At 34.2% G+C, this 142,985-nt stretch overlaps 12 protein-coding genes across 12 annotated transcripts; all 12 read left to right on the top strand.

Moving 5' to 3' along the window:
* Positions 1–17,927: 17,927 nt before the first annotated feature.
* LOC135836896 (heat shock 70 kDa protein cognate 5-like) lies at positions 17,928–26,238 on the top strand. The gene is made up of 8 exons (XM_065351967.1): positions 17,928–18,244; positions 18,474–18,609; positions 18,685–18,808; positions 18,899–19,222; positions 19,312–19,480; positions 19,568–19,729; positions 19,842–19,988; positions 21,712–26,238. Exons 1-8 carry the CDS (start codon positions 18,152–18,154, stop codon positions 22,234–22,236), a joined length of 1,680 nt encoding a protein of 559 aa, XP_065208039.1. The 5' UTR covers positions 17,928–18,151; the 3' UTR covers positions 22,237–26,238.
* A 3,223-nt stretch (positions 26,239–29,461) lies between these two features.
* On the top strand, positions 29,462–34,575 carry LOC135836895 (heat shock 70 kDa protein cognate 5-like). The gene is made up of 8 exons (XM_065351966.1): positions 29,462–29,841; positions 30,241–30,376; positions 30,451–30,574; positions 30,662–30,985; positions 31,075–31,243; positions 31,330–31,491; positions 31,582–31,728; positions 33,779–34,575. The coding sequence occupies exons 1-8, from the start codon at positions 29,770–29,772 to the stop codon at positions 34,277–34,279; spliced, it is 1,635 nt and encodes a 544-aa protein (XP_065208038.1). The 5' UTR covers positions 29,462–29,769; the 3' UTR covers positions 34,280–34,575.
* An 895-nt stretch (positions 34,576–35,470) lies between these two features.
* Positions 35,471–39,908, top strand: LOC135836886 (heat shock protein hsp-6-like). Its single transcript, XM_065351957.1, has 8 exons — positions 35,471–35,772; positions 35,978–36,119; positions 36,237–36,360; positions 36,452–36,778; positions 36,860–37,031; positions 37,165–37,383; positions 37,484–37,636; positions 39,035–39,908. The coding sequence occupies exons 1-8, from the start codon at positions 35,698–35,700 to the stop codon at positions 39,356–39,358; spliced, it is 1,536 nt and encodes a 511-aa protein (XP_065208029.1). The 5' UTR covers positions 35,471–35,697; the 3' UTR covers positions 39,359–39,908.
* Positions 39,909–42,355: 2,447 nt separating this feature from the next.
* LOC135836885 (heat shock 70 kDa protein cognate 5-like) lies at positions 42,356–48,895 on the top strand. Its single transcript, XM_065351956.1, has 8 exons — positions 42,356–42,596; positions 45,908–46,037; positions 46,146–46,278; positions 46,361–46,684; positions 46,771–46,939; positions 47,064–47,234; positions 47,337–47,483; positions 47,947–48,895. Exons 1-8 carry the CDS (start codon positions 42,504–42,506, stop codon positions 48,280–48,282), a joined length of 1,503 nt encoding a protein of 500 aa, XP_065208028.1. The 5' UTR covers positions 42,356–42,503; the 3' UTR covers positions 48,283–48,895.
* A 683-nt stretch (positions 48,896–49,578) lies between these two features.
* LOC135836893 (heat shock 70 kDa protein cognate 5-like) lies at positions 49,579–54,604 on the top strand. The gene is made up of 9 exons (XM_065351964.1): positions 49,579–49,794; positions 49,876–49,966; positions 50,395–50,524; positions 50,624–50,747; positions 50,832–51,158; positions 51,252–51,420; positions 51,531–51,698; positions 51,799–51,945; positions 53,730–54,604. Exons 2-9 carry the CDS (start codon positions 49,892–49,894, stop codon positions 54,291–54,293), a joined length of 1,704 nt encoding a protein of 567 aa, XP_065208036.1. The 5' UTR covers positions 49,579–49,794; positions 49,876–49,891; the 3' UTR covers positions 54,294–54,604.
* Positions 54,605–57,130: 2,526 nt separating this feature from the next.
* Positions 57,131–61,880, top strand: LOC135836891 (heat shock 70 kDa protein cognate 5-like). Its single transcript, XM_065351961.1, has 8 exons — positions 57,131–57,493; positions 57,815–57,944; positions 58,053–58,176; positions 58,274–58,597; positions 58,691–58,859; positions 58,983–59,150; positions 59,251–59,397; positions 61,024–61,880. Exons 1-8 carry the CDS (start codon positions 57,380–57,382, stop codon positions 61,594–61,596), a joined length of 1,749 nt encoding a protein of 582 aa, XP_065208033.1. The 5' UTR covers positions 57,131–57,379; the 3' UTR covers positions 61,597–61,880.
* A 2,557-nt stretch (positions 61,881–64,437) lies between these two features.
* Positions 64,438–70,338, top strand: LOC135836894 (heat shock protein hsp-6-like). Its single transcript, XM_065351965.1, has 8 exons — positions 64,438–64,784; positions 65,190–65,319; positions 65,440–65,563; positions 65,642–65,965; positions 66,063–66,231; positions 66,339–66,506; positions 66,610–66,756; positions 69,469–70,338. The coding sequence occupies exons 1-8, from the start codon at positions 64,758–64,760 to the stop codon at positions 70,030–70,032; spliced, it is 1,653 nt and encodes a 550-aa protein (XP_065208037.1). The 5' UTR covers positions 64,438–64,757; the 3' UTR covers positions 70,033–70,338.
* Positions 70,339–72,611: 2,273 nt separating this feature from the next.
* LOC135836892 (heat shock protein hsp-6-like) lies at positions 72,612–79,884 on the top strand. Its single transcript, XM_065351963.1, has 8 exons — positions 72,612–72,880; positions 73,271–73,400; positions 73,505–73,628; positions 73,710–74,033; positions 74,127–74,295; positions 74,415–74,582; positions 74,682–74,828; positions 79,021–79,884. The coding sequence occupies exons 1-8, from the start codon at positions 72,788–72,790 to the stop codon at positions 79,600–79,602; spliced, it is 1,737 nt and encodes a 578-aa protein (XP_065208035.1). The 5' UTR covers positions 72,612–72,787; the 3' UTR covers positions 79,603–79,884.
* A 2,524-nt stretch (positions 79,885–82,408) lies between these two features.
* LOC135836890 (heat shock 70 kDa protein cognate 5-like) lies at positions 82,409–88,107 on the top strand. Its single transcript, XM_065351960.1, has 8 exons — positions 82,409–82,780; positions 83,194–83,326; positions 83,402–83,531; positions 83,618–83,941; positions 84,030–84,198; positions 84,282–84,443; positions 84,532–84,678; positions 86,930–88,107. The coding sequence occupies exons 1-8, from the start codon at positions 82,688–82,690 to the stop codon at positions 87,443–87,445; spliced, it is 1,674 nt and encodes a 557-aa protein (XP_065208032.1). The 5' UTR covers positions 82,409–82,687; the 3' UTR covers positions 87,446–88,107.
* Positions 88,108–88,902: 795 nt separating this feature from the next.
* On the top strand, positions 88,903–95,228 carry LOC135836889 (heat shock protein hsp-6-like). Its single transcript, XM_065351959.1, has 8 exons — positions 88,903–89,138; positions 89,500–89,638; positions 89,739–89,862; positions 89,953–90,279; positions 90,373–90,541; positions 90,654–90,821; positions 90,917–91,063; positions 94,364–95,228. The coding sequence occupies exons 1-8, from the start codon at positions 89,112–89,114 to the stop codon at positions 94,943–94,945; spliced, it is 1,683 nt and encodes a 560-aa protein (XP_065208031.1). The 5' UTR covers positions 88,903–89,111; the 3' UTR covers positions 94,946–95,228.
* Positions 95,229–97,153: 1,925 nt separating this feature from the next.
* Positions 97,154–102,396, top strand: LOC135836887 (heat shock 70 kDa protein cognate 5-like). The gene is made up of 8 exons (XM_065351958.1): positions 97,154–97,516; positions 97,901–98,033; positions 98,107–98,230; positions 98,311–98,634; positions 98,724–98,892; positions 98,972–99,133; positions 99,230–99,376; positions 101,263–102,396. Exons 1-8 carry the CDS (start codon positions 97,442–97,444, stop codon positions 101,779–101,781), a joined length of 1,653 nt encoding a protein of 550 aa, XP_065208030.1. The 5' UTR covers positions 97,154–97,441; the 3' UTR covers positions 101,782–102,396.
* Positions 102,397–107,923: 5,527 nt separating this feature from the next.
* LOC135836884 (uncharacterized) lies at positions 107,924–109,847 on the top strand. The gene is made up of 2 exons (XM_065351955.1): positions 107,924–109,182; positions 109,275–109,847. The coding sequence occupies exons 1-2, from the start codon at positions 108,200–108,202 to the stop codon at positions 109,612–109,614; spliced, it is 1,323 nt and encodes a 440-aa protein (XP_065208027.1). The 5' UTR covers positions 107,924–108,199; the 3' UTR covers positions 109,615–109,847.
* Positions 109,848–142,985: the final 33,138 nt, after the last annotated feature.

Raw genomic sequence — 142,985 nt, 5'->3', positions numbered from 1 at the left:
GCTTTATGGTAATTCTGTTCAAATCGCGATTTTACACAACACAAAAGTGTACTCTTCGCACCATCCTACTCTATGATTTTATCCACCTCTCTCATTTGCAAACCATCGAGGGCTGAGAAAAAAAATAACTTGTCGGCTTTCCTCACACATTTGCCATTTGCGGACGAAAAAGTACGCTACAGAATGGGAATTAATTGTAAGTCCGGTCGCGTATTACTCGCTTACTCGTCGGATACCTACCTATTTCGTTCAGCAATTCAATACCTTTTTTATTTCGCGAATCAGATAAGACTCTGCGGTATAAACACGTTTAATGAGGCTTTTTTTTCCACCACAAACATACCATAAGCGCCGGCTGAGTATTTAACATGTGCTTTGCCAACTTCGATGCTAATTTAAAAGTAGAAATTTGACGGTAATTGCGATGGCGATGAGAAGACTATTGCAGAAGAACATTTTGTTGGACTCGTGTACGAGTACTATGCAGATACAAAGTAGGTATTCTCTTGTAGTGGAGTTCAATTATCATAGGAAACAAAAACCAGCTACCTTTAAGAGAGACAAGTCACTGTACAAACATTAACCGCGTGTGTTGGAAAACGCATCAATGATGCCCTCTGCTCTGTATCTCTTCTTCTCTCATCCCTCTAATTCAATGATGGTATTCTGCATGTCATCTCGGCGAGTATACTTACAGATATGTTCCCTTTTCATTTACTATTCAAAAATTCGGTTGCTCCTACCATTTCCGGTATTTAAAAGATTATTTTTAACACCGCTTCATCGTCATATATCTTTTAATATATTGGTGCTGTATCGTCCTATGGCCATAGGTACTTTGGTATTATGATTAATCGTCGATATTCGATTGAATAGATTTGGTGGGCGTTGCACGTATAGATGAAGAGAGGTAACATTTTATCGTCCTCTGTTCTCCAAACTATTTATTATAGAGAGAGATTTTTACATACGAACGTCGCTCTTCTATCACACCACAGAGTACAATGTCGATCGTACCACCAACTACAACAATATCGACGACAAAATCCTCTAAAGCATGTATATTTTCGCAACACGTACTTAGGTATAGACACAGAAATTCATTCAGCACAAAAATAGGAGGCGATCTACTCTTTTTCTGTTTTCATCCTTTTGTATTGTTCTTAAAATATATAATTTTCTCTCTTCTCTGCTGCCTCCTGCCTTTGCTACTGTTTGGCAACACGAGAGCGAGAGAGAGAGAGGGTAGGGTAGGGTACGAGCCACTTTGATTTTTAATTTCGATGCAGCTGCGATTCATTAGTGACTCTCGGTTGAATGTAAACAAAAGAATTTTAAGTATCACTCGTTACAGTCGCGTATACACCTATTGATTCAGCAATAATATTAACTCGTCGTGTAAATGAATGACGCTGGCGGTTATACCACCGAATATCGCCGCGAGATACGAGCTTATACGATGACGATGTAGGGTGCTGAGAGTTGAGAATGTGGTACCATAGCATACTGCGATGATGTAAGGTTATTGAAACACATAAGGGTGCCCTCTACTACCGCCACCGCCACCACCACAATCAAATTCAAAAATCGTGATGTGGAAATTTCGGCGTGATGAAAACATAGGTACATGTACGTGAAATATGAATCAGACCATGGCCATGACCATCACCATCGTGTGTACCTACTCGTATAGTGCAAAATACAAAGTAAGTAACTAACTAACCATCGCGTACCCACACATGAGATGATATGTCATCAGTGTAATTAAACCTGTTCTCATGCTAGTGCGTAGGTGATTTACGCAATCCTTGGTGAGTTGGGTAGGCTACTTACCTTTATAACGAGGTAAGTGCAACAATTTTGACCGTTTTCACGACTCGAGAACAATTAAAACGCAGATTCGCGAATAACTGGGGCTATACTCGTATATGCTGAGAACTATCGCCGAGCGTAACGAAAACCATGGAGTAGTTTAAAAGCGTATAAATGGACCTGTTGTGCAATCGAATGCTTAATTCGGTCGAGATGAGGGGTATGAATTTGAAAGAGCTGATGGTGATGTTTGGGGAGGTGGTGGTCCACTGGTCCTTCTGTGAAAAGTTGCATCTTTTTGTGGGTTCCAAAAGATACCTTACCTATGTTTTGTAATAGTTCTTTACGTATTTCTTTTTTTTCTTTTTTTTTCAAGAACCCTCCCCCCCCCATTATAGGTAAATAATTTTTAGGAGAAAAGCTGCATAGTCTGGACACTTTTTTTTTTTGAAATTGTCCATTTTTGTTTGACACGGAAATTGAGAAAAAAACGAATCTAAACAACTAAAATTAAAACAATCAACACAAAGAGACCTTCAAAATTAATAGTTTGTTATAATTTTTTCACATTTTGATTTTTTTAGACCAAAAAAAAAAAAAAATGATAAAGACCAGGAATTCATAACTAAAACAGAGAAGACTAATATGGAAAAAAAATACGAAAGTGACTAAAACAAAAAGTTTTATCAAATAAATATTATTTAAAAAATTTAATAAAAATAAAATAAAAACAAATAAATAGGTACCTACATAATTAAAACAAAAAGGACCAAGATGAAAAAGTACATCTATCTTAACCTTTTTCTTCGAAACAATGTGAAATCGTGCTTGAAAAATCTAACAAGGGAACCTCTTGAGGTGTCACACTCCAATTTCTGGAAAGAACATAGTCTAAAACCCCCAAAACCAAATTTTCAGCTGCCCAAGTTCATTTTTCGATTTTTGGCGAACGTTTGTAAATTCAAAATTGACTGTTTTTGGCGATTTTTGCTTTTTTTTAAAAAGTACGTACTTGATCAGTAAAAATTGTCAAAATAAATCCCAAAACTAATATCAATTATCCAAATCCAAATTTCACTATTTCCAGCCATTCTGGAGCCTCCAGCGCGATTTTCAATTTCTCCAGAATTTTGAATTTGCTCCAGAAGACGTGAATATGCAGTTGGACAACTAAAAATCAAGTTGTGTATTACACTCGACTTGTTTAACGAGTTTATCCACATTTGAGCCGATTTTGAGAGTGACACCTCGAAAGTGGTTTTTTGACCAGCTCTTTTCAAAATTTAAAAATCAAAAAAATCAAAAGTTTCCCGTTTGTGTGGAAGTTTTTGAAATTCGCGCGAATCGCTATATTTTGTCCAAAACTATTCCCCCAAATCCAAATGTCACAATTTCCAGGCGTTCTGGAGCCTCCAGCGCGATTTTTAAATTTCTCCAGAATTTTGAATTTGCTCCAGAAGGCGTGAATATGAAGTTGGGCAGCTAAAAATCGAGTTGTGTATTATACTCGACATGTTTAACGAGTTTATCCGCATTTGAGCCAATTTTGGAAGTAAACTTGATTTTTTGGATTTTTTAATTTTGAAAAAATCTGGTCAAAAAACCACTTTTGAGGTGTCACTCTCAAAATCGGCTCAAATGTGGATAAACTCGTTAAACAAGTCGAGTGTAATACACAACTCGATTTTTAGCTGCCCAACTGCATATTCGTGCCTTCTGGAGCAAATTCAAAATTCTGGAGAAATTGAAAATCGCGCTGGAGGCTCCAGAATGGCTGGAAATTGTGAAAATTGGATTTGGGTAATTGATAATTGGTTTTGGGACTTATTTTTACCATTTTTACTGATCAAGTACGTACTTTTTAAAAAAAAGCAAAAATCGCCAAAAACAGTCAATTTTGAATTTTCAAACGTTCGCCCAAAATCGAAAAATGAACTTGGGCAGCTGAAAATTCGGTTTTGGGGGTTTTAGGCCATGCTCTTTCCAGAAATTTCAAAATTAATCAAATGGTTGAAAAAAGTATCAAAATAAAGAGTAAATATGTAGAAAAGTATATTTCTCGTGGATTATTGATATTTCAACATGAAATTGCAAAAATAGCAAAAATTCAAAGTTATCAGCAGGTTTATATGTATTTTTTTTTTGGGGCAGAAATTCAGATTTTTTTCATTTAAAAATGGAACTTTTTCACCTTTTTACGAAGACTTTGGAGGAGAGAGAAGCTAAATTATTGATTACTTGCTGGATTTGAAGTAATTTTTTGTTCAAGTTATGGGTTTTCTGCCAGATAATTTTCTCAATTCTTCCAATTTTTTTGTTCTTGTAAATATATTGATATTATTTTATTTTTAATGTCGATAATTTTTATACTTTAAAAATATCAATAACATATTTAAATCGAAGTAAATTTTGACATACATGCTTAAATTTGAAACTGAAAAAAGCAAAAGTGATTTTTTTAGTGCCTAATTTCATTTTTTTTTTAAAATTTCCACAATACTTTGAATTTGATAGGGAAACAAAGTGGAACTAAAAGTGAAACTGGAAAAAATACTGAACAAGTTTTTAAAAGTTTTACAAAATGACAAAGTCATTTAACGTTGCAACTTACTTACCTATATACCTACTTGTTTTCAAGTTCTCAAAAATCAACTTTAAGATCTAAAACGTTTACTTTCGATATTACCAACCGAAAATGATCATAAATTGGTAATTTTTTCATGTTTTTCAAAGTTTCACAAACTCGAAGTCAAGAATTACCTAATTTTTTTCACGTTTTCAAAAATCTGATGAAACACATTTATTTGAGTAGGTAGATGTGAATCCTATTTTTATTTTTCGTAACCTTCAGGAAATCAAGGCTTATTGGAGTAAATTTCATTTTGTCGCTTTCAAGCCCAACAAAAATCATCCGGAAATCTAATCGGCTGGATCAGAAAATTTCTTAATAGCTCAATTGATACAAAACTTTCGATGGGGGAAAATGAAAATTTGAGGCATCTTACAAACAATATTGAGAAGAACCTAAAAGACGATGTCATTATTGTGAACAAATTATTTATGCATTACAGATTTGCAAGAAAAGAGGTTGTAATTTTTAAACGTTTACAAGATTGAAAATGACGACAATTCATGACCCGCTCCCACCCCTCCCCCATAGCCAAATGAATCAGATACGTAAAACAAAACAAAAAAAACGAACTTTACTTTGAATAAAGTTTACCCACACCTACATATTGCCATAGCCTACGTTACTTGGCAGCAATTCGGTGGCATCGATTATTTGGGAATTAACACGTCGGGGTCATCGCTAATTGATATACCGAACTGGAAATTATAGTCCATAAAATTAATTACACACGCCAAAGAAACTAGGGACGAACCCTTTATTTAAACGGAGTCTTAAAAACACAACAAAACAAGACGAGGAAACACCCTTTTTTCTTAATAAACCCGGCATACCGTACCTTGCCCGTGTTTTTTTTTCTTACTTTTAATCATGGTTTATCGTTTTTAGCTTCTTAATCACCTTTTTCTTACCCCGACGAGGTTTTTTCTTTAATTACTGGGTTACTGTGTGTTGTAGCTTCCGCGCGATGTCGGGTCGGGTGCCGCCCACTCTCTTGTATAATAATTTTTACGCTCGCCGCCCGATTCAAACTTTTTTCCTTTTCTTTTCTTTTTATTTTAAAGCCTCATCGTCTTAGTTTACATTATTAATAATCCGACTAATTGTCTTTGGTTTCACCCTTTTTGAAAAGGAAGAAAAAAGCTGTCTCGAGTTTCACCTTGTTGGCTGTTGGCGCACTTGCTCTTAATACCCTCTCGAGGTAATCGTCATAAACGCCGCCGCGTCGCTGCTCTTCGTCTAATTAAACCTCTTCCTTAATTTATTACTCTTTCGTTTAACTTTTTAAACGCGTGTCCGATACCGTGAAGCTTTTAGAAATTCATTTTTTCCCTTTTTCATTTCGGTTTGCAAACAAAACGTGCCTTAATTACACAATTGACGAGTCGTACCTGTTCCTTATTAACGCGGTAGAAGGCGAACCCCGTCGTTAAAAATTTTACGCCATTATTTAACGGTTAAGAGTATATATAAGTCGCAGTCGCCTTTTAAAGGTGCCTGAAAAAAATAGGTAGGTAAAGAAAAATGGCACGAGTTGTAAGCGTGTGCCTTGGTCACGCTATGAGCTCAGAAAATCGTTTATTGGTTATCATATTTTAGGTTTACTTGAGCAGCATTTGCTCGATCTTGAGCATTTTTCGATTAAATGTGACACGTAAGTGAAATTTTGCAATACTCGTGTATACTTGTGTCAAAAGTAGCTCTCAAAAACTGGCCAGAAGTGAGAATATATGATCTTTTGAGACGGATCGCAAAAAAATAAAAGATCGGAAGTGTCTGGATTTTGACCAAATTCAGTGGAAACCTTAATTTTAAGTTGAAAATCATCCCCAAAAAAAAATCAGTCCCGGAGGTGCTCCTGAAGAGGAGATAGGGGGGGGGTTATCAGTGAGGAGTCATGATTGCCAATTTCATAAAGTAGAAAAAATAGATAGCCAAAAATTTATCAAATTTTTTCGAGTTTTTGGAATTGACAACATTGACTGATTGGCTAGCCTCCAAAATTGGCATCACTGTATTCCAAATCATTACCCTACCACAGTTTCATGTAGCCCGGATTTTGATGGATAAATAGTTTGAAGAGTGATATTCCAAAACTCGCTTTGTCCATTTTTATCAAAGTTGGGTTTTCATGCAGTGGTACCTGGTAGATGAAGTATTAACTCACATTCCTACATCATCAACCTACCAAAATGAGGTGTTAAATTCACCTAAATAGCCAATTCACTAAAAATTAAAAAAAAAATAATGTTCCAAAACGTGCTTTGTCCATTTTTATTGAAATTTTTTTCAGCAGTATTTAGTGGATGAAATGTATACCTACACTCCTACATCATAAATCCACCCAAATAAAGTGCTAAACTCGCCTAAAATGCCAATTTACCCGTTTAAAGGGAAACTGTTTTTCCTCTCTCCTGAAAAGTTGTGAAAATGGACAAAGCGAGTTTTGGAATATCACTCTTCGTTTCCAGTTCTTATACCGATTCCTTGGAGATTTTGAACAAATTTTTGGATCATTTTAAAAATGACTTGCTCGCTCTACTTCGAACCAATCTAAGGACGATTTTGAGTCAGATTTTTCAAGAATTTTGGCCTTAGTTTCAATTTGAGTCATTTTCCAGCAATAAGAAAGGTATCCCCACCAGCAGGAGTATTTTTGAGTCCCTATAGCAAAAATTTCGAGTACCTACATATCGAAAAGGATGCAATTTATCGTTAGATAGGTAGTAGGTAGGTAGGTAGGTAGTATAAAAATAGGGTTCGTCCATCAATGATAAATTGATAAGTGAACTACGACAAATTATAGGTAGGTAATTAGGTATAGGTTATCGATAAACTACTTCCTGAAAATTTTGACCAAAGAACATTATAATTTTTCATTAACTCTCCAAAAATTGACACTGTCTGATAATTTTGATAAAAAACAGCAATTTTTTGACATTTTTAGCAAAAACAGGATTTTTTAAAGCAATTTTTGCAAAAAAAAAAAAGCACTGTTGTCAAATTAGACAAAAATTGGTACCTACATTTTTACAAAATGGACACTTTTTAACAATTTTTTCAAAAATGAACAATTCTTCCAAAAATAAACACTTTTTGACTTGGGTAACTTCGGCAAAAAACAAAACAAAACCTTATAAGCAAATTTGGCCAAAAAACAGTACTTTTATTTGGAAATTTTGAAACAAAAAGAGGACTTCTTAACCGCAAAAATCAATATGTATTTATGGATGTTAGGGGTGGGGAGGAGGTAAGCGGGAAAGTTGGAATTTGGTCGCCTATGCTTTCTAAGTATGTATTTTCAACCTTTGATACCTAATTGTGGATCGTTTTAGTTACCTTTCCCCTTCTCCTATTTCTAATTGTATTGAAAAATCAGCTGTAAATTCTGCAGTTTCAGAAATGAAAGAAAGTTCTTGATTTTTGATTGAAAAATTCAGCGAGTAAAAAAAATAAACATTTTTTTAAAAATTTAATTTATCCAAAAAAATTTACATTCCTGCGTCAAAATTCCATAACTCCTTTTTTTAAAAAATCCTTCTAGGGTCTTTCCAAATTGTTTAGACTAAGAACAAAGTTGCCAAAAATTGAATAAAAAATCTAAATCTTTAAACAAATTTTTAAAATTGTTCATTTCTGGTCTGTAATTTTTGGAACACCCCACTCCTTTCTTTCAACAAAAACATCTCTCTTGTCTCCCAACCCCAAGAAATGTTGGTCCTCTCATATTAGAAGCCCTTATAAAATAGAAATAAATAAGGTACATATAAAAAAATTGAATCAAACTATGAAAACTGGTTGTGTTGGAATTTTATCAAAATTTTGGGATATGGGGCTCAAAAACTCCAAAAATTTGTCTTTTGGAGCACATCTCTGCTCCTATAAGGCCACATGGGTTTAAATTTTCTATTTGAAGTTGAAATTCGATGTTTTAGTAAAAAAAAAGTTTACCAAAATTTTTACATGGTGATTTTACGACACTCTCATCCAGATTTGGGGCTCTTGAAATCTAAACTGAAAAAGATTCAGGTTTCAAGGATTAGATAATCAGCCCCTATATGAGTCCAATAGGGTTCAATTTTTTGATTTGAATTTAAAAATGCAATTCGGAAAAAAATGATGTCCTCAAAATTTTCCATGTCAATTTTAGGACCCTTCTCCTTCAAATTTGGGGCCCTTAAAATCAAAACTGAAAGAAATTCGAGTTTTGAAGAATAGATACTCAGCCCACTGCTGTGAGGCCAAATTGAGTTCAAATTTTAGATTTAAAGTTAAATTGAAATTTAGAAAGAAAAAAAATTCCAAAAAATTTTCACGTTGTTCCAAAAATCCAAACCTCTCCATGATTTCTTATGACTTATGAAATTTTTTTGTTATTTTTAAAATAAATTTTCCAACAGTAATTTTGAAATTCAGTTCAAATTTTTTTTGTGAACTCAGATGATATTTTTATCGAGGATTACATCGTTATTTTTTTGTTGCTAATTTTAGATTATTTTTTTTTTTGAAATTTGGAACAGTGTTTAGGAAGTTTGTTTCAGATTAAGAGCATAAGTTAACATTTTAAATCAGCATCATCCAAAACGTGACTAATATTTAATATACCACAATAGATTTTTTACGTCTCCTCCCTCCCCCCACCCCCAAAAAAGTCAGGCCAAAATTTTCGAAAGGATAGGTACAATGCAGTGTTCTTTCGAAACCAAATTTCAAACCCACAAAGGGAGAAGCGAGTCACAAACTTTGAAAAATGAAATGTGCAAGTGTCAAAATGCAAACCTCCTGCGAGGAACGGAGCCTCCTTTTCATCCCCCATAAATATCTGAATCTTATAGAAACAAATACGATGCCAATATTAGTATACCCAGACTTAAGTCATATCGTTCGAGGCGATTGATGAGGTGATCATCCTACAATCTCACAACCAAACCACCATCATCAACACCTACGTGCGACAATTACGTCTTCGTCAACGGCCGCTTACATATTCCAATTAAAATACCAGGCTACAGCAAATTTCTAAAAAGAAAGAGAAAAAAATCGTTTACAAATCTAAACGCATAATGCGTGAAATTACTGCGCGTTTTACCATTCACGAAGACGACATACCTTTATAATTCTATCGCATAAAATAAAAATGAACTGTATGAAAAAAAAATGAAAAAAAAACACTTGGTCGCTCGATTAATTCACCAAAAAAGAATGCACACACCTCGTACACCGCGCGTCGCTAGAATAGAAGAAAAAACCAGATCGAGGATTAAATAAAGCATGAAAGAGTTCACGTCAAACAGCCACCAACTAAATATCGCATAAATCATTTCATTTTTTTTTACAACTTTTTTTTTTATCCCCGTCTTTTTTTTCTTCAATTTTTTTTTTTACCAATCACAGACACGATGATACTTTATACTTTGGCGTAGCCTAACTTAAAGAAGAGTGCACGTATTTCAACATAAAATTAGAGATACTCATACCTACCTAGGCTCACATGCAGAATTCGCGAATATCTGTCCACAATTAGGTACATATTCGTGTATAGAAAAAGGCACCTATAGGCACCTATATGTGGGCGAATATCGTATGCTATTTGTCGGTATCGTCAATCGTGTATACATTTACACATAAAGCAAGACGTATAATAATACCACGCTTTAGCCTGTAGTGATTAGCGAAAGGGCTCTTTTCTATTGTACAAGTTAAAACTAAAAACTACACTGTACCTACCCGAGATTATAGCATACCCTTGTCAATCAAATTTCAGAAAACAGTGGCTGTTTTAACCGCCCTTACCTATAATGTGTACGTGGCTTTTGTTTTGTGCGTAAAATTTCCATCAACGCATCGGCAGATGTTTAGTTGGTCTTTCTGCACGTTGCGTTGTGCCTTTTTTTCACCCCCCTCTACCTCGATCTTTCTATTTTCTTTTTCATTAAACCATACACCGAGCTATATGATCATCCCTCAGCTTGGCTTTTATCTGCTTTAATTATCTGTACTTTGTGAATGTTACAATTTTATGAATTCGAGATTCTCTCTAAACAGACTCTATGCTTCGTTGGGGTTAGGTTGGGATCGAGATTTTTTCTCTTCTGTGTTTTCTACACACGAAACCATCAATAGCTAATTAAACGCGTGGTACGTTGCTAATTTTTGCAGCCGTCTCCAATTCTCCATCTAGCTCTCTAAATATACTTAGGTACCTACTAAATGCACGGTGCATTTCACATTTTATTATTATACGTATCTCTCTGTGCTCGTCGGCTCTCCTTCTCCTCCTCCCCTCCCCCAGCCCTCTTCATGTCATTATTGGTAATCTAAAACCCGTTAAACTGCTCTGTGTATTAAAAATATTTCATACACCGTACCTGTACCTATAGTTGAGGTAATACGTTCGTATACATCGATAATATTCCAATTATTCGGCCAAATTAATTTCGCGATAAGTATTTTCGACACAGCTACCTACCTACACATATATAACGGCAGCAATTTCACACCAAGTAGGTAGGTATAGGTATGAGAGTAAATTTTCCCAATAAACGCGTCCATCACCGTCATCGCGTCGTAGGATAATTAGCGAATAACCTACGGATTCCGTTATTATCCAAAGACATACCTGGTACTCAGCGATATTAAACGCATTCTTGCATACTTTTTATACAGCTCTCGACGAGAACCTCAACGTCGTTTAATCGCCGCATCGCGAGAATATCGATAAATAATATTCAGGCTGCAAAAAAATTAATATGACAGGTTGCACATCGACTGTGAGATGAGCCGGATTTTCTCAATTTGCAAGAGATAGGGGTCAGGAAAAAGGAGGATGAGATGTCACATGTTTGTCAGTGATGTATGTTTCATTGGGATTAGGTAATTTTAAAGACAAATTCGTGATAATTTTATGGATGCATATCACTATGCATATTATTATTTTAAGCATTAAAATGGATCGAAAAAACCTGCCTTGAATTTTAACCAAATTGACGTAGCAAGTGTCCCCTTATAGTTTACTTTATTTTGAGGTGGAACTGGTTCAGAAATACCATCATTACTTCTGGTTGCATTTATATGTATCTTGTTTCAGTGTAGATAAATTCTGAGTCTTCCATGATTTGACGATTTCATTTTTTTCTCAATCAGAAAATTGATACGGAGGAGAAAGTTTGATAGTCGAGGAACCCGCATAAGGATCTACTGCCCCCCCCCCAGTAGGATCCTCCCGAGGCAACTTTTTTCTAGAAGAGGGAGTCCTAAGAAACATTTCTAGCCCTCTTCCTAAGAAAAAATGGTTCTACTTACAAAATGGTGGCCATTTTGATTGACAGGTCAGCCGAAATCGCAGATTTTACGTTCCTCAACCGTACGAAAGTAGATCGAAAGAGCAGGCAAAAATTTATCACCTTTCATAATTTCAAGTGCTAAAGTGTCTTTTTCGATTTTTGTGAATTTTTGAAAATCAAATTTGGATCAAAAATGAGGGAAAATCAAAATTTTACCAAATTGACCTAGAAAGCTGAAATTTAGTATATATCCTATTTTCGAACCTGAAAAATCGATTAGAAACTGTTTCAACTCGTTTTGAGCAGTTCTGGAGCCTCCATGCAGCAGATTTTTGAGATTCGAAATTCCCACAAAATCTCATCAAATGGAGTTACGTAGAGAGCCGAAATTCGTCATTCTGAAAATTAATTTCAATACGCTACGAAGTCGACTGCAGGTGAATTTCAAGTCGTTTTGGAGCTTCCAGTGACTTTTTGAGAATTACTGGAGCCTCCAGTAGATTTTTGAAACTTGAAATTTTGACATAATTTCATCACATGGAGTTGGAAAGCCGAAATTCATTCTGCACAGTGGGCTACATGCTAAAATTAATTCGAACAAATTTTGAGGCAATTTTTAAAAAACCGAAGTTTCCAAAAAAGCGCAGGAGGCTCCAAAATGGATCGAAACTGCCTGCAATCCACTTCGGAATAATGCCCAAAAATAGGCTGCCAACTGAATATCATCTTTCCACCCCAAACTGAGGTGAAAGGGTGAATTTTTAAAATATTCAATTAAAGATGAATAAATCGATGCACAAAAATATGTTTCGAACTGGAATACACCGATTTTTTTAAAAAATAGCGATTAGTTACCTATTTGATCGGTCATGGCTCATGAAGGTCATTAACAATAAGCACCAATCTCGAGCACGCGTGATTAGGATTATTTGAACAGGTTTTATGGCGTTTTTTGGAAATTGAAATTTACAAAAAGTAGCGGGAAGCCTTAAAACCACTTGAAACCATCTGCAGTCGACTTCATATCTAATATGTAGAAACTAGTTTGCGGAGTAAATTTCTGCTTTTCAACTTTACCTATTTGATATAGATTGTTGTGAAAATTTCAAGTTTCAAAAATCTTCCGGAGACTCCAGGAATTTTCGAAAAGTCGCTGGAGGCTCCAAAATGACTTGAACCCACCTGCAGTCTTCTTCAGAGGGTGTTAATATTGGAGTGCAGAGTAAATTTCAGCTTTTATTATCTCCGTTTGATGAAATTTTGGAGAAATTACAAGTTTCAAAAATCTACTGGAGGCTCCAGTAATTTCAAAAAAATCGCCGGAGGCTCCAAAATGACTCGAACCCATCTGAAGTCGTCTTCAGAGGATGTTAAAATTGGAGTGCAGAGTAAATTTCGGCTTTCCATCTCCGTTTGATAACATTTCTGTTTCAAAAATCTACTGGAGGCTCCAGTAATTCTCAAAAAATCCCTGAAGGCTCCAAAAAAACTTTAAATCCACCTACACTTGATTTTGTGGCGTATTGAAATTAGTTTGCAGAATGAACTTTGGCTTTCCAAAATTCCAACTGCATTTGATGAAATTTTGCGGGAATTTCGAGTTTCAAAAATTTGTTGGAGGCTCCAGAACTACTCAAAACAGTTTGAAACAGTTTCTAATCGATTTGGCAGGTCGAAAATAGGGTATATCCCAAATTTCAGCTTCCTATGTCAATTTGGTAAAATTTTAATTTTTTCCCTTAATTTTGGCCTAAATTATTGTTTTTCAAAAATTTGCCAAAAATCAAAAAAAGCTTTTTAGCACTTGAAATTTTGACAGGAGATATGTTTTGGCCTACTCTTTCGATTTACTTTTGTACGGTTTAAAAAATGTCGTGCAAGTACTATGTTGGAACCCAAAATCTGCTATTTCAGCTGACCTGTCAATCAAAATGGCCGCCAATTTGTAAGTAGGACCACTTTTTTTTAGGACAAGGGCTAGAAATGTTTCTTAGGACTCCCCCTTTAAGAAAAAAGTTGTCCCGAAAGATCGGTGGAAGGGATTGCTGTGGATTCTTATAAATGAAAACCCGATATAAAAAATACCGATTAAATTTTTAAAATTGGTACAAATACCGAAAACCAATAAAAAAAATTAAGTATGCCTATTTTAAAATTAGTATTTCGGTATTTTAAATTTTTCTCTTTTTGGCTCTTGCGTTTCGGATTTTTCATTTTTGAAAAAATCCAGCTGGAATTTGGAGTTGCTTCCTACTGAATTGCCGAAAATCTTGTGTTTTTTTTTTACCAAAAAACAAATTTTAAAAATCGCCAAAACGTCTCACTTTTTTGATAAAAATTGCTAAAAAAAAATCCAAGAATTCTCATATTTTTTCAAAAATTACTTGCGTTAAAAGTCTTGCTTTTTCACCAAAATTGTCAAAATATTACTTTCTTATCAGAAATGAAAACAAATTTTCAATATTGTGTTAAGAATTTCCGAAAAGCCTTGCTTTATTACCACAATATTTTGCAAAATAGTTCACTGTTGGGGCAAAAAATTGGAAGAATTGTAATTTTTTTGCCAGTAATTGTCAAAAAGTCCTTGTTTTTAGCTTCTTAAACAAAATGTTCTGGATCAATTCCACCAAAATTTCAAAGCAAAAAAAAATCATCCGTCAAGTGTGTATCGCATCATTATTATTTTTATTGCTTAGGTAGCAATATGAGACAGCACTTTTCAATCAATTGTCTCATGTTTGAAGAGATCTTCAACATGTTTACCCATTAAGTATGAAAAATAGACTCGACTCGATTGCTTACATCACTGAACTCTTCATTAAATTATGGTTTATAAATACTGAGGCTTTGGTTCGTGGATATCAGTTCACTTTTGAAGTTCGAATCGTCTTTTGTTACCAGTTTCGATTAGCGATTTCTTATTTTTTCCAAAACTAAAACACACCTACCCAGTAGGTACCCAAAGTACTGTAAAACTATGTTTCGAATTCAAATTTTATTCTTCTTGTCGATAATTTTATGGTCATGCGGAGTTTTGGAATGCAGCTCGATAAATCAGTATTTTAATGAAATTTCCAATACTTATTCCCCAGAAAAAAGTATTGGAAGAATTTGATGCTGTAAACAATTCCGCGGAAAACCCGTCACAATTCAAGAATTTTTTCGATGGCAAAGCGCTCACTCACGAAAGTAGAAATGCTGTAGTTGGATCTTCTGGCAGCAAAGATGACCAATACACATACACATTTGCTAATAAAACTAAAACGAGAAAAAGCTGTCATTACCTTTACTTTACCGCAGCAGTAGACCTGTGGACTGCGAATACTTCAGTGAGTAAATAATATTTCAACCTGTAATAGTGATTTTTAAGATAGTCTATTGAGAGCCGGTTCGTTGAAAAATCTCAATTTAAATTATCTTTTTTAGACAAATTTTCGAAAAAGTTTACAAAAAACCTCAGACTGGAGAAAATGCGATAGAATTTGTGATTGAATATCGCGTAAATGAAAACACCACGATTGGCTAGTGGCTACATATTCATGGAAGATAACAAACGAAGTATGTAGGTATATATACGAGTACTTCATGATGACTATTTCATGGAGGAAGGAGGCGTTGGTACGAGTTATATGAAATTGAAAATTAGAAGTAGTTACGCTTCTCCTGATAGTTACAGAATTGTTGTTTATGATAAAAAATCTACTGAGTAATTTTAATACATATCGCACCTCGGGAGTAATAAGGTCACATCTCAAAAAAAATTGATTTTGATGTTTTTGCATTTTTGGGGTTTGTATGACCCCCCTCAACCAAAAATTACACTTTGAGTTGGGTACATCATCTAGATCTTGTAAAAAACGCAAATGGCCTAACTCAAAATCTCAACAACATTGCAAGTTGTTTGGAGTTATAAGGGCATATCTCAAAAAACTCCACCTTTTTTGAGCAAATTTTGTACATACAAAGTGTTAACAAAAATTTTTGATTGTTTTGAATGTTTGTCAGTTAGAAATAGTCACAAAGAGTGCATTTTTTATTGGTTTGTACCAAATAGAAAAAATTTTTTAAATTGATCACTTTTCAGAAAAATGAATTTGCACATATCATGAAATTTTAGTTTTTTGAGAAAAACTCAAAAACTAAGCACTTTAGAAAAAAACTAACGACATTATGTCGATTGGAAATTCAATTCTCTACAACTTTGTTATCATGAAATTTTTTTTGGACGCTTCCTTTCGCCTCCACATCAACTTTAATAAAAGGTTATAACTCAAAATGTATTCCAAACATTGAAATATTTCCTCTTTAAGATTTTATTTTTCAAAATGTTCTTATGCTAAATGACGGTAGGATACCAGATCTTTGAAATGAGGTGCTATTCATTCCTCACAATTAATTATAAGTTGATAAAAATAATGAATCAAGTTTTTAAAAAAAAGAAAATCACTCTCCTGAAAAATTTCACTTTTTTGAGATGTGACCTTATAACTCCCGAGGTGCGATATTAGGTACATTATTTACGAGTATAATAATCAAGTAAAAATCAAAATAGAAAATTATATGATATGATACTTATTTTAATGATTCATCTTCTGATTGTGTAAATAAATTTTTCTGCAAAATTTTGGTCTAAGTGTATTATTTGCAACTTCTCAAACATAATATGGTATTGTCAAGATTCAGCATTCAGAATAATTTATGCACATTTTAATACCACCTTAGATGTACGAAGAGGTAGGTACATTATTTACTATTTTCGTATCAAAATCGATTGATTTTCAACAGCTTTAAAAATGTGGAGAGCCTAACGAAAATCGATATAAGATGATCGTTTCAAAATTTCAGGTCAATATCGTGAAAGTCCTCGTAGGTATCTGTGATGAAAGATTGCAATTTAATTTTTCTTAGAACAATTATGAATTCATTAAAATTTTAAACCAAGTAGAAAAAAATGGAAAAATTATTATTCGAATTCGTTTCGCATCACCATTATTTTTGTGTTCTTTTAAATACTTATACCTACTCGTAAATTATGAAATCAAAATAATAAATAGAAGTGTATAGGTACAACTTAAGTGACTTACAATAAATCTGAATTGGAATATCTAGTTGACATTCCACTTGAAGTTGTCGTATTTGTTTACTTTCTTGATCGTTATATTACCCATGATTATACGTAATTTTCATATTCTCCTTTTACGTATCACTAAAAACAACAATTTTTTTTTTTTGGTAATTTCCATTTTTGAATCTGACGAAACTAAATTGAAAAAGTATGCAAAAATATATCACGAGTTGAAATTTCAGAAGCCAAAGTGCATTTTTTATTTTTTATGTTGAAAATTTGAAAATCACAAATTTGGGCCAAAAATGACAAAAAATAGAAATTTTACCACATTTAACTAAAGATTCAAAATTTGGTAGATACCTCAATTTCGACCCCTTGAATCGATTAAAAACGGATTGGAACAGTTTTTAGTAGCTTTGGAGCTTCCAACAGATTTTTAAAAGTTGACATTTCTACAAAATTTTACCAAAGGAAGTTAAAACCTAAATTTTTAACTGAAGGTAGGCACCTACCTTAATTTTAACTTGCTGAGTCAACTGAAGCATAGATTCAAGCCATTCTGAAGCCTTCAGCTAGAATTTTAAACATTTAATTTTTCCAAAAAAAAAGAAAAAACACATGAAATCTGTTTAAATTAACTCCAACGCGTATTTTTGGAGAGCAAGAATTTCTAAAATGTCGTTGGAGGCTCCAGAAGGCTTTAAAACCAGCTCCAGTCAACTTAGAATGTATGTACGTCAAAATAGCAAAAATCCTCATCGATTTTGACAAATTAGCATCAAGGGATTTTTCGAAGGTGTTCCATTCACCTTGAATTTTCATTTTAAACATGCCTCTATATCAGAATTAGGTAGCTCTAGCTACTTAGCAAAACGTTTTATATTTTGAATGACTATTGAACGAGATATTTTTTAGCTCGATTTTTCAATAAACGCTGGCATCGAGTCGATAGATGAGATGAGATATACAGTAGGCCATTAGGGATGCGTGTAGCTGTAGCAGCCTGCACTAGAAAGTGATTCTTCGTACTGTACGTTCGTACTCGATGCACTTTGTACCTCTTTGAATTCAGTCGCATCGGTTGTCTAAACTCTCTTCCATTTCTCCTTTCATCTTTTGCTTCAAATCTACGTGTTGATAAACACTTGGATGTTTATCTCTGTACTGTTGAATGTTCCCCACCCTCCTACACTCACATACCTTTTTCTTCGCCTTATTCGGTTTCGACTTTTCACCACCAGTCGAACAGTAACAGTAATTCGCATTAGATAAACACCGTGCTTCGCACAATATGTAAACAATAATTATTTTTCAACAACCTAATTGTTTTAAATTTAATATTACATTAATTCATTAGGTATGCTGCATGCTGACGAGTACCCATCATCATCATCTGATTCTTCTCCTTCACCTCAATTAGAAAATATGGATTTCGATGCCACGCCGGAAAAGGTAAATCTGTTTAAAATTGCCATTTTGTTGTAATTATTTGTACGAACGACAACGCAATGAAGTCTCGATGCCTATGATTGCATAGAGTCAGTGAAAGATGTAGAGAAATTTGGCATAAAATACTTCCTACCCATGAGCTAGGCAAATCCTTCTGATTGCGAGTAATGATGTAACTTTTAAACTTTTGCTAGGTCAAGTCTAATGATCTATTTTGTATTCTTACATATAGGCAGTATTTGGCATAGATTTAGGCGGAACTCGCACCCGTGTATCGATTATGCGACGATCAAAAGATGCTGAAGATGAAGACGATTTGGAACCAATGATCATCAAGGATATTCCATCGGTTGTTTCTTTTCTTAAAGGTAGGTACTGGCCACTCGGTATTTATTCAAAATGAGAAAGTATTATGTTTGATTCTCCCTCGTGGATTTTTTCAGATGGCAAATGTCTGGTTGGTTGGGCTGCTGCTAAGAGAACAGTCGCTAGTCCTTTAAATACTTTCCACGCGACGAAACGATTGATAGGCAGACGCTACGACGATCCTGTCGTTCAAGAAATAATGTGAGTGTAATTCTACTCTCAAATATCTTTATGAAAATGCATAAGGATGCTCAATCATGTATAAATTGTTGTATGTATTACAAATTGCAGGAATCGTTGTGGTTATAAAATTCACGAATACACCGACGGACAAACCTGCTTTCTAAGCAGCAACAGAAACCGAGTATTGACCGCACCGCAAATAGAAACTCTCATTTTATTAAAACTAAAAGAATTTTGCGAGAAGGAATTAAATACTATTCCTCTGGAAAATATCGTGCTCACTGTACCTCCATACTTCAACGATAATCAAACCCAAGTTATCAAAGAAGCAGCCTCAATTGCTGGATTAAATGTCTTGGGTGTGATTAATACTCCTGTTGCTGCCGTCCTGGCTCATTCTGAAACCCATGAAACTTTGCATGGTAGTAAAACGTAAGTGTATCTTTATTTGATAAATTCGTTCGATTATCTATTTTCATTTTTCACTTCACACTCTGAATCATTTTTGGGATATTTTTCAGTGTTGTTGTTTACGATTTTGGCGGCAGTACCTTTCATGTAACAGTTTTGAAACTTACCGAAGACGCTACCGATCCTGAAGTGTTATCTACTCAGGAAGATTTATCTTTAGGCGGAGATGATATTGATAAAAAGTTGGTCGATTACTTGGTCACCGAATTGGAACGTCAAGTAAGCTGATTACAGTCAGTGGTTCCATAATGGATTACATAGCTACCTCGTACATTTACCTACTTACGTATATTTTTGAATTTTCAGACTGGAATCAATGCCAGGCTATTGGGGACCTTGATGCAATGCATTAAATTGTCTGCCGAAAACGCTAAAATAGATCTATGTGCTTATCCCGAAGTCGACGTGAATTTTTGGGCTATCCGTCTCCCTGGTCTAGAACCGCGAGTTAAACGAATAACCATAAAGGTGAGGATTTTGTTTCCATCACGGTTAGAGCAGCTCTGCTTTAATCACGGTACCTATGTACCTACTTCAGTGTGATTTTAACGAGAATATTTTGTTTTATGTGCCTGTTTAGGTGACCAGAAACCATTTCGAAGAATTAATCGCAGAATTAATCAATAAAACAATTAGTTTATGCCAAAATGCGTTAGAAGAAGCCAAAATATCAACGTCAGATATCGACGAAGTTTTAGCAATCGGTGGTACCTGCAAAATACCAAAGGTGGGTATTAGTGCAAAGGTCAATACTCAATATACTTACAAAAAGTGCTTCGGAAATTGAATTTAGTTTGGAATTTTGGTGGCACGAAAAATTCATCGAGCTTTTTGTAGATATCGATGGATCTGTAAGGTCAGAAAAGATGTACCTATTTTGATTAACTAGGTACTCTCATCCTCGCATCCCTGTGCATGTTTACTTCGAATGGCCAGTTGCACCTGTTTGTTTGGACTTTCAAGGTCACTGACCTATCTGTCTGGGTTCCCAAGGTTGTCTATCTGCCTGTCTGACCTCTCAAGGTTGCCTGAGTGTATGTCTGGCTTCTTATGAGGCCGTTAACTCGCCTGTCTGACTTCTCAAGGTCGTCTGCCGGGTCGCTTAAGCTCATTGACCCGTCTTTCTGGTCTTTCAAGGTCACTGACCTACTTCTCCAGCTTCCTAAGTTTGTCTATCGGCTCGTATAAGCATTCAAGGTCATAGACCCTTCTAAATAGCCTCTCAAGGCCACCAGCCTACGTGTCTAGCTTTCCAAGGTCATCTATCTGTCTGACCTCTCAAGGTCATTAAGTCAGGTGTCTGATCTCTCAAGGTTAGATACACATCTGTTCAACATTAAAGGTTGTATGTCCATCTCTCCATCTCCTCAAGGTCATTGACCTGTCAGTATGACTTTCCAAGGTCGTCTGGCAGCTTGTATAGCATCTTAAGGTCATTGACTCTTCTAAATGTCTTTTTAAGGTCACTGGGCTGCCAGTCTAGTCTTTCATGGTCGTCTGACTCACAAAATTTTGCAAAAATGATCAGAAAATGTTTGTTAGGCAGAAATTTTAGATTTTGTTGTCGGAATTTTCACTCATTTTGATAGTCACATGGCACTTTTTTCAAAAATCCTACAAGTTGTGACTAAATTTTAAGCTCAAAATTCTTTGAAAATGCACGAAACAAATTTTGATAGAAATTGTTGATTTTCTACTGAAATTTTCACCCACTTTTTGACTCATATTAGTAGTTAAAATTCTTCCAAAATGGTGAAAAAACATTTTCGTCGAAATAATTACTTATTTTGGGGTTTTCTCAAAATTTCAAGCCATTTTGATAGGTCACATGGCACCTTTTTCAGAAACTCCTCATAACTGTGACTCTGCAGTTTGAGCTCAAAATTCTTCTGCTCCAAAAAAGCGTACAATTAGTTAAATTTTTTTGATTTCTTGCAGATATTTGAAATGTTTACCCATTTTTATAGGTTTCATGACTCAATTTATTCAGGGTTCAAAATTCTTCGAAAGTGCAGCTCTAAAAAACATTTTCGTTGAAACTTACATGACACTTTTTTCAAACGTATCAGAAATCATTACCCATTTGGGCTTATAATTTTTAGAATGTTGGCTAAAAAAAAAAGTTTGAAGGGAATTTTTGAGATATCTGCTGAAATGTTCACTGACACCTTTATCAAAAACTACGAGTATAGTATCCCAATTTTGCACTCAGAGTTCTTCAAAAATGCTAAAAAAATATTTCAGTTGAAAAAATTTGAATTTTTCGTGTAATTTTTTTACCTATTTTGGGATCGCTTATTCGTTTTTATTAAAAAATTGGGGAGGGGGAGGAGCTATACATCAAAATTTTACTGTGCTCATATACAAATTGAATTTTTTTAAACCCTTATTATCTTAAGTATGTAGGTACGTATGTACTGGGTACATAATTGTTGTTTTTTGCATTCTAGGTACGAGCCACCATCGAAGAAATTTTCGGTAAGGAGCCCATTGGAGGTACAAGGGGCTTCGATCGTGCCAACTCTGTGGCAGTCGGAGCAGCCATTCGCGCCCATGATTTAATATCTGAAATTTCCAACGTACAACAACCACCCGATCATCTGATCAGCATTCCAAAACCTGTAATGGAGGGTGAAACATTCCATTATGAAATAATGGACGATGAACCAGACATGGATGCGATTGCGATGAATTGCGTACAATCAAACATAATTACGATATACACGGCGGAAGAAGCGGATTCGTTGCTTTTGAAGGAGTACAACGCCGATCCAGGAAACTCTACTGCTGACAAAGATGTCAATTATATTATAGCATACGGACAATTAACGGAAAAGAGGAGAAGTGTGGATGAAGTGCATCTACCCCAAGAATTAGAAGATATACTCGATGTTTACCGACAAGGCAGAGATAAGTACGTGAAAAAAGAATTGACTCGTATGAGTTACCAAGGCGGGCCACGACGTTTTTGGTAATTTTGACTACTTAATATAATTCTCCGCTATTTCTGAAAAATTTTGAATTTAACTTCGATGATTTGAATTTGGATAATTGACTGTTTCGTGTAAAAAGTTTACTATGGGTACTGTTACGAATATATTTTACATAAATACCGTTAATGACTTCGATGCGAATTTCTTGCTGAGGTAATGTTGTGTCGAAAGTGTAATGCTGAGCTTGCAGAAACACATATGAAAAATCGCGTGATATAACGGTACATCAAAAATATGGAAGGGAATTCTTTGGCGAATTATTTAATTATTATTACCGAGCAAAATAGTCGAGAAAAAAAAAAGACCAATGTTAGAAATTCACACCTCTGTTTTTTTTCAAATCCTTCCATATCTCGTTTTCCAAGTATTATTAGAGTTATGGTATTTTCGAAGTGATTTTTTTAAAATAGTAGAAACAGATAAATTTTATTATGTTGCACCTGTGGTAAATTTTAATGAATCGATTTGAAAGTTTGTTGTGTTAAATGAGTTTTATTTAAAAGCTGTAAAGATATTTATCTTTAAATGGTGTCGGAAATATTACGTTGTATTGGCTGTGTTTTACGAAGAAAATCAATTTGAATTTTGTTGTGTCGTTTTGAATTGAGTTGGAAATTTTTAAAAAATCAAATTGAAGAAATCTGTGTCCTATTCGTCGAGGTTTGAATATTCGATTACGGTTCTAAGATTGAAGATTGGTTTTGATTGGTCCAGATCCCCCCTAACAACTTGGCGCCCAACTACGTCGAATCCTGTCCTGAATCAAAGGGTCCAATTTATACAGAAGTTGTTATCTAGTTGTTCAATCCAGTCCAGATCGAATCAAAGGGTCCAATTTATACAGAAGTCGTTATCTAGTTGTTCAATCCATTCCAGATCAGAGGGTCCATTTTTCCTGTGAAAACTCAAGATGTCTGGTCAACATTCAATCCAGGTAGAATGATTTTACGTACATCATCGAATTCGTGAAATTTGAGAGAAAGTAGATTGGAAAATTCTGTGTTCATGTGTAACTTTACTATTTACTGATTTTTGTCCCAAATTTTTACTTTATTTACAATTTTGAAATTCATTTTGGTCCCAAATTTCAAATTTTATTTACGTTTTTGAGACTTATTTTGTACCAAATTTTAATGGTATTTACTTTGCGATTTATTTTGTCCCAAAATTTCAAATTTATTCACATTTTCGTTATTTATTGTTTCCCAACTTTGAATCAGTGTACTTTAATTGAAATACGTAAATTGAGATATTTTATCAGAATAATCATAATGACCAACGACCATACAACACTGACGATAATCTGCAAAACAATAACTTCAAAAACAAAAATGATGAAAAATCAGCAGAAACGCAAAAAAACCAATTAAATAGGGGTACCATTTTCACAATAAAAAAGCGGAGATGGGGAAGAGGTAGGGCAGAAAATCTTTTCTGAAATTGGTAATGATGTAAATAAAATAATAAAAAATAACCCTTCCCTCAAAATCTCTGAATATCAGATTGTAAATTTGACTTAGCAAACAAAAAACTAAATGCAATAATCGAAACTGGATCATTTTATTACTTCCTGACATCTATCATGTACGATTACAAACATTACAACTGCCAACAAAAAATAAAATAAAATAAAAACTGGAAATAGAAAATTAAAAAACTGGAAATAACAGGGAAAATGTGAAAAACAATGACAGAAATGAAAATCTTGAACCAATTGTTGAAATGAAACGCCAAAATGATAAAAAACTGCGAAAATCAAACAATCACGTGAGGTAAAGAACATTGAGAATGGTGAAAATGAGAAATGGGATGAAAATGTAAACAATGAAAAAGTAAATGATGAAAACTATGAAAAAAAAAATATTGAAAAAAAAAGTGTGAGAAAGAGATTAAAAGGGAAAAATGAAATAAGGAAAAAGTGTGAGAAATGAAAAAGTGAATTTATTGAATGGGAAAAATACTACAAATTTGGAAAATTTGAATGAATGAAAAAATAAAAAAACAAAAAACAAATGAGGAATTATTAACAACGAAAATGAGGAAGAATATTAACAACCTGAAAAATTTATTCTGGGAATATTTACGAAAAATTGTTCAAATTAACAAGGACAAATTCTCTGAATCTGATTTGGCGATTAGGTAAGGGAATAAGATGAGGGCCGCGCGCCAACGCAACCCAAATCCTAAATAATTGTTTAACAGAACAATAATAACTACGTGTAATATTATCAGAATGATTAACACATGAAAGAAAAGGTCAAAGTCAGTATTTTCTTATGTTTGGGAAGCATGCCACCCTACCAATTCAAAATAAATACACCCTAGGGTGAAAAAATTGATAGAACGGACAAAGCTTCTCAGACTACATGAATTACGAGACAAAGTACTAAAGTGGATTGAAAAAAAAAAAAAAAATGAAAAATGAAAAGAAAAAAAAATATAAATTAGTTCTCATGTTGATTGTTCATATATGTACTCAAGAAAAAATTGGTTTTTGAGCGGAAAAAAATCTCATACAACAAATTTACCTATTTTAATGACCCTAAAGATGTTATTTATTATTGTACTGTCAAATCATTTTATGTATGTTCACAAAACTTATAGATATTGACCCTGAGTCTCATTTTATTGAAAACTTATGTACCTATGTATGTATGTACTTTTACTGATATGGTGAATTCTTGTTTCCTTCATTGTATATGCAATATATTTACATGTCTTAATCAAATTTATATATAAATCAGAAATCAAAAACCCCAAAGCAAACCAGCCTTTAAGATTAACATATTAAGCTGCAATTTTTGTATTGGAAAATGTGTCAATTTATTTTTATATATTTATTGAATTGGGAAAACTATATTTTAAATTATTGTAAAAAAACGAGAAATGGAAGATGATAAAGTTTGGTCACAAAATCAAAAATCAAAAAATTTATACATAAGCTCGAGGTCGAGCTTCTCTGAAAAGGGGGGGAATTTGTTACGAATATATTTTACATAAATACCGTTAATGACTTCGATGCGAATTTCTTGCTGAGGTAATGTTGTGTCGAAAGTGTAATGCTGAGCTTGCAGAAACACATATGAAAAATCTGTGATATAACGGTACATCAAAAATATGGAAGGGAATTCTTTGGCGAATTATTTAATTATTATTACCGAGCAAAATAGTCGAGAAAAAAAAAAGACCAATGTTAGAAATTCACACCTCTGTTTTTTTTCAAATCCTTCCATATCTCGTTTTCCAAGTATTATTAGAGTTATGGTATTTTCGAAGTGATTTTTTTAAAATAGTAGAAACAGATAAATTTTATTATGTTGCACCTGTGGTAAATTTTAATGAATCGATTTGAAAGTTTGTTGTGTTAAATGAGTTTTATTTAAAAGCTGTAAAGATATTTATCTTTAAATGGTGTCGGAAATATTACGTTGTATTGGCTGTGTTTTACGAAGAAAATCAATTTGAATTTTGTTGTGTCGTTTTGAATTGAGTTGGAAATTTTTAAAAAATCAAATTGAAGAAATCTGTGTCCTATTCGTCGAGGTTTGAATATTCGATTACGGTTCTAAGATTGAAGATTGGTTTTGATTGGTCCAGATCCCCCCTAACAGTACCTATACTGCGATGGTTAACATTTTTTTTTTTTTTTAATATTGAAAAACTGTTGTGAAATCTAAGTAATATTTTTAATGATTTTATTTCGAAGCTTCGCTGTATGCTAAGAAGATTCTATGTGTTGTGTGTTCAATTTTTTAATCAACCAGTTTTTGTAATTTGAATTTTAAAACGTGAATGTGAATATTATTCTTAATTGCAAAATGGTGGCCATGTTTTGATAATTTATATACTCGAGGCTCGAGCTTTACCAAAAATGTACAAAGTGAATTTTTTAAATGTATTTTTAGTAATCAACGGTATGTGTATGTGTAATCCTAACTCAAACAAGTTACATGCCAAATTAAATTATTTTTTTGATTTTCATAATGCTGTGTTTTATTTTTAAAGTGTTTTCATTGTTTTTGAGTACTTATTTCTTGCAAATTCTTAGCACAATTCGTTTTAGCTGTTTCGTTAAATAGGAAACTACGCTACTTCATAGCCTTAAATTGAAGTTAATGCTGCGACCTCTTGATTGAAATGACTTCATTGACAAATTTCATCTCCAAAACTTTTTACCGGTAACGATTCTGATTTTTTGCAATTTTTGCAAAACATGTTAATTTTGAGGGGGAAAAGTTGAATTTTTTGGTAGCTTTATGATTTTGATTTTTTTTTTTTTGTAATTTTGACAAAGGAAGAATTTTTGCGATAAAAATGCAAGTCGACGAAATTTTGACCAAGTAGCAGATAAACTAGTTTCTCTGAATTTCAGCCAAAATACTTACGAGAGAGTTCTTATCAAGGTTTTTTTTGCAAAAATATCCGTATCAAAAATCGACGAAGTTATAGCAATCGGTGGTACCTGCAAAATACCGAAGGTGAGTGCAATTGAATCAATGTTGGCATGACAGATTCACATAAAGGTTCTAGGCCAACGTCAACGTGTCAACAAATCTAATGCACTTTTTATTGGCCAGGGAATTTCTCAACGTGTCCATGAGACCATGATTTTTCGGAAAAGCCTGGTTCGGAACGTCCATATTCTAAGAAAAATGTGAGCTAACAGAATTGATATTTCAATTTTTGGAGAATTTTTAAGAATTCAGAATTGACCACTTTTTGTTTAAGTGTTTTGAAAAAAAATGAAATTCTACCTACTTATCCAGTAATAATGGATGTATATCAGTTCTGAAGCTGATATCAACTCTTTTGAACCAAAATTCATTATTTCTGACCCTATTTTGGAGCCTTCAGCGCAATGCTCGATATCTCCAGAATTTTAAAATTTCTCCATAAGGTCTGGAAATCAACTTTTGGGCGGCTAAGGATCAGATTTTGGCTTATTCTAGACGGGTTTAAAGAGTTCATTCAATATTATTTGAGCTGATTTACAGGAGGCCTCCTCACTGGGAAGTTTTTAAAATTTATTCGAATGGCTGTGTATATTTTCTGATAAACCAATTCTTCAAATCCCAGTCTCATGATTTTAAGCCATTCTGGAACCTTCAGAGCGATTTTCAATTTCTCCAGAAAGCGTGAAAATTAATTTGAAGTTGGGAAGCTGAAATTAATTCCATGCCCTAATTCAAACATTCTGATTCGACTGGAGATGGTTTCAAGCCGTTCTAGAGTCTCCAAAAAAAAATTGAAAATCCATTTTTCCAAAAAACTTGTTCAAATTTACTTCAGCACGTCTTGCTGGAGGCTCCAAAACTGATCAGAATAGTTCGAGTCCATTGTCAATCAATTTAACGAATCGAAAATAGAGTAACTATAAATAAGTAGGTATAAAATTTCAGCTTATTTCTAAGTTGATTTTGTAAAATTTAGATTTTTTTCTATTTCTGATCTTCTGATTTTCAAAAATTTACCAAAAATCAGAAATACAGTTTCACACCTAAAATTCTCTCTAGTGATATATTTTTAGATAGGTACGCGAGTATTTATTCGACCTAGGTTTGTGCGATTTACCTGTGCTGATACCTACCTACCTTGTCAGTGTGCCTGAGCTAGGTACTTGTTGATGCTATACTTACCCTCATGTAAATCTACCATGTCACAATTGATAGGTCGTATGCATCTAGACGGGTACCCAATTGTTTTTTGTGTTCTAGGTACAAACCACCGTTCAAGAATTTTTTGGTAAAGTGCCCATTGGAGGTGAAAGTACGGGCATCGATCGTGCCAACGCTGCGCTGTGGTAGTCGGGGCAGCCAAGGCAGCCCTTGGAGCCCACGTGTCAACATCAGAAATTTCCAACCAACAAAAACTACCTTTTTCTCCAATCCTGGTACCCGAATTTGTGAAGGAGTGTGAAGTATACGATTTTGTGATATCAGATGATCTTAATCAAGATCCAGATTCGATTCTAAATAGTTCATCAGAATCGTACTTCATAGACATAAATACGGTGTAACCTGCGGAGGATTCAATTATTGCTGTAAGACGTGTAACCCCACTCCAAGGAGATGTTGATGGATAAAAGGAGAAATAGTGAAGGAGAATTACTCAAAAAAAAAAAAATAGAAAATTAGATTGATTTTATAAAACAAAAAAATAATTACCTATATGAATTACGAATCCACGGAAAAATACCTCCAACACACTTGACTGAATGGATTTTCGAAAATATTAAACTGCAGGAACCGCAAGTATTCAATGATTGTATTTTTTTTTGTATTTTGGAAAGTATTTTTGAAATCCGCAACTGTAAGTATGTAATTGTTTAATGCTTACATGTGTGTGTTTGTGTTTTATTCGAATAAATTTTTCACTCAAGTATGAATACAACTTTCATTCATCTCTGACACACTTTTTATATGCATACATGCATACCTACCTATTGTGGTCTTATTTGTATGAAAAAATAGAAATGTCCCAAGAGTCAAGATCTCAAAAAATATCCAAACAAATTTCAGAAATGTCCACGTTAATATCCGAAATTTTTTCCGATGATTAGATATTTTTGAGAAAAAAAGTTGAAGAATCATGCTTCGCAAACACGTGAATGAGAATGGAAACTCCGCAGATTTTGATGACAAATTTAAAAAAAAAACTGAAGTAGGTAGGTAGGTAAGTGGGTACTTACCTACTTACTTTACCAAATTTTCAACGATTGAATTTCATAAGTTTATTCATTTCAAAGGTTTCAATTTTATAGACCCTTTTCCTGCTCCCTGCGCCTAAAAAAAAAATGAATTTTGATTTTTTTCATTTTCTTCCCAAATATAGATTTTTGGCTGGAGGCTCTAGGAAGGCTTAAAACCAGCTCCAGTCAACTTGCACTGTACGTCAAAAATAACAAAAATCCTTGATTTTGACAAATTAGCATCAAGGAATTTTCCGAGTAGGTAGGTATGTTTCATTCACCTTGAATTGTCATTTTAAACACACCTACCTACTTATATATCAGAATTAGGTAGCTAGCAGCTACCTACGAAAACGTAAAACGTTTCAATTGAATGACTACTGAACGAGATTTTTATCCCAATTATTCACTTGTCAATAAACGCTCAAAACGAGTCGATAGATGAGATAGGTACAGGGATACGATGTAGTAGCCTGCGCTAGAAAGTTAATTGCTACAGTACATACTCGTACATGAAGCACTTTGTACTACTGATCCCCGATCTATGAATTTTACTGTTCAATCTGTTGTCTAATCTCTCTTTCATTCCTCCTTTAACCTGCTTTTGCTTCACTTGGTGTTTCTCTCTATACTGTTGAATGTTCCCTGTTCCCCACCCTCCTCCACCTACACCTTTCAGTTTCGACTTTTAACCACCAGTCGAACAGTAATTCGCATTATCATAGATGAATTGTGTTTCGCAATAAGGTGTAAACAATAATTATTATTTTTCAACAACTTACTACAACTGATTGTTTTTAATTTATGTTGACGAGTACCCGTCATCAATGTCATCATCATCTGATTCCTCTCCTCCATCTGGATTAAAAAATATGGATTTCGACGCCACACCGGAAAAGGTACGTAAATCTGTTCAAATCATATTTTTGCTGTAATTATCTAGTATTCTGACCATCAAAGCAATGGTTATTTTCGTTTTTAGCATCGAAAAACTCCTCAGTGGCGTTATCTTAGCTCATGAGGAGTATAGGTATTTATTCATGTTCAATCTCACACCATTGCCATAATACGTATGTTGCTGATAGGCAACTGTGAGTGAAAATAATATTATTCAGAATCGATTTATGAGAATTTAAAGTCCGCGATTCGATATAGGAATCTTGTTGCCTATATGGTTGCACAGTCATTGAAAGATGTAGAGAAATTATGCATAAAACACTACCTACCCATGAGCTAGGCAAATCCTTATGTAATCTTCGCTAGGTCAAGTCTAATAATCTATTTGTATTCTTACATAGGCAGTATTTGGCATAGATTTAGGCGGAACTCGCACCCGTGTGTCGATTATGCAACGAAAGAAGAATGCTAAAGGAAAATATTATTTGCAACCGATAGTCATCAAGGATATTCCATCGGTTGTTTCTTTCCTTAAAGGTAGGTACTGGCTGCTAGGTATTTAATCAAATGAGAAAGTACTATCTTTGATTCTCCCTCGTGGATTTTTTCAGATGGTAAATGTCTGGTTGGTTGGGCTGCTGCTAAAAGAACAGTCGCAAGTCCTTTAAATACTTTCCACGCGACGAAACGATTGATAGGCAGACGCTACGACGATCCTGTCGTTCAAGAAATAATGTGAGTGTAATTCTACTCTCAAATATCTTTATGAAAATGCATAATGCTCAATCATGTATAAATTGTTGTATGTATTACAAATTGCAGGAATCGTTGTGGTTATAAAATTTACGAATATACCGACGGACATACCTGCTTTCCAAGCAGCAATCGAAATAGAGTTTTCATTCCACCTCAAATAGAAGCTTTAATTTTACTCAAAATGAAGGAAGTTTGCATAGGTGAATTGAACAGTATACCTGTGGAAAACGTTGTGCTGACTGTACCGCCGTATTTTAACGATAACCAAATACAAATTACCAAAGAAGCAGCCTCAATTGCCGGATTAAATGTCTTGGGTGTGATTAATACTCCAGTTGCTGCCGTCCTTGCTTACTCTGAAACCCATGAAACTTTGCATGGTAGTAAAACGTAAGTGTATCTTTATTTGATAAATTCGTTCGATTATCTATTTTCATTTTTCGGTTCACATTTTGAATCGTTTTTGGGGTATTTTTCAGTGTTGCTGTTTATGATTTCGGTGGCAGTACCTTTCATGTAACAGTTTTGAAAATGACTGAAGACGTTACCGATGCTGAAGTGTTATCTACTCTGGAAGATTTATCTTTAGGAGGAGATGATTTTGATAAGAAGTTGGTCGATTACTTGGTCACCGAATTGCAACGCCAAGTAAGCTGATTACAGCTCAGTAGTTCCATAATGGATTACCTCGTATCTACATTTACTTACTTATACGAGTATTTTTGAATTTTCAGACTGGAATCAATGCCACGCTATTTGCGACCTTGATGCAATACATTAAATTGTCTGCCGAAAACGCTAAAATAGATCTATGTTTTCATCCCGAAGTCGACGTGAAATTTTGGGCTATGCGTCTTCCTGGTCTAGAACCGCGAGTTGAACGAATAACCATAAAGGTGAGGACTTTGTTACCATCACGGTACGTATCTATGTACCTACTTCAGTGTGATTTAAACGAGAATATTTTGTTTTATGTGCCTGATTAGGTGACCAGAAATAAATTCGAAGAATTAGTCGCAGAATTAATCAATAAAACAATTGGTTTATGCCAAAAAGCGTTGAAAGAAGCCAAAATATCAACGTCAGATATCGACGAAGTTTTAGCGATCGGTGGTACCTGCAAAATACCGAAGGTGGGTATTAGTACGAAGGTCAATGTACAAAAAGTGCTTCGGAAATTAAATTTTGTTGGAATTTTGGTGGCACAAAAAATTCATCGGGCTTTTTGTAGTGATATCGATGAATCTGAAAGGTCAGAAAAGATGTGGTTTGATTAATTGGACACTCTCATCCTCGTTTACTTCGAATGCCCAGTTGCACTCGTTTGTTTGGACTTTCAAGGTCACTGACCTATCTTTCTAGGTTCCCAAGGTCGTCTGTCTGCCTATCTGACCTTCCAAGGTTGTCTGAGTGTAGATATGTCTTGCTTCTTATAAGGTCGTTGATCCGTCTATCTAATCTATTAAGTTGAGGTAGTATGTCTGCCTGTCTGGTTTATTAAGGTCATTGACCTGTCTTTCTGGACTTTCAAGGTCACTAATCTACCTGATCAGCTTTCCAAGTTTGCCTATTAACATGTAGAACCATTTAAGGTCGTTGACCTTCTGAGTAACCTCTCAAGGTCGTCTATCTGTCGGGCATTTTGAGGTAATTAACCGATGTGTCAGAATTTTCATGGTCACTGACCTACTGGTCTAGGTTCCCAAGGCCGTCTGTCTGCCTATCTGACCTCTCAAGGTTGACTGAGTGTATGTCTGGCTTCTTATAAGGTCATTGACCCGGCTGTCTAACCTATTAAGGTAGTATGTCTGCCTGTCTGGTTTATTAAGGTCATTGACCTGTCTTTCTGGACTTTCAAGGTCACTAATCTACCTGTCCAGCTTTCCAAGTTTGTCTATCAACACGTAGAACCGTTTAAGGTCATTGACCTTCTGAGTATCCTCTCAAGGTCGTCTATCTGTCTGGCATTTTTACGTCATTAACCCATGTGTCTGAACTTTTAAGGTCAGTGACCCACCAGTCTAACTTTTCAAGGTCGTATGCTGGCTTCTCTAGCTTTTAAAAGTCGTTGACCCTTCAGTATGGCTTAACATTGTCATCTGTTAGCTTTTATGGCATCTTTCGGGTCACTGCTTTTTCTGAATGCCTTTTTAAGGTCACTTGCCCAACTGTCTAGCCTCTCATGGTCGTCTGTTTCACAAAATTCTGCAAAATATAGTAATCAAAAATAGTTTATTGTTACGTACCTATGAATTTTTGATTTTGCTAATTGCTATCGAAATTTTCACTCATTTTAGTCATTTTGATGGTCAAATGAAACTTCTTTCAAAAATTTCGAAAATTGTAACTAAATATTGGTCTCAAAATTCTTTCAAAATGTACAAATCAAGTTTTGATAGAAATTGTTGATTTTATACCTACTGAAATTTTCTCCCTTTTTTTTTACTCAAATTAGTGATCGAAATTCTTCAAAAATGATGAAAAAGCATTTTCGTCGAAATAATTTGTTTTTTGCTCGAAATCATAAGCCAATTTGATAGGTCATATGACACCTTTCTCAAAAATCCTCATAACTGTGACTCAACTTGCGCTCAAAATTATTCTGGTCGAAAAAAGTTTCTACAGAAATTTTTGATTTTTTTGCAGAAATTTAAAATTTTTACACATTCTTGTGGGTTTGTGTGACTCAATTTATTTTGAATTCATAATTCTTCAGAAGTGCTCAAAAAGTTATTTTTGTTGAAATATTTGGATTTTTTCTCAAATTTTAGAAACTATTTTTATAGGTTTGATGACATTTTTTTTCAAAAATATCAAAAACCATGACCCATTTTGGGCTTAAAATTTTTAAAAGTTGGCTTTAAAAAAGTTCGATGGAAATTTTTGATTTTTTGCTAAAATTTTTACCAATTTTGATAGGTCACATGACACTTTCATCAAAAACTTCGGAAATTGTATACCAATTTTGGACTCTGAGTTCTTCATAAAAACGTTCAATAAATATTTTTAGTTGAAAAATTTGAATTTTTCGTGAAACTTTTTACCTTTTTTGTGATCACTTATTTGTTTTTAGACTTCAAAATATTTCACTACACGCCCATATACGAATTATATCTTTTTATACCATTATTATATTTTATAGGTACGTATCTACTGGGTACATAATTGTTTTTCGAATTCTAGGTACAAGCCACCATTCGAGAAATTTTCGGTAAAGAGCCCATTGGAGGTGGAAGGGAAATCGATCGTGCCAACTCTGTGGCAATCGGAGCAGCCATTCGAGCCCATGATTTAATACCTGAAATTTCCAACGAACGACAACCAGCCGATCATCTTATCAGCGTTCCAAAACCCGTAATGGAGGATGAAAAATTTAATTTTAAAATGATGGACGATGATCCAGATAGGGATGCGATTACCATCAACTACGTACGATCAAACATATTGTCGATATACACGGAAGAACAAGCTGATTCAGTTGTTTTAAAAGAGTGCACGCCCGCTCCAGGAAACCCTCCTGATGACGAAGATATTAATTATATTATAGCTTACACGAAGCAAATGGAAATGAGGAGAAGTCTGGAAGTGAACCTACCCAAAGAATTAGAAGATGGGATCGATTTTTTCCGACAGAACAGAGATAAATACGTGAAAAAAGAATTGATTCGTATAAGTAACCGTTGACTGTTATGATTTTCCGATAGCTCTGAAAAATTTTCAATTTTCGTTCGGCGATGATTTGAATTTGGATAATTAACTGTTTTGTGTAAAAAGTTTACTATATGGCTACTGCGATGGTCAAATTTTTTTTTTTTTTGAATCACCCATTTTATGTGTTCAATTTTTTAATCAACCAGTTTTTGTAATTTGAATTTTAAACACGAATATTATTCTTCATGGTAAAATGGTGGCGATGTTTTTATAATTTTTATGTACTCGAGGCTCGAGCTTTACCAAATTAAATTATTTTTTTGATTTTACACTGAGTTTTATTTTGTGCTTATACGCTAGGTACTTCTACCCTTGAATTGAAGTTAATGCTGCGACCTGACCTCTTTATTGATATGAATTCATTGACTTTGACCTCCAAAACTTTTTACCGGTAGCAATATTCTGATTTTAAAAACATTTTTTTTTGCAATTTTTGCAAAAAATGTTATTTTTGTACCCTAATTTTGAGAAAGAAAGTTAGGTTTTTTTGTTAGCTTTTTTGAAATTTTGACAAAAGAAAAATTTCTGCGATGAGAATGCAAATCGACGAAATTTTGACCAAGTAGCAGACAGAATACTTAGTTTCACTGAATTTTGAGCAAGAAACGAGAGAGTTCTCATAAATTTTGTCAAAAATATGGGTCTCTTTTACAGTTTTTACAAAAAAGTACCTAAGTTTTTTTTCAAATTTGGTTTCTAAAAAAGTAAGAATTTTTGGTATGTATTGATTTTTAAAACAATAATTTTTTTCATCCGCAATTTTCACCAAAAAAAAAAAACCAAAAAAACGGATAGGTATTTTGGAACAAAAATAAGCAAAACTTTCTGGAAATTTTGACCAAAAAAATATGTTTTCAGCAATTTTGACAAAAAACGAGACTTTCTGACAAATTTGATAAAAAAAAAGAACCAATCAATTTGATAATTCTAACCACAAACAAATTTTTCCTCGCAATTTTTATAATTATTCAATTTTTTCGTAGGTACTAACTTACCTATTTATTTGTTAAATGTGCATCGGTTTAGACACATTTTTGAAAAAGTATCGAGCCTGAACTTTCAATATACTCTAATTGAGTCGAGCTATCCTGCGTACATGATGTTGGTACCTACTGTGTATTAATGGTACTTTTTATCGTCTTATCTGCGACTTGCTTCTAACACTGTTGCCTAATCTCTCTTTCATTCGTGATTTAACCTGATTGCAATTTTTTGTGAACACCTTCCTATAGCAATCACGCGTTTGTCTTTGTTTATTTGGGTTTCTTCTTATCAAATTTTTCGAAAGTTTATGTGCTTCGCAAGACAGTGTAAACAATAATTTTTTAAAAACTTTTCAGTAAATTATTGTTTTTAAATACCTATATTATTCATTACATAATTAATCGATTATGGCTTCAACATCCGCGAATTCGCCAAGTCTTTCTAAATCGAAAAATATGGATTCCGATGCCACGCCGGAAAAGGTACGTAAATCTGTTCAAATCAGATTTTCGCTGTAGTTATCTTGTATTCTGAACGACAAAGCAGTGGTTATTTTTGTTTTCACTTTTCAGCATCGATGGTGTGAGATTAAATTATGAATTATTAATATGAGCTATTAATTCATAATTTTATCTCACACCATCAATTAGTCAACTAATCTAATTTGTATTTTTGTATGTACTGTAGATCTTGTTAGGCATAGATATCGGCGGAACGTATTCTCGAGTAGCGGTGATTAAATTTAAAGAAAATACGGAAAATAAAAAAGCTGATAGTTTCGAGGTTACTTATATAAAAGAAATCCCCTCAGTGGTTTCCTTTCTAGAAAGTAAGAGCGTTTGTAATCAAATAAAAAAGTATTAGCTTAGTTATCATCCGTAGGAATACAGTATACAGATACGGTACCTAAACCTATGTTTGATTTTTTTTCATGAATTTTTTTCAGATGGTAAATGTCTCGTGGGTGCAGAGGCTGAAAAGCGAATTTTTAGGAGGCCACTAAATACGTTTCACGCAACCAAACGATTAATTGGCAGGCGGTTCGATGAAGATGAAGTTAAAAATTCCAAGTGAGCGTAATTTTTATCTGAATAGGTATCTCATATACCTACCTAGAATAATGCAAAATAATCAGGTATCTAATTATCGTACGAATTTTAGGAAATGTGTTGGCTACGTGATCTCCAAAAACGCCGACGACGGTCGCGCCTACTTATTTACCGATCAAGGAAATTGGGCTCTAACGATAGCGCAATTCGAAGCTCTAATTTTATTAAAACTGAAAGAATTTTGCGAAAAGGAACTTAAGATTACAATTCGCGACATTGCGCTGACTATACCGCCGTATTTTGTCAGCTCTTATCAAACCCAAGTTGTATTTCAAGCCGCCTCGATAGCAGGATTACATGTCTCGAGAGTATTTTATTCTCCGAAAGCTGCGATCATTGGTTTTGGCGTAGATCACGACACTTTGAAGGGCGTTAAAAAGTAAGTGTAACCTTATTCGATAATTTCGTTCCACTATGTATTTTCAGTTACCTTGAAAATAATTTTTGCGAAATTTTTCAGCGTTATTATTTACGATTTTGGCGGCACGAGCTTTAACGCTACCGTTGTAGTATTCGAAGAAGGAGATTACCACGAAGGCACAATTATGTCAACGGTACAGAACCATTTCTTAGGAGGCCAGAATTTAGATGAAAAATTAATGGATCACTTCGTCACCGAATTGCAACATAAAGTAAGCTGATTGTAATCCCATGGTACATATTACCTCTACTTGGTAACTTTTTAGTTCCCGTGGTAGATACCTACAACTCAAGAGTGTTATAGGTACTTATTTTTATCATTCTTTGTCTTTGCAATTATTTCAGCTAGGAATAACCAACTGTACGCTGTCTAAATCGGCCATTCATCAATTAAGAATGCTAGCCAAGAATACAAAGGAACATCTTTCGACCTGCATGGAAGTCGACGTCATCGTTTCCGGGATATTTATTGAGAATTGGGTGTCGCAAGATGAGCATGTACATCATCCGAAACCGAAAAGTACTAGCCGTAATGCAACATTCATTGAAAGTTTAACCATACAGGTAAAGATTCGTTGGGTATATTTTTTCAGTAGGTACCTAACTTGATGCAATTTCAGCCATATCTAATGCTTTTGGTCATTTAATGTTTGAAATTTCTTAGGTGACCAGAAATAAATTCGAAGAATTGGTAACCGACTTGATCGAAAGCACAATCATTTTGTGTTTCGAAGCGTTGAATAAAGCAAAAATAAGAATATCCAAAGACGTAAAGGTTGAATTTTTAGCAGTCGGTGGTACAAGCAGGATACCAAAGGTGAGTGCAATTGAGGATAATGTTTGGCATGACAGAGTTCGAACCGACTCAAAATATCTAATGCACATATTGACAAGGGAATTTTGCTCGGTGTTTGTCTCCCATTTGAACGAGACCGTGGTTTTTGGTTAGAGCCTGGTCCGAAACCTCTGTTGGTACCCAACTAAATTGATTTTTTGAGAAATTATTTTTAAGAATTCAAAATTGACCACTTTTTGAGATCGAAGTACATTCCTACTTTTCCAGTAAAAATGGTTGAAATCAATCCGTAACCTGATATCAATTCTTTCGAACCAGAATTCACTCGTTCTGGACCCACTTTGAAGTCTCTTGGGCGATTTTCGATTCCTTCAAGAAATCAACTGGGGGAGGGGGGCTAAGAATCAAGTTTTGGTTTATTATCGACTGGTTTTAAGAGTTAATTCACATTTAAACCAATTTCCCAGGCTTTTTTTTTACCATTGGATAATTACCCACCTACCTAAGGAAAAAATTCAAAAAATTGAATTTTTTGTTCACTGGTAAATTTTTAAAATTTGTACAGATGGCTGTATCTTTTCTAAAACCAACCCTTTGATTCCGAGTAATTACCAGCCAAAATTTTAGCAGCTCAAGTACATTTTTTCGTTTTTTGAAAAATTCTTGAAAATCAAATGGGTAAAAATGGAAAAAATCAAAATTTTACCAAATCGACCTAATTAGGCTGAAACTACGTATATTGTTTGAAAATGGGTCTCGAACTATTCTGAGCAGTTTTGGAACCTCCAGTAGATTTTTGAACGCTGCAATTTCAACATACTTAATTTTACCAAATTAAGTTGCGAATAAGCTGAAATTTATTCCTTAACTACCTTATTTTAAACATTTCGATTCGACTGGATGTGGTTTCAAGTCGTTCTGGAGCCTCCGAAAAACATTTGGAAATTTCAGTTTTCCAAAAAACGCCATAAAATCTGTTCACATTTACTTTAGCACGTCTTGCTGGAGGCTCCAGAACTGCTCAGAATAGTTCTAGACCATTGCCAATTCCAATCAATTTGTAGGGTCGAAAATAGGGTACTTAACTAGATAGGCACATACAAAATTTCAGCTTTCTCAGTTGATTTTGGTAAGATTTTCATTTTTTCCCCATTTCATGACCTTCGGTTTTTCCAAAATTCACCGAAAATCGAAAAATGCACTTTCACTAATAAAATTTTGTCTGGTGATATATTTCTACGTATTCATTCAATCTAGGTGTGTGCGGTTTAGAAATGTTCATGCAAGTGAACGGGATACCTACCTAGTCAGTGTGTGTGATCTACTTGTTGGTGGTACCCTCGTGTATATCAGTCATGTCGCAATTTTGATAGGTTATATGCATCTGGATAGGTATCTAATTGTTTTTTTACATCTTAGGTACAAGCCACCATTGAGAAATACTTCGAAAAGAAGCCTTTCGAAATCACCAGCACGAAATACGATTACAGTAGTATAAATGTCATCGGGGCCGCTCTTTCTGCCAGTATGCCACGCTATAAGTCGCCAAAGCAACTATGCACTTCTGCCATCCGAGTTCCCGAATTTGTGAGGGAGGGTGAAGTATACCGGTCGAGAATAGTGGATGATGATAAAGCCAGAACTTCAGATGCTACGGTAACCAGCCCTTCGAGAACGCCTATTTTAGATATTAGCGTTACGGAGGACCTCACTGGGTCAATAATATGTAAAACGTGTAGATAATACTCGTACCACTCTAGAAACCTCTTCGTTACGCTAAATTATGCTATCCGAAATCGCATGTACTTAATTATCGCTTACACGTGAGTGTTTTATTAAAATTAATTTTTCTCTCAATTACTTATGATTATAGCTTTTCGTGAAATAATCATCTGCCAAATGTGTCTTTATTTTGCATCACCACTGAGTACCTATTTTTATTACTTGAACAATGAAAAGGTTTCGATGAATTTTTTCAAATTTGAGATCGTTGATATGTTTTACATAGTATGTACAGACCAAGTGTAAAGTGTGCGTAATTTCCTAAAACAGCGATTTTTTTTTGATTTTTCCAAAATATACCTTCTTATCGGTTAACCAGTGCGTAAAGTTATGCTTCGAATTCAAATCGTTATTCATTGTGGCTCAATCGAACTAAAATTCCTAATATTCCCCAAGAAGATAAGTTTTAAACGAATTAACGTTGACAGTTGATAAAGTCGGCTATCATGTTCAGGATATTTTTATTTTTATTTCCTCACCTCATTCCAAAAATAAAACCTATTCTATCCTATTTTTTTTTTTTTTGCATATTTTATTTTGATATAAGCTTAGTATTATCTAGGTACTTCTTTTAAAAGAGGAGTTCCCAACTGGCAGAAACATTTTTGAACTGGACTACAGCAAGATCAAAGAAGCACGCAAAAATACACCACCAGTCAAAATTTCAAAATCTGAAGTCCATTTTCAGTTTTTGGCGATTTTTTAAAAATTTAAATTGAGATCGAAAATGCAAAAAAATTGAAAATTTCACAAAGTGGACTAGAATGCTGAACTTTTGTAAAATGTGGTACCTAAACTACTCTATTTTAGTTCACAAATTTTTACGAAATGAAATTGAAAAGCTATAATTTTCTATTTCAGTTTTTTCTCCAGAAATTTTATCGTCGAAAAATTGAAAAATTCGCAGTTCCTCTACCGTTCGACAAAAAAATCTGAAATTCGGTTTACACTCTATTAACATACTTTTTAGAAAAAAGCCAACTCCAGTCAATCTAGAATGTTTTATGAAAAAACGTAATTACAGCGATGGTACATACATTTGAGCTCATAAGTGATGAATTCATTTCGATTTTTTTTTTTCATTTCCAATTCTAAATCTAGAACAAAAATCTGCTAGAGGTTTTAAAAAGGCTTAAACCATTGCTAAATTAAGATATCTGAAAAACCAAACATGAGATGTAAACCCTTAATACCAAGCCAATTAATGATAATGATGATGAAATTCATTTACACAATCTGTAGCTTGAAAATGAAAAGCAGCAGCCGAATCTTGGTCCCATATTTAATCTTCCTGCGCCGATTCGAATCCAAAATTTTTCCCCGTTAGATATTTTTGAGAAAAAAATTACGAAATCATGATTCGCGAACGTGTCAATGAGAAAAACTGAAATTTTGTTTGCATCCTATTTTCGACCTCTTGACTCGATTAGTGATGATTTCGAAAGGTTCTGGAGCCTCCACCGATTTTGATAGTATGTAAGTATATTTGAAAAAATTAATAAAAACGTGAAATCAACAATTGAAATTCTCAAGTTTATTTTTTTCAAAGGTTTCAATTTTATAGATCCTTTTTCTCTCCCCTCCTCCTCCTCCTCCTCCTCCTGAAAAAAATGAATTTTCATTTTTTTCTAAACTATGGATTTTCAAAAATTCGTTTAAAATTTAAGAATGAATTTTTGCACCTGGAACTTTTAGGGAGACTTCTTCTGTATCTGAGTGAAATTGAATAAAGAATAGGTATAGGCCTAATTACAAAATCACGTTCGTTTACCTATTTGCATTTCTGTTAGGAGGGCATTAGGCAGGATGGGGCCAAGTTGGACGTGTGGGTGGTGTTGTCGGGTGTGATTTTGTATAATTGTAGTTACTACGAGAAGAAAATTTTTCAATCAGAATTGACCAGTGATGTACCTACATGTTGTCCGTTCAGGTAAGATACATGCATATTTTTATTTGTAATTGAAAAAAATTAAAAACGATGCTGAATCTATTGAAATTTATTTCCATCATTAGTAGGTATTACCAGACCACCACTACAAAGCTCAATATCACGCCATACTTACCATACAAAGATAGATCAAAAGAGCAGGCAAAATTTCATCACCTGTCAAAATTTCAAGTGCCAAAGTGCCTTTTTTGATTTTTGGTGAATTTTTGAAAATAAAATTTAGGCCAAAAATGAGGGTAAAAAAATCAAAATTTTACCAAATTGACCTAGAAAGCTGAAATTTTGGATATACCCATTTTCGACCTGCCAAATTGATTTGAAACTGTTTCAAACCGTTTTTAGTAGTTCTGGAGTCTCCAGCAGATTTTTGAAACTTGAAGTTTCCATGAAATTTTATCAAATGGAGATGGAATGATGGATGAAAGCCAGAATTTACTCTGCACTCCAATTTTAACACCCTCTGAAGACCACTTCAGGTGGGTTCAAGTCATTTTGGCGAGTCTCCAGCGACTTTTCGAAAATTCCTGGAGTCTCCGGCAGATTTTTGAAACTTGAAATTTCCACAACATTTCATCAAACGGAGTTGGAAAGCCGAAAATTCCATATTTTTCACGAGAATGTCCTCCGACCCTAGTTGTGAAAGGGTGAGTACGACCAGCCAACCAACCACTTGAGAAAAAACATATGATTCATTATGAATGTACCAGGTACCTAAGTATGGTGCACGTTGGGTACATATAGAAACACACAGTAGTGTGTAAGTAGTGGTAGGGTGGACTCTGGACTGAATGTAGGTAATGAAAGAGACATTCTTGTATCACCTACATACAGCACAACGAGAGGCCAAGCTAGCGTGTATGCGGGGTGAAGAGGGTGTGTTTTGTTAAAAATGGGTCGCTTGTATGCCCGATGCACCACTCTGTGATTGTAAACAGAAAGGATCTAGATGCTTCTGTCTATACTTACTGTTGAATGTTCCCCACCTTCTACGCTCACATATACCTTCTTTTCGCATTTCGGCTCGGTTGGACTTTCAACCAGCATTTGAACAAATTCGCAGTAGATCACTATTGTACTTCGCAAGTGTTAACAATAATTTTTCAACAACAACTGGTCTAGTAATTGTTTTTAATTTAATATTTAGTACATTGATTCATTATGGAACATGTTGATGAGTACCCGTCAACATCCTCTAATTCTTCTCCTCCGCCTGAGCCAAAAAATATGGATTCTAATGACACGCCGAAAAAGGTAAATCTTTTTAAATCGTTATTTTGCTGCAAGTATCTCGTATTATGAACGACAAAGCAATTGTTAGGTATGTTCGTTTTTAGAATCGAGAAACTCTTCAATGTCAATAGCTCAGCTCATGAGGAGTATTATTATTTGGAATCGAGTTATCAAAATATAATGTATAAAGTCGTTTTTAGGATCTGAAATTCCATGCAGAAGTGTAATTTTATAAATCGAATCCATTGGCGAACCATGGTCACAGCCTACTTTTTCTAAAGTATAGTCCCTTGAAAAAAAAATGCTAAAAAGTTAATAAATTAGGTAGGTACTGACTTTTTGAAAAATTTTTAGTAAACAAGAAGTACGTATACCTAATAACCTTTGTAAAATTAAAATGGCCAGGGTCATCCCATGTCACTTCGACCAAAAAAATGTGATTTTGAAAGTCATGTCTTTCGATTTCGCTCAAATTTTTTTTACAATATCTACCCACCCAATAAGTAAGAGACCCACAATCAGTTTGGTCTCAGCCCCCTCAGGAGGCCGGTGGGGGAGGCTTCCATTATTCACAGTTCGAAAGGGTATCGCATTTTGAACTTTCTGAGTATTTTGAAATTTTCAAAACTTGAAAGTTCAACTTCCGAAATTGAAAATTCAAATTTCAAAATGGCGCTGTAAGTGGGAGCTACCATTTAGAAATTCTGAAAAAATTTCCATAGATGTACCTTTTGATGTTTTTTTGAAATATTTAATTTTCAAGATGGGATCTTTTAACATAGATTCAGAATTAGACAAAAATACGTAGGTAATTCAAGTTCAAAAAAAGTTGCCATTTTCCAATTTTAGATTGAAATTTTTCAACTATAATTATTTAACAATTTTTCCAATTCAAGACACATATTTTTCCCAACTCATGAGTCAAATTCTCAGCAATGGAGGACTGGCTGACTTCCCCCCCCCCTCCACATTAGATATATCCAAGAGAAAAAATATCATTAAAAATTGAAGATATAATTTCAAAATGTAGAAGAAGAAAGATATATGAAATAAAAATACTGAGGCAATACATTACACGCAATTTTATTGATAACACATAGACGTATGACCGAACGTTTCAGCAAAACTTGTTGCCTTCTTCAGCGGTAACACGATACTAAAATACACAACGAAAAGCTCTAAAAAACCGTATGCTCAGTCTTACCTCTCCTAAATTTCTTAATGAGATAAAATCTCAGTTTTTTGACATTTTAAAATTCAACAATTTTCCTAACACCATTGTTGAAAAAATTTTCAATTCTCATTCTAATAAATTCAGTCAGAGTGAAAACACCATTGAAAATGTTCGTGATAGACCTGCTGTTAAATATGTATCCATTCCTTATACTGGTGTTTATTATGACCGCATAAAATATATTGTTAACTCTGACTCCACCAAAATCGCTGCTAAAAGCTACAACAATATTAAAATGAAATTTTATTCGAGGCTGAAAGATAGAAACGAGAAATTAAAATGTAGCAACGTTGTATATTCTATCAAATGTAATAATTGTGATGGTGTCTACATAGGTGAAACGGGTACCTACCTAGCAAATCGTTTGTATAGGCACCAATATGATGTTCGTACCTCAAAAACGACCACTGCCCTGTCTCAACATGCTAAAAACACTGGTCATTCTTTCGATTTTGAAAATGTCAAAATTTTGACTTTTGAAAAGAATGTATTAAAAAGACGCATTCTCGAATGCATTTTAATTAACCAATGCGATAATGCTATAAATTTTAGAACAGATTTAGCGAGTTTCAACGAGATTTATCGTCTAGTAATAAGTTAGTTTCTATGCTTGTATGTTTCTCTCTTGGTCCATTGTTGCATCTTCGACCTACCTACTCTTATCTATTCTCGACTTTGTATTTCGCTTTTCGTTGTGTATTTTAGTATCGTGTTACCGCTGAAGAAGGCAACAAGTTTTGCTGAAACGTTCGGTCATACGTCTATGTGTTATCAATAAAATTGCGTGTAATGTATTGCCTCAGTATTTTTATTAAAACTCAAAAAACACGCGTTACAATTCCAGTTCTTTTATAGATATATGAAATACATATTATACTTACGCTAACGATAAATAAATTTTCAAAAACAAAATTATTCAAAAAAATATAGCAATAGCGTCGCGCCTTCTCTCTTACATCGTCTTCATCAACCTTCATCGCAATTCACAAAATTATTTATTTTTAAACAAAGCATTTTCATCCCATTTACCCCGAATTTGCATCATCAATTTCTCTCCCTTAGGTATCTACTTATCAATAAAAAATAGATTCACCTTTACATGAATTTTTAATTTCGGTTCATCACATTTTTACCAATTTTTTTCATAAGAAATTGTATTGTTTAGGTAGGTACACGAAATTAGCATCATCATCAAATTAACTGAAGGATCAACATCTTGTAAGTAATAAGGGCAGGGGAGGGGGGTCACATGTCTCAACTATAATTCATCGGAAATGAGCAATATGCATTTTAACAATTCAAAAGCAGTTACTCAAATACACAAAATGAGCAGTAGATATTAGATTTTTTAATGTAAAATACAGGCCAGCTTGGTTTTTTAGGAATGGGGCTAATATACCGTCAAGAGAGTTCATTTTACTCAAAAGAGACTTTTTAGAGGCGTTAGAACTTAAATTTTTAAAATTTTAAAATTTTGCAGTGAATTTGCATTTTTTTTTTTCAAATTTTTGATAACTGAGAGGCACACCGCCCGCAGTCTGGATTTTTCAAAAATTGAAAAAATAGAAAATAGGGATTTATTTTCTAGAAATTGCAATTTTTTTGTCGTGTAGTCAAGGACCACCCTAATACCCAACTTATGATTCATATATCCCCCCCTCTCTCTTCCAAGGAGAGAATCTTGAATATGGACCTGTCACTCTACCTTGTAGACATTTCATTTTACACTTTTTTTTCGTGTTCCTTATCACATTAATCAGAATCAGGAACATTCAGCATTGAAAATTTTTGAAATTGGAACCCACTCCCCTCCCTCTCACTACAGATGAAAAATTGGCACACCCTGCTGAAAAGGTCCAGCTATAAAACCTATGATCGATGCCTATATGTTTGCCTACAGTCAGTGAAAGAGGTAATGTACCTACTCACTACTCAGTGAAATCAGACAAAAAAAGTCTATTACATACCTAACCCATGACCGAGGCAATTGTTGACGTGTCGGTATTGGTACATAGTAAAATTATACGTATGTACGTACCTAGGTAAGGTAATGTTCGCTAGGATTAAGTTTAATGATCTGATTTGTATTCTTACATAGGTAGTTTTTGGCATAGACTTGGGTGGCACTTATGCTCGTGTTGCGCTGATCCAACCCAAAGAAAATAATAAAGACGGTTTCGTAGTAACATTCATCAAAGATATCCCATCAGTTGTTTCATTTCAGAAAGGTAAAGGGTACCTATCTATAAAAATGCAAAAGTATTATCATCCATTGGAATACAAATAGGTATAGTACCTACCTACCTACCTATGTTTTCCTCATGAATTTTTTTCAGATTCAGATGGTAAATGTTTGATTGGTTTGGATGCTGAAAAAAGAGCAGTGGGGAGTCCATTGAATACATTCTACGCGACGAAACGTTTGATAGGCAGAAGCGCATTAGATGATCCTATAGTTCAAGTAGCAAGGTAAGGGTAATTCTGCTCACAAATATCTTCATGGAAATGTATATCTAGTGCTTAGATAATCACATTTTCGCACGAATTGCAGGGATCATGTTGGTTATACAATCGTTACACACCCCTACGGAGATGCCTGCGTGATCAGCTTGAACGGAAGTTGGATTTTGACTACAGCGCAAATAGAAGCTTTAATATTATTAAAACTACAAGAATTTTGCGAAAGGGAATTGAGTAATACTCCTATGGAAAATATTATGCTCACTGTACCACCATATTTCAACGATAAGCAAAAACAAGTTATCAAAGAAGCAGCCTCAATTGCTGGATTAAATGTCGTGGGTGTAATAAATACTCCTGTTGCTGCCGTCCTTGCTTACTCTACAACCCATGAAACTTTGCATGGTAGTAAAACGTAAGCGTATCCTTATTTGATAAATTCGTTCGATTATCTAAGTATTTCCAGTTTACCCTGAAAATCATTTTTGGGAAATTTTTCAGTGTTGCTGTTTACGATTTTGGAGGCACTAGCTTTTGTATAACCATTTTGAAAATTAGTGAAGATGCTACTGATCCTGAAGTGATATCAACGATGGAAGATCTATTTTTAGGTGGCGAATATTTCGATGAAAAGTTAGTCAATTATTTGGTCACCGAATTGAAATCTAAAGTAAGTTTTATTTCAAATCAGATGGTACCTACCAGGAAATTTTTTAGTTTCTGTTGTAGATTATACATAAGTACCCATCTATCCAGGTATGGTATTTATCTATAACCTATCTTTGAAATTTCAGACAGGAATCGATGCTAAGCAATGTAAGACCACCATGCAGTACTTCAAATTGGCAGCCAAAAAGGCTAAAATAGATTTATCCTATTGCACTGGAGTCGATGTGAATGTTTTCGATAATAATTTGCATTCGCTTGGTCTATTACCTTCAAAACATGACCGTGTAACCATAAAGGTGAAAATGTATTGACTATTGAGTATATGTTTCACTTTAGTGTTACTATACTCTTTTCGATGCAATTTCAACGAGTTTTTATGGTGTATGGAATTTTTTTAGGTGACCAGAAATAAATTCGAAGAATTGGTCGCAGAATTGATCAGCAAAACAATTGGTCTGTGCCAAAAAGCGTTAGAAGACGCCAAAATATCCGTATCAGAAATCGACGAAGTTATAGCAATCGGTGGTATCTGCAAAATACCAAAGGTGAGTGCAGCAATTGAATCAAGTTTAGCACAGCAGATTTACACAAGGGTGTCAACATTCTGATTCAACTGGAGGTATTTTCAAGCCGTTCTGGAGCCTCCGGAAGAAATTTTGAAATTTCAGTTTTCTAAAAAACGCTATAAAATTTGTTCAGATTTACTTTATCACGTCTTACTGGAGCCTCCAGAACTGCTCAGAATAGTTTGAGCCATAGATAAGTTCAAAGTTTCAGCTTTCTAAGTTGATTTTGTAAAATTTAGATTTTTTCCATTTTTGACCTTTCGATTTTCAAAAATTCTCCAAAAATCAAAAATCAAAAAATAGACTTTCACATCTAAAATTCTCTCTGGTGATTAGTGTGGCTACTTGTTGATGCTACCCTCCACCTTTGTGTAAATCTGTCATCTCATAATTGACAGGTGATTTGCGTCTAGATAGGTACCTATTGTTTTTTGCATCTTAGGTACAAGCCACTGTTGAAGAATTTTTTGGAAAAGTGCCCATTGGCGTTGAAAGTATGGAAATAGATCGTGCCAACGCCGTTGTAGCCGGGGCAGCCTTTCGAGGTCACATTTTAGCATCAGAAATTTCCAAAGATCAACAACTACCTGCTCCTTCAATCTATCTTCCAGAATTTGTGAAGGAGGGTGAAGTATACGATTTTGTAATATCAGATGATCTTGATCTTGATCAGGATGCGGATCTAAACAGTTCATCGGAATCGTACGTTTTAGACATAGCGGAGTGTTCAATTGTCTGTAAAACGTGTAATCTCACTTCAGGAAACCCTCCTAGATGATGAAAACTTTTTATTAAATTTCAGTCTAAGGAGATGTTGATGGGTAAAAAGAGAAATAGTGAAGGTGAATTTTACCTACTTACTCCAAAGAAATATGAATGATGAGATCTTAATTTTATAAAACAGAAAATACCTGCTTATATGTATGAATCCTTGGAAAAATACCTACCTCAAACACACTTGACTGAATCCAGGAACCGTAAATCCTCAATGATTGTAAGTATTTTTTTTGTGATTTGGGAAACATTTTTGAAATCCACAATATTTTGAAAGATTTTTTTCGGAGCATCGGCGTTGCTTAAAACTTTAGAAGATTCGGCAAGTCCAACTTTTTAATTAACGGTTTATATAAGTAATTTGATTAAATTCGGTAAATCACTAATGCTTCTCTGTACATAATTTTTTATTTGAATTTTAAATCTCAAATTGTATCATTAATTATAAAATCTGTACAAAGCTTTGGTAATGTATAATGTGTAACCCAGTTTGAAGTCAACTTCTATCTGGATTCTGCTTAGATTTCTGTACGTAAGTAATTGTTTAGGTATTGCTTACACGTGTGTGTTTAATTCGAATAAATTTTTCGCTCAAGTATGAATACAACTTTCATTCATTTGTGACGTACTTTTTACATGCATACCTACGAAAAAGGTTTTCAGCTGTTTTGAGCAGTCCTGGAGCTCTCAAAAAATTTTGGAACTTGAAAATTTCCACAAAATTTTATGAAATGAAGTTGAACAGCTATAATTCTCTACATACGTTTTCAGTTTCAATATTCTGTTGACTGGAGCTGGTTTCAGACCGTTCTGGAGTCTCTGACGACTTTTTGAATATTTCAGTTTTCCAAAAAAAAAAAAAAAAAAAAAACGCCATAAAATCTGTCTAAACTAACTTTAGCAAATATTTCGCTGAAGGCTCCAAGAGGACTTAAAACCAACTCCAGTCAACTTATAGATTGTATACCTAAGTACGTCAAAGATAGCAAAAATCCTCGATTTTGACAAATTAGCATCAAGGAATTTTTCAAATACTCGTATGTTCCATTCACCTGGAATTTTCATTTAAAACATAGGTACCTATTTATTTACCAAATAGGTATCAGAATTAGTTAGCTCTAACTACCTAAAAAAACGTTTTATTTGCATGACTATTGAACGAGATTTTTAGCCCGATTATTCATTTTCAATAAACGCTCAAATCGAGTCGATAGATGAGATACAGGGATGCGTGTATTAGTAGCCTGCGCTAGAAAGTCACTGCTACGTACTCATACATGATGCACTCTGTACGAATGTTCCTCGATCTTTGAATTTTACTGCCGTATCTGTTGTCTAATCTCTCTTCCATTCCTCCTTTAACCTGATTTTGCTTCAACTCAACTTCTTGATGAACACCGTCATCGTCGTTTCTCTCATGTTCCCCACCCTCCTACACACAGAAACCTTTATCTTCGCCTTATGGCCTTATTCGGTTTCGATTTTTAACCACCAGTCGGACAATAATTCGCATTAGGTAAAAATATTGTGTTTACCAAGTGTTAAGCAATAATTTTTCAACAACTTATCTAATAATTGTTTTTAATTTAATATTCAGTGTATATCGATTCATAATGGCGTCAACATCAACAACCTCTAATTCCTCTCCGCAACCAGAAAAGGTGGATTCTGATGACACGCCGAAAAAGGTAAATCGTTAAGTATTTTGCTGCAAGTATCTAGTCTAGGAATATGTTCAGTAGCGCAGCTCATGAGGAGTATTTATTAATACCTACTTAATTTCTCTCACCTTTGGCATACCTAATTAGGCAGACAAGTGTGAGTGTAAATAAACAGTAGTTAGAATCGAGTTTATCAAAATTTAAAGTGGTATTAGGAATCTGAAATTCAATATAAGTACCTAGGTAGGTACCTAGAATAGTCTAGTTTCATGAATCGATGCCTATGGTTGCCAACAGTCAGTAAAAAAAGATACCTAATGAAATCAGGCATACAAAAACTACCTTCCCATGAGCTGTGCAATTGTTTACGTCGATAGTGGTGCTGAATTATCCTTCTAATTGTATGTAACCTTCGCTACGTCAGATCTAATTGATCTATTTGAATTTTTACATAGGTAGTATTTGGCATAGATATAGGTGGCACTCGTACTCGTATTGCGCTGATGCGACTTGACGAAAATGATAAGGACGATTTCGGAGTGAAAGTCGTCAAAGAAATTCCATCGGTTGTTTCATTTCTGAAAGGTAAAGTGTATCATCTGCGAAAATAAAAAAGTATTATCATCTATTGGGAATTGGAATACAGATATGGTATGTTTGATTCTTCCTCTTGAATTTTTTCAGATGGTAAATGTCTGGTTGGTTGGGCTGCTGAAAAAAGAACAGTTGCAAGTCCTTTGAATACGTTCTATGCGACCAAACGATTGATAGGCAGATGCTACGACGATTCTCTAGTTCAAGATACAATGTGAGCGTAATTCTGCTCTTAAATATTATCATGGAAATGTATAGGTAATGCTTAAGATAATGTAAATTGTTATACGAATTGCAGGAATCACGTCGGTTATAAAATCTATGAACACTCCGACGGAAATGCCTGCTTAGTCAGCAACAACGGAAACCGAGTATTGACTACAGCGCAAATAGAAGCTCTAATTTTATTAAAACTAAAAGAATTTTGCGAAAAGGAAGTGAATATTAATATTCCTCTGGAAAATATCGTGCTCACTGTTCCTCCATATTTCAACGATAATCAAACACAAGTTATCAAAGAAGCCGCCTCAATCGCTGGAATGAATGTGTTGGCTGTAATAAATACTCCTATTGCTGCCTTTCTGTCTTATGGGCCGACTTTTGAAAGTTTGACGGGTAGTAAAACGTAAATATGCCCTTTTAATATTCGTTTATTTTTCACACAATATTTGTCAAAATCTCGGTTTATTTGTAACATAATTTTTGTACAATTTTACAGTGTGGTTGTTTACGATTTTGGAGGCAGTAGCTTTTACGTAACCGTTTTAAAAATCAATAAAGAAGATACCAAATTTGAAGTGATGTCGACGGTGGGAGATCTATTTCTGGGAGGCGAAGTTTTTGATGACAAGTTAACCGATTATTTGGTCACCGAATTGAAACGTGAAGTAAGTTTATTTCAAATCAGATGTTCCAGGCAATTTTTAGTGTTCATGATACTTAGATTATAACGCACAGAGCATGTTACATATTTACCTATGTATCTTTGAAATTTTAGACTGGTATCGATGCTACGCTATGTACGACTACTATGCAGTATCTCAAATTGTCAGCCAGAAACGCTAAAATGGATTTATCCTATTATACCAAAGTCGACGTGAATTTTTGGGGTATGCATTTGAATTCGTCCACTCAAACATCGCAGATTAAACGTATAACCATAAAGGTGAAGATTATATATCGGATATAGTATTTTTTCAGTTCACGTTTACTCACCTCGAAGCGATTTCATCGAGAATTTTTTTGGTATCTGGAATTTTTTTCAGGTGACCAGAGATAAATTCGAAGAATTGGTCGCAGAATCTATCGACAAAACCCGTAGTCTGTGCCAAAAAGCGTTAGAAGACGCCAAAATATCCGTATCAGATATCGATGAAGTTTTAGCAGTCGGTGGTACAAGCAGGATACCAAAGGTGAGTGCAAATTGAGAATCAAGTTTGGCATGGCATATTTACATTACCTTACTTGTCGACGTGCAGTTTGAACCGACTCAAATCTAATGCACATATTGACAAGGGAATTTTGCTAGGTGTCTGTCTCCCATTTGAACGAGACGGTGATTTTTGGTCAGAGCCTGGTCCGAAACCTCCATAGGTATATAATATGTTACCCAACTGAGATTTCAATTGACCAAATTGATTTTTTTGAGAATTTTTAAGCAATTTAAAATTGACTACTTTTGGGGTTGAAGATGCATTCCTAATTATTCAGTAAAAATTGTTGAAATCAGTCGTGAAGCTGACATCAATTCTTTCAAACCAGAATTAAATATTTTTGGCCCCATTCTAAAAGCTTCTTGCGCGATTTTCAATTCCACCAGAATAATTCAAAAATTTTCCCACTAGGCGTGGAAATCAACTAAGGTGGCTAAAAATCAAGCTTTGGCTTATTCTCAAACTGTTTCAAGAGTTCATTTATATAGGTACCTATATTTATGGCGATTTCCTAGGCGTTTTTTTTCACCATTGGGTATTTACCTAAGGAAAAAATTCAAAAAAATAATTTTTTTTGTTCTCTGAGAAATTTTTAAAATTTGCCCAAATGTCTGTATCTTTGCTAAAACCAACCCTTTTTGAATCCGAGTCGCAAGATTTCAAGCCACTTCAGAGTGATTTTAAATTTCTCTAGAATCTTAAAATTTCTCCAGAAAACGTGAGAATTAATTTAGGTACTTGGCTGAAAATTAATTTTTGGCTGATAGGTACTTAATACGTAGGTATCCCATCCTCGACCTATTTAAGGATGTATCCACATTTTCACGGATTCTCAGGTGCACACATCGAGTACGTTTTTTCTACCAACGTATTTTTATTTCCATGAGAATGTTGGTTAGAGAAACGCAATTAAAATGATCAGTTTCAGGACTGATTTTCTATCGTTCTTACTGTAAAAGTCGTATTTTCGGGCAAAATTTCTATTCATGCTTCTTTTCACCAAGAAAATTTGCCATTTTTTTGTAAAAATTGCCAGTTAACTCTAATTTAAAAAAAAAATTAAAATAATCGGAAAAGTAGATCCTATACCTACTTAGGTATATGCACCAGTTTTTTTGAAGTACAAAAAATTGGCCTTTTTTGCCAAAATTTCATAAAACTTTTTTTTTTGTTCAAAAAATTTCTATAAAATCTTGCTTTTTATCGCAAAAAGTCTTTTTTTTTCAAATCAAAATCGCACAAAATCATATTTTTTTGTAAATACTGTTTGAAATGACCAATTTTCTGTCAAATTGCCAATAAATTCATTTTTCTATCAAAATTACCAGAAAATTATATGTAGTTTTTATTTCAAAAATTTCAAAACGTCCTAATTTTTTGTAGATACCTAGGTAAGCTAAATAAAATGTAAAAAATGTTTTGTGAAAATTGCCAAAAAAAACTGTTTCTAAGTCTTGGTGTTTTGGCCGAAGATTTTTTTCCATTTCTCACCCAAATTTGATTTTTAAAAATTCACCAACAATCGAAAAATGCTCCTCAACTCCTAAAATTTTGGCTTGTGATATATTATTTTTGCACATTCATTCGATCTAGGTTTGTCCAGTTCAGAAATTTTCGAGCCTGTTGGTAGGTATATCTACCTTATTGTCAGTGTGTATGAGATACCTACTCATTGATGCTACCCTCGTGTAAATCTACCATATTGATAGGTAATTTGCATCTAGATAAGTAGGTATAGCTAATGTTTTTTTTTTGCATTTTAGGTACAAGCCACCGTTGAAGAAATTTTTGGTAAAGCGCCCACTGGAAGTGGGGGTTTGGTCATCGATCGTGCTAACGCCGTTGTAGCCGGAGCAGCCTTTCGAGGCATTATAGCATCAGAAATTTCCGACGAACAACAACCTGCACCTGCTGCTCCGTCAATCAGTATTCCAAAACTTGTGAACGAGGATGATGTATTCGATTTTAAACTATCGGATGATGTTAGTACAGATCGGCAATCGATTCTAAAAAATTTGATAGAATCGCACTATTTGGACATATATACGGCGGAACACGCGGATGCGGTTGTTTATAAAAAGTGTAAGCCCGCTCCAGGACACCCTCCTGATGATGAAGATGTTCATTACATTAGAGTCTACGAGATGTTGATGGATAAAAGAAGAGAATCTGGATGCGACGAATTACCCCAAGAAATAGAAGATACAATTAATTCGATAAAACAGAAAAAAGATGAATTCGTGGAAAGAGAACTAGTTCGTATGTTACCATCACCAGGCGTGACTAAATCGCTTTTCGAATATAAACTGTCCCTAATAGATGATTGAAATCTGCAATGATTGTTGTTTTTTGGAAGAGATTTTGGAAAACAGTTTTTAAATCCGTAATAATTATTTCGAATGATTTTGTTTCCGAGCATCGTTTTTGTTGTTACTTGAAACTTCGAAAGATATGGCGAGTTCAATTTATTAATTTAATCATAACGGTTTATGTAATTTGGTTGAATTCAGTATATAACATAGGCTGTAGTATGTATTTCTGTGTACATCATTATTTTTATTTGAATTCATGATTTTTTTCATTTATGATTTTTTTCATTTCCTCGCCTCGTTCCCAAAATAAAAGCTATTCTATACTATTTTATTTATTTTTTGTTATATTTATTCCCATGGTACCTACTTCTTTTAAAAGTGGAGTTCCCAACAGGCAGAACATTTTCGAACTGGATCGCAGCAAGATCAAAATAGCATGCAAAAATACACCACTAATCATTTTTAGTTAATTTTTAAAAATTGAATCGAGATCAAAAATTCAAAAAAATTATAATCTTACAAAATTTACCTACAAAGCTGAAATTTTGTATCATACGCCTATTTTCGACTTCTCTTATCGATTGAAAATGGTTTGTAACTGTTTTGAGCACTTCTAGAGCTCCCAGAAAAATTTTCAAAGTTGAAATTTCCACATAGTTTTACGAAATAAAGTTGAAAAGCTATACATTTTCTGCAGGAATAATCTAAATTTCAAGTTCTGGGTTAACTGGAGCTGGTTTCAGGTCATTCTGGAGTCTCCAACAATTCTGTCAAGATTTCAGTTTTCCAAAAAAAAAACATAAAATTGTATTCAAATTAACTTTGGCATTTTATATGATTGACATTGGAGCTTGTTAGTGACCCAATCACTGATACCATGTAATTTTTTTCGAAATCGTGCCTGTCAGGCCGGAACTGCACTTTTAGTTTTTTCTCCAGCATTTTCATCGTTGAAAATTTGAAAAATTAACTGTTCTTCTACCGTTTGAGAAAAAAAAAACTGAAAATCGGTTCACACACTAATAATAGGATAGAGTCAATTCGTATGGAATTTTTTGGAAAACAATATTTCTCAAATTTTCGCTGGAGGTTCCAAAAAGGGCTTAAAACCAGCTTCAGTCAACCTAGAATGTTTGATTAAAATAATCACAGAGATATGGTACGTTGGAGCTCATGAGTGATGAATTTTATTTCGATTTCTTTTTTTATGACAAATTACAAATCTAGAACAAAAATTTTCTGGAGGCTGTAAAAGGGCTTAAAACCACTGCTAAATTAAGTTACCTCTGAGAGACCAAAAATGAGATGCAAACCAAAAGCTGAAACATGGTCGCTTATTTTTGAAATTTTTTTGTGCCAGTTCAAATCCCAACATTTTTTCCTATGATTATTTTTTGAAGAATAGAAATTAAGAAAACATGCTTTGCGAAGGCGTGAATGAGAAACGCTGAAATGGTTGTTTGCATCCCATTCTGGACCTCTCTGGTTGATTAGAGATGGTTTCAAACCGTTCTGGAGCCTCTGTGGATTTTGATAATAAATTTGAAGAAAAAAAACGAATGAAAAACTAAAATAGGTTACCTACTTTACCAAATTTCCAAAAATTGAATTTCACAAGTATAGCTTTCTTTCAAATGTTTCAATTTTATAGATCATTTTCCTCCTCTTCTCTCCACCTCCCAAAAAATGAATTTTGTTTTTTTTTCATTTTATTCCCAAATATGGGTTTTCAAAAATTTGTTTAAAATTTAAAAATGAATTTAAACACCTGACATTTTGGCTGATTGAGTATTTTTGGAGTCCTCTAAAAAAAAATCCCCATTTGTCCATTCCAAAAATTTTTGTGCCAGTTGGGAGACTTCTCCTGTTGGTGAAATTAAATAACGAATAGGAAGAGACCTAATTAATATGCAAAATCACATTCATTTATTTGCATTTCTGTGGGGTGGGTGAGGCACTGGGCAGATTATATGGTTAGGTTGGAGGTGTAGGATGGTGTAGTTGGGTGTTATTTTGGATAGCTATTACGAGAAGATGAAATTTAACCAGTGACCACTCTAGAGAGATAAAAATGTGAAAGATCATTCCTCTTTTTCCTATTTTCGACTTCTCTAATCGATTGAAAATTGTTTTTCAACTGTTTTGAGCAGTTCTGTAGCCCCCAGAAAAGTTTTCAAAGTTGAAATTTCCATAAAATTTTACGAAAAGAAGTCAAGAAGCTATAATTTACAGGGATACCTTATATTTAATGTTCTGGGTTGACTGAAGCTGGTTTCAGGCCGTACTAAAGGCTCCAGCAACGACTTTTTATGGAAAATATTTTTTTTCCATTTTTGAAGGTTTTTCACCCACACAAAAAATTCTTTACAAAATGTACCTACTTACATAAGTAACATGTTGTTTGTTCAGATTAAATATCTACACTTAGTGCATATTATAATCATATTCTTTCTGACTTGTAATTGAAAAAAATTCAAAAACCAAGCTGAATCTATCATAATTCTTTTTTTATCAATTAGGTATCCATTATTCGTTTCACATTGTGAATGAATTGGAATTAACAACAAAAAAAAAGTAAAAGGTCGTCAAATACCTATTCGCCATAGAGTTTTCCGAATATGTTCGAAGCTGGAACGAGATTCAATAATTCATTCTACAAATCAATGCATCTACCTTGAATTTTCATTTTAAATGTATCAGAATTAGGTAACCTAAGTAGGTACCTATACTTACCTACCAATCAAGCAGGAAAACGTTTTATTTGAATGACTATAGAACGAGATTTCGGCTTGATTTCTCAATAATATGTATGCGTGAAGTAGCCTGTGCTAAAGAATTATTCCATCTACTCGTACATTTGAGTCTTACCTATACCGTCGAATCTGTGGCCATATCTCTCTTCCATTCCTTTTCTAACTTGCTTGCAACTGCCACTTTTTGATAAGGAACTGGATGTCTCTCTCTCTCTCTCTGTGCTGGTGAATGTTTCCCACTCTCCTACCCTTTGATACCTTTTCCATCGGTTTTTAACTCGCAGTGCTTCGCAAAAACAGTGTAATTATTGTTTTAAACGTTTTGTGGATTAATTAAAATTAGGTATAATGTTACGCCGATACGGGTACATGTTGATTAGTACACGTCAACATCTTCTAATTCCTCTCCGCCACCTGAGGCAAAAAAGTAAGCCTATGGATTCTAATGACACAACGGAAAAGGTAAATCTTTTTACATCGTTATTTTGCTGCAAGTATCGCTATGTTTGTTTTTAGCATCGAAAAACTATTCATTTAGCTCAGCTCATGGGGAATTTATTCAAGTGTATTTTCGGAACCTGTAAATTCAATCCTTAAGAGTCTAATTTCACGAATATTTGCCTACAGTCAGCGAAAGAAAGAGTAAAATCAGGCATAAAAAACTACCTACCCACGAGCTAGGCTGTTGACATTGATAGTGGTGCTGACGAACCTTACTTCTCCACCATGTACCCTTTGCCCAAGTCGAGACTAATCAAATGATCTATTTAAATTCTTACACAGGCAGTATTTGGCGTAGATATAGGTGGCACTTGTACTCGTGTTGCGCTAATGAGACCTAAAAAAAATGATAAAAACGATTTTAAACTGACTGTAGTCAAGAAAATTCCATCGGTTGTTTCATTTCTAAAAGGTAAATGGCATCTTCAAAAACAAATAAGTATTATCAATTATCATCTAGTGGGAATTGGAATACAGATATGGTACATACGTTTGATTCTTCCTCTTGATTTTTTTTCAGATGGTAAATGTCTGGTTGGTTGGGCTGCTGAAAAAAGAACAGTTGCAAGTCCTTCGAATACATTCTACGCGACCAAACGATTGATAGGCAGACGCTACGACGATTCTCTAGTTCAAGATATAATGTGAGTTGAGTATAATTCTGCTCTAAAATAATGTACCTTATCTTTATGGAAATGCATAGGTAATGCTTACTAATGTAAATTTTTATACGAATCGCAGGAATCACGTCGGTTATAAAATCATTGAACACTCCGACGAGCATGCCTGCGTAGTCAGCAGCAACGGAAACCGAGTATTGACTACAGCGCAAATAGAAGCTCTAATTTTACTAAAACTAAAAGAATTTTGCGAAAGGAAATTGAAAACTATTCCTTTGGAAAATATCGTGCTCACTGTTCCTCCATATTTCAACGATAATCAAACACAAGTTATCAAAGAAGCAGCCTCAATGGCTGGATTGAATGTGCTGGCTGTAATAAACACTCCTATTGCTGCCGTCCTTTCTTACTGTACAGCTTCCGAAAGTTTGAAGGGTAGTAAAACGTAAATATGCCCTTTTGATATTCGTTTATTTTTCACACAATATTTGTCAAACTCTCGGTTTATTTGTAAAATAATTTTTGTACAATTTTACAGTGTGGTTGTTTACGATTTTGGTGGCAGTAGCTTTTACGTAACCGTTTTAAAAATCAATAACGAAGATAGCAAATTTGAAGTGATGTCGACGGTGGGAGATCTATTTCTAGGAGGCGAAGATCTTGATGACAAGTTAGCCGATTATTTGGTCACCGAATTGAAACGTAAAGTAAGTTTATCCCAAATCAGATGGTACCATGCAATTTTTTAGTTTGCGTGGTAGATTATAGATAACGCAAAGAGTGTTACATAAGTAGGTATGGTATGTATTTACCTTTCTTTGAAATTGCAGACTGGTGTCGATTCTACGTTATGTACGACCTCCATGCAGTATCTCAAATTATCAGCCAAAAACGCTAAACTGGATTTATCCTATCGTACCGAAGTCGACGTGAATTTTTTGGGTTCATATATGGATTCAACCACACAAACTTCGCATTTTAAACGTATAACCATAAAGGTGAAGATTTATCGAATTTACTTAGTATTTTTTCGAGTTCACGTTTACTCACCTCGAAGCGATTTCATCGATAACTTTTTGGTATCTGGAATTTTTTCAGGTGACCAGAGATAAATTCGAAGAATTGGTCGCAGAATTGATTGCCAAAACACGTAGTCTGTGCCAAAAAGCGTTAAAAGACGCCAAAATATCCGTATCAGATATCGATGAAGTTTTAGCAGTCGGTGGTACAAGCAGGATACCAAAGGTGAGAGCAATTGAGAATCTAGTTTGGCATAGCATATTTATACGTAGGTAGGCACCTTTTAGAGTGCTAGGCCTACGTGTCAATGTGCAGTTCGAACCGACTCAAATCTAATGCACATATTGACAAGTGCCTGTTTCCCATTTGAACAAAACCGTGATTTTTGGTTAGAGTCTTGTGCGATACCTCCATTGGTAGTTAGGGTTACCTAATTAGAATTTCAACCAACTAAATTGATTTTTTTGAGAATTTTTAACAATTCAAAATTGATCACTTTTTGCGATCGAAATGCATTCCTACTTTTTCAGTAAAAATGGTTGAAATCAGTTTTGATGCTGATAGGTATCAATTATTTCAAACTAGAATTCACTATTTCTAGCCCCATTCTGAAGCATCTCTTGCGCGGCTTTCGATTCCTCCAGAATTTTGACATTTTTCCGCGAGTCGTGGAAATCAACTTGGGCATTATTTTCGACCTGTTTCAAGAGTTCATTCATATTTGAGCCAATTTCCCAGGCGTTATTTTTTTTTTACCATTGAATAGTTGAGTACAGAAGGAAAAAATTCAAGTTTTTTGTTCGCTGGGAAATTTTTAAAATTTGTACAAATGTCTGTATGTTTTCTACTCGTAAAACCAATATCCCTTTGAATCCGATGTGTTCTGTCATTCCACCTCAACTTAACCAACTTTTTTGAGTCATGCTCATGTCCTTCGATTTCACTCAATTTATTTTACAATGTCGACCCACCCAATAAGTAAGAAAATTGCGATCAGTATGGTCCCAGCCCCCTCAGGGGTGGGTGGGTTGGGGGGGTCAATTATTTTTCACATTGTCTCGAGGTATTCAACTTCAGCAGTGCATGCCTCCAACGCTATGATGATTTGATCAAAACTGATTTCACAGTTCGAAAGATCATTGCATTTAGAACTTTTTAAGTATTTTGAAATTTTCAAAAGTTGAAAGTTGAACTTTCAATAAATTTCAAAACGGCGCCATAAGTGGGAGCTACCATTCAAAATTCTGAAAATATTTCCATAGATGTACCTTTTGATGCTTTTCAGAAATATTCAATGTTCGAGATGGGATCTTTTAATTGAAGGGGAACATCCCCTCACCCAAAGGGCAAAACTTTCAAAAGAAAATCTAGGGTATTATGATATATTGAATTGTATATTTTTGGTGACGGTGAGTACGAATATGACGTCAGATTTTCGATTGGGCTTCATCCACGCCCCCCTAGCTTGATTTTTGGATTTTTTGAGAATTTTTAAAAATTCAAAATCGACCACTTTTTGCAAATTAGGTAGGCGATGTTTTAAAAAAAATGCATTCCTACTTAATTAATTCAGTCAAAATAGTGGAAATCAGTCCTGAAGATGAGTACTTTCTCTCAACATATTATGTTTTCTATTTCTGATCCTTTGGTTTTTAGAAATTTACTGAAAATCGAAAAATGCCCTTCAACTCCTATAATCTTGACTGGAGATATATTTTTTTATATTCATTCGATGTAGGTTTTTGTGGTTCAGATATTTCCCCTGTGGGTGAATCTGCCATGTCATAATTGATAGGTGATTTGCATCCAGATTGGTATAATTACCTACCTAATTGTTTTTTTGCATTTTAGGTACAAGCCACTGTTGAAGAATTTTTTGGTAAAGCGCCCGCTAAAAGTGAAAGAATGGACATCAATCGTACCAACGCCGTTGTAGCCGGTGCAGCCTTTCGAGGCCACGTTTTAACATCAGAAATTTCCAACGAACAACAACCTGCACCTGCTCCGTCAATCAGTATTCCAAAACTTGTGAAGGAGGATGATGATTTCAATTTTGCAATATCGGATGATCATACCAGTTGGGAAGCGTTTACGAACAATATAAAAGAATCGGAGTATTTTGACATGTATACGATGGAACACGCGGATGGAATTGTTTATGCATCGTGTAGGCCCACTCCAGGACTGTCTCCTGATGATGAAGATATTTTTTATATTACAGCTTACGAGATGGTGATGGATGCAATAAGAGAAAAGGGATGTGACGAATTACCCCAAGAAATAGAAGATAAGATTAATTTGCTAAAAAAGAAAAAAGAAGAATTCGTGGAAAAAGAATTAGCCCGTAGGATGTTACCAGATCCAGACATGACTAAATCGTTGTTAAAATGGAAACGTAAAATGTGTCCTAAGTATAGATACTGAAAATCCGCTATGATTGTTGTTTTTTGGAGGAGATTTTAGAAAACATTTTTGAAATCTATTATATTTTAAATTATTTCGTTTCCGAGCGTTGTTGCTGCTCAGAATTTCAGCTAGGAGATTCGAGTACAATTTTTTAATCAACTGTATGTAATTTGGTTAAATTTGGTGAATAACATTTATGTACCTACCTATAAGTATTTGTGTGTGCGTCATTTTTTATTGTAATTTATAATTTTTTTAATTTCCTCGCCTCTTTCCTAAAATAAAACCTATTTTATCCTTTTTTTTTTTTTTTTTTTTTTGTTACATACTATTTTATTTTGATGGTATTAATTACCTACTTATTTTTAAGGGAGGTTCCCAACTGCAGAAAAAAAGCATGCAAGAATGCACAATTAATCAAAATTCTAGAAGCTAAAGTTCATGTTTTGATTTTTAGTTTTTTTTTTTTTTTTTTTGAAAGTTAGATTGAGATGAGATCAAAAATTCAAAAACAAAACCTTCAAACCGCTACTAAATTAAGTTATATAGTAGGTACCTGAAAGACCAAAAATGAGATGTAAACCGAATCAACGAGTGATGGTCATGATGAAGTTCATTAATTAAGCAATCTGTAACTTGAAAATGAAAAGCAACAGCTGAAACTTGGTCCCACAAAATCTTACTGTGCTGGTTCAAATCTAAAATCGTATGCTATGCGATAAAAATTAAGAAAGCATGCTTCGCGAAGGCATGAATGAGAAAAGTTGAAATGTTTGCACTCTACTTTCGACCTCATCTCGAGTCGATTTGAAAACCATCTTATAAAAAACTCTAGTAGGTACTCTACCAAATTTCCAACAATCGAATTTCATTAGTTTACATTTCTTTGAAATGTTTCAATTTTATTGACCATTTTCCTCCCCTCCACCTTCTCAAAAAAATGAATTTTGATTTTTTCCCCAAATATGATGAGTTTTTAAAACTTAGTTAAAAATCTAAAAATTAATTTAAACACCTGAAATTTTGACTGGTTGAGTATTTTTGGGATCCTCTAGATAAAAATTCCCCATTTCGAAAATTTTGTGATAGTTTTGGGAGACTTCTCCTGTGAGTGAAATTGAATAACGAATAGGACGACCTAATTATGCAAAATCACGTTCATTTATTTGCATTTCTGCGGGCACTGGACAGGTTATGGTCAGGTTGAAGATGTAAGATGGTGTAGTTGGATGTCATCTTGGATATAGGTATTATTATGAGAAGAAGAAATTTTCAGTCAACATTGACCATGTAGAGACCTTTTCAGGAAGATAAAAATGTGAAAAATTATTCCTCTTTTCTCTATTTTCAACTTCTCTAATCGATTGAAAATGTTTTTCAACTGTTTTGAGCAGTTCTGTAACTCCCAGAAAATGTTTCAAAGTTGGAATTTCAATAAAATTATACGAAAAGAAGTTGAAAAGCTATAAATTACAGATATAGGTACGTTATATTTAATGTTCTGGGTTGACTGAAGCTGGTTTCCGGCCATTCTGGAGACTGACTCCAACGACTTTTTGATAAAAATAATGTGAAAAATCATTTTTATGAAAAACATATTAGTTAGATGATCAAAAAAAAAAAAAATGTTTGAAGGTGTTTCACCCACACAAAAAATTCTTCAAAAAATGTACCTACATATGTGATCTGTTACCAGAAAACCAACCTACGTAGTGTCCAAAACGTAAATTTTACAGGAAAGGCATTTGAAATTTTGACTCTATGTTGAGATCAGGCGATATAAAATTTGTAGGTCCGTGAAACTTGCACCACTTTTGGCCCCTATGAGTGCCAACTTGACCCGATATTTTTTTTTCAGAATCATCACATTCAAGGTTGCCAAGTCCAATAATCGAAATTTCCCTAAATCAATTTTTTCATTTTTTTTGAATTTTTTTGCCAAAAATGTTGCAAAAACTACCCGAGTATGAATTATTAATGAAGAATAAGTTATTATTATTATTGAATCTATCACGTTTCTTAACAAATTTGTTCAAGGTGAAAAGAGTTGATTTTTCCAGCTCAAGCCTTACTCAAGTTTCAAAATATGGCACAAATCCTCCAAATGTGGGCCGATTGTTGCAAAAATTTGAATTTCGACTCCCCAGAACATACCTTTCAAGAAAATCAAAAAAAACATTTTCAACTTTTACTGTAGTTGCTCTATTTTTTTGACCTCAGATTTAGGGTCAAGAGAATCGTTCGCGAACGTTTAAACCCCCACAGTCGGATTCAGCACCCTAAGTACTACTAATATCCACCATAAAAAAGATATCGATTTTTTGGACACTAAGCTGGTTTTCTCGTGACAGATCACATATGTTGTTTGTTCAGATGATGTAGGTAGTAGGTACCTATACTACATATCATAATCATATTTTGATATACCTAATTGAAAAAATTTAAAAACTGAGCTGAATCTATTGTAATTCTTTTTCTATCAATTATCCATTATTGCATTATTTCACTTAGAGAATGAACTGGAATTAACAACAGAAAAAAGTAAAAGCACAAAATGCCTCGATTTTGTCAAATAAGCGTCAAACGTTGAATTTTGATTTTAAAATTTTAAATTATCAGAATTAGGTATAACCTAGTACCTATACCTTACCTACCTATCAAGTACGAAAACGTTTTATTTGAATGACTACCTATAGAACGAGATTTCGGCCTAATTTTTCAATAAACGCTCGAATAGAGTTGCTATATGAGATATTTTACTTGTGCAATGTATTACACTGTACATATGTATGCGTGAAGTAGACTGTGCTAAAGAATTATTCCACCTATATTGATCTTATACCGTCGAATCTATTGCTAAATCTCTCTTCCATTCCTTTTTCAACCTGCTTGCAAGTGCAACTTTTTGATAAGGAAATAGATGTCTCTCTCTCTTTCTATACTGATGAATGTTCCCCACCCTCCTACACTCGCATACATTTTCCTTCGCTTTTCAGTCTCGACTTTTAACCATCAGTCGACCAATAATGCAAGTGTGACCAATAACTTTTCAGAACCATTGTAGTTATTGTTTTTAAACTTTTGTTCGTTGATTCAAATTAATTACGCGCAAGTACATGTTTATGAGTATCCATTAACATCATCTAATTCCTCTCCGCCACCTGAGCCAAAAAAGTAATATGGATTCTAATGACACGCCGAAAAAGGTAAATCTTTACATTGTTATATTGCTGCAAGTTTCTATTTGTATTATGTACCTACGACAAAGTATGGTTGGCTATTTTCGTTTTTAGCATCGAAAAACTACTCATAATGCCATTAGCTCAGCTCATTAGGAATATTTATTCATACTTAATCTCTCACCATTGCCATGTGTTGATATCAAAATTATTTTGTGTGTTTTCGGAATCTGTAATTCAATTTTCAATATAGGTAGGTAAGAGTCTAATTTCATGAATCTTTGCCTACAGTCAGTGAAATAATGAGTAGTAAACTACCTATCCACGAGCTAGGCAACCATTGACGTCGATAGTTGTGCTGAACCTTATCCTTCTAATTGTATGTAACCTTCGCTAAGTCAAGTCTAATGATCTATTTAAATTCTTACACAGGCAGTATTTGGCGTAGATATAGGTGGCACTTGTGCTCGTGTTGCGTTGGTGCGACCTAAAGAAAATGATGAGAGCGATTTCGAACTGACAGTTGTCAAAGATATTCCATCAGTTGTTTCATTTCTGAAAGGTAATTAAAAGAGTAATCTATGAAAATAAAAAACTACTATCATCCCTTGTAGGTAAATTGGAATACAGAATACAGATACGAGTATGTTATGTTTGATTCTTCCTCTTGAATTTTTTTCAGATGGTAAATGTCTGGTTGGCTGGGCTGCTGAAAAAAGAACAGTTGCAAGTTCTTCGAATACGTTCTACGCGACTAAACGATTGATAGGCAGACGCTACGATGATTCTCTAGTTCAAGATACCATGTTAGTGTAATTCTGCTCTCAAATGGAAATGCATAGGTAATTTTTAATCATGTGAATTTTTATACATACGAATTGCAGGAATCACGTCCATTATAAAATCATTGAACACTCCGACGGAAATGCCTGCTTCGTCAGCATGAACGGAAACCGAGTATTGACTACGACGCAAATAGAAGCTCTAATTTTATTAAAACTGAAAGAATTTTGCGAAAAGAAATCAAATACCATTCCTCTGGAAAATATCGTGCTCACTGTTCCACCATATTTCAACGATAATCAAACACAAGTTATCAAAGAAGCAGCCTCAATGGCTGGATTGAATGTGCTGGCTGTACTAAATACTCCTATTGCTGCCGTCCTTGCTTATTCTACAACTCATGAAACTTCGCATGGCAGTAAAACGTAAATAAGCCCTTTTGATATTCGTTTATTTTTCACACAATAGGTATTTGTCAAACTCTCGGTTAACTTATGAAATAACTTTTGTACAATTTTACAGTGTGGTTGTTTACGATTTTGGTGGCAGTAGCTTTTACGTAACCGTTTTAAAAATCAATAGCGAAGATAGCAAATTTGAAGTGATGTCGACGGTGGGAGATCTATTTCTAGGAGGCGAAGATTTTGATGACAAGTTAGTCGATTATTTGGCCACCGAATTGAAACGTAAAGTAAGTTTTATCTCAAATCAGATGGTACCAGGCAATTTCTTAGTTTGCGTGGTAGATTATAGATGACCCAAAGGGTGTTACATATTTACCTTTCATTGAAATTTCAGACTGGTGTCGATGCTACGTTATGTCCGAACTCCATGCAGCATCTCAAATTGTCAGCTAAAAACGCTAAACTGGATTTATCCTATCGTACCGAAGTCGACGTGAATTTTTTGGGTTCATATATGGATTCAACCACACAAACTTCGCACTTTAAACGTATAACCATAAAGGTGAAGATTTATCGAATATACTACTTAGTATTTTTTCGAGTTCACGTTTACTCACCTCGAAGCGATTTCATTGAGAATTTTTTGGTATCTGGAATTTTTTTAGGTGACCAGAGATAAATTCGAAGAATTGGTCGCAGACTTGATCGGCAAAACCCGTAGTCTGTGCCAAAAAGCGTTAGAAGACGCCAAAATATCCGTGTCAGATATCGATGAAGTTTTAGCAGTTGGTGGTACAAGCAGAATACCAAAGGTGAGTGCAATTGAGATGAATCAAGTTTTTTTTTTTTTGAGATGAATCATGTTTGGCATGGCCTATTTACACTAGAGTGCTAAGTCTAAAGCTCATATTGACAAGGGAATTTTCCTAGGAAGTGTCCTTCTACCCTTTGAACAAGACCGTGATTTTTGTTCAGTGCCTGGCCCAAAACCTCCATAGGTACCCAACTAAAATTTCAATTTAACTAACCAAGTTGATTTTTTGAGAAATTTTAAGAATTCACAATTGACCACTTTTTGGGATCAAAGTGCATTCCTACTTTTTCAGTAAAAATGGTTGAAATCAGTCATGATGATGATATCAACTCTTTCGAACTAAAATTCACTACTTCTGGCCCCATTCTGAAGCCTCTTGCGCGATTTTCGATTTTTTCATAATTTTAAACTTTTTCCACAGGGGGGGGGGGGCTAAGAATGATCTGCTTAAAGAGTTCATTCATATTTAACCCAATTTTCCAAACTTTTTTTTACCATCAGGTAGGTATAGGTAGTTACTTTTGAGGGAAAAAAACCTCTCTCGAATTTTGATATATCTCTAGAAAATGTATTAAATCTACTCAGTTACCCTACTTTCAACCTGCCAAATTCATTGGAAATTTTCTGAGCAGTTCTGGAGCCACCAGCAATTGGAAGTTGCAATTTCCAAGTTGGGAAGCTGAAATTTATCCCATGCCCTAATTTAAGCACACTGATTCGACTGGAAGTAGTTTCAAGCCGTACTGAAGCCTCCGACAAAAATAAGGATATTTCAGCTTTCCAAAAACCGCCATAAAATCAATTCAGATTTATTTCAGTAAATCTTTCTGAAGGGTCATTTCTGAAGGGTCATTCCACGTCAATTGGACCAAGAAGTGGTAGAAGGGTTCGGCGATTTTTTTGAAATTTTTCCTGTGGAAAGACCTTCCGAAGGGATGACCAATGGCGCAAATCGCAGCCCTCTAGCCCATTTTTAAAGGCAGCCAGGGGGTGTCAAATTTTTCAGTGAACTTGAAATGTCATCCATTTCAGCAGTGGATTACTTGATAGCCGCGATACTTACCAAAATGGAACTTTTTCCAATAGTTGAAGGTTTTGAAAGGCTTTTTAATGATATCATAAAAATCAGTGTTGCCACTTTTTTTCGTGTAAGAAATTAGCTCAAAAAATTTCAAAACGTAGTTTTCACATCATTCCGACTCTCAAAAATTCTGAAAAAAATATATCATGAACAACATTCCATGTTGAACAACATATTAAAAAATTGGGATGGTAACATGTTGCAAAACTGATTTTAAAAAATTGAAAGTTTGCGAAAAAATGCGATTTTTTTATTAAAAACACGAAAAAAAGTTTTGATAGGTGAAGTTGACCCATTTGACCCCTATTTTGACGTATCTGTTTTAAAAGTTGAAAACCCCCTTTCACTCGATGAAATAAACTCCTCACAATAAAATCAAAATTCGAAAAAATTCAATTTTCAATTTCAAACATCAAAAAAAGTTTGAATTTATTCAGTTGTCTTATTTTGACCCCTTTCTGACGTATTTCATGAAAAAGTTGATAAAAATTACACTCACAACAAAAAAATTTAAATTCGTTCATTTTTTGAATCTTTTCGAATTTTGATTTTTTTGTGAGGAGTTCATTTCATCGAGTGTAAGGGTTTTTTCAACTTTTTCAACAGATACGTAAAAATAGGGGTCAAATGGGTCAACTTCACCTATCAAAACTTTTTTTCGTGTTTTAAATCAAAAAATTGCATTTTTTCGCAAACTTTCAATTTTTTAAAATCAATTTTGCAACATGTTACCATCCCAATTTTTTAATATGTTGTTCAACATGGAATGTTGTTTATGATATATTTTTTTCAGAATTTTTGAGAGTCGGAATGATATTATGAAAACTACGTTTTGAAATTTTTTGAGCTAATTTTATTGTACGAAAAAAAAGTAGCAACACTGATTTTTATGATATCACCAAAAAGCCTTTTAAAACCCCTAATTATGGGAAAATGTTCCATTTCGGTAGGTATCGCGGTTATCGAGTAATCCACTGCTGAAATGGATGATATTTTAGGTTCACTGAAAACTTTGACATCCCCTGGCTGCCTTTAAAAATGGGCTAGAGGGCTGCGATTTGCGCCATTGGTCATCCCTTCGGAAGGTCTTTCCACGGGAAAAATTTCAAAAAAATCGCCGAACCCCCTACCACTTCTTGGTCCAATTGACGTGGAATGACCCTTAAGGCTCCAAATGACTTGAAACCCCATTCGGTTGACTCCAGAATATTTAAATTAGGGTACGTGTAGGTATCTGTATACTCGTAGGTACCTGGAATAAATATCAGCTTCCCAACTTCGTTTGGTAATATTATGTACCTAGATATTTCAACTTTCAAAAATCTGCTGGAGGCTCCACAACTGTTCAGAATACTTAGTTTGCGAGACCATTAGATTTTTTTACTTTTCTGACCCAAATTTACCAAAACTCTTAAAACTCTCGAAATTTTGGCTGGTAATATATTTTTGCATTTTCATTCGATCTGGGTTTGTACTGTTCAGAAATTTTCGTGCCTGTTGGGATACTTTTACCTACCTTGTCAGTGTGTGTGAGCTACTTGTTGATTCTATACCCTCTTGTAATTTTGATAGGTGATTTGCACCCAGATTGGTACCTATATACCTAATTGGTTTTTTTTTGCATTTTAGGTACAAGTCACTGTTGAAGAATTTTTTGGTAAAGCGCCCACTGGAAGTGGAAGAATGGACTTCCATCGTGCCCACGCCGTTGTAGCCGGGGCAGCCTTTCGAGGCCACGTTTTAACATCAGAAATTTCCAACGAACAACAACCTGCACCTGCTCCGTCAATCAGTATTCCAAAACTTGTGAAGGAGGATGATTTTTTCGATTTTAATATATCGGATGATCTTGATAAAAAGAGAGGAGGGATTCTAAACAATTTAATAGACTCGGAGTATTTTGACATGTATACGACGGAACACGCGGATTCAATTGTTTATAAATCGTGTAGGCCCACTCCAGGAAACCCTCCTGATGATAAAGATATTTTTTATATTACAGCTTACGAGAAGGTGATGGATGCAATAAGAGAAACGGGATGTGACGAATTACCCCAAGAAATAGAAGACGAGATTAATTTCATAAAACAGAAAAAAGAAGAATTCGTGGAAAAAGAATTAGCCCGTAGGATGTTACCAGATCCAGACATGACTAAATCGTTGTTAAAATGGAAACGTAAAATGTGTCCTTAGTATAGATACTGAAAATCCGCTATGATTGTTGTTTTTTGGAGGAGATTTTGGAAAACATTTTTAAAATCCATTATATTTTGAATGATTTTGTTTCCGAGCGTTGTTATTGTTGCTCAGAATTTCAGCTTAGGACATTCGGCGAATACAATTATTTAATCAACGGTTTTATTGTGTAATTTGGCTATAATTTGGTGAATAACATTTATGTAGGTATAATTATTTCTGTGTGCATTATTTTTAATTTTAATTTATAATCTTTTTCATTTCCTCGCCTCTTTCTTAAAATAAAACCGATTTTATCCTATACCTATTCTTTTCTTTTTTTTTTGTTAGGTAGGTAGGTACATATACTGTTTCGATGGTATTACATACATATCTACCTACTTATTTCAAAAGGGGAATTATAACTGGCAGAAACATTTTTAAACTGGACCACAGCAAAATCAAACAAACATGCAAAAATACACCACTAATCAAAATTTCAAAAGCTAAAGTTCATTTTTCGATTTTTGGTTTATTTTTGAAAATTGAATTGTGATCAAGAATTCAGAAAAATTACAATTTTACAAAATGTACCTAGAAAAGCCGAAATTTTGTATGAATACACCTATTTTCTACTTCTTTTATCGATTGAAAATGATTTGTAACTGTTTTGAGCACTTCTAGAGCTTCCAGAAAACAAAACTTTACGAAATAAAGTTGAAAAGTTATAACTTTTCTGCAGCTATAAGTACCCTAATTTCAACGTTCTGGGTTGACTGGAGCTGTTTTCAGGCCGTTCTGGTGTCTCCAACGATTTCGTAAAAATTTTAGTTTTTCAAAAAATGCCATAATGAAATATTATATGATTAAGATTGGCGATTGGTAAGTGACTCACTTTACCGATTACATGTAATTTTTTCGAAATCGTGCCTGTCAAGTCGGAATTGCATTTTTCAGTTTTTTCCCAACACTTTCATAGTTGAAAATTTGAAAAATTCACTCTTCCTCTAACGTTTGACAAAAACAAATCTGCAATTCGGTTTAATACACTCTAAAAACATAGTGAGTCAATTTGTATGACGTTTTTTGGAAAACTATAGATTATTCAAATTGAGGTTCCAGAAAGGGATTACCTATATAACCAGCTTCAGTCAACCTAGAATGTTATGATCAAAATAATCACAGAGATGGTACGTTTGAGCTCATAAGTGATGAATTTCATTTCGATTTCTTTTTTATGACAAATTTCAAATCTAGAACAAAACGTTCAAATCACTGCTAAATTAAGTTAGGTACCTGAAAGACCAAAAATGAGATAGAGATGTGTAAACCGAATTAGCGAGTGATAATCATGAGAAAGTTCATTTACACAATCTGTTACTTGAAAATGAAAAGCAACAGCTGAAACTTGGTCCCACAAAATCTTTCTGTGCCGGTTCAAATCCAACATTTTATGCTAGTTATGTAATTATTTTGGAAAAAAAAATTAAGAAAACATGCTTCGCGAAGGCATGAATGAGAAAAGCTGAAATTTAGTTTGTACCCATACTTTCGACCTCTCGACGAGTCGATTTGAAAAACATCTTATGAAAAACTGAAGTAGGTAGCTACTCTACCAAATTTCCAACAATCGACTTTCATTGATATATTTCTTTCAAAATGTTTCAATTTTATAGACCATTTCCCCCCTCAAATGAATTTTGATTTTTTTTTCATTTTGTTCCCAAATACCTACGTGTGTTTTCAAAAATTCGTTAAAAATTTAAAAATGAATTTAAACACCTAAAATTTTGGCTGGTTGAGTATTTTTATTTTTTGGGGTAGCCTACTTACTTTATAAAAATTCCCCATTTGTCCGTTTCAAAAAATGTTGTTCCAGTTGGGAGACTTGTCCTGTGAGTGAAATTGAATTACAAATAGAGAACTTTTTAGGGAGATAAAAATGTAAAAAATCATTTCTTTTTTTCATTTTTGAAAGTTTTTCAGTTTTTTACACACACAAAAAATTCTTTAAAAAATGTTCCTACATAAATGTTGTTTGTTCAGATGAGATGTAGTACCTACACCTACACCTTATCATAATCATAATATACTGATTTATAATTGAAAAAAATTCAAGAACCAAGCCGAATTTATCGTAATTCCTTTTTTTTTAAAATCAATTTTCCATTATGGCATCATTTCACATTATGAATGAACTGCGGAATAAGTATCAACAAAAAAAAAAGTAAAAGGGCGAAATGCCTCGATTTTGTCAAATACCTAAGGGTCAAAGGGTTTTCCGAATATGTTCCATCCACCTTGAATTTTCATTTTAAATGCATTAGAATTACGTAACCTAATAGTACCTATACCTATACCTACCTAGTACCTACCTATCAAGTAGGAAAATGTTTTATTTGAATGACTATAGAACGAAATTTTGGCATAACTTTTCAATAAACGCTCGAATCGAATCGAATCGATAGACGAGATATTTTAATTGTGCAATGTATAATGACTCTTCCATTCCTTTTTTAACCTGCTTGCAACTGCAACTTTTTGATAAGGAACTAGATGTCTCTCTCTCTCTGTCTCTCTACACATGATGAATGTTCGATCCCCATCCTCTTACACTCGCATACCTACTACCTTTTTCTTCATCTTTCAGTTTCGACTTTTAACTACCAGTCGAAGAATTTAATTCGCAGTGCTTCGCAAGTGTGAACAATAATTTTTCAAAAACATTGTAATTACTTATTGTTTTTAAACGTTTGTGCATTTATTCAAATTAATGTCACACCGTTACTCGTACCGTCAACGTCTTCTAATTCCTCTCCGCCACCTGAGCCAAAAAAGTATGGATTCTAATGACACGCCGAAAAAGGTAAATCTTTTATTTACATCGTTATTTTTCTGCAAGTATCGCTATTGTTTGTTTTTAGCATCGAAAAACTACTCATAATATCATTAGCTCAGCTCATGAGGAATATTTATTCAAGTATGAGTGGAAATAAGCAGTATTTAGAATCGAGTTTATCAAAATTAAATGTCTTTTCGGAATTTGTAATTCAATGTAAGAGTATAATTTCATGAATCGTTGCCTACAGTCGGTGAAAGAAGGAGTGAAATGAGGCATATAAAAAACTAGGTAGGTACCTATCCGTGAGCTAGGCAACTGTTGACATTAGTAGTGGTGCTGAACCTTATCCTTCTAATTGTATGTAGGTAACATTCGCCAATTCAAGTCTAATGATTTATTTAAATTCTTACACAGGCAGTATTTGGCGTAGATATAGGAGGCATTCGTGCTCGAGTTGCGCTGGTACAACCTAAAAAAGACGATGAGAACGATTTCGACCTGACAGTCGTCAAAGATATTCAATCGGTTGTTTCATTTCTGACAGGTAGGTAAAGGGTATCTCCGAAAATAAAAAAGTATAATCATCCATATTGGGAATTGTAATACAGATATGGTATGTTTGATTCTTGCTCTTGAATTTTTTTTCAGATGGTAAATGTCTGGTTGGTTGGGCTGCTGCAAAAAGAACAGTTGCAAGTCCTTTGAATACGTTCTACGCGACCAAACGATTGATAGGCAGACGCTACGATGATTCTCTAGTTCAAGATACAATGTGAGCTTAATTCTGCTATCAAATATCTTCGTTGAAATGCATACGTATTTTTAATAATGTAAATTTTTACACGAGTTGCAGGAATCACGTCGGTTATAAAATCCTTGAACACACCGACGGTAATGCATGCTTTGTCAGCAGCAACGGAAACCGGGTATTGAGTCCGGCTCAAATTGAAGCTCTAATTTTATTAAAATTGAAAGAATTTTGCGAAACGGAATTGAAAACTATTCCTTTGGAAAATATCGTGCTCACGGTTCCTCCATATTTCAACGATAATCAAACACAAGTTATCAAAGAAGCAGCCTCAATGGCTGGGTTGAACGTCTTGGGTGTAATAAATACTCCTATTGCTGCCGTCCTTGCTTACTCTACAACTCATGAAACTTTGAAGGGTAGTAAAACGTAAATATGCCCTTTTGATATTCCTTTATTTTTCACACAATATTTGTCAAACTCTCGGTTTATTTGTAAAATAATTATTGTACAATTTTACAGTGTGGTTGTTTACGATTTTGGTGGCAGTAGCTTTCACGTTACCGTTTTAAAAATCAATAACGAAGATAGCAAATTTGAAGTGATGTCGACGGTGGGAGATCTATTTCTAGGAGGCGCAGATTTTGATGACAAGTTAACCGATTATTTGGTCACCGAATTGAAACGTGAAGTAAGTTTATTTGAAATCATATGATCCAGACAATTTTTTAGATGTTCTTGGTAGACTAGATTTAACTCACAGAGATTACCTATACATACGTACCTATTTACCAATCTTTGAAATTTCAGACAGGTATCGATGCTACGCTAAGTAAGACCTCCATGCAGTATCTCAAGTGGTCAGCCAGAAACGCCAAACTGGATTTATCCTATCTTACTGAAGTCGACGTGAATTTTTGGGGTATACATTTGAATTCGCTTACTCGAACTTCGGAAATTAAACGTGTATCCTTAAAGGTGAGATTTATCGGATATACCTATATTTTTCCAGTTCACGTTTACTCTCCTCGAAGCAATTTCATCGAGAATTTTTTTGATATCTGTAATTTTTTTTAGGTGACTAGAAATAAATTCGAAGAATTGGTCGCAGAATTGATCGGCAAAACACGTAGTCTGTGCCAAAAAGCGTTAGAAGACGCAAAAATATCCGTATCGGATATCGATGAAGTTTTAGCAGTCGGTGGTACAAGCAGGATACCAAAGGTGAGTGCAATTGAAAATCCAGTCAACGTGCAGTTCGAACCGTCTTAAATCTTATGCACATATTGATAAGGAAATTTTGATTTTTGGTTAGAGGCTGGTCTGAAACCTCCGTAGATATCTAACTAATATTTCAACTATACAAATTGATTTTTTGAGACATTTTTAAGAATTCAAAATTAGCCTCTTTGCGATTGAAGTGAATTCCTAGACTTATTGTGTAAAAATGGTTGAAATCAGTCTGGAATCTGATATCAATTCTTTCGAACCAGAATTCACTATTTATGGCCCCATTCTGAAGCGTCTTGATCGATTTTCTATGTATTCCTCCAGAATAATAAAATTTTCCCACGAGGCGTGGAAATCACTTGGAGGGGGGGGAAGCCAAGAATCAAGTTTTGGCTTATCCCAACCTGTTTCAAGAGTTCATTCATACGTATTTAAGCCAATTTCCCAGGCGTGTTTTTTTTACGGAAAAAATTCAAAAAATTCAAATTTTTTGGTCTGTGGAAAATTTGTAAAATTTGCACGAATGATGGTATCTTTTCTAAATCCAACCCCTTGAATCCAAGTCACACGATTTGAAGTCATTCTGGAGCCTTCAGAGCGATTTTCAATCTCTTCAATCTTTCTAGAATTTTAAAATTTCTCCAGAAAACGTGAAAATTAATGTAGGTAATTACTTGGCTGAAATTTAAATTATGGCTTAGGTATTCCAAGGCGACCTATTAAAGAATGTATCCACATTTTCACGGATTCTCGGATGGACACCTTGAGACTCGAGTACATTTTTTCGACTAACCTAGGTATTTTTATGTCGACAAGAATGTTGCTTAGAAAACACAATTTTATTGAAGCAATCGTCTGGAAAATAGTAAGTAAAATTTGGTCCAGGATAGGGGGAGGGTGATATTAGATTCAGAACTGATTTTCCATCAGTCTTACTGTATAAGTATTATATTTTTTGTCAAAGAAAGCAAAGATCGCAGAAAATAAGTAGTCGGTTTTGAATTTTTTAAAAATTCCCCTAGCACCGAAAAATGAAAGGCAGCTGGAATTTTAGAGGGCGGAGACCTCGATACGTTCCTTTGTGAATGAATCCCTCTAGCTCCTTATGAGGGGAAGATAAGTATACCTACTTGAGGTTTGATTTTTCCTGTCAACGTTATACGAATTCAAATTTTTAAATGTATGGAAAGAGCCTGGTTCCAAACCTACATACCCGATTAGCGCTCGGTGGCAGTAAAATTGCCAACTGCCAATTTTGGACTTTTGGCCAAAAAAGGCAAGAAGTTGGTAAAAATCTCCACCAATGAAAACGCTTTATTTAATGCCAACTTGACAATTTGTTGGAAAAAATTCTGCCAACTAATTGCCAACAGAGGCAATATTTCTGTCAGTTACCTACATTTCATTTTTCCAACTAATTGCCAACAGAAGACATATTTTTGCCAATTACTCTTATTTTCAAAATAACAGTTACATTTTTGAATTTTAAATTTCAAAAATCAAAAATGAAGGGAAGGGTTGCATATTTTCGATTTTTGACTGCAGAAGAGGTATCTTCCCATGAGGTTTCATTTTTCCTACCTATAACATATTACTAAAATTTCCTGACCTACGGGGGGTTCGAACCTGTGTTCTCCTGCACCTAAAACCCTACATATTACCCTACAGCTACCATTGCTACGAGGAGGAATGGGCATAAAATGAATTCTTATAATTTGCTTGCAGGCTCCTGTTATTAATTGCTTTGATTCAGTCTATGTCAGAAAAATTTATGAATGTTTTTTGTTGTAAAAATTCTTTGAAGTGGATTTCTTTAAATTTTAGCAAAACCAAAAATTTTTAATCTAAATCCAGAAATTTTGTTAATTCTACTTCAGAAATAAAATAAAAATAAGAAAATCAAGTTTAAAAAATTAATATCAATTAAATTGAAATTATTTTTTTTTAATTTTTTGAATAAATTTTGTGAATTGACTTTTTTATTTTCATTGATTTGGAAGAAATTATTTTGTAAAATGAAATTTTAAAAATATCCGAGTTTAGCTTTAAATTTTTGGTTTCACTGCAATTTTTTTCAATCCACATAGGTACACATTCAGAATTTTCATTTTGTATTGATTTTTTTAAAAAATTGAATTGAAAATATATTTTCAAAATACCCAATTTTAGGTACTAGGTATTGAAAATACCTACAACTTTTTGAGGGAGGGGTGGGGGGGGGGTTTGAAACTTGAGTGGCTGCTTGCAATAATTATTTCAAAAATTGAGAACATATTTTTGGATTTAGCTTCAGAATTTTTGTTCTTAAAAATTATTCTGCTTAGATTTTTTTGATAATTTGGTTTAAAATATTATTTTAAAATAAATTGTTTCCTTTTTGAAATTGTCGATGACTGTGGAGAACTTTTTTTTTAGAAAGTTTGAAAAAAGCACCTTTTTTGGAGAGGGGTACTTTGTTGGTTAAAAATATTTATTAATCTTACCTATAACCTTTTTTTTTTCAATTTCAGTGATTGCTGTGAATTTAAAAATATTTAAAAATAGGTACCTACCTCGCAAAATATTTCGCATTTGTTCTTTTTTTTTTGCTTTTTTTTACAGAATTTGACTGAGTGTAACGATTTTTTTTTTTTGAAATCGGAAAAAATGAAATAGGTACCTACCTACTTTGAAAGAAAAATTATAGTAAAAATCAAAAAAAAAAACAATTTAAAAATGTTGAAAAGATTTAATTTTCAATTGGATTCTAAAAAAAAATCCATACTAGGTAGTAATTATGATTTTAGTTTAATTTTAAACTTTAAAACCACCATAATATACTAATTATTTCAATGAAAACTTCAAAATTTTAGCACTGAAAAAAAAACATACACTTGAATTCTGTATCGCTTCAACCGAATTGTAAAAAAAAATAGCATCTGTAATGTCTTGCGCAAGCGCATGATGCTGATGTTGGCAGAAAATTGCCAAAATGTTGACAATATTCTTCTAAGGAAGTTATTGCCAACTTTTTGACAATTTATTGCCAACTACAGCAAGATGCTCATGCGCAAATAAAATACGTGTCAATGTTTTGACATTTGGGTGGCAATTTTCTCTTACCTTCATTTTCTATTTCGTAGGTGCCAACTTTATACTCAAAAATGCCAATGTGGCAGTAAAAACAGCAAAAATAATTGCCACTGCGCTAATCGGGTAGGTATCGTACAAAAGTGTTAGCTAACCAAATTGATTTTTCAATTTTTTGAGAATTTTTAATAATTCAAAATTGACTACTTTTTGCAATTATTCAGTCAAAATGATGGTCATCAGTCCTGAAGATGATTACTTTTTCCCAACATACGAGTTGAGCAGAAAAGTTTTATGTAACGTGCTCATTTACCTATTCAAAAGAAGTCTTGAAATACCTGCAGTTTTTTACGTACCTATTTTGGCGAAAATATGTGAAGTAGGTACGTAAAAATGCGTAGGATAGAACAAAAATTTTTCACCATCAAATTTTAACCCCAAAAATGTGTCAAAAACTTGACAAAAAACACTTTCCAACGAAGTGTGTGCGCGAACACAGACCATATTTGAAGCAGTAATTCCTAAAATATAAATAGAACCTTAGTTAGTGGTAAAAATTTTGTCACGAACATTTTTGAACCAGAAAAGGCTAGATCGAAAGATCACGTAAAAATAAGTTCTTTATCACCAGCCAAAATTTTAAGGGATTTCGTGCATTTTTCGATTTTTGGCGAATTCTTGAAAATCAAAGGGGACAAAAATGATAAATATCTAAATCTTACAAAACCAACCCAGAAAGCTGAAATCTGGTATGTACCTACGTAATTACCCTTTTTTCGACTTGTCAAATTGATTGGAAATGGTCTCGCGAACTATTCTGAGCAGTTCTACAGCCACCAGCATATTCTTGTAAAAAATGTTAGCTTTCTAGGTTGATTTGGTAGAATTCAGATTTTTTCCATTTCTGGCCCTTTGATTTTTTTAAATTCACCAAAAATCGAAAAATGCACTACAACTCCTAAAATCTTGACTGGAGATATATTTTTGCATAATTCATTCTATCTAGGTTTTTGCAGTTCAGAAATTTTCCCTCGTGTAAATAGCTGCCATGTCATAACTGATACTTAAGTGATTTGCATCTAGATGAGTAGGCACCTAATTGTTTTTTGCATTTTAGGTACAAGCCACTGTTGAAGAATTTTTTGGTAAAGCGCCCGCTGGAAGTGGAAGAATGGGTAAGGGTATCAATCATACCAACGCCGTTGTAGCCGGAGCAGCCTTTCGAGGCCACATTTTAACATCAGAAATTTCCAACGAACAACAACCTGCACCTGCTCCGTCAATCAGTATTCCAAAATTTGTGAAGGAGACTGATGTATTCAATTTTGTAACCGCGGATGATGGTGATGGCGATCCGGAATCGATTCTCGAAAATTTAAAAGAATCGGAGTATTTTGACATGTATACGACAGAACACGCGGAAACGATTGTTTATAAAAAGTGTAAGGCCGATCCAGGACTGTCTCCTGATGATGAAGATGTTAATTATATTGCAGTCTACGAGATGGTGATGGATGCAAGAAGAGAATCCGGATGCGACGAAATACCCCAAGAAATAGAAGATAAGATTAACTTGATGAAACAGAAAAAAGATGAATTCGTGGAAAGAGTACTAGCCCGTAGCATGTTACCATCAGCAGACATGACTAAATGGATGTTACAGTTTAAACGGTTCCTAGATATTAAAAATCCGCGATGATTGTTGTTCTTTGGAGGAGATTTTGGAAAACATTTTTAAAATCCATTATATTTTGAATGATTTTGTTTCCGAGCGTCGTTGTTGATCAGAATAATTTCAGCTAGGAGATTCCGCGAGTACCTACAATTTTTTAATGAACGGTTTATACTGTAATTTTGTTAAATTCATAAATAACATATAGTTACCTAAGTATTTCTGTTTGCATCATTTTATATATTTTTTTTCATTTTTTTTTTTCATTTCCTAGTCTCTTTTCTATAAAATAAAACCGATTTTATCCAATTTTTGTTTTTTGTTTTTTTGTTATAAATATTTTATTTTGATGGTATTACCAACTTCTTTTAAGAGGGGAGTTTCAACTGGCAGAAACATTGAACTGGACCACAGCATGATCGAAAAAGCTTGCAAAAATAAATTCACCACTAATCAATATTTCAGGAGCTAAAGTTCATTTTTAGATTTTTAGTTAGGTAATTTTTAAAGACTGAATTGAGATCAAAAGTTCAAAAAAAATTACAATTTCACAATATCTACCTCTGAGAAAGCTGAAATTTTGTATGCATACACCTATTTTCGACGTTTCCTATCGATTGAAAATGGTTTTCAACTGTTTTGTGCAGTTCTGGAGCTCCCAGAAAAATTTTTAAAGTTGAAATTTCCACAAAATTTTACGAAATAAAATAAATTCACTTTGGCATTTTATATGATTGAGATTGGATATTGTTAGTGACCCACTTTACTGATTGCATGCAATTTTTTTCGAAATCGTGCCTATCAAATCGAAACTGCATTTTTCAGTTTTTCCAACTGCACTTTCATAGTTGAAAATTTGACAAATTCACTCTTCCTGTATCGTTTGACAAAAAAAATCTGCAATTCGGTTTACACTCTAAAAACATAATGAGTCAATGTGTATGGCGTTTTTTGGAAAACTATATACTTAGATTTTTCAAATTTCTACTTATATGTAGAGGCTCCAGAAAGGGCTTATAACCAGCTTTAGTCAACCTATAATGTTTGATCAAAATATAATCACAGAGATGGTACGTTTGAGCTCATGAGCGATGGATTTCATTTCGATTTTTTTTGTAACAAATTCCAAATCTAGAACAAAAACTGCTAAATTAAGTTAGGTATCTGAAAGACCAAAAATGAGATGTAAACCGAATTGGGTGATAATCATGATAATGTTATTTACACAATCTGTATCTATTTGAAAATGAAAAGCAGCAGCTGAAAATTGGTCCCATATTTTCAAAATTTTTCTTTGCCGGTTCAAATCCAAAAATGTTTTCCTACGATTATTTTTTGAAAAAAAAAAAATCAAGAAAACATGTTTTGCGAACGCATGAAGAAATTTTGATAGCAAAATTGAAAAAAAACATACTGAAGTACCCTATTTACTTTACTAAATTTTCAACAATTGAATTTCACAAGTTTATTACTTTCAAATGTCTCACCACTTCAAAAAAATTAATTTAAATTTTTTTTCTTTCCAAATGTTGATTTAAAAAAATTAAAAATGATTTTAAATCACCTGAAATTGTGGCTGGTTGAGTACTTTTGGGATTCTCTATAAATTCCTCTTTGTCAGTTTCAAAAAATTATGTACCTGTAGGTAGACTTCTCCTGTATCAGAGTGAAATTAAATAACGAATATGGGAACTGGGAAGGCATAAATTATGCAAAATCACGTTCATTTATTTGTATTTCTTTTGGGAGGGCAATGGGCAGGTTGGGGTTAGGTTGGAGGGGTAGGTTGTGTGGTTGGGTATTATTTTGGATATAGCTATCACGAGAAGAAAAATTTTCATTCAAAATTAGCCAGTGATCACTACAAGGATATAAAAATGGGAAAAATCATTTATTTTTTTTTCTATTTTCGAAAATCTTCTCTAATCGATTAATAATGGTTTTTAACTGTTTCGAGCAGTTGTGGAGCTCTCAATAAATTTTTGGAAGTTGAAAATTTCCACAAAATTTTACGAAATGAAGTTGAAAAGCTATAATTCTCTAAAATAAGTCTTCAATTTCAATGTTCTGCGTTTACTGGAGTTGGTTTCAGGCCGTTCTAGAGCCTCTGGCGACTTTCTCAAAATTTCAGTTTTCCAAAAAAAAAAAACGCCATAAAATCTATCCAAACTAACATTGGCACAAATACTTGGGATTGGCGCTTGTCAGCGATCCACTTGACCGATTACTTGTCTTTTTTTGAAATCGTGCCTCTCAAGTAGGAACAGCATTTTTCAGTTTTCTCTCCAGCAATGGAAAAATTCACTGTACCATTACCGTTTGGCAAAAACATCAGAAATGCGGTTTACCCTCTATTAACATGCCGAGTCAATTTCTAGATTTTTCAAATTTTCGCTGGAGGATCCAAAAGGACTTCAAATCAGCTCCAGTCAACTTAGAAGGTACGTCAAAAATGGCTAAAATCTTCGATTTTGACTAATTAGCATCGAGAAATTTTCCAAATACTTACGTTTCATTCGCCTTGAATTGTAATTTGTAAACATACCTACCTATAGTACCTACTACCTACTTATGTACCTACCTACATATCAGAATTAGTTAGCTCTAGCTACCTAGAAACCTAGACCTACGAAAACGTTTTATTTTAATGACTATTGAACGAGATTTTCAGCTCGATTATTCATTTTCAATAAACGCTCAAATCGAGTCGATAGATGAGTAACAGGGATGCGTGTAGTAGACTGCGCTAGAAAGTTACTGCTACGTACTCGTACATGATGCATTTTTGTACTAATGATCCTCGAGCTTTGAATTTTACTGTCATGTCTGTTGTCTTATCTCTCTTCCATTCCTCCTTTAACCTGCTTGCTTCAACTCAACATTTTGATACAGACTTGGATGTATCTCTCTATACTTACTGTTGAATGCTCCCCACCCTCCTACACTCTCATACCTTTCTCAGTTTTTCTTCGCCTTATTCGGTCTCGACTTTCAACCACCAGTCGAACAATAATTCGCAATTCGCATTAGATAAATATTGTGCTTCGCAAGTGTTGACAGTAATTTTTCAACACATTGTAATTGTTTTTGAACTTTTGTGCATTGATTCATTATGTTACATGTTGACGAGTACCCATCAACATCATCTGATGATTCTCCTCCACCTGAATTAAAAAATATGGATTTCGATGACACGCCGAAAAAAGTACGTAAATCTGTTTGAATCATCTTTTTGGTTTAATTATCTTGTACCTATTCTGAACGACAAAGCGATGGTTATTTTCGTTTTGAGCATCGAAAAACTCCTCAATGGCATTAGCTCAGCTCATCATGAGGAGTATTTATTCATGTTTCATTTCACACCATTGCCATAATATGTTGCTGATAGGCAATTGTGAGTGAAATTGACATTATTTAGAATCGATTTATAAAAATTTACAGTCTGAGATTCAGTTTTAGGAATCTCGATGCCTATGGTTGTTTACAGTCAGTGAAAGATGTAGAGAAATTAGGCATAAAACACTACCTACTCATGAGCTAGTCAAATCCTTCTAATTGTACATGTGTAATCTTCACTTGGTCAAGTCTAATCATCTATGTATTTGTATTCTTACGTAGGCAGTATTTGGCATAGATTTAGGCGGAACTCGCACCCGTGTGTCGATTTTGCGACAAAAGAAACATGCTGTAGAAGGCGATTTGGAACCGATAGTCATCAAGGATATTCCATCGGTTGTTTCTTTTCTTAAAGGTAGGTACTGGCCACTAGGTATTTAATCAAAATGAGAAAGTATTATGTTTGATTCTCCCTCGTGGATTTTTTCAGATGGTAAATGTCTGGTTGGCTGGTGTGCTGAAAAAAGAACAGTTGCAAGTCCTTTGAATACATTCTACGCGACGAAACGATTGATAGGCAGACGCTACGACGATCCTGTCGTTCAAGAAACTATGAAAGCGTAAATTCTACTCTCCTCTCAATATCTCTATGAAAATGAGTAATGCTTAATCATCTACAGAAATACTGTTGTATTACAAATTGCAGGAACCGTTGTGGTTATAAAATTCACGAATACACCGACGGACATACCTGTTTTCTAAGCATCAATCGAAATACAGTTTTCATTCCAGTTCAAATAGAAGCTTTAATTTTACTCAAAATAAAGGAACTTTGCATAAGTGAATTTAATAGCATACCTGTGGAAAACGTTGTGCTCACTGTACCGCCGTATTTTAACGATAACCAAACACAAATTACCAAAGAAGCAGCCTCAATTGCAGGATTAAATGTGTTGAGTGTAATAAATACTCCTGTTGCTGCCGTCCTTGCTTACTCTAAAAGACATGAAACTTTGCGTGATAGCAAAACGTAAGTGTATCCTTTTTTTAAAATTCGTTCGATTATCTATTCTGATTTTTCGGTTCACACTCTGAATCATTTTTGGGATATCTTTCAGTGTTGTTGTTTACGACTTTGGAGGCAGTACCTTTCATGTAACAATTTTTAAAATGACCGAAGACGCTACCGATCCTGAAGTGTTATCTACTCAGGAAGATTTATCTTTAGGCGGAGATGATATTGATAAAAAGTTGGTCGATTACTTAGTCACCGAATTGGAAAGTCAAGTAAGCTGATTGCAGTCAGTGGTTCCATAATGGATTACCTACCTACCTCGTACATTTACTTACGCGTATTTTTGAATTTTCAGATTGGAATCAATCCCAGGCTATTGGCGACCTTCATGCAATGTATTAAATTGTCGGCCGAAAATGCTAAAATAGATCTGTGTGCTTATCCCGAAGTCGACGTGAATTTTTGGGCTATTCGTATCCCTGGTCAAGATCCGCGAGTTGAACGAGTAACCATTAGGGTGAGAGGATTTTGTTACCATCGCGATACCTACGTACCTATATTACTTCAATGTGATTTTAACGAGATTTTTTTGTACGTCTGATTAGGTGACCAGAAACAAATTCGAAGAATTAGTCGCAGAATTAATCAATAAAACGATTGGTTTATGCCAAAAAGCGTTAGAAGAAGCCAACATACCAAAGTCAGATATCGGTGAAGTTTTAGCAGTCGGTGGCACATGCAAAATACCAAAGGTGGGTATTAGTGCAAAGGTCAATGTACTTACAAAAAGTGCTTCGGAAATTACATTTTGTTGGAATTTTGGTGGTACGAAAAATTAATCGGGCTTTTTGTTGATATCATATGGATCTGAATAAAAGTCAGAAAAGATGTATGTACCTATTTTGATTAGCTTAACTGGGCGCTCTTATCCTCGCATCTCTGTACATGTTTACTTTGATTGGGCGGTTGCACGCGTTTGTTTGGACTCTTAAGGTCACTTACCTTCCTGTATAGGTTCTCAAGGTCGCCTGTCTGACCTCTCAAGGTTGTCTGAGTGTATGTCTGGCTTCTTGTAAGGCCGTTGACCCGCCTGTCTAACCTCTCAAGGACGGTTGTTCGACCTCTTAAGGGCGTTGACCTGTCTCTCTGGACTTTCAAGGTCACTGATCTACCTGTCCAGGTACCCAAGTTTGTCTATCAGCCCATATCATCATTCAAGTTCATTGACCCTTCTGAATAGCCTTTCAAGGGCACCTGCCTACCTGTCTAGCATTCCACGATCCTCTATCTGTCTAGTCTCTTAATGTCATTAACCCAGGTATATAAGGTATATTTGATCTCTCATGGTCAGTGACCCATCTGTCTAGCTTTTCAAGGTCATATTGTCGCCTCTCTATCTTCTTAAGGTCATTGTCCCGTCTTTCTGGTCTTTCAAGGTCACTGACCTACCTGTTCAGCTTCCCAACCGTGTCTATCGGCTCGTATAACCATTTAGGGTCACTGTCCCTTTTAAATAGCCTCTCAAGGTCACCTGGCCACATGTCCAACTTCACAAGGTCTTATATCTGTCTGACCTTTTAAGGTCATTAACCCAGTTTCCAATTTTGTCTATATAAACACATAGAACTGTTTAAGGTCACTGACCTTTTGAGTATCCTCTCAATGTCGTCTGTCTGTCTGGCATTTTTACATCATTAACCCATGTGTCTGAACTTTTAAGGTCAGTTACCCACCTGTTAAATATTCAAGGTCGTATGTCTATCTCTCCATCTTCTCAAGGTCATTGACCTGTCAGTATGACTTCCCAAGGTCGTCAGGCAGCTTGTATGGTGTATGTCTATCTCTCCATCTTCTCAAGGTCATTGACCTGTCAGTATGACTTCCCAAAGTCGTCTGGTAGCTTGTATGGTATCTTAAGGTCATTGACTTTTCTGAATGTTTTTTTAAGTTCACTGATCTGCCTGTTTAGCCTCTCATGGTCGTCTGTCTTGCAAAATTTTGCAAAAGTAATTTTAAAAACTTAGTGTAGTAGAAATTTTTGATTTTGCTGCCGGGATTTTCACTCATTTTGATAGTCACCTGACCCTTTTTTTTTAAAAAAAGCCTGTAAGTTGTGACTGAATTTCGAGCTCAAAATACTTACAAAATGCTTGAAACAAGCTTTGTTAGAAAGTTTTAATTTGCTACTGAATTTTTCACCCATTTTTGTTTGTTTTACTTGTAATAGTGGTTAAAATGTTTCAAAAATGCTGAAAAAACATTTTGGTCAAAATGAATTACTTATTTGGATTTTTCTCAAAATTTTAAGCCATTTTGATTGGTCACATGGCACCTTCTTCAAATACTCCTCATAACTGTGACTCGGTTTGAGCTAAAAATTCTTCTGCCCAAAAAGAGCTTCGATAAAATTTTTGACTTTTCGCATAAATTTAAGATTTTTACCCATTCCTATAGGTTTTTATGGCTCAATTTATTTTGGGTTCAAAATTCTTCAAAAATGCAGCTCCAAAAAAGATTTTTGTAGAAATATACGATTTTTTTCTCATTTTGACAAATTTGATAGGTTACATGACACTTTTTTCAAAAGTATCAAAAATCATCACCCAATTTGGGCTTAAAATTTTTAGAATGTTGGCTCAAAAAAAGTTTGACGGAAATTTTTGAGATATGTGCTGAAATGTTTACACATTTTGATAGGTATATCCCATACCACCATGTCACCTTCATCAAAAACTACGACTATTATAGGATCCCAATTTTGCACTCAGAGTTCTTCAAAAATGCTCAGAAAAATATTTTAGTCAAAATATTTGAATTTTTCTTGGAATTTTTTACTTATTTTGGGATTGTTTATTCGTTTTTATAAAAAATTTTGGGAGAAGGAAGAGGAGCTAGGCTTCAAAATTTCACTGCGCCCATGTACGAATTGAATCTTTTTAACCCTATAGGTATTATTTTATAGGTACGTATCTACAGGGTACATAATTGTTTTTCGCATTCCAGGTACGAACCACCATTCAAGAAATTTTCGGTAAGGAGCCCATTGGAGGTGCAAGGGACATTGATCGTGCCAACTCTGTGGCAGTCGGAGCAGCCATTCGAGGCCACGTTTTAATACCTGAAATTCCCAACGCACAACAACCACCAGATCATGTAATCAGCGTTCCAAAACCTGTAACGGAGGATGAAAAATTCAATTTTCGAATAATGGACGATGATCCAGATATGGATGCGATTTCAAACAACTACGTACGATCAAAAATATTGTCGATATTCACGGAGGAAGAAGCGGATTTAATCGTTTTAAAAAGGTGCACGCCCGCTCCGGGAAATCCTCCTGATGATCAAGACGTTAGTTTTATTACATCTTACCAGAGGTTAACAAAAATGAGGAGAAGTAGAGAAGTGCGCCTAAACCAAGAATTAGAAGATCAGTTCGATCATTTCCGACAAGGCAGAAATAATTTTGTGGAAAAAGAATTGATTCGTATGTGTGAAGAACGGTCTCCACCTTCTTGACTGATATGATTCTCCGCTAGCTCTGGAAAATTTTGAATTTTACTTCGATGATTTGAATTTGGGAAATCAACTGCTTCGTGTAAAAAGTTTACTATATATGGGTACTGCGATGGTTAACATTTTTTTTTTTGAATATTGAAAAACTTTTTTTAAATCGGTCTACATAATATTTGTTTTTTAAATAATTTTATTTCGAATCAACGTTGTTGCTAAGAAAATTCGATGTGTTACTTATGTGTGCTCAATTTTTAATCAACACTTCTTTGTGATTTGAATTTTAAATTGTTAGTACCTATCTATTATTCTTAATTGTACAATGATGGAAATGTTTAAGTTTACTGTATGGGTACTGCGATGGTTGACATTTTTTTTTTTGAATATTGAAAAACTTTTTTAAAATCTACATTAAGTTGTATGTATTTTAAATGATTTTATTTCGAATCAACGTTGTTGCTAATAAGATTCGATGTGTTACTTATGTGTTCAATTTTTAATCAACACCTTCTTTGTGATTTGAATTTTAAAATGTGAATAACTACTTCTTAATTGTAAAATGATGGCAATGTTTTGATAATTTTTGTAACTCGAGAGTCGAGACTCGAGCTTTACCAAATGTACAAAGTGAATTTTTATATCTTAAATTATTATTTTGATTTTGATAATGTTGTTTTTTATTTTCAAAGAGGTTTTGGTATTTTTCTTCTCAAACTGAATGTGTGAGAAGGTTCCGTAATATCACTCATCATAAGCTGTGAATATTCGTGCTTTCATTGATGTTTTTGAGTAGGTACCTACCTATTTCTTGCAAATAACTATTCTTGAGAAATAATACCTACTTACTTCAGAAAAAATTTGTTAAAAAACTAAAAGAACTATAAAAAAAATAGATACCTTACCTACTCAAAATCAGCCAAAGAATTCGAATGGGATTTTTTTTTATTTTAAAAAAAGAAACAAATCCTTACCATTTCCATTTTAAATAATTGGAACAATAATTATGATTACACAAATCCTTTATTGAGGGTGATAATTAGTACCTGATATACCTACTCGTACATAAGAGGAACGTAGGCATTCTTTTTGAATTTACATACTTGAGTACACAAATAAAAAATTGAACAACAAATTTTCACATTGTGAATGAACTGGAATAACAAAAAAAAAGTAAAAGGGCGAAATGCCTCGATTTTGTCAATTATGTAACCTAAGTACCTTACCTACCTATACCTATAATACCTATCAAGTAGGAAAACGTTTAATTTGAATGACTATAGAACGAGATTTCGACCTAATTTTTCAATAAACGCTCGAATCGAGTCGATAGATGAGATATTTTGCTTGTACAATGTATAATACTCTTCCATTCCTTTTTTAACCTGTTGCAACTGCAACTTTATGATAAGGAACTAGATGTCTCTCTCTCTCATACTCTGATGAATGTTCCCCACCCTCTTACACTCGCATACTTACTACATTTTTTATCGCCTTATTTTAGCCTCGACTTTTAACTACGACTACCAGTCACACAATAATTCGCAGTGCTTCGCAGGTGTGAATAATAATTTTTCAAAAACGTTGTAATTATTGTTTTTAAACGTTTGTGCGTTGATTAAAATTACCCATCAACATTCCTGTAATTCCTCTTCGCCACCTGAGCCAAAAAAATATGGATTCTAATGACACGCCAAAAAAGGTAAATCTTTTTACATCTTTATTTCGCTGCAAGCATCGTTATGTTCGTTTTAGCATCGGAAAACTACTCAAGCTCATGAGGAATATTTATTCAAGTGTGAGTGAATATAAACAGTATTTGGAATCGAGTTTATCAAAATTGAATGTCTTTTCACCTTTTCGAAATTTGTAATTCAAGAGTCTAATTTCATGAATCTTTGCCTAAAGTCAGTGAAAGAAGGAGTAAAATCGAGCATAAAAAACTAATACTTATACCCACGAGCTAATAGTGGTACTGATCCTTACCTACCTTCCTAATTGTAGGTATGTATGTAACCTTTGCCAAGTTAAGTCTAATATAAAAAAATTTAATTCTTATATAGGCAGTATTCGGCGTAGATATAGGTGGCACTTACGCCCGTGTTGCGCTGGTGCAACGGGTGCAACCTAAAAACGATGATGAGACCGATCTCGAACTGACACTCGTCAAAGATATTCCATCGGTTGTTTCATTTCTGAATGGTAAAGTGTATCTGTGAAAATAAAAAAGTATTATCATCTATTGGTGGTAATTGGAACACAGATATGGTATGTTTGATTCTTCCTCTTGAATTTTTTTCAGATGGTAAATGTCTGGTTGGTTGGGCTGCTGAAAAAAGAACAGTTGCAAGTCCCTTGAATACGTTCTACGCGACCAAACGATTGATAGGCAGACGCTACGACGATTCTCTAGTCCAAAATACAATGTGAGTGTAATTCTGCTCTCAAATATCTTCATGGAAATGCATATGTAACTTTTAATAGGTAGGTAATGTAAATTTTTATACGAATTACAGAAATCTGGTCGGTTATAAAATCTTTGAACAGACCGACGGTAATGCCTGCTTAGTCAGCAGCAACGGAAACCGGGTATTGAGTACGGCCCAAATTGAAGCACTAATTTTATTAAAACTGAAAGAATTTTGCGAAAAGGAATTGAAGAATACTATTCCTCTGGAAAATATCGTGCTCACTGTTCCTCCATATTTCAACGATAATCAAACACAAGTTATCAAAGAAGCAGCCTCAATTGCTGGATTGAATGTCTTGGCTGTAATAAATACTCCTATAGCTGCTGTCCTTTCTCACTGTACAGCTCTCGAAAGTGTGAAGGGTAGTAAAACGTAAATATGCCCTTTTGATATTCGTTTATTTTTCACACAATATTTGTCAAGCTCTCGGTATATTTGTGAAATAATTTTTGTACAATTTCACAGTGTGGTTGTTTACGATTTTGGAGGCAGTAGCTTTTGCGTAACCGTTTTAAAAATCAATATCGAAGATAGCAAATTTGAAGTGATGTCGACGGTGGGAGATCTATTTCTAGGAGGCGAAGATTTTGATGACAAGTTAGTCGATTATTTGGTCACCGAATTGAAACGTGAAGTGAGTTTATTTCAAATCATATGGTCCAGACAACTTTTTAGTGTGCTTGGTAGATTTTAACTCACAGAGTGTTACAATATATGTACGTATTTACCCATCTTTGAAATTTCAGACGGGTATCGATTCTACGCTAAGTACGACCTCCATGCAGTATCTCAAATGGTCGGCCAAAAACGCTAAAATGGATTTATCCTATCGCACCGAAGTCGACGTGAATTTTTGGGGTATATATTTGGATTTGCCTACTCAAACTTCGCAGATTAAACGTATATCCATAAAGGTGCAGATTTATCAGATATAGTATTTTTCCAGTTCACATTTACTCACCTCGAAGCGATTTCATCGAGAATTTTTTTGTGTCTGTAATTTTTTCAGGTGACCAGAAATAAATTCGAAGAATTGGTCGCAGAATTGATCGGCAAAACTCGTAGTCTGTGCCAAAAAGCGTTAGAAGACGCCAAAATATCCGTATCCGATATCGATGATGTCTTAGCCGTCGGTGGTACAAGCAGGATACCAAAAGTGAGTGCAATAATTGAGGATCGAGTTTGGCATGGCATAAGTATTTACATTATGGTGCTAGGCCTACTTGTTGACGTGTAGTTCGAACCCACTCAAATCTATTGCACATATTGACAATGGAATTTTGTTCGGTTTTGAACGAGACCGTGATTTTTGGACAGAACCTGGTCCCAATTTCCGAAACCTCCATAGGTACCTAGACCTACCTAACTAAAATGTCAACGATTTTTGCGATTGAATGTGCATTCCTACTTTTTCAGTAAAAATGGTTGAAATCGGTCCTGATGAAGCTGAGGTCAACTTTTTCGAACCGGAATTCTCTATTTTTGGCCCCATTCTGAAACCTCTTGCGCGATTTTCCATTCCTCCAGAATGTTAAAATTTTTCCATGAGGTGTGGAAATCAACTTAGCCAGCAAAGAATCTAGTTTTGGCTTATTCCCCACCTGTTTCAAGAGTTCATTCAAATTTAAGTCAAGTTCCCATAGAGCAGGCAAATAAGCGGTTTTAAAAAGGAAAAAATTGGCACACTAATTTTTTCTTCGGGAATGTGTTCAGATGAACCCCCTGAATTACCAAAAAAAAACCGACCCTCCTAACCCTGGAGCTAATTTTTGTAGGGGACCAAAAACCGGTTTCGATTCACGTTTTTTGCGATTTACTCCGAAAATATCAGGTTTACGATAAAAACTACCATGACTAAAAATGTTCCCCTTCAAATTCTCGACAATTTGATATTACGCTCGATACCCATCCCTCAAGAGGGGTGTTTAAAAATAGGGGTGGAAAGAGTAGGTGTTTTAAAAAAAGTCGGTCCAATAAATTGATCAAGGTTACCACTTAATATCATTCGTTTTTGCTCAAATTTTTTTTACAAAGTCTACTCACCCAACTATTAAGTACTAAGTACTCGACATTTTACGATTTTTCGAAATTTGACCCCTTCTTTGGGGCACAGAGGGACATTGTGGGGTGGGACTCAAAAAATAAGTTCATATTTGTGCTTGGCGACCTCAAAAACATTCCATTTGATATGTATATCGCTCGACTTTTTGATGATTTTTTGAAATTTTGGCTCCCTTGTTGGGGCACAGAGAGACATTGGGAGGGGGGACACAAAAAATAAGTTCATATTCGTACTCAGCGACCTCGAAAACATACCATTCGATATATCACTCGACTTTTCACGATTTTTCAAAATTTCAACCCCCTTTTTGGGGCACAGAGGGGCTTTGGGGAGTTGGACCCAGAAAATAAGTTGGTATTCGTATTCAGCGACCTCGATAACATACTATTCGAAATATCGCATGTCCAGATTCGTTTTTCAAATACATGATTCAGTTGTGGGTTACTTGAAAAATCAAGTATCCCCCACCAACCCCTTGGGAGGGTTGAAGACCAATCAATGGTGGTGTGATTAATAGTTGGGTGAGTAGACTTTGTAAAAAAAATTGAGCAAAAACGAATGATATTAAGTGGTAACTTTGATCAATTTACTGGACTGACTTTTTTTGAAACACCTACTCTTTCCACCCCTATTTTTAGACACCCCTCTTGAGGGATGGGTATCGAGCCTAATATCAAATTGTCGAGAATTTGAAGGGGAACATTTTTAGTCATGGTAGTTTTTATCGTAAACCTAATATTTTCGGAGTAAATCGCAAAAAACGTGAATCGAAACCGGTTTTTGGCCCCCTACAAAAATTAGCTCCAGGGTTAGGAGGGTCGGTTTTTTTTTGGTAGTTCAGGGGGTTCATCTGAACACATTCCCGAAGAAAAAATTAATGTGCCAATTTTTTCCTTTTTGCCCTCGCTTTTTTACGTTATTCTCCTGCTCTAACAGGCGTTTATGTTTTTTTTGTTTGTTTTTTTTTACCATTGAGTAAGTAGTTACCTAAGGAAAAAATTCAAAAAACTCAAGTTTTTTGTTCGGTGGGAAATTTTTAAAAATGGCTGTATCTTTTCTAAAACCAACCCTTTGAATGCGAGTCGGGTCATTCCACCTCAACTCAACCAACGTTTTTGAGTCAAATCCTTCGATTTCGCTCAATTTTTTTACAATGTCTCCCCACCCAATAAGTAAGAAAACCGTGATCAGTTTGGTTCCAGCCCCCTCAGGGGTGGGGGGGGGGGTCAATCATTTTCACATTGTCTCGAGGTACTCAACTTCAGCAGTGCATGCCTCCAACGTTATGATAGTTTGATCAAAACTGATTTCACAGTTCAAAAGGACATTGCACTTTGAACTTTTTAAGTATATTTTGAAATTTCAAAATGGCACTGTAAGTGGGAGCTACCATTTAAAATTCTGAAAAAATGTCCATAAATGCACTTTTTGATGCTATTTTTGAAATATTCAATTTTCGAGATGGGATCTTTCAATAGAAGGGGGACACGCCCTCCCCCAAATTTGGGCAAAACTTTCAAAAGAAAATCTGGGGCATGTGATATATCAAATTGTATGTTTTCGGTGACGCTGAACACGAATATGACTTCAGATTTTTGATTGGACCCCATTGACGCCCCCAGCTTGATTTTTGGATTTTGTGAGAATTTTTGAAAATTCAAAATTGACCACTTTTTGCAAATTAGGTGGCCGATTTTTTAAAAAAATGCATTCCTACTTAGGTACCTTATTTAGTCAATACAGTGGGAATCAGCCCTGAAGATGAGTACTTCCTCCCAACATATGAGTTGGATCGAAATGTTGTATGAAACGTGCTCATTTTATTAAAAAAATCTCTTAAATTACTACTTACTTGTTTTTTGGCAAAAATATGCAAAGTACGTAAAAATGCGCAGAACAAAAATTTTTCAGCGCCAAATTTCAACTCTAAAAATGTGTCAAAAACTTGACAAAAAAACTTTCCAACGAATTGTGTGCGCGAGCACACTCTGGATATTTCTCACCTTTATTTGATAAAATTATGTGGGAATTCCAACTCTCAAAAATCTACTGGAGGCTCCAGAACCGCCCAGAATAGTTCGCGAGACCATTTCTAATCAATTTGACGTGTCGAAAATAAGGTAATTACGTACGTACAAGATTTTATCTTTCTTAGGTTGATTTCGTAAAATTCAGATTTTTTTTCATTTCTGACACTTTGATTTTTAAAAATTCACCAAAAATCGAAAAATGCACTTCAACTCCTAAAATCTTGACTGCAAATATATTTTTGCATAATATTCATTCGATCTAGGTTTTTGCTTTTCAGAAATTTTCCCTCGTGTAAATCTGCCATGTCATAATTGATGAGTGATTTGCATCTAGATAAGTACCTGTCTGTTTTTTGCATTTTAGGTACAAGCCACTGTAGAAGAATTTTTTGGTAAAGTGCCCACTGGAAGACGAAGTATGGGCATCAATCGTGCCAACGCCGTTGTAGTCGGTGCAGCATTTCGAGGCCTCATATCAGCATCAGAAATTTCCAACGAACAACAACCTGCACCGGCTCCGTCATTCAGTATTCCAAAATTTGTGAAGGAGACTGATGTGTTCAATTTTGTAACCGCGGATGATGGTGATGGCGATCCGGAATCGATTCTAGACAATTTAAAAGAATCGAACTATTTAGATATGTATACGTCGGAACACGCCGAAGAGATAGTTTATAGATCGTGTAAGCCCACTCCAGAAACCCCTGCTGATGATGATGATGTTAATTATATTGCAGCCTACGAGAAGGTGATGGATACAAGAAGAGAAAAGGAATGTCACGAATTACCCCAAGAAATAGAAGATAGGATTAATTTGATAAAACAGAAAAAAGATGAATTTGTGGAAAAAGAATTAGCCCGTAGGATGTTACCATCAGCAGACATGATTAAATCGATGTTAGAATATAAACTGTTCCTATGCCTAGATACTGAAAATGCGCAGTGATTGTTGTTTTTTGGAGGAGATTTTGGAAAACATTTTTAAAATCCATTATATTTTGAGTGATTTTGTTTCCGAGCGTCGTTGTTGATCAGAATAATTTCAGCTAGGAGATTCCGCGAGTACAATTTTTTAATCAACGGTTTATACATATAGTAATTTCGTTAAATTCATGAATAACATATAGTTACCTAAGTATTTCTGTTTGCATTATTTTATACATTTTTTTTCATTTTTTTTTTTCATTTCCTAGTCTCGTTTCTATAAAATAAAACCGATTTTATCCATTTTTTTTGTTACATATTTTATTTTGATGGTATTACTTACTTCTTTTAAAATGGGAGTTCCCAACTGGCAGAATAAACATTGAACTGGACCACAGCAAGATCGAAAAAGCTTGCAAAAATACACCACTAATCAATATTTCAGGAGCTCAAGTTCATTTTTAGATTTTTAGTTAATTTTTGAAGATTGAATTGAGATCAATGATTCAAAAAAATTACAATTTCACAAAATATACCTCTGAGACACCTATTTTTCGACTTCTTCTATCGATTGAAAATGGTTTTCAACTGCTTTGTGCAGCTCTGCAGCTCCCAGAAAATGTTTCCAAGCTGGAAGTTAAAAAGCTATAAATTTTCTGCAGGTATACCCTAATTTCAAGCTTTGGGTTGACTGGAGCTGGTTTCAGACCGTTCTGGAGTCTCCAACGATTTTATGAAAATTTCGGTTTTCCAAAAACAACGCCATTAAAATGCTTAAATTAACATTGGCATAGCAGGTATATGATTGAGATTGGCGATTGATAGTGACCTCCTTTACCGATTAGGTACATGTAATTTTTTTGAAATATTGCTTTTCATGTCGGAACTGCATTTTTCAGTTTTTTCTCCAGCACTTTTCATAGTTGAAAATTTGAAAAATTCATTTTTCCTCTACAGTTTGAGAGAAAAATCTAAACTTCGGTTTACACTCTACCTACATTAATAGGCTGAGTCAATTTGTATGGCATTTATGGGAAAACTATAGATTTTCAAAATTTCCACTGGAGGCTCCAGAATGGGTTTATAACCAGCTTCAGTCAACCTAGAACGTTTGACTAATAAAATAACCACACAGATGGAACATTTGAACTCATGAGCGATGGATTTTATTTCGATTTTTTTTTTTGTAACAAATTCCAAATCTAAAACAAAAGTTTGCTGGAGAATATGAAAGAGTTTCAAACCACTGCTAAATTAAGTTACCTGAAAGACCAAAAATGAGATGTAAACCGAATTAGCGGGTGATAATCATGATGATGTTATTTACACAATCTGTAATTTGAAAATGAAAAGCAGCAGCTGAAAATTGGTCCTACATTTTCACAATTTTTCTATGCCGGTACAAATCAAAAAAATTTTTACTGTGATCATTTTTTGAAAGAAAAAAATCAAGAAAACATGTTTTGCGAACGCATGAATAAATTTTGATAGCAAATTTTAAAAAAACACAAAACTGAAGTTTCTACCCAAGTAAGTAACTGTGTACCTACTTAATTTACTAAATTTTCAACAATTGAATTTCACAAGTTTACATATTTCTTTCAAATGTTTCAATTTTATAAACCCTTTTCCTCCTCTCACCACCCCAAAAAAATTAATTTTAATTTTTTTTCTTTCCAAATGTTGATTTTAAAAAAATTAAAAATGATTTTAAGCACCTGAAATTCGTTTGGCAAAAAAAAAAATCAGAAATGCATTTTACCCTCTATATTAACATGCCGAGTCAATTTGTAGATTTTTAAAATTTTCGCTGGAGGATCCAAAAGCACTTCAAATCAGCTCCAGTCAACATAGAATGTGTGCAAAAATATCAAAAATCCTCGATTTTGACAAATTAGCATCAAGGAATTTTCCAAATACGTTCCATTCACTTTGAATTATTGTTATTTTAAACATACCTACCTACTTACATATGCATATCAGAATTAGTTAGCTCTAGCTACTTTACCTACGAAAACATTTTATTTGAATAACTTATAGTGAATGAGATTTATAGCTCGATTATTCATTTTTCAATAAACGCTCGAATCGAGTCGATAGATGAGATACCTACTTATATAGGTAGATAGTAGGTACCAGGTACATATTAGGGATGCGTGTAGTAGCCTGCGCTTGAAAGTTACTGCCACGTACTCGTACATGATGCACTTTGTACTAATGATCCTCGAGCTTTGAATTTTACTGTCGTGTCTGTTGTCTTATCTCTCTTCCATTCCTTCTTTAACCTGCTTGCTTCAACTCATTATTTTGATACAGACTTGGATGATTCTCTCTATACCTATACTGTTGAATGTTCCCCACTCTCCTACACTCACATACCTTTCTCAGTTTTTCTTCGCCTTATTCGATTTCGGCTTTCAACCACTAGTAGAACCTATAATTCGCAATTCGCATTAGATAAATATTGTACTTCTCGCAAGTGTAAGCAATAATTTTAACTGTTGTGAATTGATTCATTATGTTACATGTTGATGAGTACCAATCAACATCATCTGATAGTTCTCCTCCACCTTTCGATGCCACGCCGAAAAAAGTACGTAAATCTGTTTAAAATCATCTTTTTGTTATAATTATTATCATGCGTTCTGAATAACAAAGCAATGGTTGTTTTCGTTTTTAACATCGAAGAACTCCTCATTGGCATTAAAGCTCTTTTATTCATGTTTAATTACACACCATTGCCATAATATGTTGCTGATAGGCAACTGTGAGTGAAAATAGCATTATTTAGAATCGGTTATGTAAAAATTTAAAGTCTGAGATTCAATATAGTAGGAATATCGATGCCCATGGTTGCCTACAGTCAGTGGAATATATGTAGTGAAATCAGGCATAAAAGACACCTACCCATGAGCTCTAGGCAAATCCTTCTAATTGTACATAGGTCAAGTCTAATGATCTATTTGCATTTTCATAGGCAGTATTTGGCATAGATTTAGGCGGAACTCGCACCCGTGTGTCGATTATGAGACAAAAGGAATATTCTGTAGAAGGCGATTTGGAACCGATAGTCATCAAGGATATTCCATCGGTTGTTTCTTTTCTTAAAGGTAGGTACTGGCTATTAGGTATTTATCAAAAAGTAAAGTATTATATTTGATTCTTCCTCGTGAATTTTTTCAGATGGCAAATGTCTGGTTGGTTGGGCTGCTGAAAAAAGAACAGTTGCAAGTCCTTTGAATACATTCTACACGACGAAACGATTGATAGGCAGACGCTACGACGATCCTGTCGTTCAAGAAACAAGGTAAGCGTAAATTCTACTCTCAATAAGTAATGCGTAATGCTTAATCATCTACAGAAATATTGTTGTATTAAAAATTGCAGGAATCGCTGTGGTTTTAAAATTCACAAATACACCGACGGACATACCTGTTTTCTAAGCAGCAATCGAAATACAGTTTTCATTCCAGTTCAAATAGAAGCTTTAATTTTACTCAAAGTAAAGGAACTTTGCATAGGTGAATCGAATAGTATACCTGTGGAAAACGTTGTGCTCACTGTACCGCCGTATTTCAACGATAACCAAATACAAATTACCAAAGAAGCAGCCTCAATTGCAGGATTAAATGTCTTGGGTGTGATAAATACTCCTGTTGCTGCCGTCCTTGCTTACTCTATATCCCATGAAACTTTGCGTGGTAGCAAGACGTAAGTGTATCCTTATTTGATAAATTCGTTCGATTATTTATTTTGATTTCTCGGTTCACACTTCGAATCATTTTTGGGATATTTTTCAGTGTTGTTGTTTACGATTTTGGCGGCAGTACCTTTCATGTAACAGTTTTGAAAATTACCGAAGACGCTACCGATCCTGAAGTGTTATCTACTCTGGAAGATTTATCTTTAGGCGGAGATGATATTGATAAAAAGTTGGTCGATTACTTGGTCACCGAATTGGAACGTCAAGTGAGCTGATTACAGTCAATGGTTCCCTAATGGATTACCTCGTACATTCACTTATTTGCGAGAATTTTTGAATTTTCAGACTGGAATCAATCCCAGGCTATTGGCGACCTTCATGCAATGTATTAAATTGTCTGCCGAAAACGCTAAAATAGATCTGTGTGCTTATCCCGAAGTCGACGTGAATTTTTGGGCTATTCGTACCCCTGGTCAAGATCCGCGAGTTGAACGAGTATCCATTAGGGTGAGAGGATTTTGTTACCATCACGGTACCTACTTACACATATATGTACTTCAATGTGGTTTTAAGGAGATTTTTTTTTTTTGTCTGTCTGATTAGCTGACCAGAAATCATTTCGAAGAAATAGTCGCAGAATTAATCAATAAAACAATTGGCTTATGCCAAAAAGCGTTAGAAGAAGCCAAAATATCAACGTCAGATATCGATGAAGTTTTAGCAGTCGGTGGTACATGCAAAATACCAAGGGTGGGTATTAGTGCAAAGGTCAATATACTTACAAAAAGTGCTTCGGAAATTACATTTTGTTGGAATTTTGGTGGCACGAAAAATTAATCGGGCTTTTGTTGATATCATATGGATCTGAATAAAAGTCAGAAAAGATGTACCTATTTTGATTAACTGGGCACTCTCATCCTCGCTTCTCTATGCATGTTTACTTCGTTTGGGCAGTTGCCCGCTTTCGTTTGGACTCTCAAGGTCACTGACCTTCCTGTCTAGGTTCTCAAGGTCGCCTGTGTGACCTCTCAAGGTTGTCTGAGTGTATGTCTGGCTTCTTATAAGGCCGTTGACCCGCCTGTCCATCCTCTCAAGGACGGTTTTTCGACCTCTTAAGGTCGTTGACCTGTCTCTCCGGACTTTCAAGGTCACTGATCTACCTGTCCAGGTACTCAAGTTTGTCTATCAGCTCATATCATCATTTAAGGTCATTGACCCTTCTGAATAGCCTTTCAAGGTCACTGGTCTAACTGTCTAGCTTTCCAAGATCGTCTATCTGTCTAGTCTCTTAAGGTCATTATCACAGGTGTTTGAACTCTCATGGTCAGTGACCCGCCTGTCTAGCTTTTCAAGGTCGTATGTCGGCTTTTCTAACTTCTTAAGGTCATTGACCCGTCTTTCTGGTATTTCAAGGTCACTGACCTACCTGTCCAGCTTCCTAAGTTTGTCTATCGGCTCGTATAACCATTTAAGGTCATCGACCCTTTTAAATAGTCTCTCGAGGTCACCTGCTTACATGTCCAGCTTCCCAAGGTCATCTATCTGTCTGACCTCTTAAGGTCATTAACCCAGGTTCTCAGATCTTAAGGTCAGTTACCCACCTGTTAAATATTCAAGGTCGTATGTATATCTCTCCATCTTCTCAAGGTCATTGACCTGTCAGTATGACTTCTCAAGGTCGTCTGGCAGCTTGTATGGTATCTTAAGGTCATTGACTTTTCTGAATGTTTTTTTAAGGTCACGGATCTGCCTGTTTAGCCTCTCATGGTCGTCTGTCTAGCAAAATTTTGCAAAAGTAATTTTAAAAACTTAGTTTAGTAGAAATTTTTGATTTTGCTGCCGGGATTTTCACTCATTTTGATGGTCACATGACCCTTTTTTCAAAGTGGTCAAAATTTTTCAAAAATGCTAAAAAAACATATTTTTTGTCAATATAAATTACCTACTTATTCGGATTTTTCTCAACATTTTTAAGCGATTTTGATAGGTCACATGGCACCTTCTTCAAAAACTCCTCAATAACTCTGACTCGGTTTGAGCTCAAAATTCATCTGCCCAAAAAGAGCTTCGGTTAAATTTTTGATTTTTAGCATGAAATTTAAGTTTTTTAACCATTTATATATAGTTTTTTATGGCTCGATTTATTTTGAGTTCAAAATTCTTCAAAAATGCAGCTCAAAAAAAGATTTTTGTTGAAATATAAATTTGATAGGTTACATGACACTTTTTTCAAAAGTATCAAAAATCATGACCCAATTTGGGCTTAAAATTTTTAGAATGTTGGCTCAAAAAAAGTTTGATGGCAATTTTTGATATATGTGCTGAAATGTTTACACATTTTGATTGGTCGCTTGTCACCTTTATCAAAAATTATGAATGTAGTATCCCAAATTTGCACTCATAGTTCTTCAAAAATGCTCAGAAAAATATATTAGTCAAAATATTTGAATTTTTCGTGAAATTGTTTACCTATTTTGGGATTGCTTATTCGTTTTTATTAAAAAATTGGAGAGGGAGAGGAGCGCTATCCTTCAAAATTTCACTACGCCTACACACGAATTGAATCTTTTTAAACCTTTATTATCTTATAGGCAAGTACGTATCTACTGGGTACATAATTGTTTTTCGCATTCTAGGTACGAACCACCATTCAAGAAATTTTCGGCAGGGAGCCCATTGGAGGTGCAAGGGACATCGATCGTGCCAACTCTGTGGCAGTCGGAGCAGCCATTCGAGGCCATGTTTTAATACCTGAAATTCCCAACGCACAACAACCACCCGATCATCTAATCAGCGTTCCAAAACCTGTAACGGAGGATGAAAAATTCAATTTTCGAGCAATGGACGATGATCCAGATATGGATGCGATTTCAATCAACTACGTACGATCAAACATATTGTCGGTATACACGGAAGAAGAAGCGGATTCAATCGTTTTAAAAAAGTGCACGCCCGCTCCGGGAAATCCTCCTGATGATCCAGATGTTAATTTCATTATAGCTTACAAGAGTTTAACAAAAATGAGGAGAAGTAGAGATGTGCCGCGCCTAAACCAAGAATTAGAAGATCAGTTCGATTTTTTCCGACAAGGCAGAAATGAATTTGTGGAAAAAGAATTGACTCGTATGTGTGACGAACGGTCACCACGTTCTTGACTCTGCTTCGTGTAAAAAGTTTACTATATATGGGTACTGCGATGGTTAACATTTTTTTTTTAATATTGAAAAACTTTTTTTAAATCGGTCTACATAATATTTGTATTTTAAATAATTTTATTTCGAATCAACGTTGTTGCTAAGAAGATTCGATGTGTTACTTATGTGTGCTCAATTTTTAATAAACACTTCTTTGTGATTTGAATCTTAAAATGTGAATACATGCCTATTATTCTTACTTCGATGATTTGAATTTGGAAAATCAACTGCTTCGTGTAAAAAGTTTACTATATATGGGTACTGCGATGGTTAACATTTTTTTTTTGAATATTGAAAAACTTTTTTTAAATCGGTCTACATAATATTTGTATTTTAAATAATTTTATTTCGAATCAACGTTGTTGCTAAGAAGATTCGATGTGTTACTTATGTGTGCTCAATTTTTAATAAACACTTCTTTGTGATTTGAATCTTAAAATGTGAATACATGCCTATTATTCTTAATTGTAAAATGATGGCAATGTTTTGATAATTTATTTAACTCGAGATTCGAGCTTTACCAATAATGTACAAAGTGAATTTTTATATCTTAAATTATTATTTTGCTTTTGATAATGTTGCTTTTTATTTTCAAAGTGGTTTTGGTATTCATCTTCTCAAACTGAAAGTGTGAGAAGGTTCCGTTATATCACTCATCATAAGCTGTGAATATTCGTGTTTTCATTGTTTTTGAATAAGTACCTACCTGTTTCTTGCAAATAACTATTCTGTGAGAAATAATACTTACTTCAGAAAAATTTTCTTTTAAAAACTTGAAGAACTATAAAAAAATAGATATAAAATCAGCCAAAGAATTCGAATGGGATTTTTTTATTTAAAAAAAAAGAAACAAATCCTTACCATATTTCCATTCTAAATAGTTAATTGGAGCGAGCAATAATTGATTACACAAATCCTATTTTGAGGGTGATAATTGGTACCTGATATACCTACTCGTATTTAAGAGAAACGTAGGCATTTTTTTTTGAATTTACATAAGGACATAAATAAAAAATTGAACAACAAATTTGAACTTTTAAAAAGTATCTTTTTATGAGAAACATTGTTACTCATACTCACCTCATCAAAACTGAAATTTTTCACTGCGTGATTATTATCTCATCGAATTTCGAAACCGCAATCATAAGATGTACTTACCTACTCTTTAATTTGAAAAAATTATCAATCGAGTGTGTCTTCCATCATTATTATTTATAATTCTTACGTTAGATGTTTTCGACCAATTGTCTCAAGTTTTCAATTTTCTCATTTTGTTTGCTAATTTTGATAAATAAATTCGAGTGCATGATCTATCATATTTATTTATCGTAAACAAGTATCTTTGCGTAATTTTTTTTATTTAATACTTAGGTAATACAGTATAAATAATAAGAATTGACGCATAAATTTATTAGTACAATTTTAAACTTTCGTAAAGTCAGTTTGAAACGGTGAATTTTTCATTTACTTACCTATACCTATTTGGAACACTTTGAACCTGCCCAGTGTTTATCAAGTGTGGTAAAATTATGGCTCGAGTGAAAATTTTGTTTTTCCTAACGATGGTTTTATGGTCATCCAACGTTATAAAATGTGGCTCGATAGGACTGAAACCAGATTTTAATGAAATTTCTGATATTTTGCGAGAAGACGTTGCTGTGGAAGAACTCAGCAATTCCGAGAACGATTTCGAGAAAATTTTCCCTGCATCCGAAAACTCTGACAGAAAAAATTTAAATACGGAGAATGAAGCCTCTTCGGTGTTGAAATCAAATGGATGTCCTGGTCCCCGCTACCGAGATAATTGTAAAACAGAAAATGCTGTGGTTGGATCGTCTTCTGGCGAAACAAACTCTAATCAATACACGCGTGATAATAAAGTCAAGTACGATGAAAGCTGTTATTATCCTTACCGCAGCAGTACACCTTTGTACTGTTCTTACTACGTTTATTTTGGAAATTCTTCGGATGCAAAAGAGTAAGTCAACTGCAGCCTTAACTTATCTTTCTTAATAAATTTTCTAATCAATTTAAGAAATTTTTAAAATACTTTTACCAATTTTTAAATTTTTGTAGACTGATTTTCGAAAAAAAGTTCAAAAAACCGCGAAGAAAGCAGACTCCGATTGAATTCTCGATTAGATTCAACGGGAACGAAAATGCTGATACGATTGGTTACATATTTTTGGAATACCCGGCAACAGGAAACAAAACAATACATGATGATGACTTCTTCATGTTGAGAGGAGGTATCGGTAGAACGAATTTTAATTTGAAAGTTAGGAGTGATCATGTTTATCCTGATGAGTACAGAGCAAGCCCGTATCCAGGATTTCCTCCTGGGGGGTGATGAATGACTCATAAGTGGGGGACAAAAATCACAAAATTCCCAACTAGCTCATATGTATAAAAATTTCAATAGTAGGCACATTTCAGACATTTTCATGCTGAATTTCAGCTTGAAAAATGTGTTGATCAGAGTGAGGTTTTTGAAATTTATCCAGTAAATTGTTTATACCTACATATTTATAATGAAATTCAGATAAGCACGAGCGAAGCGAGGGCAAAATTTTGGAAATTTGTCAATCCAAAGAGTGAAAAATACTACATTTCTGATTGTAAAATTGAATTTTCTGGATTCAACTTGACACGCCTCACGTCCTCAGACTTGAATTAGTAGCTTGTTCAACTAGGGATCGATAATGATTTTTGACCAAAATTGTCGAAAATCATTTTTATATACTTACTCCTGAGTTGGGTAACATATTTTTCGTTATGAGGGAGAAAAATCCCAGTACCTATTCAATTCCAATAATGATCAGTAAGCTGGAGCAAAAGGAGCACTTTTTCTCCCTTATAATAACAAAAAATATGCTTCCAGAAATTTCAATTTCAAAAAAGGAAAGCAAACAAAAGCATTGGAAATTCATAATTCAAAGAAAGAAAAATAATTAGTACATAGATTATGCAACTACCTAGGGAGATAATGTGATTTTTAATGAATTTTGAAGTTTGTAGCAAATTATCTCCCTAGAAACGTAAAACAACATGATTTTTTTCCTGTGATTCAATGCAAGAAATCGTAGGAAATTATACATATTAACCTAAGGATTTTTTGGCCCTGGGGGGTGATTGTACCCCAAATCACCCCCCCTGAATACGCCCTTGGTACAGAGTCGCTGTTTATAATAAAAAACCTTCAAATTAATGGTACTTACCTATCTACTTATTGTATAAGTACATATAGTTACACGATACCTATTATACGAGTAAAGATTTACCTATTATTTACAAAGGTATGCTTTATAAATAAATGAGTAGTTAAATAAAAATTCTTGCATTAGACATATGGGTGTAATTTTTTATCTTGCAATGAAACTTGAAAATTAATATTCAGTGGATAAGTAAGGTAAGTTTTTTTTCGTCAAGTTTGGTAGATATGACTACCCTGTATTTTTTTCAGACATATTTTCAAATCATCAAATGGACAGGAGCAGGGGTAGGAAGAATGTCCACAAGTTACGTAGGTACATAAAATCATGCAACTTTTACGTACTGATTAAAGTAGGTAGTCTCATTTTTCAATATTTGCGCAATTTCCAAAATTCTGCTCATCAACTGGAATAAGTAGGTACATTGGATGGATTATAAAATTCATATTGCGTAAGTGATAAATTTTCGTCATTTGTTGATTCGCAATTGTTGGTATATTTGCTAAAATAATTAGGTAGGTACCTACATCGGTTGAAAAAGCAACATGTGCTTAAATTTGGTTATGATTCGATGCAAGTGGCGTAATAAAGCAAGTCATGACAAAAGCGATACCACACCCTTTCGAAGATGACGACAAAATGTTGCAATTTGTTCAAACATTTTATGACGCAATATTATAGAATTTCAAAAAATAGATCATTTAAAATGATTTTTATTTTAATAAACAAAATAAATAGGCAGGTACGGGAAACCCATTGTTTAAGTACTAATTTTTGAAGTTTCCAAATTGCCTTAAAATATGTACAATCACACAGGAGTTATGTACCTTCCAAAAATTGACGGAATTTCAGAAAAGCTGCGTAAGATTTCGCAACAATTGCTTAAAACATCGTTAAAAGCATTGTTAGAATGACAAAAAACTATTTACAAAAGACCAAAATAAGTATGATAAAATTAAAATGTCTCAAAATTCAAGTAAAATCTTGCAAGAGTCACTATTGCCTACATCATTGAATTTTTGAGTTGCTAAACATTACCATAATTCTTTTTTTTTTTTTTTTTGATAACAGAAAATTAGCACAATTGGCAGATTTTACGTAAATTGCATGAAAATTTATTAAAATATCATGAAATAAGGTACCTAGTTGCAAAGAAATATACTTAATAAAATAGATACCTACCTTGGAATTTGAAACAAAATTGTAAAAATTACCCAAATACGAGTCAAACAAATTACATAAATTTACGAACAATTTATCAAAATTGAACTAACAAAATTTAACAACAACAACATAAAACACTCATGACAAAAAAAAATGTATAAAAATATTTTCCAAATATCGCATAAAATAACACTTTAGAACATGCTGAAATGACATAAAAATAATTTTAAATTGTCAGAAATTTGAATGATTTTTCAAAACTGTCAAAGTTTAAGCTCTCCTCTCAGAGAGGGATAGGATGACACATTGATTTGAAAATTTGATATTTTTTAAACGTTTTGTTGAGCTCATTCGAACATATTATGACTTTTTGCTGAAAGCACAATTTTCTTGCTTTCAAAATAATAAATTAATAAACTTAGGTACATTATAGTTCCTACTTTATCTGAAAGAAACACGAGCAAATATTGGCGGAAAATGTTAAAGACCTCCGTATCATTACGAAAACAAAAAAAAAACTTGTTTTTCCTCTCTCCATCAAGTATAGGTACATTCGCCTTTGGACAAATTACATTGTTCATTAATTATAGTCTAAAATGATAAGTAAGTACTCGTATAGGTACTAGGTACCAATAGCACGAAATTACTTCAAACTCGAGTCAATATTTTATCGGATATGATGTAATTTCGCCAGAAAATCTCAATCAAGCAAGGCGATGATAGCAAAGAAATGATTGAATTACGCATTTATATCTAATTTTTTGAAAAAAATTAGTCTGGTGAGAGCAGATTGTTACGGGTATTTTAAATCATAAAAAAAAATAACTGCCCTTCAAGTTTTTTTTTCTTTTAATTTTCATAAACTTTTTGGGAAAAAAGTTGGTGTAATGAGCAATTTTCTGTACATATTCTTGGCAAGTTTAGGAATTACCGATTTTAGGAGTGAAAGTGAAAATTTGTGAAATGAAAAATAGGTTCATAGAATGAGTATAGTCTGATGTATGTATTACGTGAATACGTAATGTAAGTTAAAAATCGAAGTCTCTATTCAACTTTGATACCTATGACTGTATATTATAGTCCATATGTAAATTTTACTCGGTAAATTTCGTAATATTTCTGCATTTCTATTCATATCCTATAATATTTTCGAAGAAATTCTTTGTTATTACGTCACAGTTCATTAATTACCAAAACAAAAAATTGAAAAAAATGAATGGAATTTGAATCGAGAGAGGTGTTCCTCTTTACCTAAGTATATCCACTCAGTTATTCGTAGTAAACATGGTATCTACGTATAATAATGTCATCACAATGTACTCGATGACATCTCATGACGTCATAACTTCAGACATTCTGAAGCCACGTTTTCTGAAAAAATTAGTATTGTGTTTGTGTGCGCATGTATCTTGAGTACATTCATCACTATCATCACTATACGAGTAAGCTACCGTAAGGCACTTCACCTTATACCTAGTTACCTACCATATCCCATATTGGGTAAAATTCGCGAAACTATTAATGATTCACTGGAATCGGTATCGAAACCCATCGAAATACTTACGTACCTACTTTTATGTAACGCCTCGTAATAGGTACCTACACTCTTGTCGATAGTAATTAACACGAATTTTCAACGAGTTACTTATATCATTAGCACGTCGTTGATTAGTCACCTACGCAAAAATACACAAACCGTTCGTACTACGTAGCGAATCTAAAAACAACTCGAAAGTATCTGTGTATAAGTATCCTTTAACGTATGTACCTACCTATGTATTAGTCAATATTTAACGTACGTTTTAAAAAAATCTCGATTGCATCACTTGATGAGAATTGTTCCACGATGAAGTGTGGTGCTCTTTCGAGTATATAATACTTTTTAGCCACATTGTCGAAATCAGTTTTGCTTCCGATCGGTCAACGAACAGTTCTCTTAATCGATAAGCTCGAAAGCTCGTTAATTTTTTTCATTCGCGATTGTAAAATTATCGCAGCCTAATATGTATCGAGAACGCGTTAAAATATTTTGTTTCGTAATCGGTGCGATAGCTTTAGTGCTGAGTGGTCGCGATATTGAAGCCGGTGTTACTCGAAATGAGCCTGAATCGTCCAACGATGGGTATCCTTTTGTCGATGGTCTTCGAATTAATTCACAACGTAATGCTATCGATACCAGTGATTTAGAAGAACGTGATACCGAATCTTCGATCGTTGACGGGCTTCATAAAATCCCTCGTCAATTCGAATTACCTTCAGATGTTGATCCGGAGGGCGAACCTACTGAATCAAATTACGAAGAATTTCCAGCCCCTGTAGAAGAATCTGAAAAACCTGTCAGTTTATTGAACAACGAATCTCCTAAAGAAGGCAACGTTGGCGAATTCCCTTTCCTCAATGGTCTTCGTAAACACTCGAGTACCGATAATGAGAAGTCCAAAGTGGGAGAAGAGTATCCTAATGGAGATGAAATTCCAAGACGTTCTCGTTTACGTGACGATGCTGGAGGATTCCCTTTCAGAGATGGTCTTCGTAGAAAACCCCAAGATGACGGTTCTAAAACGAAAGATTTTCAAACAACGAACGAAGAGTATCCTTTTGTCAATGGTCTTCGAAGGTTGCCTGGTTCGGCAAGTGAATCAGAAAATTCGACTGATGAGTCTGAAGTCGAAGGTTCGCGAAGCTTAGTCGATGATATTCCAGTCAAAGAAAATCTACCTGAATCCAACGACGAAGTTGAAGAATTTTCAGTCACTGATAAAGCCGACGAAGAAGACTCTAATCCGATCAAGAAACGTTCTGTGGAAGATGATGAATATGGTGGTCCAGAACCGACTACGACTGAGGCGTTTTTACCCGAGGATGTTAACAACGATACTAGACATGTGACAAAAATCCACTTATTTCCAACAACAAAACCTCGTCCTCCAGGACACGTACCTACCAGATATATGGTTTCTTTCGGCCAAGAATACGCAAATCAAAGGTGAGTCGAGTTTATTATATCAATTTATGCTGCAATTTCTCTCAAATTTTGGAATTTTTTTCTAATTTTTTTTTTTTTTTTAAATTTTATAGTCAATTATTGGAGAGATGGGCTTATAAACCGATTCCAGCACCGGCCGTTTTTGATAGATTAATAACCGAAGAGACGTATCCTTCGAAAGGTAGAAACAATACGTGCCCGATAAATTACATCTTGGTGCGAAATGTACGTAAATACGATCACCTGTATACCGATAATATAAAAGTCATAGATGGAGGTATCGGCGAAACACATGTCACATTGAGAATCACGAGTTATAATACCTATTTATATAAGTACTTGATTTTTATTTATGGTCTTTGCAAAGTACACCAAGATTACCCGAATATGAAAGATTTCGAAGTCGATCAGATTTGGACACCAGATGCATAAAGTTGAGATCTGATCTTCGAGCTTTTATAGTTTTTGATGAAGAATATAAATCTGTGGTAGTTGATACTTCCTATATTTTGTAACTATGACTGTTTTTCGATGCATTTGTTTTTTTTTTTTATATAGCCTACGTGACTTTTTAGTGTTCTTTGTACGTTTTTTTTGTTACGTTATTTAGTGATAGTTATTGAAATAAATTTCTTATGAAATAATTAAAAAGAGTGATTAGTTGAGTTCCTACGCATTTTTACGCCTGATCGGTAGGTATAATGGGTATTTGATAAATGTGGTGTGAAGTAGGTACTTAAAAAAATATCTACCTACAGGTCATTTACAATTTGCGAAAAAAAATCGCTCGTGTGAAAAGGTCAAGTAAATGAGGCAATTTTTGGCATTTCGAGTTTTATCTAATACGCAAATTAATCAGATAAATGTTGTAAATTACTTAATACTTAACAACAGGAAGTGTTATCGTGTTATAAAACGAAATACCTACTTGGATAATTAATTTTGTGAGTGTAAGCCTTTAAATGGCTCATTTAATCAAATGTTTCGAATTATGTATCGAGGCATAAGTAATTATAACCATTAACCATGATCTTGAATTGAATCATGTGCTACGTTATCTTGTTCATTGGCCTATCATTGCTCATTAGAAGTAATAATTAACACTGTCTCTTTTTTTTTACCATTTCTCAATAAACGGTAGGTACACAGCAGAAACATTGAGATTTTAAAAATTCAATGAAGAAGTGTAGGCTTTTTAGATGGGCCAAGAAATGTGGAAAATTAGTTTTGAATACATAATAGAAAAAGATAATCAACTATAAGCTTGAAAAGTTCTACATCGTGATGAATAAATTAAATGTACCTACTCTTTCCACCTCGTAACACATTTTTCTAAGAGCTTATGATTCTGAAACCCCTTTCTAGAAGCTGCTAAGATTTCTCGAAGCTTAATTTTCACGTCATTGAAATATAGTCTTTAAAGTCATAGGTATCAGGATGAATTCTCAGATTTATAAATTGAAGTGCCCTGGCTTCAACTCTGCACTTCAATTTTACTAGAAATCCTACTGAAGTTAAAAAAATATTCTCTTTCGAAAATACCTACACACATTTGTGAAAATCCAAACCTGACTCTTAAAATGTTTATTCTTATCACTATCCTAATTTTAATCGAAGGTTAAAATTTTCTCCATAATATTTAAGGGAGTTTTTTATTCTTTTTTTTCATTAAATTTTTTATTTATGTAGGTACTTTGAAATTGAGACAATCATCATGTGACTTTCGGTTAGAAACGACAAAGCAACACTTTTTCGAAATGAAAACCCCCATCATACTTTCAAAATTTATTTTAAAATTGCAACATTTATGCCATTAAAAAAAAAAGTAGAAGTACAACATTTTTTTGGGGGGGGGGGGGTGTTTGTAATTATTTGATTATTACACCCGTCGTCGTGTGAGATTTAAATCGAGTTGGATGATTTATTATTTTTTTTGCAAAGTTGATTCATAAATTTACGAATTACCTACGAGTTCTTATAACCTTTTTCAATTCAAAAATTCTAAAATTTGTAATTTAGTAGGTACTTTTAAAACTTTTTGAAATACCCAGAGAAATTTGATATTTTTGGAGAAAATTGAAAACTTTTTGGAGACTTCCGAACAGCTTAAAACTGATTTAGGATTTGTTTGAATTTTTGATGAACTTTGACGTGTGAAAATTTTGGTTACAGGTTGGGTTTCATGTAAGCATGTTCTTTTAATTTTGTTCAAATCATAGAGGTTTGTCCAAGAAAATCGTTTCATGAGAAAAAATTACGAATTCCGTAAAAATTTTACTCTCATTTTCTCAAAGAATGGGCAATATTTTTTCAAAAAATAATTCAAGTTGACAAATAATTTTATTTTTTATTTAAAAAATCAAGCAAATTTTATGCCTGCCTACAAACTCTCACCCTTTCAAAAAAAAAAAAACATAAAAAAATTTCTACCTGAATTTTCTTTATTTTTATGAGATAGTGAGGTATTTGTTAACTCAAAAAACCAATTTCACTCTCTTTTTTCCTTTTTTTTGCTTTTTATAAAGCACGAGGACCAACAAAAAAGATAGATAGTTCCCAAAACATTTTCAACCATTCGAACGGAAAATTGAGGATTTTCCGAAATTTTGAAATGAATAAATCTCATGTACCTACGTATACATTTAAATCACAAATTTTCACACAGTAAGGAAAGATTATGTTGAAAGCAATAAGCATCCTACCTTTTTCTCATTACCTATATCGAAAGTGAGCCTCAAAACGTCTTGGTACATAGCTGCAGCTCAATCTGGATAAAGTATCTGGATATAGAATAGTGGCTGTCCAATCACACATTTTCAAATTTTGGGGCCATTTTGAAAAAATTTGAGTACAAAAATATGTCTCTCCTCTTTCACGATAAAAGTTACCCTCAAAAAACGGTGTATACTAAGTTTCCAGAATATGATGGTGAAACAGAAAAAAATTGTAGCTGCCCAATAGCACATTATTTATGATTCTCAAGTAATTTTTAAAAAAAATTGCACCCAAATAAATACACAAACCTACACTTTTTCGTGTTTGTGCCAAAAGTGGCGCTTAAAACTTGTTTATAGATGAAATATGACCAAGAAAAAAGATTCTGAGGGTTGAAACAGCCCAATCGCATATTTTGTAATTTTAAGACAATTTTTTTGGAAAAATTTGAAATATTGAAACACATACCTACTTACGTTTTTTCTCACTCATTTTAGAAGTGGCTCTCAAAACCTTGCTGATGAATGAAATCTGACTTGAAAAGAGGATTCGAAGAGTTTTAACAGTTTTTAATTGCCCAGCAATATGAGATTTTAGGGCATTTTTTTGAAATCAAATTGGATTCAAAAATACACTTTATCTTGCTCATGTCAAAAGTGGCCTTCAAAACTTTTTGTTGATAGACGAAATAGAGTTGAAGTAGCCCAATTTTATAGTAAGATAATTTTCGCAATTGAACAAAAACAAAAAAATTGGCTCCAAAAAATATTCCTACCTAAGTAGTAAGTACCTACTTATTTTTTTCCGCTCATATTAAAAGTGTTCCTTAAAACACGTTGATATTTTTGACGTGGACTAAAAAAGAGATTCGCAGAGTTGTCACAATTTTAAAAGATTTTTTCTATTTAAAAAAAAAAAAAAAAAAAAAAAATGGGCCCAAAACACCTTTTTTTTGCCTACCTAAGTATGTTTTTTGATGTTTGGAATTGAAAATTGAACTTTTTCAAATTTAGATTTTTTTTGTGATGAGTTCATTTCATCGAGTGAAAGTGTTTTTTCAACTTTTTCAGCGGATACGTAAAAATAAGGGTCAAATGGGTCAACTTCGCCTGTCAAAACTTCTTTTGATGTTTTAAATCAAAAAATCGCATTTTTTCGAAAACTTTCAATTTTTTTAAATCAACTTTACGAAATAATGCCATTCCAATTTTTTAAAATGTTGTTCAGCGTGAAAAGTTGTCTATAAGGTTAATATATTTTTTTCAGAATTTTTGAGAGTCAGAACGATATGAAAACTACGTTTTGAAACTTTTCGAGCTAATTTTTCGTACAAAAAAAAGTGGAAACACTGATTTTTATGATATTACTAGAAGCCTTTTAAAACCCCTAACTATTGAAAAAATTTCCAATTTGGTAGGTATCTGGGATATCGAGTAATCCATTGCTGAAATGGATGATATTTTCAGTTCACTGAAAAGGCCCATGGGCTGCGATTTGAGCCATTGGTCATCCATTCGGAAGGTCTTTCCACAGGAAAAATTTCAAAAAAATCGCTGACCCCCCCCCCTTACCACTTCTTGGTCGAATTGACGTGGAATGACCCAGTGATGGCCAGTAATTAATACGTTACCGCTACCTCCGCTACCTAGACTACAGACGAGGTCAGCTTCTTGATTTTGATTAGAGAACATATTATGAGAGGGGTTTTGCGATAAGGGCCCCTGTGGTGATATTTCGATTTTTTCAGGAAAGAGAAAACACCGAATTGCTTCGATTTTTTCAATTTTTTTTTTTTTTTTGATTTTTGGGTGCTGTGTTGTCTTGCGCATAGGTTGGATGGGAAATTTTGACGAAATTCGTTCATCATCTCCTGATATCCGTGATTTAGAAAAGGGACCTTGTGGTGAAAAGACGAATTTACACAACGTTACAGACTACCCTGCAAAAAAATACCGAGAAATTCGGATTCGCCATGAAATTTTAGATAGGTAACAACAATAAAATAATTTTTCCATCGACCTTTTTTTTAAAAAAAAAAAAATAAAAAACAAACTAAAACTTTGTTTTTTGATTTCCCAAAAATGTGAGTTTTTGAGTATTCATGTTCAAGTAATTTTTAAACGAGAAGTTGATGCGATAGGCGAAATCTGATTGCACCATTCGATTTCTCGTGAAAAAGTAAGTCGGAATCGCCAATAAAAAAAAAAAACATCGAATCACCACAAGGACTCATATCGTGAAACGCCTCTCATATGTAGATAATTCCACTAGAATAAATTCTGCAGTTTCAACGACTACAATTTTTCGAATAATTTTCTCTCCATTGAAAATGACTCAGAGTAATATTTCACGCAGGTGCTTCGTTATCATAAAACTTTTCCTTATCTTAATTTATCTCATTAAAACACCTGAAATCAACGATATAGATAGGTACACCCAAAAGTCACTACTACTTGTTAACCTCTTAATTCGTACCACTTCAAAAACCTCTCAAGTTCAAATACACCGACTAACTCTTCGTTGAAAAGTAAAACTATATCAAATGAGAACTACAAAATCTCAACAGATATCCAACTTCGGGCACGTTCAAGTCTTATAAGCTTTCGTTATGAATGAAAAATTCGCTCCAGAATCGTGAGAACGGCACACGTGACTCAACCAGTTACCACATAGGTCTGTGTGAGTAAACATGCGCAACTATTTATACAACTCGGACACGATTGCGCATAACCGGTCGTCTTATGCTTACCTATACTCTACGTCTACGTGCAAAATCACCTCATGGATTTTCGTCGATGAATCCAAATCCAATGATTGATCATTTTTCATTAGGTAAATTCGATATCCGGCTGAGTAATTGGTCGAGTGAAAGATGCTGATTTAAAATTCAACTCGACTTAATGAAATGAAACTTTATGGTCAACCATTTAGTTACCTACCTATTTACTTGTATCGAAATTTAATTCGTTTTGCGATCGATCATCTCATCGTGTACGAGTTAGATATTTTGTCATCGAAGCAACAGTGTTGCTCAACAAGTTCCCGTCATCATTGGTGTGTATAATTCGGTCATTCGCATTCTCTCATATTGTGATGTGTCTGTATCGCCGCGTCGTTTTTCCTCGATATGTACGAGTATTTTTCGAAAACGAGTGAAAAACGTCGAGGTTTTTCAAACGGCGAACATCTCGTTACAAACTTATCGTACGCCAAGTACAATTCTTCGCGCGCTGTGTAGGGATTAATACACCCTTTTTTTCCTGCTTCTTGCTAGCCATTAAACGTGATCAGCAGGCCAATGTTAGAATTAAAACTGTCGGCTCGAATTGAGGAATCGTTTCGGCTTTGTTCTCTCTTTACATCGCCTGTTCACCATTTAATCGTCCATTTCTACAATTAATACCTTATGAAAGAACTAAACGGATATATCACCCATTGGTATACCAAATTCGTCGACGACAAATTCTTTCCGTCTGTGAGTTTCTTCTCTCTGTCTCGTTCTATTTGATTAAATCTGCTGTGCTCGGTACCTAGACCTACTCGTATTAATAGTGTTTGATAAATGTAAACATTTGTAATGGTGACGCGTTGGATTTAACGTTAATCAACGTGCAGGTGAGACGTACTTAGATGTGAGAAACTGGTCAAAAGAACTACCTATATACGAGTATTAATTTTCCTTCGCTGGGTCCTTTTGTCCATACAATCGATCTATAATCCTCGAATGTAAATTTCCATCACATCGATACACGACTTCTTCAACCACATCCACATAAGTTAAGCAAAAAATTACCATACTTTTAAACCAGCTACATTAAATTTTATTTGCAGACATAGTCGTGCCGTAAGCACCTTGTTTACAATGCCTACATATAACGTCTCCTCAGCACAACACTGTGCTTACCTTTATATTCTTATATGTAGGTACCTACAGCTAGAAAAAAAAGCAAAAAGAAAGAATACAAAATAGCCACCAGAAATACCTGTTCGCAGTTAACAAGACTCTTCTGCTCTTTCTCTCTCTCACCATCTGTGATCTCAATCACATGTTCTTCAAGTACCCGACGACTTAGTTGATTCATTTTACGGTGTATTTCATTCATTCACTCTCCTCTTCTTCGACTCGTCCACGCTGGCTGTCTACATTGAACGCGGACATTCACATATTTCTCTACGCCGTTGACTATTTCGCTAAGCAGCATTGATTCAACTTTTTTTTCCTCTTCGGCTTCTATACGCTTATTCTCTCTGGATATAACGATAATTGGCCATTTTTTCTCTCTTTTTATCCTATATTTCGAGATCCATTCAACACTTAGCAGCACATGAATATTATAATATGCTATCGTGTCGTATAGTCGTCGTAGTTGCTGGTAGATAATCGCTCGACAGGAAATATAATTTAATTCGAGGTATCAGCCGAATTGCAAGAGGTGAAAGACCGGATCAGGAAGTGTGAAATTTTATTTTGAAATACCTAAGTACATATAGCAAGAGTCAATTTTCATTGATACGAGAATCGAGTTTTGAGTCGCGACGAGGCTTCATTAAAAGAGAGGAACTCAAAGATGAACTTTTGTCTAAAAAGTATGGAAATTGGAAACCTTTTCTGACTCTTTTTGGTTCAGAAAAGTTTGTAACTTTTTTTCACTCATTCCTTTTTTACATATTTTTTGGGTGAAAAATTCCAAGATCAAGATCGATACAAGTTCATCATCATCAGGAAAACACGAAATTAGACCATGCACAGAATATTTCCCCAACATTTTCAAAGTTGCAACTATATAGTGCAACATTGAACACGTATAAAAACCCGGTAAAATTAAAGCCAAAAATATATGTATACTTTTTTAGAAGAGTTTAAGAACTTTTCTGATAAACTCTGTTAGAAAAAGAGTGAAACTGAGTTTTTCAAGAGCTGAAGTTTTCACAGGACTCAGTGTGCCCATATAATTACAATAAATGTGGGAAATAAAAAGTGATTTCAAAATGTCGGTATGTACCTACCAGGGCATGCCTGGAACTCTTCAACCCTGGAATCTGTGATTGAAAAATAAATTTAATAAACAGGTCACAGAGGACTTCAGAAAATCTCCATTCTACGATTTTCAGTTTCCGAAGTAGATTTTTCCTGAATTTTTGAAAATTCAAAATTGACACTTAAAACAACCTGAATTTTTCCAGTAAAGATTATAGAAATTAGTCTTGAAACTAATAACACTCCCTAATTGGTGTATATTAATTTTCTACATATCTAGTAAAAGGGAACCTCTTGAGGTGTCCGCCTCTGATCTGAACGGGACCACGATTTTTGGAAAGAGCATGTTCTAAAACCCCAAAATCCAAATTTTCAGCTGCCCTAGTTCATTTTTCGATTTTTGGCGAATTTTTGAAAATCCAAAATTGACTATTTTGGTGATTTCTGCTTTTTTAAAAAAAGTACGTACTTGATCAGTGAAAATGTTCAAAATAAGTCCTAAAACTGATATTAACGCCCCAAATCCAAATTTCGCCATTTCCAGCCATTCTGGAGCCTCCAGTGCGATTTTTCAATTTCTCCAGAATTTTCAATTTGCTCCAGAAAGCGTGAATATGAAGTTGGGCAGCTAAAAATCGAGTTGTGTGTTATACTCGACCTGTTTAACGAATTTATCTGCATTTGAGCCGATTCTGGAGCGGACCCCTCAAAAGTGGTTTTTTGACCAGTTTTTTTTCAAAATAAAAAATATTCAAAAATCAAAAATTTCCCGTTTGCGAGAAAATTTTCGAAATTTATGCGAATCGCTGTATTTCGAACACAACAAACCCACTGAAGCCGAGTTCCGCCATGTCCGGCCATTCTGGAGCCTCCAGTGCGATTTTTCAATTTCTCCAGAATTTTCAATTTGCTCCAGAAGGCGTGAACGTGAAGTTGGGCAGCTAAAAATCGAGTTGTGTGTTATACTCGACCTGTTTAACGAATTTATCCGCATTTGAGCCGATTCTGGAGCGGACACCTCAAGAGTGGTTTTTTGACCAGCTTTTTTTCAAAATAAAATATCCAAAAACCAAAAATTCCTCGATTGTGAGAAAATTTTTGAAATTTGAGCGAATCGTTCTATTACATCATTAATTAACCACACGAGAGCGAATTTTGCCATTTCCAGCCTTTCTTGGGCCTCCCTTTAATTTTTGAATATTTTTATTATGAAAAAAGCTGGTCAAAAACCCACTTTTGAGGTGTCTCTTCCAGAATCGGCTCAAATGTGAATAAATTCGTTAAACAGGTTGAGTATAACACACAACTCGATTTTTAGCTACCCAACTTCATATTCACGCCTTCTGGAGAAATTGAAAAATCGCGCTGGGGCCCTCAGAATAGCTGGAAATGGCCAAATTTGCGCTCGTGGGCTTAGTTCATGACAAAATACTGTGATTCGCGCAAATTTCTAAAATTTTCTCGCAAACGAGAAATTTTTTATTTTTGAATATTTTTTATTTTGAAAAAAAAACTGGTCAAAAAACCACTCTTGAGGTGTCCGCTCCAGAATCGGCTCAAATGTGGATAAATTCGTTAAACAGGTCGAGTATAACACACAACTCGATTTTTAGCTGCCCAACTTCATATTCACGCCTTCTGGAGCAAATTGAAAATTTTGGAGAAATTGAAAAATCGCACTGGAGGCTCCAGAATGGCTGGAAATGGCGAAATTTGGATTTGGTGGGTTAATATCAGTTTTAGGACTTATTTTGAACATTTTTACTGATCAAGAACGTACTTTTTAAAAAAAAGCATAAATCACCAAAAATAGTCAATTTTGGATTTTCAAAAATTCGCCAAAAATCGAAAAATGAACTAGGGCAGCTGAAAATTTGGATTTGGGGGTTTCAGAACATGTTCTTTCCAAAAATCGCAGTCCCGTTCAAATCGGAGGCGGACACCTCAAGAGGTTCTTTTGTTAGAGATAAACATTTGAAAACTACTTTCGTACTTGCCTACATAATACATACATAATATGACGTATAGTTAGAGTTACTGAAGTCGCTTTCCGAATCCATTGTCACAATTTTCGAGTCGATCTGGAGCCTCCAACAAAAGTTGGCTTTCCTCCAGTAATTTCAAATCACTCTAAAAGGTGTTGTACTTGATCAACTTCAGATTTCTGAATCAATCATCAGGACAGGTGTAGGTATGTTTTTTTTTTACAAGTTGGGAATCTGAAATTCCAAAAAAAATCCAAAACTGTCAATTTTTGCATAAAATAACTCGAAACTTTCTCTCCTTCCAGAGGTAAATCACCCGAATCGATTGTCCCCATTTTTAAGAAAATCCGGAGCCTCCAGTGAAAGTTGACTTTCCTGCTGCATGTAATTTCAAATCGTTGCAGGAGGAATTTCAAATCAAATTCAGTGTCCAAAAATTTAATCAGGTCGACATTCCAAATTGATTAGGGTAAATCGGTTCCCCTCTTCCAAATCATTAGTCAGAACACTCAATTGGGAGAACTTAGGTATCCATTTTTTTGGAATTAATTTCAAAATCGACAAAACTTTATTTCTATATTCCACGAATTCAATGCCACCTCCTCAAATCGACTTTGAACACTTTTGAGCCAATTTGGTGTTTCTAGCGAAAGTTAGCTTCTGCTGCAGAAATTGATAATTCCCTAATTCTTAACTGAGGTGACAATTTGCAAAGGCTCGTGAAGGGTTTCAAAGGAGGAGGGGGTCAACTATACCTATGAATTGGTTTTCAGATTTTCCCCCTATCCAAAGAGATCAGTTGGGCAATTTGAGTTTCGATTTTTAATTTGAACACTTAAACGAAAATTTTTAAAAAACCAACTATTTTTTATTTTGAAAAATCAACTCGACGAAAAAAATACTTACCAATAAAGAAATTTAACCAAAATAAATTTTCTAGCTCTTTTTTCCTTCTAAATAAAATTTTTCAAAAATCCAATCCAACTAAGTATTTTTTATTTTGAAAAATCAAGATGAGAATACTCATCACAGAAATTTACCCAAAATGAATTTTCTATAGCTCTTTTAACTTTTGTATCAACATTTCCTAATTTTGAGAACAACCCTGAAACTTATTATTCAGGACTTCCTTCATCTTTCAACAATGATATTTCATTTTCATTCCCAACGCAGACTCCTTTTCATCACTGAACGCGTTTAGTGGACCTTTCACCTAATCTGTTATATAATATTTACAATATTAAGTTACCTATCGCATAATATCTAGGTAGCTGTGACAATTTTTAATCCGCAACAGTTTCATTTTCAAACATACAAATCGAATCAAACACAAACACAGTCTACCTGTGCCCATTTCCAATCCTCAAATTCAATTCGAACACACGTTCGAGAACCTGCTCCTTTTCGTATCCTTGGATTCATCTCTGAAATATCCTTTCATTAAGCTCAATTCGTTACACGACAATTCGGCCAATAAAAAATTCCCTCTAGCGTCACAAATTGATGAAAAAAAAAACTACCGAATATCGTCGTCTTCTCTACATACACACATGTCGGCATTTTTTCTCGATATAATCCGCCTCGTAAAACCGAATAATTACTACTTAGTATTTTGATGGTCGCTACTAAGAAAGCGGAGCATCGTCGTAAACATTTTAAAAATCCGAATTACCGTCTCACTTTCGTAAACGAGGTGAAAAGATATTACTTGTAGAAGATGATATGAAAAAAAAGTCACCTGAATTAGGAAAAAAAACTCGGATTAAGTGTTAATAAGATGGCGGGACATTAATTTTTTAATTTTTATTTCGTCTGTGTTTTTTTTCTGTTTACTTTCCTTAATAAGTGTACTCGTCTTTATCGAAATCAACAATCTTACACGTTACAACAACCATATTCTTCGGAATGTGAATATCGTTAAATTTTTTTTTCATGTTCGACCCGTATTTTTTAACACAATTCGATAGTGCTGTGATTGTAAAAAAGGTACCTATTTTTTCAACTCGGATTTACTTAATTAATTAAATTTCCAAACCAGTAGTAAGGACAAGCATTAAAACCGTTTTTATTACCAATACTGTATTATATCGTCTGTGTAAATCGTACTCGTAAGTTTCATTTTCTACCCTCGTCTTCCCGCCCTCTACAGACGTTCTACAAATGTCGGAAAATTCTCCATAAAAAGTCTATACACAAGGCTAGACATAATACTTACATCTGCAGATTTGTCGAAGGATGAAGAAGGACGAACGGTGGCTGCGATGGTATCGGTGACTTATGGGTATTAATGTATTTAATAATTTTTATAAACACCCAAAGCTAATTCACATGTTAAACACACTATATTAGACGGACGTATTCAATTAGATAATTTATTCGGTTTAATTAAGAAAGCGAAGAGGATTTCCTCTGCTGGTGTTTAATAAAAGTCTAAACATCCTTCATTTTGTCCTTATTTACTATGACAAATTAAAGAAGGAAGAACCATTTAATGTCGTTTAAAAAATCTAGATTTTTAAATCTTCTTCTCTGTATATTCACACCGGGGAGTGCATTATCGTACTATACACATTAAAAAAGAAGATGTAACTCGAATAAATCCCTACAATAAATAACAACCATTAATTGAAACCCGTCGCCTTGCGTCGCACCTAGTACTCTACTACACCTCGACCAAAAATATAGCGCGAGAAGAAAAAGATAATATTCGATTCGAGTATAACGGTAACGTCTTCACTTATTATATTTACCGCAAATTCCCAACATTGAAAATTTTCAGCACCATCAAACCGCAAATACCTACGTTCACAAGTTGAGGAACAGTATAATTAAAAATCATTGCCCTCGTCGTATACTTAAGCTAGGTGTAGGTAGGTACATTGATATTATGTTATGTAATAATATTTCAAAGCAGCAAGATACGTACTCGATGATCCGAAGAAAACAATTATTTTATCCATATTATCTTTGGCTTTGCTGTGAAGTATTCTTGAGTGGATTGATGGATCATTCATTTCGATAGCCACGTCAAATAACTGTTCGTAAAAATATTAATTTCAGTTGGCATATTAAAATTTTGCAAAGTCTGTGTCTGTAAAACGAATTGTGTCTAAATTCAAAACTTGTTCAAGTGTACTCATATAAAGTGCAAAAAATGAAAAAAAAACGAAGAATTAATTGCATAAAAAAACTATACCTACCGTCAGCTAACAAAACTCATAAAATTTTCGTGAATTCGTAATAAAATTTACTTACTCATTTGAAGAATTTTTCTATTTTTTTTTCAAGAGAAGTATTCGTGTCATATTTTCAATAAAAAATTACTTAATGCACCAGTTTGCAATTTTGGCAAATTTTTTCATTTATTATTATTATTAAGTACCTATGGTCAAAATATATATTTTTTTTTTGAAAATAAAATTCAAATTTTATTACAAGAGTTAAACTTTAGCTGTTATTTAGTGAGCTACCTATTTTTCAAGATTCAGAGAATCAATTAGGTATGTAGTAAATTTAATCTAGAATTAAAAAAAAAAAAAAAAAAATATGAGCATTTGTTTTGAAACTTTGAAATAGGTAAGCAATTAGTCCGGCATATGACAATAGGAGTAATTGCACCCCCCCCCCCCCCCGCCGATCCTCCGGGACAACTTTTTTCTTAAAGGGGACATCCTAATGAACATTTTAAAGCAAACTTGCCCAAAAAAAAGTTGGTCTTACTTACAAAATGGCGGCCATTTTGATTGACAGGTCAGCCGAAATCGCAGATTTTACGATTCAACATAGGACTTGCATGAAATTTTTCAAACCTTACAAAAGTAGATCGAAAGGTCATGCAAAAATTTATCACCTGTCAAAATTTCAAGTGCTAAAGTGCGTTTTTCGGTTTTTGGTGAATTTTTGAAAATCCAATTTAGGCCAAAAATGAGGGAAAAAATCAAAATTTTACCAAATTGACCAAGAAAGCTGAAATTTGGGATATACCCTACTTTCGACATGCCAAATCGATTGGAAACGGTTTCAACCCGTTTTGAGCAGTTCTGGAGCCTCCAGCAGATTTTTGAAAATCGAAATTCCCACAAAATTCCATCAAATTGGAGTTGTAAAGCTGAAATTTATTCTAAAAACTAATTTCAATACGCTACGAGGTGGACTGCTGGTGGATGTCAAGTCATTTTGGAGCCTCCAGCGCCTTTTTGAAAATTCCTGAAGCCTCCAGCAGATTTTTGAAACTTTAAATTTTCACAAAATTTCATCAAATGGAGATAGTAATATGAAATCTACTCTACATTCCAATTTTAACACCCTCTGAAGACGACTTCAGATGGGTTCAAGTCATTTTAGAGCTTCCAGCGACTTTTTTGAAAATTACTGGAGCCTCCAGTACATTTTTGATATTTGAAATTCCGACAACATCAATTTATCAAATGGAGTTGTCATGCTGAATCACAGACTACGTGGTGGTTTCGAATGGTCCTGAAGCTTCCAGCTACGTACTTTTAGGAAATTTCAATTTTCAAAAAAAACGCCATATAACCTTTCAAAAAGTCGCTGGAGGCTCCAAAACGACTTGAAATGAACCAGCAGTCCACTTTGTAGCGTATTGAAATTAGATTTACAGAATGAATTTCGACACTCCATCTCAGTTTGATGAAATGGGGAAATTTCAAGTTTCAAAAAACTGCTGGAGGCTCCAGTAATTTTCAAAAATGTCGCTGGAGGCTCTAAAATGACTTTAACCCATCTGAAGTCGTCTTCAGAGGGTGTTAAAATTGAAGTGTAGAGTAAATTTCAGCTTTCCATCTCCATTTGACGAAATTTTGTGAAAATTTAAAGTTTCAAAAATCTGCTGGAGGCTCCAAAACGACTTGACATTCACCAGCAGTCCACCTCGTAGCGTATTGAAATTAGTTTTTAGAATAAATTTCAGCTTTACAACTCCAATTTGATGGAATTTTGTGGGAAATTCGAGTTTCAGAAATCTGCTGGAGGCACTAGAACTGCTCAAAACGGGTTGAAACCGTTTCCAATCGATTTGGCATGTCGAAAGTATGGTATATCCCAAATTTCAGCTTTCTTGGTCAATTTGGTAAAATTTTGATTTTTTCCCTCATTTTTGGCCTAAATTGGATTTTCAAAAATTCACCAAAAATCGAAAAACGCACTTTAGCACTTGAAATTTTGACAGGTGATAAATTTTTGCATGACCTTTCGATCTACCTGTGTAAGGTTTGAAAAATTTCGTGCAAGTCCTATGTTGAAACGTAAAATCTGCGATTTCGGCTGACCTGTCAATCAAAATGGCCGCCATTTTGTATGTAAGACCAACTTTTTTTTGGGGAAGTTTGCTTTAAAATGTTCCTTAGGATAAAGTTGTCCCGGAGGATCGGAGGGGGGGGGGGGGTGCAATTACTCCTATTGTCATATGCCGGACTAAATACTTAATTCAAAAAGTCATGAAAAAAACACCAATTTCAAATTTGTGTGATTCATCTTTTGCATAATAATCGTTCGTGAACGACTAATTGCATTGACCATTGACTTTAGTAGATCGCAAACGTTGAAATTGTTGTTTTTTTTTCAGTTTTAACAATATTTTTCTGATTAGTGAACCAAATTAAATTTGAATAAGAATGACTAACGATTTGACTCATCAAGTCAGAAAAAAATCGTTCATTATAGGTGAGAAATCAATTTGACTCGAAAAATAGTGCAGAAAAAATTTGCTCGTTGAAATGAGAAAATTCCATTTCAAGCTAATACAAAATTTCATAAATTGATGAGAAAATTAAATAGGTAAGTCTGTAGTTATTATCCTTGCAAACTTCATTTCTGGTTACATTTCACTTTCAATCACGTTTGGTACATGAATAAGGAAAATATGATGTTTTTTGGGACAAAATATTTTAAGGAAGGCAATTCTTTATGTAATTGTTCCTGATTTTTTGCCATTTTCATCGACTTTTATTCATTTTAAACAGTTTTCATGGATGCCTCCTGGTGCTTATGCGTGTATGGTCCGATATTAATTTCACTTGTTGAACATGTGGCACAGGAAAATTTACCAGTTGATGGTATGTATTTTGCAACTTGGAGGGGCTAAAAGGCTAACAAACAAATGTACAAGCAATTTTTTTTTTCAAAATTTTGCTCACTTTAACTGTTTATTCCACAACTTTGGGGCAAATTTCATGGATTTAATGGCAGTTTTACGGTCGTTTTTACATTTTATTTTCATTTGATTAATTTTTGTTATTTTCTGTTTTTTTTTTTTTTTTTTTTTTTTTTTTTTAAATTACCTAGGAATAAGAAATCATAATTTCCTTGAATCAGCATTCAGCAGCAAATACCAAAGCATATACCTACGCAATGGTATTATGTTTGAAAATCCCTCCTCTTCTCATCCCATCATCATTCGTGTAATGTCTATTAAATCCAGCGTACGACGACGAATGTCTACAGATCAGAGACTGTCGCAGTCGAGGAGCAACCAAAGTACTTACATACATAATATTATTATTATCGTAGGACAATTTCGAACATTATATCTCTCCTACAACTACGTGACGAAAATATATTTAGAAAAACAAAATAATCATAATCATTATAATCGTCGTTTAAGTTTTTTAAATTTTCTACACTATATTATTATGCTCGTTAAACACGAAGCAACTGGTTAGTTAAAGTTGAGATTTTTATTTCATTTATACTGCGACATCCTGCTCGTTGGGTGCTTCTCAATTATGAGTATACGGTATTCAAATTTAATAGAATTTAAATTCTATTCCTTATCCTGCAGATTATACGCGTGAATATGCACCAGCATAAAAGTAGAAGTCCTCTTCAATGAGTAGGTACCTATGTACATTAATCGTTCAAATAGCACTTGTACAAAACAAGTACCTACCTAGACCAAAAAAAAATCACAATCAACAGATTGCTCATTAATTGCATAAGTGCATAGAATATCTGAAAAGAATCCACAGATTACGACCCACTATATCTAGCACCATCGCAGGAAGATCTTGGAGCACTATAGCTCACAAGTCCAAGTCGACTGCATTGAGTCGTAAATGACTAATATAAATTTCGCTGATAGATAAATTAATACGTATTCTTATCTATTTTTAAATGCGCCTATCTATTATTACCACGTATTAAAAAGACGTTTTCAAATGGATTCGCATTAAAAATCTATACAGCCGCGACGATTTTAACACTATTAAAAATCGTCTTCTAGCTGTATAAGATGTAACATTTGATAATCGCAGATCGCAGACTCATCGTTTGCTCGGCCACAATATAAAGTCTCTTTTAACAACGTAATACTCGTATATTTCCAATATTTATCCTCGCGGTATAATTTTACTACGTTCGACGATTTATTATTTTGTATTATACAGGGTGTCCCGGTTCAGAATGACGTTTGTTTTCTTGAAAATCTTTGAAAAATTTCCTCTTCAAATATCATTTTTATTTATGTTTTTTGAAGGGAAAAAAATGCTCTTTTTGATGGGCGCAACTCTCACTTCTCGTCTCTTTTATCTTGATTAGTTTGAAAAAATAAGGATGTATAAACTTGAAAAATTCATTCTAAAAAAAAATCCAAAAACATTTTTTTTGCCTTGAAAATTTCTCAAAACGCATTAAAACTGTTGTGAGTAAATTTTATAATCATATTGCGTTGTTTTATGCGTTTTGATCCATTTTTGAAACAAAAAAAAATTGAATTTTTTTTTAGATTGATTTTTCAACAAACATACATATTTGTGCTCAGAATAGGCTGCTTAAGTGCTTATATGTTACTGGTAAAGGACGTTATTTAGTGCCGGGACACCCTGTATACGCGCCCGAGTCCTACCCATCCTCTAATTCTCCTACAAATATACTTTATCTCGTATAATACGAGTACAACCATCTCATCGCTCGAGTACCAGTACCTATACCATATAGGCGAATTTACACTACACCGTGTACAGTACACGCGGTACAGGTACACCCAACTCATACACACGAAATTCTTGAATGGCCCGATACCTCGAGGCAGGCTCATTCATCACCGAGTGGCCTGCAATTAGAACCCACTATTCTGGCGCGAGTAACAGCTAATGTCGCCTAGAATACCTTATTAATAAGAGGTATTTATCCAATTAAAAGAGATTTTTTTTTCAATTTCGTCATTAGGTATTTATGGGATTTATAATAAGCGTATCTATGCGTATAGAGTATGTTGGGTGAGGCTGCGAATATAGTAATGAATGAGAGTGTATGAGACTAGAGAGTCGATTCAAATTACTGGTGTTGGAAAGAATTCTAATTGGGTTCGCTGTGAAGTGTAAATTTTCACCTTTTTTCCAGGGGTTATACTACAACGTTGTTTATATGGCACGATATAAGAGGAATTCAGTTTTTTTTTAATTTCCATGTGAAAGATTGAAACAGACCATTTGAGCATCCTCGAGGCGTTTTCAAACAAAAATACTCATCTCGAGTGTTCTAAAAATTTTTAATTTTCCAAAATAGGTATGTAGGCTAAAAAATGGGTAAAAAAATTGGTAAAAAATCAAGTGAATGTAACTTTTGCGGGAAAAAAACGAAGAAGAGGACGGAAACGATACATAACCTTGGGAATAATCTTGATCTTTTTTGCTTTTCATCCCTCTCCACCCCCTCACCAATTGTAAAGATCATGATTTTTTGTGTGTTTGACTCAACATCACAAATCACATCACTCTTAGCACATAAAATCAGATAAGTTGTGAATTTTCAAGTTAATAACCAAAGCTAGTTTTGAATGCAAATTTTGATTCATCATCAAAATTTTTCTCATTGACCATAAGATCATACGATTTCAAAACTTCTGAATTAGGATCAGGAATGTCACAAAAATTTACATGGTGTCAAAATTATGAAGATTCGTATTTAGATCTAGGTAGTCTGCATTTTAGAAAATTTAAGAATTTCTCTGCTTTAATTGTGAAATATTTTCATTTTTTCGAGTTGTGAAAATACCTATGTTTAAAAAAGTTTTTTCTATAGGTAGGATAATCCTATCCATAAAAACTGAAAAAATGGGAAATGAAATTCAACCTAAATTTAAAACATTTCCGAGAGAGGGAAGGGGGAATATCAAATATCCAAAATTAACGCACCTCTATTTTGAATTTTTAGATCCCACATACTCTCAAGAAATTCAAAACTGCGATCCAGATAAATGTTTGGATAGTTCTGAAAAAAGTCTTAGAATACCTATACCGCTATTTCTGAAAACCAATTACCCTTTTCGACAAAAACTAGTAGGTAAATTTGTTCAAGAAGTGGTGAAAAATCATAATTTATCAGTATGAATTTATCATCTAGGTATGACATTAAATGTAAATTGCAACAAAGGAAAATGTGCATTTTTCGCAGAAAGTGTCATATTTTTTGTCAGAAAAAAATAGGGTGTTGGAAAAATGAGTATTTTCATGAAAAAAACTTTTTAAACATTAAGTACCTACCATTTTAAACAGTGTCTGTCACAAACACTGGTTTTGAACAGTGTCTGTCACAAACACTGGATTTAAACATTGTCTGTCACAAAAACTGGATTTAAACAGTGTCTGCCACAAACACTGGATTTAAACAGTGTCTGTCACAAACACTGCTTTTAAGCAGTGTCTGTTTCAAACACTGGATTTAAACAGTGTCTGTCACAAACACTGGTTTCAAACCGTGTCTGTCACTAACACTGGTTTTAAACAGTATCTGTCACAGACACAAGTTTTAAACAGTGTCTGTCACAAACACTGGTTTTAAACAGTGTCTGTTTCAAACACTAGTTTTAAACAGTGTCTGTTTCAAACACTGGATTTAACAGTGTCTGTTTCAAACACTGGATTTAAACAGTGTCTGTCACAAACACTGGTTTTAAACAGTGTCTGTCACAAACACTGGTTTTGAACGGTGTCTGTCACAAACACTGGTTTTAAACAGTGTCTGTCACAAACACTGGTTTTGAATGGTGTCAGTCACAAACACTGGTTTTGAACAGTGTCAGTCACAAACACTTGTTTTAAACAGTGCCTGTCAAAAAACACTGGATTTAAAATTTAAACAGTGTCTGTCCCAAACACTGGATTTAAACAGTGCCTGTTTCAAACACTGGTTTTAAGCAGTGTCTGTCACAAACACCGGTTTTAAACAGTGTCTATCACTACCACTGGTTTTGAACAGTATATGTCTGTACCACTGCTTTTAAACAGTGTCTGTCACTACCACTGGTTTTAAACAGTGTCTGTCACTACCACTCGTTTTAAACCATGTCTGTCACTACCACTGGTTTTGAACGGTGTCTGTCACAAACACCGGTTTTAAACAGTGTCTGTTTCAAACACTGGTTTTAAGCAGTGTCTGTTTCAAACACTGGATTTAAACAGTGTCTGTCACAAACACTGGATTTAAACAGTGTCTGTTTCAAACACTGGTTTTGAACAGTGTTAGTCACAAACACTGGTTTTAAACAGTGTCTGTCACAAACACCGGTTTTAAACAATGTCTTTTTCAAACACTGGTTTTAAGCAGTGTCTGTCACAAACACCAGTTTTGAACAGTGTCTGTTTCAAACACTGGTTTTAAGCAGTGTCTGTTTCAAACACTGGATTTAAACAGTGTCTGTCACAAACACTGGTTTAGAAATGGTGTTGGTCACAAACACTGGTTTTAAGCAGTTTCTGTTTCAAACATTGGATTTAAACAGTGTCTGTCACAAACACTGGTTTTAAACATTGTCTGTCACAAACATTGGTTTCAAACAGTGTCTGTCACAAACACTGGTTTCAAACAAATTACAATTTTTTAAGTAGGTAATTAGAATTGTAAAAAAAATTATCATTTTTGGAAAAATTATTTTTTTTTGAAAAGATCACCAGTTTTAGAAGAGCTCTACAGAGAAATTCAGTATTTCTGGCCTTAATTCAACATGTTTTGTAGAAAATGAAAATTGTTGACAGAAAGTAAATATTCCTGTCCAAAGTGAACATTTTGATATGTAGGTACCCAGAAAACCATGTTGCACACTGATTCAATTTTGGTATTTGTATTGGTATTGGTATGAAGAATTTCCAAAATTTCGGTATTGCTATCAGTGCGCACTGCTAGAAAATGAACATTTTTAGCTGAAGATAAACTTCTTGAAAGAACGTGAGCTTTCGTGGCAGAAAATTATTTTTTTTCTTGATATTACCCTGCAAAAAATAAAGAACGTGTTGCTTTTTTTGCTTGGCTTTTTCAAGTTTTGCTAGAACTTCTGAGACGATAGAGATGAATTTTCTCAAGATGTTTTTTGCCATTAAGAGCTTCGGCTTCATGAAGATGAACATCTCCGGCTAGACCTTTCTAATCATACACCCATTTTCTTCACATTTCCAACCGCATTTAGCCAGTTATCAAATCCCATCATCAGCCCAAACCTCCCTCTGCTTGTTTAAATCACCTCACAGCCACCTTTGAAAGAGGAAACCTTTAGCAGCTCGTAGATAATAACCCGTTCACGTGCAATAAATCATTCAGGTTGCATTCTAATTAAGCCATAGTACAGAGAGCGTTGTTGCGGTGTGCTTGATATCGTTAATCAATTAAAGGCACGCCCTCTGCGCGTTGGAAAACCTCTCAGTCGGCATCTTCTAACATCGGACGAATTTTCCCCTCGGTCACGATCCACAATTCTCGGTTGTTGAGAGCGAACAATTAGAAAAAATCGTCGACGACAAGCCAACCACAATGCGCATTTATAATCGCGACCAATTTATTCGTATCATGTTAGTCGTCTTGTTATTTATTTCTTCCTCTTGTATACTCGACCGCGAACGTGCAATGGTCCAAGAGCTTCACCTTCACCCTGCGCCACCGTCTACAGCGACGCGGTAATTGAATTAAAATCTAAATGAGCGCGAGTTCGGCTTATCATATCGTACACACCGGCGAGGAAAATAATCCTACTTTCCCACGTTTATTTTTTAGTATTTCATCGTGTACGTATTCGAGAGTACACAGCGTACGCGTTCTCTTTGCCAACAGGTGCATAAGTCCATTGTAGCCGCATAGGTAGAGGTACCTACTCTTCTCTGCACCGCGTACGCTTACTAGGTATACTTTTTATGAACTCCTCCTGCGTTGCGGTTCTATCTCTTTGCACCGCCATCGCCGTTTATGGCAGAGTCGACGTTCATTCACATTCTCCCAAGTCATTGTGCTGTATAGTATAAGGTGAATGAGCACGTCGATCGTGAATCATTTTCAGGGATAAAAAATTGTTCATCTTTAGCGTGCGTTTTGTCAACGTTAGGTTTAGTGGGTATGTGTCTTACTGGTTCTCATAGTGACATATACCTTACTTAAGGCCGGAATTACTAATTGCTTAATAAGACAAACATCTCTGTTTCATCGAGTATGGTAGGTACCATGGAATTGTTACGTCTGCGTCGTCCATCTTACGAAATATTAATCAAATCTTCCTAAACGTCCAGATGATTATCTCAAAATGACATACCGTTCCAGCTCACGTCATCATTCGTATACCTCGTAGTCTCTCAACGATAAGATCTACATGTAATACTATTTGCTATTTCAGTGAAACGTCCATGTTCCCACACACCAACGCAGTATCCCATTTGGGGGTGCTTACGATGAGTAGTTTTATTTGACGTCGACGTTGTGATAATTTCATGGCAATGGCGTTTCCGCAAAAAATAGCGTTATTAAGCACTTGTATCATGTATGACAATGTTTAATTAGGCTCAAATCTTTGGAGAGCTTACTAAAGTGTAATTTGAAAAGAATATTTGATGAAAAACTCTTCGATGCCATGAATCATCTCTCTAAATTTGAAACAGTCAATTTCACTGCTTAGCAGTCACGACATTTTGCCTTTTTAAAGCAGTAGTTTTTTTTACTGCAAAACAGTGAAAAATTACTGAATTGGTCAGTAAAAAATCATTTTGACTGACCAATTCAGTAATTTTTCACTGTTTTACAGTAAAAAAAACTACTGCTTTGAAAAGGCAAAATGTCGTGACTGCTAAGCAGTGAAATTTGACTGCTTTAAATTTAGAGAGATTGCATGGAAAGTCGTAATTGGGCAAGAATGAGCACAACACTCGCTAGCTCAGCTGTGGAGAACAAGAATGCGCCCAGAGCAAACGCCACGTTGGTACCTACCCTCTAGGGTCATTTCACGTCAATTGAACCGTAGTGGGGGGGGGTTCGGCGATTTTTTTGAAATTTTTCCTGTGGAAAGACCTTTTGAAGGGATGACCAATGGCGCAAATCGCAGCCCTCTAGCCCATTTTTAAAGGCAGCCAGGGGGTGTCAAAGTTTTCAGCGAACCTAAACTATCATCCATTTCATCAGTGAATTACTCGATAACCGCGATATCTACCAAAATGGAACATTTTCCCATAGTTAGGGGCTTTGAAAGGCTTTTTTTGGTGATATCATAAAAATCAGTGTTGCCACTTTTTTTTGTACAAAAAATTGGCTCAAAAAGTTTCAAAACGTAGTTTTCATATCGTTCCGATTCTCAAAAATTCTGAAAAAAATATATTACTTATGCACAACTTTTCATACTGAACAACATATTAAAAAATTGAGATGGTACCATGTTGCAAAGTTGATTTAAAAAAATTTTAAGTTTGCGAAAAAATGCAATTTTTTGATTGAATACATGAACAAAAGGTTTGATAGATGAAGTTGACTTATTTGACCCTTATTTTTACGTATCTGTTGAAAAAGTTGAAAAAACCCTTTCACTCGATGAAATGCACTCCTCGAAAAAATTCAAAATTCGAAAAAAATCAAAAAATGAACGAATTTTTATTTTTTTGTTGTGAGTGTAATTTTCATCAACATTTTCATGAAATACGTCAGAAAGAGGTCAAAATACGATAACTGAATGAATTTAAACTTTTTTTGATGTTTGAAATTGAAAAGTGAATTTTTAAAAAAATGGCAATTTTTTCGAAAATTTCAACTTTTTTTAAAATTGTAAGTTTTTTAAAATTGTAATTTTTTCAAATTGTAATGTTTATAAATTATTGTAATTTTTTCAAAAATTGTTATACCCACATATTTAAAAATTTGTAAGTAATTTTTTCAAAAAATGGAAATTTTCTTAGAAATGGTCACTCTTTTCAATAATAAGCCCACTATATTTACCTATTTGTGAAAACTTAATTTTAATTCAACAGAAATTTATTATTTAATTTCAACTTTTCATTAAAGAATATTGATTTTGTTATTTTTTCAAAGAATTTTCGTGTACCTCCGCAAACTTTTTTGGTCTTTTTTGTTTTTCATGTTAGATAGGTCGGTACTTCTCACTTTTAATCTATATTTATTATTTATCAAAAATGTTGATTTTATCATTCAAAATTTGATCAGAACTATCGCCATTTTAATTGTAAAGGAATTTCACATTATTTGTTCAGATTGGTCTCTAAAACGACCCATCGAAAGTTGCACCCCCAAACTTGCAGGCTACCCCCGCAAGAGGTCATTAACCTTTGCTGATACAGGTTTTTCGGCTGTATCGCCAAAATAAAGGGTCCGAGAGGGAAAATGTTCGAACAAAAATTATTCTACGCTAAATTCCCCATCAGCATGACCAGCCCAGCTTTTCCCAAAATGGCGATTTCATCCTTACTGAGGAGGGGGTAAAGTTGTCAATTTTATGAAAATTGTTTTAAAAAATGAAAATCGGCAATTTAAAACGTGAACTCGATTCACGGTATACTCAAAAATATTTTGACCAAAGTTGCACACTGCAACTTGTCTGCTACCCACGCAAAAGGTCATTAACCTTTGTCAATCTACGTTTTTCGATTATATTGTCGAATGAACGGTCGGAGCGGAGGGAAAAAAGTGATTGAACTAAAATTATTCTACGTCAAATTTCCTATAAGCATGACCGGTTCACCAGTTGAAATATATTTTTCGATTTTTGGTGAATTTTTGAAAATCAAATTTATGCCAAAAATGAGGAAAAAATCAAAATTTTACCAAATTGAGATATAAAGCTTAAATTTGGGACATACCTTATTTTCGACCTGCCAAATCGATTGGAAACAATTTCAAACCGTTTTCAGCAGTTCTGGAGCCTCCAGAACATTTTTGAAACTTGAAATTTCCACAAAATTTCATCAAACGAAGTTGGAATGCGGAAATTCACGCTGCAATCCAATTTCAACGAGTTTTTATAAATCACGAGAGCCCCCAGTAAATTTTTGAAACGTGTAATTTCTGCAAAACTTCATAAAAAGGAATAGATTTTGTGGCATTTTTTGAAAAACAGAAAGTTTCTAAAAATCTGCTGTAGACTCTCAAACGGATTGAAACTGCCTGCGATCCACCTCAGAATAATGTCAAAAATAAGGTGCCTCTTCTTGGTGAAATTTTATGGAAATTTCGAGTATTGAAATATCTGCCGGAGGCTCCGGTAATTTCCAAACAGTCGCTGGAGGCTTCAAAACGTCTTGAAATCTACCGGTAGTCAACTTCATAGCATACTGAAATTAGTTTATAGAGTGAATTTTTGCTTTCCAACTGCCTTTAATGAAATTTTAAGTTTCTAAAATCTGTTGGAGGCTCTAGTAATTTTCAAAAGGTCGCTTGAGGCTCTGAAATGACTTCAACCAACTTGCAGTCGACCTGATAGCGTATTGAAATTGGAGTATAAACAGTCAATTTTGGATTTCCCACTCTGTTTGGCAAATTTTTATGGAAATTTCGAGCATTGAAATATCTGCTGGGCTCCGAAACGACTTGAAATGTACTTACAGTCGACTCCCTAGCATATTGAAATTAGTTTACAGAATACATCTTAGCTTTCTAACTGTTCTTAATGAAATTTTGTGGAAATTTCAAGTTTCAAAAATCTACTGGAGGCTCCAAGAGTTTTCAAAAAGTCGCTGGTGGCCACAAAATGACTCAAACCCACCAGCAGTTGACTTACTAGCGTGTTTAAATTGGATTGCAGCGTGAATTTCCGCATTCCAACTTCGTTTGATGAAATTTTGTGGAAATTTCAAGTTTCAAAAATGTTCTGGAGGCTCCAGAACTGCTGAAAACGGTTTGAAATTGTTTCCAATCGATTTGGCAGGTCGAAAATAAGGTATGTCCCAAATTTAAGCTTTATATCTCAATTTGGTAAAATTTTGATTTTTTCCTCATTTTTGGCATAAATTTGATTTTCAAAAATTCACCAAAAATCGAAAAATATATTTCAACTGGTGAACCGGTCATGCTTATAGGAAATTTGACGTAGAATAATTTTAGTTCAATCACTTTTTTCCCTCCGCTCCGACCGTTCATTCGACAATATAATCGAAAAACGTAGATTGACAAAGGTTAATGACCTTTTGCGTGGGTAGCAGACAAGTTGCAGTGTGCAACTTTGGTCAAAATATTTTTGAGTATACCGTGAATCGAGTTCACGTTTTAAATTGCCGATTTTCATTTTTTAAAACAATTTTCATAAAATTGACAACTTTACCCCCTCCTCAGTAAGGGTGAAATCGCCATTTTGGGAAAAGCTGGGCTGGTCATGCTGATAGGAAATTTAGCGTAGAACAATTTTTGTTCGAATATTTTCCCTCTCGGACCCTTTATTTTGGCGATACAGCCGAAAAACCTGTATCAGCAAAGGTTAATGACCTCTTGCGGGGGTAGCCGGCAAGTTTGGGGGTGCAACTTTTGATGGGTTGTTTTAGAGACCAATCTGAACAAATAATGTGAAATTCAGCTTGCCCCTAATTTTTTCGAGGTTCGACTAAAAATTTTGCTAAAACGACTGGACTACATATTTATCCTATTTTTTATTTTTTTTTTCATTTCTGATGTTTGGTATGTACTAGGTAGATACCCAATTCAATAAAAATTGTCATCCATATTTGTAACACATTTTTCAGTTTTTCACTTTTCAAGTAGGTGGATACTTTTTTCAGTTTTTGATTTAATTTAGGTAAGTGCAAAAAAAATCTCACATTTTTCAATACACAAAATTTTTTCCTTATTACCTACTTGAACATTATCATTAGAAAATTCATCATAGACTAAGAATTCTTCGTGACGTAAAACCTGCTAGTGGAAATTTGGATTTACTCATTTTGAACACCATGTCTGCTTCTGTGTCTGTATAAAAATTCGGCTTCAGCTCAAACAGATGAATCAAAATAAGCGCACCCTTTTGAAAATGAATTCAATAAATATTCAGACTTCATTCACCCTTTTTTTTTTCAAAAACGACCAACGTGCCCAAGAATTTCTTCACATAGTTTTAAAAATGAGCCACGCGTCCCCTCTTTCATCGTCCGCTCTCGAAACTCTACCATTAACTAAACTCTCAAATACAAACACAGAGAGAGAGTTTGAAAAAAAAAAAGGGTATCGATTCCGATGAAACAAACCCTCTTGTTTTATAATTAAATACGCAAAGGTTTATTGTACATAAATTACACGGCAGAAAGAGTACCACTCGAGTACGCTTCAGGTACTTAAAATTAAAAAAAGAAAAAAGAAAAAGAAATCCTATACAAAAAGAAAGAGTAGGCTATATAAGAGAACTCTTCGAAGAGTTCTTGATACTCTCTCGGCTTCGATTATAAAAGTTGATGAAGTGTAGGGCCGTTGTCCAACTTTAAGAGCGGCTTGATTCGAAGAAAACAAGTATCCTGGTATTGTTTCTCAATTGTTGTTTATTAATGCTACTTACTTTGTGTGTACAACATAGTTGAGGAGGTTTGTTTGTACTATACGGATAAAATTACACAAAACTCGAGTACACTTTTACAATGTTTTATGCTATCAATTGTCTGGCCACGTCGGTCGTCGCCCTGCACACCCTATATATATCTACAAGCTTCTAATTAATAAGAAAAATTATCTGGACTTTACGAGTCAAAAAGCTCTCGAGCTTTGTCAGAGGGATTATTGTGGATTCGTGCCGAATCTTTTGTAACGTACCCGGCGATCGTTGTACGGTCACAATTATCATTTTCCGAGCACGTATTCGAGCAGAGGTTTTTGAATATGATTTTAATAAGTTACTATATCTCTACAGCTGTATACGCTGGGTAGAGGGTGGACACTTGTGTGCTTTGAGGAAACAGAGTAAGCTACGAGTATAGCAAAGAGAAACAGTTAAAAATGACAAAATTTCCGTACGATTGTTGTATATTAAATCACAAGTCACGTTAAGAGTTGATAGTACCCATCGTAGTTATCTTTTATTATCGTTGGCTTGCCTGGCCGTGTATATTGTATAAAGTTAACTCGAAGTTCGCCGTGGCCACGACAGACGCTGGAGCCTGCCTGCTAAAATCGTATAAACAACAATAGATATGTTGGTAGGTAATTACACGAAAATTCGCTAATTAAACGTCGTCTCACGTAAAATATTAAAAATTATAGCCCCTTTTTTTTACTCCCTGCCTTTGGTCGCGTTCAGCACACTTACGAAGTTATTACTTTTTTTTCCATATGTACGCGCTCGTGCAATAATTCGACGTAGGTAGGTGTGTATCATCTAATGGTGGGTTTTCTTAAGGGTAAATTTTAATTGGCTTTTTGGCATGTGCACTTTATTTCACACATATATAGGTACCTAGGCTACGAGGTGAATAGAACTCGAACGATTAGAAAAGTTTTATATCAATTTGCAGCTACCTCCATTCATCTCCTCGAGACGCGCCAAGAAAACTGACGAGTTTATAGGATAAAATGTCATTAAAATAGAGCCTAAGAAATGGACGAGTATGGTACCTACATTAATGACACAAGTATTAGCAATTATTTCAGCGTTGGTATTGGACGAGTTAGAGTGTTAAAATTGCAGAGCTATATTTCCAAAAGAGGCGAGTACTACATTAAAAATTACACCGCGCTGGAAAATGGAAAAGCGGCCAAAGGAAAATAAAAACTCTTTCATTTTGTGGCTCATTGTTATGCAAGACACACGTTGTAACCGAATTCGAACATCGGTTCGTTTTATGGCGAATTTTATTTCACAACAGTTAAAGAATATTGCGAACTATTAGCTAATTGATTTCGGAACTGGAATACGACTGCAGCATCTATACTATACTCGTGTACTGTACATACGAGTATAGAGGAATCTCCCTGTTCTCTTTGCACACCCTGACCAAAAGCGCCATCCCAGCCGCGCTTTTCCTTTTTTCCGGCCATTCTCGGCTTTACTGTTTCAAACGAAATAATAATGCCGCTTGGGAAATTACCCAACGTTTTTCCATTTTTAATTCTTTTATTACTTTAATGTGTCTAACACGCTATCTCAAGTTGTGTGTACGATATATATGTATTTACAGTTATGATTGGATGTCGTCTTCATGTTCAGACAATCATCGCTGTCCTGTCCGCCGTGTGGTGTCCACGCGATCAAAAAAAATATAGGTACTATGAGGTGATTTGAGTAGGTTTAAAAGACGGTGGGAAGAGACAGACGGACAGAGAAAGGTTTATGTTATTATAATCCTCTTTATATACCTATGTATAATATATTTTTAGAATTTTTTCGAAATTAATTTATTTTATTAGTCTGAAAAGACTCGATGATTGTTTTTTCAACTTGAAGTAAGCAGATTGTACATCACAATTCTTCCAGAAATTAAAGACATTCCAACCCAGTCTAATTCAAGTCTCATCTGAAATCATTGAAAAATTGCTGAGTAAAAAAACATTTAAGAATATTTTATTGAAATACTAAAAAAATGGACAACTTGACACAAATATGAAAACAAAAACACAGAAAATTGAAAAAGCACTTTTTGCCATTTTGCTAAATAGCAAAATTTTTTGTCAATTTTTAAAACACAGAAATTGTTGACAATTTTAGCAGGATGCAGAAATTTTTGGCAATCACTGGCGAAAGACGACATGTTTTTGTAACTATTTTTGTGAAAAAAGCAAAACACTTGATAATTTTTGAAAAAAGCTACATTTTGGAATTCTTTACATTGAAAACACAACAGTTTTTAGCAGATATCTACGCCAAAAAAATTTGGGACCCGCGAAATTTTACACCCGGGTCTCCACTGGCTCTCGTCGGCCCTGCTCAATGTTATTCTAATGGAATCATTGAAAAATAAAAGCAACATTTTTGAATTGAACGGATCAAAAGAATGTAAAAAAAAAGAAAGTCATTAATACGAGTAAAATTGAAAGTACAATTTTTTTAGCAGTGAAAAGTAATAATTTTTTTGAAGAAAAAAGGAACATTTTTTTATGGCAGAAAATGAACGTTTTTGGGAGAAAATAAACATTTCGCGTCAGAAGAATAAACGATATTAAACCAATAATTAGGTACACAACATATTTTTGAAATCTCAAACTTGAAAAAAAGAAATGATGGGTAATGAAAAAAATCTATACTTTTGGACTCTATCATAGAGATTCAAAATTATTAATTAGACCTAAAATTATCACACATAAATTCTCTCACGAATACTTAGTATAGGTATCTAAATCACCACAACCAATTTGTAGCATATGTAACATACCTATGTCAGCCCATCATGTCATATTTGATTATCCAAAATTTAATAACTAAGTTATAGCAGGGCTGTATACCAATAAACATAAATCATCATCATATTTATTTCCTGTACCAGTACATGGTATTGGTATCACTGGTATCAGGTATTGGTATTTAGCATACAGTACCCAAGATGGTATTGGTATTTTCCAACACAGATGTTATTTTGGTATTGGTATTTTGTGGATTTTTTTTCGGTATCTGGTATTGGTATTGGTATTGGTATTGGTATTGGTATTGGTATTGGTATTGGTATTGGTATTGGTATTGGTATTGTACCAATATACCTGTAATACTGAATTGAAAAGTGTGTTTTTAGGCCAAAATTGACCATATCGCCTACCTAGGTTCAATACTTAAGGAAGTGAAGGATGAAAATTCAATACAAAATAATAAAGAAATCAAAAACTTCAAAATTTTTCTAATTTTTTTGGGACTTACAATTTTTTTTATTTTTAAACACCTCGATTTTGGAGTTACATTACAAATTTTTCAATATGAAAATTCAAAATAGGTACCAAAATAATACCATTGAAAATAATTTTGGTATTGGTATTTTGGTATTGATACTGTTTCAACAAGGTTATTGGTATTTTGTAAATTGGTACTTCATCTGTCAGCTAATTATTGGTATTGGTAAAACAGTATTTGTAAATTTTTTAAAAATTTGCCAGTATTGCCGGTATTGGTATTTCAGTACTTATATTGGTATACAGCCCAGAGTTATAGATTATTACCAGGGTTGTTATACCATACCATGGTATGTACCCCAGTAAACTGGTATACCAAAAAAAAATTGTGGTGCTACGATTAGGTACGGAACGTGGTATGTGGTATTGGTAAACTGGAAAAAATCCAATTGTTCCTGGATACCAGTTCCCATTGGTAACTGCTGGTATTAGGAATACCGCCTCAATCCCGGGACAAATCCCTGGTATTTTGGTATCTGGTAATACCGGTATAACAACCCCTGATTATTACATAAAATTTTTGTAATCAACATCTTTTTCCGAAAACAATTGGTCAACATATTCACATCCTATATCACTTGAGATTATTGAACTCCTTCAACTTTTCCAAAATATCACACCCATACTTTGTTGGATACCTTCACACTCCCAGATTCAAGGAAATGAGTTTTTTTCACTCAAACATACTTACACTTCTCACTTCTCATTCTCCTTAACACCAACCTCGCTCCACGCTGCGAACCACCTCACACTCACTTCTCACCTACCAAGCCAAAAGATCCCAGCTTCCTGACCCTACCAAAAACCTGAAAACCAATCGGCTCAAGCCGGAGTGAACCTCATACAAGGGATCCAATGGCCCAGGGAGGAGGTGTTGAGGATTTCAATTTATTTATGTATTGTATTTGTATAGCTAGGTGTGCCACCACCTTACGGTTTAATGCACACTGGAGGTTATAGTGGAAAATTCGGAACAGTTAAATTTGGGTAGATTTTAATATTTAGTGTACTTCATTTACTTACTATGGGCTTGGATTAACTATGGACTATGTTAACTGAAACAGAATGAGCTAGCAGATAAAATAGCTAAACAGGCACACCTCCACCTCCTCCTTGCCAACATACCAATCCCTCAATCTGATTTGAAACTCCATTCCAAAACACTAATTAGTGTTGGCCTGAGAATATTCTCAATGCGCATAATCTGAGAATATTCTCGCATATTTGCGAATATTCTCAAATGCTTGGAGAATATTCTCTCAAAAAAATATAAAACATGAATTTTTTCAAAAACATTTAAAGATTTTTCTACAATTTTCCACAATTTACAAGTTTTACAACTGCTTTTCTTTATAAATTTCCAATTTTCCTTAATAATTTGAAAATTACCAAAACCTTTTCATGGAAAGTTTCCTATCATCTCTAAACTAAGCAATAATGTTCTAATTTTTTGAAAAGAGTCTGCGGAATAACTTGTGCATGAGCAAGCAAAAAATGAATATTCGCAAATTTGCCCAACACTAACAGTTAACACTAATGCATGAAGTGTTTCAATCTTCATGGTCTCAGGTCCCAAGTTCAAATAAACTCAAAAGCATTAAAAAACACCACATTTCTGAGCAACTTCAAAATAATTGTTGTGATCTACTTAAATTTATTCAAAGATATCAAGTATGCAATGATTTCATTTAAGATGTATTATTTTACTGATATTAATTCACTTATGTATTTATACCTTGTGACATTAAAACAATACCTTATACTTGATGAAAAAAAAATCATGAAAAGTTGAACATTTTCAACAGAAAAGGAGTATTTTTGTGTTTAAAAAATTAGCATTTTGGCAGAATATCAGCGTTTTTTAAAACAGAAAATGCCCTGAAGAGTTTGGTAAAATAATCGGTAATACCCAGTAGCCTGTGTACTTATGTAACTGCTATAAATTCATACCATTTGTGGTGTATATTTGCGAGATTCGCGATTGATTTGCGATTAATTTGCGAGATTCGCGATTGATTTGCGAGATTCGCGATTGATTTGCGAGATTTGCGAGATTTGCGATTGATTTGCGAGATTTGCAGTAGACTCATCTGGGTATACCGATTAGACCACCACTTAGCTGGGCTTACAGGAGTGCGCTACCACTCCCGGTCGAAGGTGTCGGAATGGAATACACTTATTAATTGTTCATGATGAAAATTTTTTCTGGGTGAAATTTTTTTTATGAATTTTTATAATTTTATGCGGCATACTTGTTGATATTATGAGGTGGTTGATGGTTAGTTCTGTTCTTTTTTTTATTTTCATATTTTTAGACTCAGGAGTGGTTGAAAATGGAGTAAGTACATATATTATATAAGTACCAAAAATTCATGTTTTGTAGGGGAATCTGGTAAACTGTGAATTTTTAAACCCCGTTTTTGGAATAAATCTGAGTTCCAAAAATTCGTCAAAAATCAAAAAAATGCACTTCATGGCTTTTAAACGTTTGGTTTGTGCTTATTGCCGTATTTTTGCATCCTTTTTCGGGTCAAATTCAATTTTTTTTCCATAGTTGGGATAATTCTTTTATAAGTATTGCTTTCTGTTTCTGATAAGTTTTAGTATTTCTTAGGTCATGATACCTTCTCTATGTAATTTTTGTAAACTTGAATTTTATTTTTATCAAACTTATTTACCAGTTTTAAAATTTAAAAAATTTGTTAGCCTTTGATTTTGTTTAAATACTTATGTGGGAAATTTTGGGGCGTTTAAAAACCTATCGCCAAATTTCTCACTCGGAATAGCTTAGTACCTAATTAAAAATTTTCAGACTCACGAAATCTAAATTAAATTTCTGTTTAAAAAATTGATTGAACTGATGGGGCGTTTTTTCCTGGAAAACACGATTTGCATTAGCATTGGTGCAGGGCTGTCGAGAGGCAATGTGGGCTCATGGCAAATATAATTTGGCACTCATTTCTACGGACGATACAATAAGTATAGAAGTTTTTTGGTTATTGACTGAAAATTTACCGAATGGTTTAGGGAAAAATATCAATAATTTACCGGTTTAGATCATATTCATATGA

The sequence above is a fragment of the Planococcus citri genome, chromosome 2 (assembly GCF_950023065.1).
Source record: "Planococcus citri chromosome 2, ihPlaCitr1.1, whole genome shotgun sequence".
NCBI classification, from domain to species: Eukaryota; Metazoa; Arthropoda; class Insecta; order Hemiptera; family Pseudococcidae; genus Planococcus; species Planococcus citri.
This window is presented reverse-complemented; position numbering and strand designations above follow the sequence as displayed.

Coding starts and splice junctions, on each gene's coding strand:
- LOC135836896 (XM_065351967.1), top strand. CDS start 18,152: ATGCTGCATGCTGACGAGTACCCATCATCATCATCTGATTCTTCTCCT. Junction 19,730..19,841: donor TTAAACGAATAACCATAAAG/GTGAGGATTTTG, acceptor GTGCCTGTTTAG/GTGACCAGAAACCATTTCGA. Junction 19,989..21,711: donor GTACCTGCAAAATACCAAAG/GTGGGTATTAGT, acceptor TTTGCATTCTAG/GTACGAGCCACCATCGAAGA.
- LOC135836895 (XM_065351966.1), top strand. CDS start 29,770: ATGTCATCATCATCTGATTCCTCTCCTCCATCTGGATTAAAAAATATG. Junction 29,842..30,240: donor TCGACGCCACACCGGAAAAG/GTACGTAAATCT, acceptor ATTCTTACATAG/GCAGTATTTGGCATAGATTT. Junction 31,492..31,581: donor TTGAACGAATAACCATAAAG/GTGAGGACTTTG, acceptor GTGCCTGATTAG/GTGACCAGAAATAAATTCGA.
- LOC135836886 (XM_065351957.1), top strand. CDS start 35,698: ATGGCTTCAACATCCGCGAATTCGCCAAGTCTTTCTAAATCGAAAAAT. Junction 35,773..35,977: donor CCGATGCCACGCCGGAAAAG/GTACGTAAATCT, acceptor TATGTACTGTAG/ATCTTGTTAGGCATAGATAT. Junction 36,779..36,859: donor ACTTTGAAGGGCGTTAAAAA/GTAAGTGTAACC, acceptor GAAATTTTTCAG/CGTTATTATTTACGATTTTG.
- LOC135836885 (XM_065351956.1), top strand. CDS start 42,504: ATGGAACATGTTGATGAGTACCCGTCAACATCCTCTAATTCTTCTCCT. Junction 46,038..46,145: donor AGTTGTTTCATTTCAGAAAG/GTAAAGGGTACC, acceptor AATTTTTTTCAG/ATTCAGATGGTAAATGTTTG. Junction 46,279..46,360: donor CCTATAGTTCAAGTAGCAAG/GTAAGGGTAATT, acceptor CACGAATTGCAG/GGATCATGTTGGTTATACAA.
- LOC135836893 (XM_065351964.1), top strand. CDS start 49,892: ATGGCGTCAACATCAACAACCTCTAATTCCTCTCCGCAACCAGAAAAG. Junction 51,159..51,251: donor AGTTTGACGGGTAGTAAAAC/GTAAATATGCCC, acceptor ACAATTTTACAG/TGTGGTTGTTTACGATTTTG. Junction 51,946..53,729: donor GTACAAGCAGGATACCAAAG/GTGAGTGCAAAT, acceptor TTTGCATTTTAG/GTACAAGCCACCGTTGAAGA.
- LOC135836891 (XM_065351961.1), top strand. CDS start 57,380: ATGTTACGCCGATACGGGTACATGTTGATTAGTACACGTCAACATCTT. Junction 58,598..58,690: donor AGTTTGAAGGGTAGTAAAAC/GTAAATATGCCC, acceptor ACAATTTTACAG/TGTGGTTGTTTACGATTTTG. Junction 59,398..61,023: donor GTACAAGCAGGATACCAAAG/GTGAGAGCAATT, acceptor TTTGCATTTTAG/GTACAAGCCACTGTTGAAGA.
- LOC135836894 (XM_065351965.1), top strand. CDS start 64,758: ATGGATTCTAATGACACGCCGAAAAAG. Junction 64,785..65,189: donor CTAATGACACGCCGAAAAAG/GTAAATCTTTAC, acceptor ATTCTTACACAG/GCAGTATTTGGCGTAGATAT. Junction 65,564..65,641: donor TCTCTAGTTCAAGATACCAT/GTTAGTGTAATT, acceptor TACGAATTGCAG/GAATCACGTCCATTATAAAA.
- LOC135836892 (XM_065351963.1), top strand. CDS start 72,788: ATGTCACACCGTTACTCGTACCGTCAACGTCTTCTAATTCCTCTCCGC. Junction 72,881..73,270: donor CTAATGACACGCCGAAAAAG/GTAAATCTTTTA, acceptor ATTCTTACACAG/GCAGTATTTGGCGTAGATAT. Junction 74,296..74,414: donor TCACCGAATTGAAACGTGAA/GTAAGTTTATTT, acceptor TTGAAATTTCAG/ACAGGTATCGATGCTACGCT.
- LOC135836890 (XM_065351960.1), top strand. CDS start 82,688: ATGTTACATGTTGACGAGTACCCATCAACATCATCTGATGATTCTCCT. Junction 82,781..83,193: donor TCGATGACACGCCGAAAAAA/GTACGTAAATCT, acceptor ATTCTTACGTAG/GCAGTATTTGGCATAGATTT. Junction 83,532..83,617: donor GTTCAAGAAACTATGAAAGC/GTAAATTCTACT, acceptor TACAAATTGCAG/GAACCGTTGTGGTTATAAAA.
- LOC135836889 (XM_065351959.1), top strand. CDS start 89,112: ATGGATTCTAATGACACGCCAAAAAAG. Junction 89,639..89,738: donor GGTTGTTTCATTTCTGAATG/GTAAAGTGTATC, acceptor AATTTTTTTCAG/ATGGTAAATGTCTGGTTGGT. Junction 89,863..89,952: donor TCTCTAGTCCAAAATACAAT/GTGAGTGTAATT, acceptor TACGAATTACAG/AAATCTGGTCGGTTATAAAA.
- LOC135836887 (XM_065351958.1), top strand. CDS start 97,442: ATGTTACATGTTGATGAGTACCAATCAACATCATCTGATAGTTCTCCT. Junction 97,517..97,900: donor TCGATGCCACGCCGAAAAAA/GTACGTAAATCT, acceptor GCATTTTCATAG/GCAGTATTTGGCATAGATTT. Junction 98,635..98,723: donor ACTTTGCGTGGTAGCAAGAC/GTAAGTGTATCC, acceptor GATATTTTTCAG/TGTTGTTGTTTACGATTTTG.
- LOC135836884 (XM_065351955.1), top strand. CDS start 108,200: ATGTATCGAGAACGCGTTAAAATATTTTGTTTCGTAATCGGTGCGATA. Junction 109,183..109,274: donor CAAGAATACGCAAATCAAAG/GTGAGTCGAGTT, acceptor TAAATTTTATAG/TCAATTATTGGAGAGATGGG.